This window comes from Andrographis paniculata, unplaced genomic scaffold (assembly GCF_009805555.1).
Source record: "Andrographis paniculata isolate CXL003 unplaced genomic scaffold, ASM980555v1 Contig62END, whole genome shotgun sequence".
Lineage (NCBI taxonomy): Eukaryota > Viridiplantae > Streptophyta > Magnoliopsida > Lamiales > Acanthaceae > Andrographis > Andrographis paniculata.
Window position 1 is genome coordinate 2,706,412 of NW_026137598.1, and position 144,179 is coordinate 2,850,590.

Genomic DNA, 144,179 nt, shown 5'->3' on the forward strand with positions numbered 1-144,179 from the left:
CTGTGATTTGCATTACTCTTTCTATATGGTGATCTACTCCTAGTATACATAACTTCACCCGAAAACTTATGAGATTTATTAATGACTAAGTCTAATTATTTACTTTTTAGACTATTCACAACAACATTCAATGTTATATTATCTATTCCATACTTAATTGCAGATTTCACATCAGAAATTCAAAATAATTGTTATAAATGACATTTAGTAAGACAATTGGACTATATATGTCTATAGTAGTATCACCGGTGAGTTTTATGTCTTGAATAAGCTATTGAAAAATATCCAAATTGTCATCAATGCTTTTATGCAAATCAAATTTAAAACTGAAAAATGTTTATTTGGGAGAGAAGTTTTAGTTTAAAGATTTTTCAATCTATCCCATTATTATTTTGCATTTTTAGTTTCACAAACTTTTCTAATGACGGAATCTGACAGATTAAGAATTATACACGAATATGCCATCTCATTTATTTTATCTTTTTTGTCATCAGCTACAAAAGCCCAAAAATTTCCATTTATAGCCCTAAACAACTTTCGAGTTATCAAAATCCCTTTTATTTTTTGTTTACATATTGTGAATTATATTCTACCATCAAATTGTATTAAATTTAAGAAAGAAGAATTTGCCATACTTTCTTGAAATTTTCAAAAATAAATTTTTTAAAAAAATAAAAAATAAAAACAGATGGCATAAGAAAGAAAACAAAAAAAAAAAAACTACTCTAGAGCACATAAATCACACGTAGGACTTTTAATCTACTGCACACATGGACAAAAGTAGGCACAAACCAACAATTTTCAAATATTTTCACACAAGAAAATATAAGATACAATCAGTGACTTTTTCAACACATAACAACACAAAATTGACTACAATCAGTGACCAGAACACAATTAGTGACCTTCGCAACAAAACTTAAAAATATAGCAATTAAGCCTTTTACCAACCTTACGATTTTCACGTACTTGTGAAAAGTAAAGTGAACAACCAATGTATTCACTTAAAATAAATTTTCACTAGCCCTGCAACACAATCAAAGTTAGAAAAAATAGAAATTATAGTGTTTTTTCTTATTCACCAGAAATAGCTTTCGATGTTACAATTTTTGAAAAAAATTCAAAATATAACAATTCTGAAAAAAATAAAAAAAACTTTTGTTTTTTTTTTGAAAAACACACGCCCGAAACCGATTTAATACACAAAGTCTTTAATTCTTTGAAAATTTTTTTGCAGACAATTAAAATTTTAATCAAAGAACATATACCAAAAAAAATTCTTAGTGGCAAAAACATAAAAAAAAAAAAAAAAAAATTTACAAAGCAACCCAAGACCTTTAATATAAACCTCATACAAAAACATTTGGGGAGAAGTTGTTACTACAACATCTTATATCATAAATAGATCAATATGTAGGGCCTTAAAAGGTAAATTTCTTTGAAACAATATGGTTAGGAAAATTTGCGGATTTATCAAATTTGAAGGTTTTTTGCTGTGTTACTTTTACATTTATAAAATCTGATAAACTTGATACCAATGTTATATCATTTTAGACGCAAAACTTGATAATAAATCGGAACAAAAGAGTCTTTCTAAATATCATTCGTATTGAATCGAACTAAAGAAAGCAAATATGAAAATAAACAGAAAGGTCTTAGGCTCAGCCTCTGGCACACTTGGTCGAATAAAAGCAATCGTAACAAAGGTTCCTTGACACTGGCAAAGCAAAAAAAAATAAAAACGTCCACAAGGAGCCCATAATTGAACTAGGGAATAAACCCTACCAATCCAACACAAATCACACGGATCCTCTGGAAACCTCTCACTAATCACTATATCACACTCACCGATACAATCTACGGCGAACACTTTCCGGAAAACCTCAATCGAACACACATTTTGTGGAGAGGAAAGAGAGCAACGTAAGAGAAGAAAAAAATCACAAACACGAACAGATTTTGGAATCTTAAATTTGTTTATTTCAACACCGGCACAGGAGGATATATCACACCTGTTACGTATGAAATTTAGAATTAGGTTAAAAAGCCCAAGGTAAAAAGAAAAATGGGCCTAGCAATAGAGTTGATCGAACTGGCCGAGGGGCACCATGGGAAACTCAGGTAAAAGAGGTTTATATCTAAGGAAAATGCAGGTCGGGAAGTCCGCAGGTCGGGAGGTCCTCAAGACGGAAAGTCCTCAAGACGGAAAGTCATCAGGACAGAAAGTCTTCAGGTCGGGAGATCCTCAGGTCGGGAAGTCCTCAGGTCGGGAAGTCCTCAGGTCGGGAGGTCCGCAGGTTGGGAAGTCCTCAGGTCGGGAGGTCCGCAGGTCGGGAGGTCCTCAAGACGGAAAGTCATCAAGACAGAAAGTCCGCAGGTCGGGAGGTCCTCAGGTTGGGAAGTCCGCAGGTCGGAAAGTCCTCAGGACAGAAAGTCATCAGGTCGGGAGGTCCTCAGGTCGGGAAGTCCGCATTTCGGAAAGTCCTCAGGACAGAAAGTCCTCAGGTCGGGAAAGGTCCGGAGGTCCTCAGGTCGGGAGGTCTGCGACTGGACCAACAAGTCGGATGGTCTCTTAGTCGGGAGGTCTGCGACTGGACCAACAAGTCGGATGGTCTCTTAGTCGGGACGTTTGCGACTAGACCAACAGGTCGGATGGTCTTTAAGTCGGGACGTTTGCGGCTGGACCAAACAAGTCGGATGGTTTGCAAGTCGGGAGATTGGCAGTCGGGCCAAAAGGGCGGAAGGTCTATGGTCGGCTCAAAGAGTGAAACAGAGTGATGATTTTGGTCTGCTGAGGGCACGTGTCAGCAGGAGAAGGGTTGACAGACGGTTGAAAATGAGACGTTGTAACCGTTCGGGCGACGGTTTCCAGTACAGTTTCTCAGGGAGTATTTAAGGATTTGGATTTTTCTGGAGAAAGCATCTTCAATCAACTTCAACAAAGCAAAGTCAGATTTGGGGATCACCACTTTAAATTTCCAGCATTTTAATTTCCAGTTAATTTTCTTATGTACCGTACAGTGTTTAGAGATTCCTAATCTCAGGCACTAATTAATCAAGTTTAAAGATATTTTCCATATCTTTGAATTTTACTTTTTGTTTGTTGAAAAAATACATCAACAAATTGGCGACCACAATGGGAGAAAGGCAAGATTGCTGATCCTACATTACCAGAGAATTTCATACGACTGAGGTCGGGCCGAATCATCAGAAGGATCAATATGGCTGGCACACAACCTCAATCCTCATCAGCACCGGCGGGGGAAAATGTTTCACCACTAGTCATGCCAAATCCAGGGGAGATCCCTCAACCACCTATCGATTGGTTGTCGTATGTTCAACAATTGAACAGTCAGCATACTTCAGCGATGTAGAACATGTTGCGCGAGCAACAAGACATCATGTTGCGCGAGCAACAAAATCTTATGCAGAACATGTTAGATCAAGCATTGTCAAGGGTTACTCTTCAACCCACCGAGACGCCGCCAGGGGTTTCACCATCAAGAATGCAAGCGAATTTTGCATGGCCATCATATGTGGATAGCACACTTCCAAGCGCCACAAATTTCAACCGAACAGATAGGGGAAAGACTCCTCTGACTTTCCCAAATAATATTCCTTTGGGACCAAGGGTTGAAAATGTGCAACCGAACATTACAAGAGAGGAAAGACAAGGGGGACATGTGCAGGATCCCATTCATATTCATGTACAAAATCCCATTGATGTCCTTAATCATCAACAGTTTCGTTTGGGTGATGAAATTGCTCAGGTATTGAGGGTTCAGTTTGGTCTAAATCCTCAGATGGCCAACCGACCTGCTTATCAGAGACCGTTCCCAGAAAGGATTATTAATGAATATCCTCTCCCAAGGAATTACAAGCCACCAGATTTTCATGCTTTTTCTGGAGAAGATGGGTCATCCACTATAGAGAATGTGGGGTGTTTTACAGCACAGTTAGGGGAAATTGGTAACAATCCTTTTTACAAGTTACAACTGTTTGGATTGTCTCTCACAAGGACAGCTTTTTCGTGGTTTGTAAATCTGCCACCTGGGCAAATACAAACTTGGGAAGGTTTAGAAATGGTGTTTCATGCCAGATTTTTCAACCCCCTGCCAACGGTTTCTCTGACTGATTTATTGGAGATGAAACAATATTAAGAGGAATCAGCTTCACAATTTATTGAGAGGGTGCGATTAATGAAGGGAAGATGTCCTACTATAATCAATGAGAAAGAGGTGACCAACTTAGTGGTCCGGAACATGCATGGTCGCTTAAGAGATGCACTTACTGCACATGATGTCGAGGATTTAGCAAGCCTCGCATCTAAGGCTGGACGCTTAGAATTTCTTTTCAGGGAAAGGGATCAGAATTTCAGGCGTAATAAGAGCCAACATATGGCTAGTATGGATACAGAGGCATACGACTTTGATTATGATCAAACAGAAGAGATGGCGGCCGAAATAATTTCAGGGAAACCTTATGTATGCTCTAAGTTAAAGCCAGCACCAGGAACAGAAGCTAAAGGGCAACCGACTTTTGACAGTTCAAAAGCCGATGAGATATTTGACATTCTGTTAACTGATGGTCAGATTTGAATTCCTAAAGGGCAGAGGTTGGCTACTAAGGAAGAGATTAAAGGGAGACCATATTGTAAGTGGCATAACTCCTTCTCACATAATACAAGTCAATGCACTTATTTTCGAAATGAGATCCAAAAGGCCATTAAGGCAGGACGGATTACTTTGGGAGTGGAACAGCAACCATTTCCAAAAGTAACCACAACAATGGTTAATATACAAACAACTCCCAGAAAAGAAAAAAGGAATTAATCAAACAGTGGCCGACCAAAGGAGAAACTCAAGGTCTGTGAAAAAACAGTGGCTGAAAAATGGGACAACCAAGATGGTTCTTATAATGTGGAATTAAAGGACCAGGTTGTAGTTCGGGACCACCCGACCAGGAAGACGGGTGCGGTCGGAAGCAAATGGACTCGAAATAAGAAACCTCTACCAATTGATGCGGATCCTTGCTTCCCAGGCATGAATTGTACTCAGATTCGGAATGCCAAACGCAGATATGCTGCAAGATACAGAGACAAGGTCGCCTCATCAAAGCAACCGAACGACAGCCGAGGCACTGCCAAGTATAATGAGCAAGGTCGATCCATCAGGGTCGTTTCGTTTGAGCGGCCGAATGAGGCTGAGGAAGATCGGTTCATTGGGGGAGCCTCTTCAGAGCAGCCGACCAGCATTCGGTACAATGAGGGAGGTCAGTCCATGCAAAAGATAAGTAAATGCTTGTCGGATGAAAGAGTTAAGGGTTTCAGATGTCAACATTGTGAGAAGGTTAAGTTTAATCCATCAATAGAGGAGTTCCGTTTGGAATCTTTGACTGTTCAACCCGAATTTGAAGTTGGTAACGAAGTTCCAGAGAAAGATTCAAGGTCTGTCAAATCTCGACTAGGGCCACGTATCCCCTGCCGAATGACATAAATTAATTGGGTTGAGGAAGAGCCTCTGTGGGCAAGTCTGGTGGATGAATCTATAGAAGAGCCATAATGGGCAAAGATTGCAGACCCTGACTCTCAATCAGAAGTCCCTTCAATAGTCTTCCCTCCCATTCCAGAAGGTGTGGCGTCTCATTTGAAGCCCCTGTACGTTAATGTTCACATTTGTGGGAAACCCACAAAGGTTTTCATAGATAATGGAGCCGTCTTCAATGTAATGCCATTAAAGACTCTCAAGAAACTAGGAAAGGGAATACATGATCTATCTCCTGTGGATTTTGAGATGACTAGCTTTACAGGGCAACCGACCAGACCAGAAGGCATGCTGGTCGCTTCCATTGAAGTCGGTCCAAAGAAAATTTCTTCTGTTTTCTTCGTGGTGGATGCACACACCACATATTCAATCCTCCATTGGCCAGAATTCAATGTTCTTTTAAAGAACAGTTGTACTATATGGCTCTTTAGTAAGCCAGACCTACTTTATATAATACTTTTCTTATGGAAATAGCAGAATCGCAAGATTGCAGTTTACTTATTAATAAATATTATTTAGATCAGCTTTTGAAAAAAGTAGAAAAAATAGAAAAATGTGATGTTCATTTCCAAGAAGATGGACAATTTGTTGGCCTGATTTGTTAGAAAAAACAGAGCCAACTTTCTCAGCACAAGATCCTTTGCTGGAGTTTAATTTAGGAACTGACCTGGTTCCAAAAGGAATCAGATTGGGTGGTTACTTGTCTAAAGAGCAACAGACATTGATGCTCGAAGTTATAAGAAACAATATTGATTGTTTAGCTTGGGACTATTCAGAAATGCCTGGTCTGGAGCGAAGTCTAATAGAACATCGATTGCCCATAAAGAAAGATTTCAAGCCTTGTAAGCAATCTCCAAGATGTATGAGTCCTGACTTGATGCCTTATATCAAAGAAGAGATTTAGAAACTCCTCAAAGTAGGTTTCATCCGACCTTGCCGTTATGCAGACTGGTTGGCCAATATTGTACTAGTGGTTAAGAAAAATGGTAAGATCAGGATATGCATCGATTTCAGAGATCTTAATATGGCTACCCCTAAAGATGAGTATGTGATGCCTATGGCCGACATGCTAATTGACTCGGCAGCAGGGCACAGAATTCTCAGTTTAATGGATGGTTATGCAGGATATAACCAAATCTTTTTGGCAGAGGAAGATATCCACAAGACAACATTTAGATGTCCAGGGGCATTAGGCATTTATGAGTGGACAATTATGCCTTTTGGTTTGAAGAATGCTGGGGCGACCTACCAGAGAGCCATGAACTCAATTTTTCATGATCTCATTGGTAAGTCTATGGAAGTCTACATTGATGATGTTATTGTCAAGTCTTCCAGTTTTGAGGAACATTTGAGGGATCTCAAGGATACTTTCAGTCGGATGAAGAAATACAAATTGAAAATGAACCCGACTAAATGTGCTTTCAGCATATAAGCTGGGAGTTTCTTGGGGTTCTTGGTTCATGAAAGGGGCATTGAAATTGATGCTAACAAGGCCAAGGCAATCCTTACTAGCCGACCACCTCAGACGGTTAAAGAAATTCAAATTCTGTTGGGAAAAAGAAATTATCTCAGGCGGTTCATTTCTAATGCTGCTGGCAAGGTCGGGCCAATCACTAAATTATTGAAGGCAGGAGGAAGTAGCTTTGATTGGGGACCAGACCAACAGACAGCCTTAGAGGCTATAAAGCAAGCATTGGCTCAACCACCTATGTTGATGCCTCCCAAGGAAGGTCGGCCCCTCAAACTTTATTTGGCAAATACTCATGAAGTTGTCAGTTGTTTATTGGCTCAAGATGGAGATGATGGAAAGGAAAGCGCAATTTTTTATTTGAGCAAGACTCTCACAGGACCAGAATTAAATTATACAATGCCAGAAAAGATGTGTTATTCATTGGTGTTTACATGCACCAAGCTTGAACATTACATGCTGCCAATAAGAGTTGAGGTTATTTCAAAGGTTGATCTCATCAAGTTGATTTTGCAAAGACCTACGATGCAGGGGAGACTTATGAAGTGGGCAATTAAGTTAGCCCCTTTTGATTTGTATCATTCTCATTTGAGAGCGGTCAAGGGCCAAGCAGTAGCAGACTTTTTTAGCAGACTTCACAAGTCGTGAAGAGCAACCGACCGGGTGTGTATCTTATGTAAGCACCCGAAATTGGTTAATGTTTTTTTATGGTTCTACCTCAGGAAACAGATCCGGTGCAGACGTCCTGTTGGAAGGACCAGACGGTCAAAGGGTCAATTTGCAGCTGCAATTGGAAGATATGACCCATAATTCAGCAGAATATGAAGCTTCGATCTTGGGATTGGAGGCTTTGATAGCCAGAAAAGTTCAGTCGGTTGTTCTAAAAGGAGACTCTCAATTGGTGATTAACCAGGTAAACAAAAAATATGTTTGCAATTATCCCCACCTACGGAGGTACGGGGATTTGGTAGGTCGGTTGCTATAAAAAATCTCCGAAGTGATAATAGAGTTCGTCCCTAGAGAGGAAAATCAATTTGTAGATGATTTAGCTCAGAAAGCTTGCAAGGGAATTCTAAAAGATATGTGCGCAGAGGTCGGTCCTGAGACTAAAAGAGGAACCGACCGGGAGATTGAAACAGCAACCGACTGGATGACGGAAACAAGAACCGACTGGAGGACTGAAGAAGGAACCGTCTGGCAGACTGGAATAGGAACCGACTGGAGGACTGAAGAATGAACCATCTGGCAGACTGGAACAGGAACCGACTGGAGGACTGAAGAAGGAACCATCTGGCAAATTGGAGCAGGAACCGACTGGAGGACAGAATTTGTCATGTATTTGCAAGATCCATGAGCAAATGTACCAATTGGAATTCGATTGAAAGCTTTGCGATTTCAATTGGTAGAAGTAGTGTTATATAAAAGGACATTCGAAGGATTGTTTTTGAAATGTTTAGGTCCTGAGCATGCTTTGGAGGTGATGACAGAAGTGCACAGTGGAATATATGGAGCTAATCGAGCAGGTCTGAACATGAGATGGGCTATTCATCGCTTAGGTTTCTTTTGGCCAAAGATCTACGAGGATTACATATAATTTGCCAAGGGCTATCAAGAATGTCAGAGACATTGGCAATTAATTCATTTGCCAGTAACAGAATTGCAAGCGATGGTGAAACCATGGCCTTTTAAATCTTGGGCTATGGATATCATTGGGAAAATACATCCTCCCTCATCCAAGAATCATTGTTTTATCTTGGTTGCAACAGACTATTTCACCAAATGGGTGGAAGTGGTTGCTTTAAAGAATGTGGATCAGAAGGAGGTAATTGATTTTGTGCTGAATCAAATCATATATAGATATGGTATACCTCATTCAATAACAACCGACCAAGGTCCGGTCTTTACTGGGGAGAAGTTTTTAAGCTTCTTGGTAGAGTTTGGCATTCATCTGAATCATTATTCACCTTATTATCCCCAAGCTAATGGGCAGGCAGAAGTAGCTAACAAGATTATCATTGGGATTATCAAGAAAACGATTGAGGGGAACCCAAGGAAATGGCATTTGTTGTTATCTCGAGCCTTATGGGCACATAGGAATAACAGAAGTTCTGCCACAGGGTTCTCACCATATCAACTCACTTTTGGACAAGATGTTATGTTACCAGCCAAAGTGCAGGTCTCATCTGGACGCATAAGCTTTACCAATGATAAATTTACTGAGGAATATCAACAAATGATGTTGCAGCAATTGGAAAGTCTGGATGTCAACCGACTTCATGCAATTGATCAGATTGTGAAACAGAATGAGATCAGGGCCAAGACTTATGGAAAGAAGATTTTCTACAAAACATTCAAAGAAGGAGACCTGGTCTGGAAGACTATTATTCCAACTTACAAGAAGGTTGATCAATTAGGAAAGTGGTCCCCAAATTGGGAGGGGCCATTCATAATTCAAAAGAAAATTGGAAATGGTGCCTTTATTATCATAAATCAAGAAGGTAAAAGAGTACACGACTGTATTAATGGTAGATATCTGAAGAGGTATTTCCCTGCCTTTTCAGATTACAAGAAAGCATGAAACAACAAGTTTTCAGAACCCATTTGCCAAGGCTTCAAACCTAGTAAGGGTTCATTCGTTGTCAGATGTTGATTCGTGCAGAGGATTATCTTCTTCTGAGTCAGAGGCTTTATTCTAACGGTTAGGGATTAGTTCTGGCTCTTCATCAATAAGGTCTTCTAAGCTGGGTCGGTACTTTTCCCATTGATCCTGCAGCTTCTCAAGATCATAGTCAGTTTGGGCTTTCATGTTTGTCAAAACTTGGCGTTCACGATCAACAAGAGTGCGTAATCTTGAAAAGACTACACGTTGGTTGGAGAAGGTGTGACCCCAGTCAAGGTCTAGAAGTATGGCTGTCACATGGTGTTCAATTAAATCCATGTGCTGATCAATGTCGGGAAGGCGACTTTGAATATCTCGAAGGGTCTCATATACTTCTAGCACATTTTCCATCAGACGAATGACACGGTGGATGGTCTTTCGGCCTCGTTGAGAAAACCTAAATTTGTAATCCAATTGTTGGAGGATGTATAGTAGGTCTTCGGCGTGACCTCCAACTGGATGATTACCCACGAAGAAAGGTTGAATGACGCCTTGCCAATTGTTTTCAGGAACATAGGGATAGTGAGATGGAATTTTAATGCTTGTGAACAAACGTGTTCAAAGTTGAGTAAATGGTTATCTGATGATTTACAAGAGCTACTAGTATCAATAGTGTGATGAATTGGTTGGTTCTCCGGAGGGTTGGAATCTTGGAAGGTGATCCTTAATAAAAGGAAAGAAATTTTATTTACCAAGTCAAAAAATTACAAAAGAGATCCTAATACAAGTTTTATTTGGGACCATTTGTCTTCTGTTCTGGAGCGTCGCCTGTTATTAGCAGCCGACTGATATTGCTTTATGAGTTGGGATCGGGCGTGAATCTTCAACTCTTAGTCCAGGTCGGCTGCATTGCTTTGGTACTGATCAATCAAGTGTTGTTCGTCGTTGATATGTCCTTCCAGGACAGACCTTTCCTGATGGAGCGCCCTCAGTTCTGCCTCTTTTTACTGGATTGACCCCTCTAGTTGTGCCTTGGCATTATTCAGGCCTCCTAGTCGGCCAATCGCCTGTTGAATGGATTCCTTGGTTTTGGTCAATGAGGCCTCTAGACTTAATCGTTCTAGGTCGGGCGAGGGTGTCTCAACTGTCAAAAGTTGGGCAAACAGAACTTCATTTCTGAGTTCGGACAGTTGCTCCATCAATTGGTGAAGAATAGGGGAAGCAGCCGACTCTGAAGACATTTGGAACAAGAGACCACCAACAGCTTGAAGAAGGTTGTCAAGCAAGTCTGACCCCAAGTCGGGGAAAGATTGGTCAACAGCCTGTGCAATTACAGTTCAGACGTCCGTCGGAATGAGGACCACCGACAAGAGGGCTACATCAGGACATCCCTGAAATAAAGGATGTTTATCTCAGGCTGAATGGAGAAATAAATGTTAAGAACTAATTGTGCAAGGTTGCACGTACCTCTGGACGGAAGGTGGTCGCTGAGAGTGCCAAAATAACCCTAAGCCTGGAGGGTTGGACGGCAGGTATTTTGATAGCCGATTCGTCGGCTGCTTCGAGTGGATGCTGAGGTACAGATCTAGGTCCTTGAATGGTAGAAATATAGTGTGTCAAAGGTCATGCTAGCTTGTATTTTGGTACTTTGGAAGAAGGGACCTTAAGTGTTTACCAGATTAACAGAGGTCTCTGAGTCAGAAGAGGGAATCTCTTGTAACTCCTGTAAGAGTCCCCTTGGCTGAGCAAGTACAGGCTCTGCGTCCTGTCTATCAGCCTATGGTAGAGGATCGGCTGCCCCTAGATCGGCAACCTCCAAGTCGGCTGCCCCTGGGTCGGCAACCACCAGGTCGGTTACTCTCAGGTCGGCTGCCCTTTGAGTTGACACGTTTGGAACGTTTGTATCAGGAGCAGCAGAAGTAGGTATGGGCATGGTGACCGGTGCCATAATAGGGAAAGAAGGGTCTGAAGCGACATACGGTAACCTGCCCATCTCTGAAGCAGTTGCCTCGTTGGAAGATGAGACCCTTGTCGTTATCTTTTCGGTGGATGAAGGTATTTTATTCGAAGCCCGGCGCTTGGTCGGAGGCTCTGGGTCTGGTAGTTGGTCGGTTGGTGGTTTTGTGGTTTTAGTTGGTCTGGAAGCAAGTTGGGCAGTCGCCCGAGCCGAAGCTACACCTGAGTATAAAAATGAGAATTAATACCATGGTAAGTAAAGGATCAAGTTAAATTAAAGGTATGAGATTATACCTGGACGGGGTCGGGACCTCATAGGGGGCCGACCTGAGGGGTGCTTTGTTGGGGACGGTTGACTGTCCCCAGAAGGTGGGATATTTTGAGTTTGAGAGGCTCTTCTCTTCCTCGGCGGAGTACCCGACTCGGTGCCGCGAGTGATCACGTTCCTTCGGGTGTTGGTCAGAGGGGTCGCCCCTAATATTATTGCAGGTGGGGGAAGAAGGATGTTTAGCAAGTGATCCTTGTCAGGGGCGATCAGGGCCCAAGTAACCGACCACCACTCACGAAAAGACTCAACTGAAGTTGGAGAAGTTTTGAAAGGGATGTAAGTGTTGGAAATGATGTAATTTGTGAGTTGGGATATGTAGGGGGCGATTGCATCAAGAATGGCTCTCCCATCCAGACTTTGAATTATTAGATGGGATTAGCAATAGGACCAGGCAGGCCCTATTGGCATCCAAATTGACGGGCCAGAAATTGAGGCTAGTAGTTGAATGTATAAAAGATTCTAGGACCCTTTTTACCGATTTTCTTACTGGTGAATAAAGACCTGGGTTTAAGAGCAACATCCCAGGAGAATGGGTAAGTTGGATGTGGAAGTGGATTTGGTTGGGACAAAGGCGAAGGAACAGGGAATGGCCAAAACAGACCGGAAGCATAACCAATATACTTTTTGTGTATGTAAAAATGGTTGTCATTTCGATTATCAGTAAGAATGGCTGTTATGATTGGATCAGAAGCTTAGAGGTTATTACGACCTAAGCAAACTCGGTTAAGGGCTACTCCTAGGGATTTCTTAAGTGTGGGAGCAACAGGAGGATGACCAAGTTGGAAGGCGTCGGGAAAATTGAGACGGAACCATAGTTCCAGGAACCAAAAAGGACCCGACGCGGCAGTGTCTAACTTCTTACCATCTTTATCAATAAGGCGGACACTGACCCTGGATAGCCCTTCAAAGAGATTGGCAAGGAAAAGGGTGCCCAACGAAAAGAACCGACCCGAGGCTATGTGTATAGCAAGATCAAGATGAGAAGACAGGACACATTTCGAAGGAGAGACTACAACATACTTACAGAGCCAAAAGAGCAGAAAAGATGTGTGCTCTCGGTCGGTTACAGGGGTCCCGTCGGCTCCTCGTTGGTCATTTAGAAATTTAGTCCAGCCCCATTCTCTCACATCTGTCAGAGACCAGCCCAAGTGGTCTGCGTTGGGCTCTTGTCCATCTAGGGCACCCATTACAGGGTCTTCCCCAACGATTGGCAGATGAGCGATCATGGCTACATCCATGAGGGTGGGGCCGATGGGGGCTGTTGGAAGAAGGAAGTTGCAAACCTCAGAGTGCCAAAACGCTGCTATGGCCAGGAGGACTTTCTCATGTAAATGGCATGGGAGAGTTGACAGACGTATGGCTTGATCGATTTGTTGAGTTTTCCATTGCTCCTGGTAATGTTCTGCTATTCTCTGGTACCAGGTGCGATAAGGATCCTTGGGATCCGTCAAGTGTGTTTTGATGTTGTCATGAAGACGAGTCGCATTGTAGTTGGGGCTGTTGATCGCCAGCAGATTCTTTGCCTCCAAGACTTCCCTCATACGGTTGGAGTCTTCAGCAGTTGTGCAATATGGACGAACAGTTGGTGTGTGCATTTTCGTCGACATAAGAGTGGTTTCAGGGATTGATCCATCGATGGGAAGTGCAGGGATGTATCGATTCGCCATGGTTAGAGTTGTTGAGATTGTGATTCACAAAGGCTCGTATTGAAGAAAAAGGAAGTTAATTAGGAGTGTTGCAGTAACTGCTGCAGTTGCTAAGGGAATTTTTCAGGAGGGTTGTGATTTATGAACTTCCAAATGACGATTGATAAATGGCGTTTGAAAGTCTCTTGGCGGCGGGCAAGTTGTTACGTATGAAATATAGAATTAGGTTAAAAAGCCTAAGGTAAAAAGAAAAATGGGCCTAGCAATCGAGTTGATCGAACTGGCCGAGGGGCACCATGGGAAACTCAGGTAAAAGAGGTTTATATCTAAGGAAAATGCAAGTCGGGAGGTCCTCAGGTCGGGAAGTCCGTAGGTCGGGAGGTCCTCAAGACGGAAAGTCCTCAAGACGGAAAGTCATCAGGACGGAAAGTCTTCAGGTCGGGAGATCCTCAGGTCGGGAAGTCCTTAGGTTGGGAGGTCCACAGGTCGGGAAGTCCTCAGGTCGGGAGGTCCGCAAGTCGGGAGGTCCTCAAGACGGAAAGTCATCAGGACGGAAAGTCCGCAGGTCGGGAGGTCCTCAGGTCGGGAAGTCCGCAGGTCGGAAAGTCCTCATGACGGAAAGTCCTCAGGTCGGGACAGGTCGGGAGGTCCTCAGGTCGGGAAGTCCGCAAGTCGGAAAGTCCTCAGGTTGGGAAAGGTCGGGAGGTCCTCAGGTCGGGAGGTCTGCGACTGGACCAACAAGTCGGATGGTCTCTTAGTCGGGAGGTCTGCGACTGGACCAACAAGTCGGATGGTCTCTTAGTCGGGACGTTTGCGGCTAGACCAACAGGTCGGATGGTCTTTAAGTCGGGACGTTTGTGGCTGGACCAAACAAGTCGGATGGTTTGCAGGTCGGGAGATTGGCAGTCGGGCCAAAAGGGCGGAAGGTCTGTGGTCGGCTCAAAGAGTGAAACAGAGTGATGATTTTGGTCTGCTGAGGGCACGTGTCAGCAGAAGAAGGGTTGGCAGACGGTTGAAAAGGAGACGTAACCGTTCGGGCGACGGTTTCCAGTACAGTTTCTCAGGGAGTATTTAAGGATTTGGATTTTTCTGGAGAAAACATCTTCAATCAACTTCAACAAAGCAAAGTCAGATTCGGGGATCACCACTTTAAATTTCCAGCATTTTAATTTTCAGTTAATTTTTTTATGTACCGTACAGTGTTTAGAGATTTCTAATCTCAGGCACTAATTAAAAAAGTTTAAAGATATTTTCCATATCTTTGAATATTACTTTTTGTTTGTTGAAAAAATACATCAACAACACCCAAGGTAATCGAACAATTCATAACACACCCCTAAATCAGACGATAAGATTTATTCTTTGTATAATATGGGCTTATCGGGTCGGGATTTCAACCGGGCCAATAACATCAAATTGAGCTTGAATACAAAGGTCCCTCATATACAAATCATGAGCCAAATCCAACAATCTTAAATATGGTATCACTAACCAAATACATCAAATGTTTCAAGACTAAAATAGTACTTTATTTTGTAAATAAATTATTAAATTATACTCACTCTATCCACTAAAATTAGCTCATTTGAGTCCGACATGGATATTAGGGAAAATAAATATACTATTTCATTGAAAAAGTGATAATATAAAAAAAAATATATAGCTTGAGGTACTTTTAGAAATTTAGTTAAAAATTAAAATAAATATAAAGAGATAATGTAATAAATGAAGTGAGTGATATTTATTGTAAATAAATGTTGAACGAAAGAGTAATAATTAAATATGGATTTGTTAATTTTGTCAAAATTAGTAATTGAGTAAATTTAACGGACAAAGTAATAAAAAAAATAATAATAAATTTGACGGGTGAAGAAAATAATAAATTTAAAAAAAAAAAAAAAAAAATAGGCTAGTCCAATTTGGCACTACTTCAAACTGAACGTTCAGACCTATAGACCAGATTGGGTTTGAAGAACACAATTTAAAATCAGACCAGGTTAGACCGGCACGAAACAATTGGCAGCTCGATCCTATCACCTCTAATTTTGTATTATATTTATAATTTTAGATACTTTTATTGAATGATATTTGATAGTATTATAAAAATATCATATGAAATAATTTTTTGTATTTATTTATTTTTCATTATTATTATTATATGTATATATTCGATCTTTTATATTGTATTTTTGTTTAATATTTTAAAAATAATAATCCTATAAAATCTTAAAAAAACACTCAAAATATGCCTTGAATTAGATATAATTTGTTGTTTTAAAACTTTTTTATTTTTCTACTATTTTTTCTTTTTACAACTTTAAATAGAAATAGTATTAGATTTTATAAAATATTAAATTAAATTTTTATTTAGACAATATATATTTGTATATAAACATTAAAGAAAAGAAAAAAAAAAGAAGAAAATCACAAACCTAACTAAAATATTACTGTCAGATGCGGTATCTGACAGTAAACTCTAATGATTTTTCTGTAACTCCAGGGATCGGAGGTCCTGGATAGATCCAAGCTGTCCATTATGCGTACCCAGAAAATGAATGGTGTGGATCATTCTAGAGTACTGTACAAATGGCTGTTGAAAACCTCATAAGCCTTGCAGTATAAATTCAGAAGTGCCATTCCATTCTGGCAAAGTCAGGAAAGACTTACAGTTTTTTCATCTACCAGCGTCGTTCGGATCCAAGCATGCCCCAAGGAACGCTTGAAGTTGTTCTCATCAGCGCCAAAGGCCTGGAAGACTCCGATTTCTTATGTATGTAATGTGTTCTTCCATGAAAATTATGCAAGTTTTATCTTAGAATTTTAGTTTTGTTTGTATGGATGAATGGGCGAATCGATTTCTGATGTGTTCGTAAGATTGTGGGAGAAAATTGCGTCTAAGTATAGAAATTGCCTATACGGCTATGCGCGGACGATCCTTTCTCTCATTTTGTTTGGTTCAATTTTTGGTGATTTGAGTGAATCAATATGGCTGTTCGTGCAAATGCGTTGATTTCCGGAACGATGTATTTTCAGATTGGACAACCGATCTAGATGAATTTCGATATTATCTATGGCGATTCTTTGTAGATTCTAGGACTATCGGTTGACTTGGCCAGTAATTGATGAGAACGGTGAGGGAAGTGACTCTCAACTTTCCGACGATTGTTTAATCTAAGCCTTATTGTTGATCAAAAACTTCAAAATCAGTACATCGATTCAGAATTTTCTAATTCCAGATGGTTGTTATCTGACTGGTTGAACAATTGGGGATAATCATGTCTCATTGATTGATACTTCGGAGTTCAGTGTCTAAGGGCCTTAATGTTTTCTCTGTTTGATTCATGATCCATAATCTCTGTGTTGAAGTCTTTTGTTCTGTGATGAGCAGCTGGCATGGATCCTTACGCCATTCTCACTTGTCGAACTCAGGAGAAGAAAAGCAGTGTTGCATCAGGTAAATTTTCAATTACTCATGTCATTGCAGTAACTTTGATTTATCATCTACCTACAATGATGGAAAAACCAAATTAAATACAAAAATATATAACAGAATTATTCGACTGCTTCACCATAAACACAAAGAAGATTGCAATCCCAATTCCCATTATTTTATATCCTAAAAATGATTGCATATTTCATTAGCATAAAAAGCTGCACCTCTACTACATGAACTTGTTTCATTAACTAACTGGTCATGTATGTAATCAACTTATGGCTGGTTTGTCTGTCTTCCTTATTGAAAATTTGTGATCAGGCGATGGGTCTAACCCCGAGTGGAATGAGACATTTCTCTTCTCAATCACTGAAGGTGTTGGGGAACTGCACATCAAATTAATGGATAAAGATACATTTACTGCTGATGATTTTGTTGGAGAAGTAAGGTGAGTAACTCTGCCTGTTTCTCTCTGTTCATTTCCATAAGTTTTTCCGAATTATATATAATGCAACATGATCATGATGGGCTTGAGGTATTCTTCTTTTTCAAATGTCTCCGCTCCGATCAATCTTAACTCTGAGGTTCAATTTTTCCTGAACTGCAGAATTTCTCTGGACTCAGTTTTCGACCAAGAAGACATCCCACCAACATCATATAGTGTTGTCAAGGATGAACATTACTGTGGAGAGATTAAAGTTGGTCTCAAATTCACTCACCAGGTGAAATCTCCTATGCCTCACATTACCTACATGTATACAACTTTGCTTTTCTTAATAATAAAAAAGTTGTATTATCACTAATCTTACATTGTTGAATTATCACTTACCTTATTTATACCACTCGTATAATTTTGAGTATTTGGCCCCCTGTCAATTGTTATTACTGGCTCGTTATCAAGTATGATATTGTCCACTTTGGACAAGTTCCTATTTGAATTTCCTTTTGGACTTCTCTAAAAGGTCTCATTTTTTTCTTCTTTTTTTTTTTTTTTTTTTTTTTCTCGTATATGGAACTTTAGTTTGTTTGTTTTTTTCCTACATAATCCATAGGGGATTGATTACGAACCCATATACAAAAATAGTTTGGATCGCATGCTTGATCATCATTTTGTTTTGGTTGGATTTTTATGCAGAGAAGCAGAGATGTATCATTGGAGGAATATGGAGGGTGGAAAGAGTCGTCTATGGATTAAGTGGGGTAAGAACTTCTTCTTCTTCTTCGTCTTCCTTGGGGTTGGATGTTCGTCCTTGCTGCTACTGTTTGTTTGATTTGATTTGATTCGATTCGATTCGATTTTGGTTGAAACTTGAACCAACTTCTTGTGTTAAAAACAAAATGGTTGCATGCATATATATATATATATATATATATATGACCTCTCCAATTTATTTCTATTTTGTCGGTAACGTGGGAGGGACCCATAAAACTATATATTATCCTTGCATGCAGCCAAAAGATGACCTTTTTTATTTTTGCTTGTTTCACATATTTTTTTTTTCTTTTTGTAAATTTAACCGTTTAAAAGTAGTTAACAAATATAAATTAATTTAATTAAATTTTAAATATTTTGCAAAATTTCTTTATTTATGTCTTTTTTTCAATAAATAAATATTTTTATCTTTTAAAACTTTATCATCTTTTTTAATTTATAATAAATATAATATATAAAAAATCATTTTATAATTTTACTTGTAAAAGAATTATATAACAACTAAAATCAATATTGGAAAAACATACAAAAATAAAATCATATCAAATTACTTATACATCATAAATTTTTTATATTTTAACCTATTTTTTGGGTCTTCTATATTTTTTTTCATTATTATTTTAATTTTATGTTGAATGATTATTTAACATCAACGTCGGGACTAACACATTATATTATAAATTGCAAACTTGTAACCTCACAATCACTCACTAACAAATAATGTTATAAACTGTAACAAAATCTGTAAAAGAAGTAAAACAAAAAATCCGGAATTCTATAAATGTAAGAATTTTAGAATGGTGATCCTACTGAATTTTTACATATAATTTATTTATTTTAAAATCATGAATCTAATTAAATAAACTATTATGTCACCTCTATACTCAATCAGACACGAAATAAGGATTTCAAATAAGGGGGCTAAAATTTAGAATTAACCGTTGTACAGATAAAAAGATATACAATTCATTTACTCTCAAATAACTGTTTTCTTCGAGTAACCATATTTTGAAAATGTTGCAAAATAGGTTATGTATCAATATTTTCAAATATTTCATTTTCAGTATAATATAGCAAAGATTTTCTCATCATGTTGAGCAAATCAGTCTTGATAATCTTCATCACATAAAAATATCTTTCAACGGTAGCCGTTGCAATGAGTAGAATTAACGGCAACTCGATAAGTTGATACACTAACTTCAAATTCATAGTAGCATATCATTTTTTTTCAACCATTCTAATGAAAAAAAATCTTCAATACTCTCAAGATTGGCAAAAATAAAAATAAACATACACAACTTTTTTTCACTATGGAGATGTACTGTTTCAATTCTGCTGCTAGCATAACTTTATCATCAAAATTATTTGGATATAATTTAGCAAGATAGAGTAGTTTATCAATGTCAAAGCTAGAGAATGAATCTCTAGGATCAAGGCATGCAATGCCTAAAAGAAATTTTGAACTTGTCTTTGCAAAACGATTATTCATTTCTTGTGTGATATGATCAATAACTTAATATAACGATAAAACAAACTCATGATATGTAAAGTAAATAAACTAGTTAATTTATCATATGAAATAAAAATAGACATGTACCTAAAGAAAAATATCCCGGCGAAAGTAATGAAAATAAATCTTTGGTTGGCCATCAACTTGCCTTTGAAATCTAACTCGACCACGCAAAGGATCTTTCATTTCAACACAAAAATATCTTTACTAAAACAAAAATCCGAGACAATTTTCAAGAATTTCTCCCAACTATCATCCTCCCGAAATTCCTTCAATTCATCCTTCAATGCTATAATCAATGATTTTGCATTACTAATATTCTGAGATTTTCGTTGCAAGACAGTTGACAACGCATTTGTTTTTGCCAATAATGTGAACATCAAATGAGCAATGAAGATAAATTCAAAACTTAATATTTTTTCAATCAAACCTGCAGTAGCACCTCGACTTCTTTGATCAATGGCAACCTCAACAATAACTTCAAGAACATCTGTAACTGTATCCCACATGTCTAAAATATGTTTGATTGTCCTATAACGGGAGCCCCAATGAGTGTCACTTGGCCGAACTAATCATGTTTCCTTCTTGTATCAATTTCACCACTTTCTATGCGTTGTACAAGAGCATCATGATGTTTTTGTCGAAGAACATCTCTTCGTTTACACGAAGCTCCAACAAGATTCACAATCATAATTAAATAATCAAAAAAATTATTCACTAATGCATGATTCCTTGAAGCTGACACAATTACTAACTAAAGTCGTTAAGCAAAACAATGAACATAATATGCTTGGTGATTTTCATTAAAAATAAGTGTCTTCAAACTATTAAACTCACCACACATATTGAAAGCTTCGTCATAACCTTGACCTTTAAGCTTTGAAAGTGCTAGACCATCTTTTGCAAATAAATCATCAATGAATTCTTTTAAAGACTTTGAAGAAGTATAATTAACATGCACAACACCAAGAAATCGCTCAATCACTTCTCCTTTGTTGTTCACAAATTTCAAAACTATGGACATTTGCTCTTTTACCGAGTTGTCTCGAGCTTCATCAATTAAAAGAGAAAAATACTTTTTTCCGATCTCATTAATGATAACTTTTTTCACCTATGTTGTTGAATCTTAGGAGAAGTCAAGTGAGTTTTTTCCAGGATTATTTGAGTTCATCACTTTTTTCACTTCTTCATTCCGATCACAATACCATTTCAAAAGCGCAAGAAAATCACCTCTCTGCATTGACGTCTCTGACTCATCGTGCTCACAAAAAGCCAAACCTTGCTGTAAAAGAATGCAAACTACATCTACGACCGTTGTTAATCGAACACGGTAATCAACTTCCACCTCCTTGTTTTTTGGTGCCAACGCATAATCAATAGTATGACGTTAATCTTGAAATGACTAACATTGAATTTTACCATAACGATGTGTACTTGTTAAAGGTCCTTCATGGTCTTTGAATTTCTCTATGACTCTTTTTCCAATTTCTAAAACTTGAAAGTAGTATCTCCACCATGCTTGTGACGACCTCTATTAAACAAGTAGCACACAAAACAAAATGCAACATTTTTTTGTATGCTATATTCAAACCATTCATATTGATCAAACCAGGTTGATTGAAACTTTCTCATAATTTTGCCAAATAAAGTCCTTGGAAAATTATGATCATGCGGTTGATAAGGCCCTTTAGCTAAATATCATCTTCTTAATTCATCTCTAATATCAATGAGATAGCTATCAATTGGTTTACATAACATTGGATCGCCAACAACATTGTTCTCTAAGAATTCTATTTCTACTTGGTTTCTTTCAACGCATTCTTTGTCATCGGAAATAATTTGACTATCAAATATATTACTTGATGTGGACAAAGATGTACTCAAAGTCAACGAAGTTGACCTCTTTGATTTAATAACAAATTTATCCACAAATGCACACCTAACAAAAAGTTACACAAATAAATCAATATAAATGATCTAATATTAAATTATCAACTTAAACTAATATTTACTAATAAAAAAAAAAATTATCCATGTAAACTGAAATATAACTACACACAAACAGAACACATAAAAAAATAATAATAAATAAAAAATAAATTACCAAGTTACCGATGGAGTTGAAAGTTGAAGAATAAGTAAAAATAACCCAAAAACACCTACTGAAGACGAACGAGTGAAGACAATATGTTTGTTTTGAAGATTCTTGGCGTTGTGAAAGAGAAAAAAGAAGAAAAAATGGCGATAGAGTTATATACTGTCCGACGGGAACTTAGAATATTTTTTGTTTTTGAAAATTATAATTCTAGGGCTAGAAGTGCACATTGTATTTGTTTGTTTTTTTGTTTTTTTTTTGTTTTTATAAAAATAAAATAAATTATTATATTATTTATATATTACTTTTTAAATGGCTTACGCAACAAAACTCAGGAACGGCCGCCGCTGTGCCGGTTATTTTGATTCGATTTCATTTTGTTTTGATTTAATTATATATATATAATAATTTTATATAATATTAATATAAAACTCCGTCCCAAAGATCATGCAATATTTCTTTTTTGGTATGTTCAAACACTCTACAATATTTTCAAAATAGGAAATAATTAATTATACTTAATCTCTACCCAGACTTTATCCCCTCATATCATCCAAATAAAAAAATAAAATATATATTTCTCTCTCAATCACATCACCTAATTTCTAAATTATCATAATTAATACTACCCACCTATAAACTCGTGTCAAAAGCAAATGTTGCATCTTGTTTGGGATGGAGAGAGTATTATATTTTTCTTAATTAAGAAGCAGCTATAATTCTGCCGCAGTATTACGTGGTTTTGATTGAATTTGGTTGGGTTTTGATTGATTTTTTATACTCCCTTTCGTCCCGCAACAAGATTGTCATTAGCTTTTGCGTGTTGATTTTTAAATATTAATTGTTATATCAATACGTAGTAGAAATAAAGAGAAAATGACAAAAATACATTTATTAGTATCTTATAATACAAATACAATGATATTTTTCAAGTAAATTATTCAAATATAAAGATATTTTTAATATTGAATACAATAACGCAAAAACTAAATGACAACCTTCTTGCAGGACAGAGGAAGTATATAAATATTATAATTTTATATAATATTAATAAAAAATATACTTTTTTTTATTTTTTTATTAAGGGGGCTAAAGCCTCACTGCCCTCTGTATAGTTCTGCCATTGTACTCAATTTTAGGTGTCAACTTAAGGTGTGTTTGTTTGGGGGTTTGAATTTTGAGTTGGGATTTGAATAGTAAAAACTTTGAATTTCAATAGTTGTATGATATGATATAAATTGGTGTTGATGTAATGTTTTGAATGTAAAATTGATTTTTAGTATAATATAAAAAAATGAAAAATAAATATTTGATTTGGGGTGTGTTTGTTTGGGGGTTTGGATTTTGAGTTGGGATTTGAATAGTAAAAATTTTGAATTTGAATAGTTGTACGATGTGATATAAATAGGGGTTGATGTGATGTTTTGAATGTAAAATTAATTTTTAGTATAATATAAAAAATGAAAAATAGGTGTTTGATTTGATGTTTTTGGGAGAAAAAAATTGGATGAATAGTAAGAATTTTGCAAAATCTTGCAAACGAACACACCCTTGATGTTTTTGGGGAAAAAATTTTAGATGAATAGTGTAATTAGGGGGAAAATCCCCCAAACAAACACACCCTAAATAATCTTATATATATATATGGATGTGGATCCCTACTGATGCCAATGCCATCAGCATAGTGCTGAAATAAGGGTAAAATTGACTTTTTATGTAAAATATTTTATCTAATTCAACTTTTTTTAAGGTAATTATTTATGATTCTTTTATGTTGTGGTTCACGCCTCTGTTGTCGTCTATGCCGCTGCCACTGCTAGTGCTGTCATCTACGATGTTGCTGTCGCTGCCATCGCCATTGTTCTGGCGGTGATCTCCATTCTCCGGGAGTGTGTGTAGGCTTGATTGATGGGTGGAAAGTCATTGGTGGTGAATGGTGGATCGTTGGTGTTGAGCAATGCGATGGTGAGTGGTAATTTGCGTTTTAAGTAGTATGGGATGATTGAGCGGAGGGCGGCGGCGATGGTGGAAGAAAGGTAGTGATAGTGATCGGAAGAGTATTGAAAAGTATGTGTCGACAACTGATGTCGTGCTGAATAATATAGTATAAAATTATCTTTTATGCACACATAAGTGCTGAAATCAATTAAACAAAATGTTGATTTATAATTCAATGAGTAGCAATTTGAATTTTCAACAATTCGTCTCAGCATTACATTGCCATGATGCCCAAGTCGATCGTGTCAAGTCTTAAATTCGCTAGCAGCCATTTGGTCTACTAGGTGATATATTTCAACGGCACTGACTTTTGAATAATATAAGCCGGAAGAAAATAATGGCAATTTTTCTTTTATAATTCTTTTGTCATTCACAATCTGAATTATCAGGAGATACTTATTTTCTGTCTCATTCAATGTTTCAATGTAATACCCATTTTTCCGAATATCACTGAAGCTCAGTAAATTCCTTTAGCTTTGCTCGAGAATATAGTATTTTCAATTGTCATTTTTGTCCCTTTAGGGAGAAATACAGTAGTTTTTCCTTAGCATTCAATCATTTTCGATGCACCAATGATAGTAACAATAGTGGTCTTTCCCATATTCAGTTGAGAGAAATAACATTTGTTTTTCAGAATGTTGTGAGTCGTAGCGCTGTCGGTAAAACAGATATTGTCATCGGCTCCAAAATATTTAGTATCCATATCTTTGCAAGAAGGTAAAAATAATAAAACACATGTATTAGTAACATAATCAAAATAGACTTATATTATAGGGGTTAATACAAAAAGGGGGCAAAAAACAGTAAAATAACAAAAGAGATACACCAATATTTTATCATTTAACATCATCGGCTATGTCAAGCAGATCATCAGCATCCAGGTACGTGATATTTTCATTTATCACATCGTCAAATGTGTCATCATGGGCAGTGTGGTTTGTTTCGGCAGCAACTCTTCCCTGTCTTTCTTTTGAGGTCCGATACAATTCAGCCAAGTGACTGGCTATGCGACAAACATGAGCCCAATGGCCTTTGATTCCACACCGGGTGCATTCCTCGTCATTGTTTTTGTGTCTCCTGGTGTTGAGCCTTTGTTGAGGTCTGCACGGCCTTCTGTCATTACCGAGCCGATTTGGCACATATCGGGGGCCTGTTTTGATAATTATTGTGACCGTGTATGCGTTTGTCCGGCCCCGGCCACGATTCTGATTTCGATCGTGATCAATTCGTTGATTTCTGACTTGCCCACGACCACGCACCAGATTTGCCAGTTGTATTGCATTTGCCTCTGAAAATTGATTTGCATCCGTCGGCCGAGACTCGTGATTTTTTAACAGCAATTCATTGTTTTGTTCGGCCAGCAAAAAACAAGTGATTAGCTCAGAATATTTCTAAAAGCCTCTTTCGCAATATTGTTGCTGCAACACCATGTTAGAGACATGAAAAGTGGAGAAAATTTTCTCCATCATATCAAATTCAGATATATTTTCGCCACAGTGGCGCAGTTGTGATGTTATTTTGAACATGGCAGAATTATATTATTTGATTGTTTTAAAGTTCTGAAGCCGTAGGCTTTGCCATTCGCTCCGTGCCATTGGCAACATAGTCAGCCTCATATGATCGTATCTTTCTTTCAATCTCTCCTACAATTCAAGTGGGGATTCCAATGTCACATATTGCATTTTCAGTGCCTCATCAATGTGATGGCACAAAAAGATCATGACCTTTGCACGATCTTGGCTCGGGGGATTTTTATCCAGTTGCAATGGTATTTTCCAAGCCCATTGAAGCTAGATGCATTTTAACATCGCGAGCCCATGCCATATAATTTTGGCCAGAAACGAGAAGATGGAGAAATTCCTATTTGACAAGGTTAGACATAATAAACAAATAGAATATAAAATATTACCTTGCGAAAATTAAAATGCACAATCGTGTTGAAAATGTATTGTAATATTATTGTATGATTAACAAATAGAAATATTAATTATTTCTACCACTAACCACTATTTTATATATATGCTATAAATATATATAATAATATATATGATACATATGAATATATTAGTGTATGTGTATGTATGCACGTGCCTGTGTGAATGCATTAAATATGTATAATAATTACAAATATATGTAATGTGTATTAATTAATATATATATATATATTTAATATATATGAATATAGTTAGAATTTATAAGCTAAATGCACGAGTAGATGAATAGAGTAAATTGCAGTATTTTCATTTCGATGAATTCCAATATTTATAGGTAAATGAGATCAACGAATGCGGCTAAATATATACTTTATCTACTTTGGGTACATGTATATACTTCGGGTGTGTTTGTTTGGGGGATTGGATTTAGAATATACTATTCATTCTGTTTTTTTTTCCCAAAAATATCGAATCAAACACTTATTTTTCATTTTTTATATTATACTAAAACTCAATTTTCTATTCAAAATATCAAATCAACACCTGTTTACGTAATATCATACAACTATTCAAATACAAAATTTTTACTATTCAAATCTCAACTCAAAATCCAAACCCCAACACACTTCGTGTACATTTCATAACAAAAATATACTCCCTCCGTCCCAAGCAAGGTGTAACATTTGTTTTTGGCATGAGTTTTTAGGTGGATAGTATTAAGTAGGATAATTTAGAAATTAGGTGATATGATGAAGAGAGAAATATATATTTTATTTTTTTTATTTGGATGATATGAGGAGATATAGTGTGGAAGTAAAGATTAAATATAATTAATTATTTCATATTTTAAAAATATTGTAAAATGTTTGATAACTGAGGAGAGTATATATTTGGTCACTTGGACCCACCGAACCCGAAGCTCACCCGAAGATTTTGAGTAAGCATTTTCAGATGTGACTGACGACGACGGCCCAGGCCCGGCCCTGGGCCCAGGGCCCATTTTTTCTAGAGATAGGAGCCCCCAATTATATGTATATATATACTCTTATATACTTAATATATAAATATATACTATTATTATTGTTAAATATTTTAAAGAATAAATAAAATTAATTTTTAAATAAAAAAAAATTTATTTCATATTATTTTTTAAATAAATTATGTTTATATTAATTTTTTAATTATTTATTTATATATTTTAGTGTGTTTATTTAATTGTATAATTTTATATATTTCTGTTGTGAATTATGTAAAATTATGAAAATATTATAGAGAATAATATTGTGTCTTTTTTATATTTTTGTTTTTATGGTTATATATTTAAATTTGTATATTCTATTATATTTTTTGGTGATATTTTTTAAAAATTGTGTATTATATAATGAGTTTATTTTTTTTACCAAAAAATTTTCAGTATATTTTAAAAAAAAACTAATATATTACTTGAGGGGTTTTGATTTTGAGTTTTGATTTTGAATAGTAATATTTGGAATTGAAATAGATGTTTGATGTGATATAAATATGTATTGATGTGATATTTTGAATGTAAAATTAGATTTTAGTATAATAAAATAAATGAAAATTGAGTGTTTGATTTGGGGGTGTTTGACAAATATCTTTTTTAAGAGCTTTTAGCTTATTGAACAACTTTTAGCTGTTTGACCAGTCAAAAAGCTAATTTAGGTATTTGGTAAATTAGCTTTTTAAAATAGCTTTTTGGACCCAAAAAGCTAATTTCTGAAAAGCTAACTTAGCCAGCGTTTTGAAATAGTTTTTTCTGTAAAAATTTTTTTATTCCTTATATGCACTTAAAAATTTATTATACATTTTGCACAAATAAATATATTTTGATTATTTATTAATTATATTAGAATATTTTATTATATTATAGTTTTACTTTTATAAATTTAAAATAATTAATTTTTATATAAAATATTATTTTAATTGTAAAATATATAAATTTATTAAAATCAACATAAAATTAAAAAATATAAATATTAATAATTTGTTTTTTTATTAAAATTACATTATATAAATTTTATACTAAAAATAAATTAAATTTATTGAAAATTATAAATATAATGAACTAATCAATAACTAACATAATAAATATATACACGAAAAATTTATTATTTTATATTTTACATCATTTTTAATACAAAAAAAACTATTTATATATTTTAATAAAAATATATTATTTTTTAAATCTAATTGTAATAAAAATAAATACTTTTATAACACTTTACAATTTTCAATAACTAATAACAAAAAATTTTAAACATTTTAAACTCAAAAGAACATAATTGAATATATTAGAAACAAAAATAAAATAGAAATGTCATCGATTGTCATTTTACTTATAAACAGCTAATATCAAAAAGTTGTTTTACCAAACATTTTAATACAAACAGCTAATCGAATCAGTTAGTCAAACCAGCTAATTGAATCAGCTAACAACTATCACCTAATTGTCATATTTTTTAAAGGAAAATAAAGTTGGAATACTAAAATCAAAAGTAAAATTTTACAAGTAAACAAAGTTAATTATTTTTTTATTATTTACAAAATTTGTTATACCTTATATAAAAAAAAGTTTCAAACCAAAATATAAAACAAAACACCTTAAATAATACCTTTGTTTGAAAACTTTTTTTAAAGATTTTAGCTATTTATAAAAAATATTCTTTAAAAAATATTAAATCATAGTATTTTTTTTTAAATTTTTTTATATTATATTAAAAAATATTATATTATATTTATATTTTTATCTTTAAATATATAAAAGTTAATTTTATTTTTAACATTTATATTAAAAATGTGTAAAATTATTTTTTTTATTATACTAATATAAAAATATATGTTTAGTGCCACTATTTTAATTTTGCCCGGGCCTCGATAAAGTCAGGAACGGGCCTGCGACGGCCGGAGGCCAATCGGTGGCGAGGCGGAGAACTGAGGTGAGGAGGAGAACCTCTGGAGAAGAAAGAAATGAGCAAGAAGCGAATCCTGATTGTTGGAGGCACTGGCTACTTAGGGCAGCACCTCCTCCAATTCTTCTCCGATGATTCTCGATGGACTTCGCCTGTGGATATTGCATTCACGCATCACTCCGCTCCTCCTTCCCAGGCGCTGCTCAATGCCATTCCCCGTGCTCGCCCTTTTCCAGTCGATTTACGCACCGGCAATGGCCTCGATGCGATATCCCACGCTTTCGGACAGGTTTTTATTTCTACATTGCAATACCATAATTTGTACAGTTTGCCGTCCATTCATTATTGTCATTGTATCGTCTTCACTTTTTGGGACTCGAGCGTGTTATGTTGTGCGGGGTTGGATTTCGTATCTGCTATCGAAATTACCGGTGCTATTGGGCGATATATATATATTTGTGTGGGATTTGGCGTGGTTTTTGCCTGATTTAGGTGTTTGTGGTGTACACAAGTGAGATATTGATCTGCATATGAAGAAAGGTGTATTGATGATACATCTCTGTGTTAGTGATTCAGAACACGAATGCTTTTTGGGAGAGCTTAATTGGATAAACCATGTTTGGATTTCAGTGTGATGTGGTAATCAATTGTGCTGCTCTCTCCGTTCCTCGTGCATGCGAGATGGATCCAGAAGCTGCCATGGCAATCAATGTCCCTAAAGCTCTTGTGAAATGGTTATCAAGCTTTGAAAGGAGTAATGCTCTTCTGATTCATTTGTCAACTGATCAAGGTTAGTTGCTTTCTCTCTTTTATTCTGCATATCAGATTTCCTTTCTGTACTCGTTGATAGCAGCACAGAAACCTTCTTTTCATTTTGATGCTAATTGTTTTTAGCACTGCAGGAGTTTTCTTTAGGGTTTCTAAAATTAAATGAACTCCCAAAATATTCCACATCTCAATTTTTTGTAGATCACAATTAACTTCCTTATTCAGTGTAGTTATTTCATCAAGTTTGCTTTTCTTTGAACTTCGGTAAGTTTATGCCTTTTCCAGCCTCTGTTGTATCTCATTTGTCTTTTATTCTCTCTGCACTGCTGAAAAGTTCAGGGGTATGCAAAATTTGGTGATTATCAATTTTCCAACTAAATTCAAACTCAACGATAATTTAATATTGATGAGTTCTGATTTACATGAGTTCAAATTCACAGGGAACACCAATTTGGTAATACTTGCTTAGAATCGAAATTGGGGATTCAGTTATGTTAGCTAATTTCATTTTTGAATTACAAATTATAATTGATTTGTGTAGTGTAGGTCTGTATATTCAACTTGGTGCTGAATACAGTAATTCAGTTCATCATTGAATCTAATGCAGTTTTAAAATCACAAAGCACAATAAAAGTTTTATACAATCAATTCAATAATTTGGTTTGCGTTCTAATTCGAAACTTGTTATTGTGACTTCATATTTGGTAGAATTTTTAAAAGTTAAATTACCAAAAATTATCAGAGTTGACTTGATTTTCACACCTACTGAAAATCAACAAGAATTAAAGAATCTGAAACAACAACAAGAAATGCTTCTTATTTGTCAACATCTATCTTGATTTGGATTTGGATGTTCTGTAGTTTATGAAGGAACCAAATCCTTCTATAAGGAAGAGGATGAGACGGTGCCTGTGAATGTCTATGGGAATTCGAAAGTTGAAGCAGAACATCATATATCTGCAAACTGCAAAAACTTTGCAATATTGAGAAGCAGTATAATCTATGGACCTCAGACTGTTGTGCCTGTTCCAAAATCACTTCCCATTCAGGTTGGTGCATTCTTTCATTTAGTTCTTGGCTATGAATTTTCTGGTTCTGATAAAAGACATGCATACATTACTTCCTTTGACATTTGAATGTACTGGTTGAGCAATGAGGAGCCTTTTAACTGTGAATAATCAGCTGAACATCAAAGTAAAGCCATGTCAAGTTATTCCTTGTAAGAAATAATAATAATATTAATAATAATAATAATAAAGTGAATTCACCGGACATTTTGTTTGCACCAACCAAATGGTATCAAACCATGTAATTGTGCAGACTTTACTTTTATTTATTTATTTATTTTCTGTGCATATACAGATATTTTATCTTGTGGTTTAACTTGTAACCAAAAGGTTTCAATGATACCACTACCCTCTATGAAATGCAAGCTTCCGAAATCTGTTTGTTATTGAAGTTTCATGAAAACAAGAACTATTGAGCAGTTGGTGGTTAAATTACTGATGTAATATTAAGAGAGTTTAACTTTCATTCGAGGCGATTGTGTTAAGAAGTTTTGATTGAGGCCTTACCCCTTATCAAATGTTAAGATTCCATGTTTGACTAAATCTGGATATTCATGATTGTAGTCCAGATTGTCAGTATATATTCTAGTATTAAATAGAATATATGTATCTTAAAGTAAAATATATTATAAGTATTGTACTCAATTCATTGTAATTTGGATATTCAAGATGCCTCTCTATTTTTTCTTCTCTTTGACATGGTATCAAATCGGGTTTGTGTCCTAACCCTAAGAAAACTATATTCCGTCTTCTTCAGTAAAAAATATTTGCATACTCTCATTTTTATTTCTTTTCTTCTCTTCTATTATATGGCGTCCTCGTCGGATATGAAAGTTCTTGTTCATATTACCATCAAGTTGAATGGCACCAATTGTGTGGTGTAGGCCCAATTTTTTAAAAATTTTCTTGGAGGACAAAATAAGTTGGCACTATCGAGTCCAATCTTCCTAACAGTAAAGATAAAGGATATTTTCAATAGTAAAAATTTTGATTTGAATAGTTGTATGATATGAGAGAGGACCAATGAGACAACTTATCATAGAAAATGAATTAGAGATAGGGTAGGTGCAGGAGGGAAGAGCAATTGGAAGGTCATCTAGTTTTGTAGGATCTTGCGACGAGGATGATGCTGGTACCAGGGAAGAGTCAGAGTGCAGAGCTGGATTTGTGCAGAGCTCAGGAAGGTGACTTTTGTTGCATCGAGAGTAGATATGGTGAATTGGTGCTCATGTGGCTGGTGGAGGATTGGGTGTAGGTGCTTGATGGTGTACATAAGGATGTCGGGAGACTCCCTTCTTCTCGAGGTCAGGGGATTGAGTGAAAAAGGTGTCCTCATGGAACATGACATCTACAAATATTATATATTTGCCAAGGCTCGGACAAAAAAGGTGTCCTCATGGAACGTGACATCTACAAACATTATATATTTCCCAAGGCTCGGACAAAAATGTTTTTATCCCTTTTGTCTTCGTTTAGATATAAATCATGTCAGTTTGCTAAATATCATCGTGTCAGTTTGAGCCCTAGGGAGATTGATCGTGTCCAGGCTCTTTTTGACCATGCTCATTCGGACGTTTGAGGTCCTTGCCCCATGTCTTCTAAACAAGGGTTTAAATATTTTGTTACATTTGTTGATGATCATTCTCAAATGACCTGGATTTTCTTCATGCAACATCGGTCAAAGTTGTTTTCACGTTTTCAAATTTTTTGGGTTGAGATCCGTGCCCAATTTGATCTCTAAGTCAAAATACTACAGAATGACAATGCTAAAGAATATTTGTATTCATTCAAGTCCTTCATGAAACAAAATTTATACACCAAATTTCTTGTGTTGATACTCCGGGCCAGAATGGTGTTGCCAAACGAAGAAATAGACACTTACTTGAAATAGCCAAAGCTCTTCTATTCACATGAGTGTCCCTAAACATTTTTGGGCCAATGTTGTCTCCGCCGCTTGTTTCCTCATTAATCGGATGTTATCGTCTGTTCTTAATGGTCAGTCACCCTCTTATATTCTCTTTCCTGACAAACTTGTTTATCCATTGCCTCCAAAAATATTTGGTTGTACATGTTTTGTTCAAGAAAATATTAAGATTACTTGTCATATGGTCAGTGGCTCCTGAATCAAGGATCCAAGAGCCGGAGGATGTAATGAGACATGTGCCGGAGTTACTTGGGTTGGCCATAGCCGGGATAGCAATAAATGAATGTGTTTGGTTCTCTTCAGACATGGATGACTTAGAGTTCTGAGCTTCCGAAGATGCTATATGGGCGAATTGATCCTTCTGTTGCAACTTCGTACAATATTTCTTAACATGCCCTGACTTCTTGCAATAGTGACATATGATGTTCAGGTTACTCTTATATGTTCCTTGGCGATTTTTGCATTTGGATGGTTTGTACTCTTTCTTGCTCACCAAGGCTACGTTGGAAGAGACTGGATGGAAGTCGGGTCGGAAGACCCTAGAGAATATATCCTGTAGAGAAGTGTTTTCAGAGCTCCCCAATATCTGAGGTTTTATTGGTTCATACTCGCTTCTCTAACATCGGCACAAAAAGGCATGAGTTCATATGTCCTTTTGAAGTCCATAAAATAATTCAAAAGGAATATGTCTGCCATTTGAGCCCGATAAAAAGTCTTGCACGCATCATATATTCGGGTAACATTCCTTTTACCCAAGTATAAGAACTCCAAAATTGAATAAGTCTTTTGACAGTATTGCAATGACTCACCAAACCGTAGACCTCGATATCAATCGAACTTTTGATCTGTTGGAATAACCTTGCATCATTCCGAAGCCATGGCCTTCTCTCCTTTTCACCGGTAGGTGGGTCCTCCTCCAAGTGATCATCATTCTCAATACTTAGCAAGTATAATTTCACAGTTTTGGTCCACTCAAAGTAATTTAATCCATTAAGTTTGTACTCGATAATTTTGGATGTAACTGGAACAACTTCAGAGACAAAAATAGGCTTGTTCTCACGCATGATTGATTAATGGCAAAACAATCTGGAACTCTACAACAACAATCTCGAACTTGACAACAACCTGGAATTGTTGCTAATTTGAAAATCACACTGGAATGTGATTGTCCAGTGAACAAATCTGGGTTCCCCACTAAATCTGGGAGCAATAGTTTGGAACTAAACTCACACCCGCTGGACCGAAACCCGTTCCTAGCTTCACCTGCCGGAGCACCGGACACCACCCTCCGTAGCACCGAATGCCGTCGTACACACTGGTGCGTGAATTTGGCCCGAAACAGCAGCTGAGCACATGACTCACACGCACTCCAAACCGCCGCCGTCGAGGTCGCTTGTCACCTCCGAACCTCCACTCGCCGGAGGTGAGATGAATATGGCCTGAATCTTCACGCCTAGAATCAGGTTATTCGCTGCCCTAGGATCTTCTATGAAGCTCTAATACCATTGGTATTTTCTATTATGTTCATGTGTGCATATTACACACATATATATACATATATACAACATAAATGTCTAGAGCCTTTATTCAATACTTTCTACAAGTTTCTAAGACTACCTACATTCTTTAGGATAATAATTATGCTATGCATTTTCATATTACTATCATAATAATGCTGCATATTCCAATGCAGTTAACACTCCCCTTCAAGTTGGTGCATAGATGTTAGTCATGCCCAACTTGCTAGTTGATCTTCTGTCCAAACGAATTATGTGGTAATTATGTTTTGTTGTATGTTTTCTCACACAAAGTGACAGTCGACTTCAATGTGTTTGGTGCGCTCATGGAAACTGGATTAGAGGCGATATACATGGCGGCCGGGTTATCACAATAGAGCTTAGTGGGAGTTGTAGCCTCCATTTTTATTTCCTTTAAGAGTTGGATAATTCACATTATTTCGCATGTACCTTGGGCCATAGCTTGATATTCAGATTCTGTTTTGGAACGAGAAACCACACCTTGTTTTTTGTTAAAGTTACACCTTATTAGTGGCACAATCGTTTGGTCATCCTTCCCTCCCTATACTAACGTCTGTGTTACTTTTTCCTATTTATATTTTAGAATTTCGTGCAAGTTAGGCACATTTCGTCATACTTTCTTTTCACCTAAAGTCAAGAATAGGTCTCTCTCTCCCTTTGACATTGTTCATTGCCACATATGGGGTTCCTCTCTACCGGCGTAGCGTGTATGTTCCTTCTCCTTCTATTAAAGCATATACATGTCACAAGGGTCTCTTTCCATCTGCTTCCGATACTTCATCCACTTCACTTATCACTATTCTATTAGTCCTATCGAAACTAATCACTTTAATCTTCCTGTTGCCTTCGGAAACGTACTTGAACATGTACTTATCATGTTTCATGTTGGTTCATTTGATAACATTACTCCTAGTTTCCGTTGTTTATTTGTGTCGCTTTCTTCTGTGCATATTTCTGGAACTTATCATTAGGCCTTGCCAATTCACTGCTATGGATGAAGACATGTCCCATGGTACTTGGCACTTGGCACTTGGTTTTCCCTCTTACAGAAATGGATGTTTGTTGTCTATCATTGGGCATTTATTCATAAGTATCAGCTTAATGATATCATTGATTATTATAAAGATCGATTGGTGGCTAAAGGTTACACTCAAACCTATGGTGTAAATTATTGTGAGACATTTTCCCCGGTTGCACGTTTGAATTTTGTCCAGATTTTGTTTTCTTTGGCTGCAAATAATGACTTGAAAATGTACCAGTTGAATGTAAAGAATGTCTTTCTCTACAAACCATATTCATAGACCAACCTCTTGGGTATGTTGCTTAAGGGAGCAAAAGCATATGGTTTGTATGCTTCAAAAGGCAATATATGTGCTAAAACAAAGTCCTCAAGTGTGGTTTGATAAGTTCAGCTAGGTGATGAGCACGTGCAAGTTCAATCCGTGCAAGTCAGATCATTCAGTATTTGTGAGACATCGGATGAGTGGCATTACTATTCTTGTTAAAATATTTTGCGAAAACTCTAAAGCTTACTTCTTGATAATCAAAATAAGGGCCTATATATAGGCAACCTAAAACAAACTCGATAGACTCAAATCTAAATAATGTAATCTAATGGATATAACCAAATCTAAATCTAAATCTAACAAATCTAAAACTAAATATCTAAAATATCTCAACAACATTATAACTCAGCTATTCTTTGACACTCCCCCTCAAGCTGAGGAATAGATGTCTTCCATTCCCAGCTTGGATACAAGATCATGGAAACTTGAACTGTTCAGCCCCTTTGTTAGAACATCGGCTAATTGTCTCTCTGATGGAACATAGGACATACATACTAACCCTTCCTCCAGTTTTTCTTTGATGAAATGTCTATCAATTTCAATACGCTTTGTCCTATCATGTTGTATAGGATTACGAGCTATATTAATAGCTGACTTATTGTCACAGTAAAGCTTCATACGACCCTCCCATTTGACTCTCAAATCATCCAAAATGATCCTCAGCCAAAGTAATTCGCATAATCCTTGAGCAATTGCCCTCAATTCTGATTCTGCTGTTGACCTTGCCACTACATTCTGCTTCTTGCTCCTTCATGTCACTAGGTTACCTCCAAGAAAAGTACAATACCCTGCAGTTGATCTTCTATCCACTAGGAGCCAGCATAGTCAGCATCGGTGTAGGCTTTCAAAGTGCGAGTGTCATTCCTTTTGAACAAGATTCCTTTCCCTGGATTGCCTTTCAAGTAGTGCAGTACCCTGTAAGCAGCTTGAAGATGAGGTTCTCTTGGGTCATGCATGAATTGGCTGATCAAACTTACAGAATATGCTATGTTTGGTCGAGTGTGAGCAAGGTATATAAGTCTGTCAACCAACCTCTGGTACATTCTTTTATCCACAGCTGTTTCTTCTTTAGCTTCTCCCAATTTATAGTTTGGATCTATTGGAGTAGAAATCGGCTTACACCCAATCTTCCCTGTTTCTGCCAATTAATCAAGCACGTACTTTTGTTGAGATATGAAGATCCCTTGTCTGGAATATGCCACCTCAATACCGAGGAAATACTTCAATTTCCCTAGTTCTTTTATTTCAAATTCTTTCATTAGTCTCAGCTTTAATTCATGCTTCTCTTTTTCATCATTTCCAGTCATTATGATGTCGTCCACATAGACTAAAAAAGCAGTCACTCCCCCTACAGCTGAATGCTTAATGAAAAGCGTGTGGTCACCTTGGCTTTGTTTGTACCCAAATTCCTTCGTGACTTTTGCAAATCTGCCAAACCATGCTCTAGGAGATTGTTTTAACCCATAAAGGGCTTTTTTCAGTTTGCACACCTTGTTACCAGTGTCCCCTTCAAATCCTGGTGGAATGTTCATGTAGATTTCCTCATTTAAGTCACCATGGAGGAATGCGTTCTTAACATCATATTGTAGCAGTTGCCAATTAAAGTGAGCAGCCAATGATAACAAAATTCTTACTGTGTTCATTTTTGCAACTGGAGCAAATGTTTCTTGATAATCCACCCCATAAGTTTGAGTGTATCCTTTGGCTACTAACCTTGCTTTATATCTTTCAAGGGATCCATCAGCCTTGTACTTCAATGTAAAAATCCATTTGCAATCAACAATGTTTTTTCCCTTTGGTTTATCAACGATCTCCCATGTTTTATTCTTCTCTAATACATTCATCTCTTCTCTCATAGCATCCCTCCATTCCCTTTTTGACAATGCCTCAGACACATTGTGAGGGATGGCAATGGTGTTCAAACTCATAATGAATCCTTTTTGGGCTGGCGATAGGCGCTTAAAAGAGACATAGTGATATAGAGGATAGAGTGGTCGTTTAGTGCATTCTCTGGTTTCTTTTCTAACAGCAATGGGAAGATCCAGAACAATAGTTGAATCAGTGGACTTTTCAACAGATTGTGTGTGTAAAGGTGGATCTGATCTTACCGTGATTTCTTTCTCAGAATTTAGATTGGATTCTTGGACTTGTGTCAGTTCAGGAACGGTCTTACTCCTTGAATACACCTGAGGAAACTTTGGAAAATTGTGAGTGATGCTGGTTGGAGAAGGAGATGATATGGGTTCAGTGACAGGATCGGGTGACTCAGATGTGACTGGTTCAGAGGACTCAGGTTCAACCGGAACATGAGGAGGGTTTTGTTCTGAGTGACTGCGGGGTGGCACATGCGGAAGGTCAAGGGTTTTAAGTGGTTCGAAAGACTCACAAGTACTATCTTCCATCATTGAAATCTCCCCCTGAAGAGAGGACTTGAAAAAAAGTCTATTTTCTGTGAAAGTGACATCCGCAGAGATGTAAAATTTTTTGATCAAGGGGTTGTAACATTTGTATCCCTTTTGAGTGGATGAGTAACCGAGGAAAACACATTTGATGGCTCTAGGGTCTAGCTTGTTACGGAAATTTCAGGAAATCAAGATGAGACAACAAAGACAAAAGAACACAAGAATTTGGTAACCCAGTTCGATCACGATGATCTACGTCTGGGGGCGCTGCCAAGCCAGGAATTTTACTATAAAGTACGCAGGCACATGTTAAAGTGAGAATACAAGGATATTTATAGCCTATGCCTATGATAATAATATCCAAATCATATCTTTAAATCTCGGATATTATCTCTGAATCATGTCTAAATCATATCCCTAAAATTTAGGATATAATCAGGCTTCATATCCTAACAATCTCCCACTTGAAGACTGATTTCATCTTCCACACATACCTCATCCAATCTCCACTCCCCACCATTCGGTGTTCTGATTCGAATCATTCCTTTACCTACAATTTTCAGTGTCTCATCATCTCCAAGATAGACAACACCAAAATTACCTGTGGTATAGGATTCTATGATTCTCGAATCACTGCATGAGTGGAATGACGCTCCTGAGTCCAAAATCCATGACTCCATTGGACTGTTGACGCTCAGAATCAGAGCATCGGATATCTTCTCCGTTGCGTTTGCTGAACCTTGATCCTTCTCCGGCGCCCTGCACTGTCGTTTCAAGTGCCCCTTGCAGTTCCAATATACCATCTGACTTGCATCTTCCTTGTCCTTATTCTTCGACTTCAATTTTGACCATTCTTGATGTTCACCCTTTCCTTTTGCCTCAAATCTAAATTCAGTCGAGACATTCTCCCAAAGGATTAGTCGAACCGCACTCATCGTCTTCCTGTCGATCTTCTTGTATTCGGCTTCATCCATGTTTTCGGATTTCTCCTTCAATACCGCATCTAGATCTTTACCATACATGTAATCTTCTATCTGCATATTTCAGAAATCGAAGTTCATACCATTGAATACCTTGACAACATGACGATCACCCATCTTGACTCCAACAAACAAACCCAAGGCTCACTTGATATGAGAGCACATCTCTGATATCTTCTCCGCTGCGTTTGCCGAAACCCTTATCCTTCCTTGCCTACTTTGCACCGCCTATCACAAAGGGACCCGTTGCCTGACCTATCAGTCGGGACCGACCCAACACCGCCAGGAGACTTTCGACACAAGTTACCTCCGCAGGTCACAAGGGATTCCACAGTCACAATCAATATCCGATGCCTCCCAGTCCACCTTACCAACGAACCAGGCTCTGATACCACCTTAAAATATTTTGCGAAAACTCTAAAGCTTACTTCTTGATAATCAAAATAAGGGGCCTATATATAGGCAACCTAAAACAAACTCGATAGACTCAAATCTAAATAATGTAATCTAATGGATATAACCAAATCTAAATCTAAATCTAACAAATCTAAAACTAAATATCTAAAATATCTCAACAACAATTCTGGTTGTAGATGGATGACATACTTATATTAGGAGATGCCTTAAGCAGTGTTGAGAGTGTGAAAACATTTGTCTTCAAAGCCATTTTGTCACAAAAGACATAGGATCTGTTTCTTTCGGTCTGGATTGGGTTTGGAGGTTTTGGTTTTTGATTGAAACAATATTTGATGTGATGTTTTGTGGAAGGAAAAAATATATATTTTTTTTAGAAAACATAAAATCCAAATAGTAAAAATCAGTGGAGAAATTGGAAAGGAACTAACCATAAGGCCTCCTAGATATGTTATGGGAATTGAAATAGCTCACGGAAAATATGGGATTTCATTATCCTAGCGCAGATATGCCATTGATTTGCTTATCGAAACCTGACTACTTGGTGCTACACCAGTTGACACCTCAATATAGAATGGCTCTAGCCTATAGGATGAATCAGTCAGTGATTCTAACAAATAAATTTAGTATAGAAAGCTTGTTGAAAAGCTAATCTACCTTATCATTACTTGGCCCTGACATTTCCTATGCTATTGGTGTATTAAGTTAATTTATGGAGACACCTCGTGAAGCTCATTAGGAAGCTGATCTTTGACTATTGAGATACATAAAAGAGGGTACTTGACAAAGGTTTGTTATTTAAGAGAAACAAACACTTGAAAGTAGAAGCTTATTATGATGCTGAGTAAATTGGATATAAGAATAACTGGAAATCTACTACTGGTTATTGCCCTTATTTGGGAGGAAACCTTGTGACAAAAAGAACTAGGAAACAACCAACAATAGCTCAATCTAGTACTGAGGCATAGTGCATAGCAATGACTCATACAGTCCGTATGTGATTAAGAAATCTTATAGGGAATCTAGGGTTTGACTACCACGAGCCTTTTAAAGTGTTGTGACAATTCGACAAGAATCCACATTGCAAGTAATCCAGTCTTATATGAACAAACAAAACATAAAAATGTGTGGTCACTTTGTTCGTGAGGCAGTCTTGAGTAGACGAGTTATCACTTTGTTTACTCCTATGAAAGTAGTTGATGTCCTCACGAAAGCACTAGATGCCAAGTGGTTCAAGAGTTTTGTAGCAAGTTGGGAATGCGTGATATTTACTCCAGCTTGAGGGAGTGTCATTTCAAGCATTAAATAGAATATATGTATCTTAAAATAAAATATAGTTCATTGTAGCTAGATTAGGTTTATTTGATTTATTGTACCTAGACTAGGTTTATTTTTTTCCTTGCTTATATGTGTCGATAGGAGTTATATGTATTGTACCCAATTCATTGTAAATTGGATATAGAAGATATGCCTCTTCCTTTTTCCTTTTTTTTTTTTTTTTTTTTTTTTCTCTTTGACACATAAAATAAAATATTGTCTAAATCATTCTGCATGTAGATGGATGTTGCCTTGCAAGTTAGATAATCTTTCCATTTGTTTTATATGGAACAAGAATTATTGAAGTTCCATCTTCATATTCTGTTGTATATATCTATGATGCAGTGGATGGATAGTGTCCTTGCAAAGGAAGAAGCATTGAATTTCTTTCATGATGAGTTTCGTTGCCCTATTTTTGTGAAGGATCTTGTTTCTATCATACAAGTCTTGACTACCAAATGGATCTCAGGTACAAGGCATCTGTGAGACTATAAAAGCATCTTTACTCTAAAATACATGATTGGTTTATTATTTGATCGTCTGCTTATATAGACTTTCTTTTAAAAATTAAATATTAAAAGCAAACATAATTTCCATCTCTTGTTCTCACCAAATCTACCGTAGAAAATCTACAGGAATTTTGTTTATTGCTTCCAGGATTTCCACATATTCATGGCTTAGGCTCCATTTACATGTGATATTTGGAAATTTTGAAAAGTAGTAAAAAGTTGAGTATTTGATGTAATGTTTTTTTAAAAATAGTACTATAGATGAATAGTGACAAAAGTTACTTTATGGGTGTATGTAAACAAATCCTTAGTGTTTGTAAAATTGTGTAGGCTTTTGTTAACTTAAGAAGTTATGAAAATGGAGTTCTAGAATATATTAGATTGTGAATATATATATATGTGTGTATATATGTGCATATGTTTAAAATTAAACTTAAATAAAATTATTCTTTAGTTACATGGTGAAGTATGGAAATTTCCATGCGTGTATAGAAAGTATGGAAATTATTCTGATAATTGCTTTGTTTGGATGCAGTTTTGGGCTGTTTCTGTTGTGTAGAATAATGTCGTACTCCTGTTTATTCATATAGCAATTACTAATGAATTCTTTTAATATATGTGACTCCATTTTGCTTTTAAGTGTTTACTTGTGGGTTTCGTAAACATTTTCTGCTACTAAAAAAACATCATATCTAATATCTATTTTTTATTTAAAATATTGTATTATAAATTTTATATTTAAAACATCACATCTATTTTTCATTCCAATATTTACTGTTTTCAAAACAGCTAAATCATGGACATAGTTTCAAAGACATCTAAACAAAGTTTGTGAACAAAATTTATAGTTAGCTTTAGGACACGAAATTGATTTTATAGAAGGGAGTCATTGTCTAATTATATTTTTGGTATTGCTTTTTGGTCTAGTAAGATTCATCCAAATATGTAGTGTGTGTATATATATTTGGAGTAAATTAGTTATATATCGATAGATATATATATATACTTGGCGAACGGAGGCAAATTCAACACCGTGCTGATTTTGAAATACTGTCTTCTTTAGTTCAATATACTTATTTATATATGTGTGAAATACCTGTTAATCTCAGACAGTGTTAATAGCTATCAATCTCTAAAATATTATAACAGGATGACTATATTTAAAAGCTTAAAAATATACCTATAAAAATGATTACTTATGCTAAATCACAACAAAAATACATTAGAGAAGTCTATAAATTAATATTGTTAAACTAATAAAATATCAAAATATGTGATCATAGTTAAAAAAATATGATAAATAATTTTTTTTCTTATTTCCTCACTCTAACTATTCTTGTAGAGATATTCATTATTTGATAAATATTTTAAGTCAAATGTCCACAAAGGATTCTATAATAAATTAAACTATTAGTGAATTGATTAGCACTAGAATATAATGTAAATACAGGCTCTCACAAATAAAAGTAGACAAGTTTCTACTCGCCGATTCTAAAATGAAGCTGTCGCTGCTATTGAGTAAATGCGGAGTTACAAAGCGACGGAAGCAGTGGACCGCTACTCCGCTATGCAATACTGTCAAAGCGGGCTATGACAAAATATATAGAAGTTTTTGTTTGTGCATGGTGACTGAAGTTGTTATACAATATGTTGAATGTTAAAAATATTGTTCAGTAATTCCTTTTACAAAATTATTTTTCATGTATTGTTTTTTATATAGTATTGAATATATTTTATTTATTATGTGTTGACCATAGTTATTCGATATTCTAGTTTCAAATAATATGAAATGTTGATTCAAGTGATAGTAAAAAGTTGGATGTTAATTAAAATAGTGCCAGAAACCTCCCCTTTTATGCTTTCTCTTGGCTCTTCTTAGGATAAAAAACAATAACCAAACACAAACCCGGTGAAATACTCCAGTTTTATTTAGTAAATGTTTGTGCTGGATTGTTATGGTATTTCTGAATTGCCCAACCATCACATATAATTTCTGCTTTTATTTAAAACAACACATATTGTGTTAAATAAAAGCATCTAGCTGTGTTGTATGAATATTAGAGCTGGCAATGGGTCGATTCGTGTTAGGTTGAATATTTTAAACGGGTACTCAACCCTAACCCAACTCGTTTATTATCGTATTGGGTTCGTGTTGACCCATTTATTATCGTGTCGGTTTCGGGTTGACTCTTGTCGACCCGTGTACATAATTAAATCGAATTTCTTGATTTAAATTAAATAATTTTTTGTTGTGTTGTTGTGTTATGTTAGTTTTTATTGGTTTGAGCGTAAATTATGTTGAATTATTTAAAATTGAACTTAGTTTAAATTAATTTATGAGAAAATTAATAAATTATGATTATTTTACATATATAATAAATATATTAATCAATATTAATATATTATAATCGAATTGTCGTGTCGGGTTCGTGTCAACCCGTATACATAATCGGATTGAAATATTTGACCCAAACCCAATTATTTTGTGTCGAGCCGTGTCGGGTCAGTTTTTGCCGACTCTAATGAATATACATTTTGTGTTAAAATTAATTGTAGTATATTTAGTATGTGACTATGTCGTGCTATTAGTTCATGTATTACACTTGTATTACATTAACACAATTTAGGTATTGTCTATTTTTATATCGTGTATTGTTTGTCCCTATATCTATATCGTGTGATGTATGATTATATGATACTTCTGTGCTACATTTATATTTTCTTAATATAAAACATATGTGGCCTCTCTCTATATTGTACTGTCAAATTATGTATTAATATAATTTATGCATTGTGTGTCTATTTATCATTTGCTGTTAACACTGTTGAATTCGATAATTTAACACAGTAGTCGCCGCCATATTTGTGTCGAGATCTTGCAATTGACACTGCTTTTGCAGAAGGTAAGGAGATGCAGTTGCTGCTAAATGCTGGTGGGCCAGACAGGGTTTCGCGGGTAGGAATGGCTGAAGCTGTCGCACACGCTCGAGGTTATAGTACCTCATCGATCAAACCAGTGTCTGCATCCTCGGTGCAATTCTGTCCCTATACACATTTCACACAAATTATATATATATATATATATACTTGTATCAGAATTTTTAGATTCGCCAAGAAGTAGAATTATTTCAACTCTGTGCACAACTCGATTCTCTCTTGTATATTTAGGTGGATCGGGGTGTGAAGTCACCTTCGGATATATCAATGGACATTACGAAGCTGGTTCGGATGACGGGCATTTCTCCAACTTGTTACCGTGACGGTGTCAGGCAGACTCTTGAGGTAAATGCTGCTGCTACTGCTTCTTAACTAAATAACCACCAGATAATACCATTTCGCACTACTCTATCCTTTCCCCAAGGGATGATAGGTCGTTATTAACACAAATTTAAAAAGATTAAAAACAGAAAAACAAAAAAAAAATCAGTATATTGAAATTCTTTTGTATGGAAAATTTGTATACCACACCGTAACTTCTGTGGTATGATTTATCGTATAATCATGTTGTTTATACTGAAATTAATTTTGTTTGTGAGAATTGCAGAGACCCAATGGTATATTTAGTTGGTGAATTTTTTTATTATTATTATTACTATTTTTTAGTGAGATTAGTAGTTTGGACAATGAAGTTTTGAGATAAAATAGTGCAATTTTACATTGAGGGAATGAATTAGTAAAAAAAGAACATAATATAATTGCTTAATATGAATATAGGTATGGTTATCCTATGGTGTCACAGTGAAAAAAAGTCTTACCAACACTGTTTCAAATTGTTTTTTATTTCACAGTCCTGCTGTATCAAATATTTAGGGTGTTGTTCTTTAGGGTGGTGTGGCGAAATTTGTGTTTTGGTTTGGTTTTTATTTGAATTTTGAGATGGATTTGAATTTATGTATTCTTTTGTGTTTAGGTTTGGGTTGGATTTGAAGAGTTTTAATGATTTGATGATAATGAATATATGATAATGAATATAATAATGTATACGTATATTAATTTGTGTAATTTGATTATAAATTTATATTATATCTATATGTATATTTCTAAATTTTTATTTATTTGTATTATAAAATAATTTATTCTTTATAAAATAATATATATTTTATATATTTTATTAAATTATAATTATTATAAAAAATTTAATTTATATTTATAATTTAAAGTAAAAAAAAAAAACCATGATGTTAGGTTGTCATTTTGCCCCAAAAACGGGACAGAGTTATTGAAAAAACACTGTAAATGTCCCTTTATTGAAAAAACACTGTAAATCAGCCCAAAATTAAGTTGGAGAAACACATCTTATATATATATATACTCTTATGTACTTTTATATTTAATAAAATAATTTGTATAATTATGTAAGGATTGTTATCATAAAAAATAATAAATATAAAATTATGAAATATACAAAAATAATTGATAAATATATTGCAATATATATATTTATCAATGTGATATATTAAGTTGAAATTGCTCAAAAATTTTACTATTTAATTAAGTTTTTAAAATATCAAATTAAATAATTATTTTTATTTTTTATAAGATATTAAAAAATAATTTTAAATCAAAATATTTCTTCCGTACAATATAAAAATGTATTTTTTTTTATTTTGGTTCATCTACGTAATGTCTATTTTTATAAAAAAATAATTATATATTTTGATGATATCTTAAATTTTATAATATATAATTTTTTTAATTTTAATTAAATTATTTAATTATTTTAATATTAGTTAAATTATTTATTTATTTTAATTTAAATTTATAATTATTAATATATATATTTTATATTGCATAGACAATCGTTCACATTCAAAATTCTAATATTTCTCCAAACTTAAATTCAATCTAATATTGGTAAATTATATACGCTATTTGTGTTTTAATTTAATAGCATGATACCCTGTATAGTTAAAAATATATATATATATATATCATCTTGACTCACTCTATGTTAAAAAAAAATAAATGTGCATTTTTTCACACTTAACGGATTAATACAGGTATAAATAAAATATTCTTTCAAATATCTTTCACCAAATCGTTCGTTCAACCCCTTTTCCGCCTCCGTTCTCTCAACCCAAATTTTCTTCTGTCATGCGCCTGAGATATTTGACGAGTGTGTCTTTTTCGTCGCTATGTTTCCATTTCTTGTTCGTCATTGGAGTCAATTTCGCGGGAAAAATCTCGCCATCAATTTTGCACTTCCTCCGGAGATTTTTATGCTCCTAGCTTTATAATACAATGTTTGATATGCGAATTTTTTTTTTAAAATGTGAATTTGTGGTTCAATTTTTGGTAGGACTTAATTTTCTTTAACGAAATTGGTGTATTTATGTTCGTATTTATTTAGGGCTCGATCTTTGTTGTGATTGTTTTGGTCTATGGTATTAACTAGGCAGCCCACTTAATTTCCGTGATGAGTTTTTAAATTACTTTGCTTTCTTTGTTATTTGGGTTAGGCAATGTTGATGCGATGATTGGGAAAGGCGAGCATGGGATGAAGATACGGCAACGGGTGACGGGGTAAAATAGAGCGTCAATCAAATTATGAAAAATCCTATTAGTGATGTAATGGAAAATGGATATGGCAGTGTTTGAGATGATGAGATTGCGGATAGAATGAATGTAGGGCCTAGTCAGACCATTGGGGCAGAACCTTCTAACTCTGATGACAGCGACTTTGAGGAGGGTGCCGAGGAGTTAGATGATCCCTTTTGGATGTACGATGAATTTGATAGCTCAAATGACGACGACATATGTATATAGTCTTATTATATTATCCTTTCTTGGTTCTTTAACTTTGCAAGTTGCTGAACTTTTTTATGTTAAAATTGTTAGGTGACTATGATATTGGATTTTATGTCGTCAATGGAAATTAAGTATTAATTGTGATGGGTGTGTTTGTTTTGTTAAATGGTTGGAAATGAAATTTTTTTTATGTAGAGTATAGAAAATTGTGTAGAGAATTTAAAAATAATGAATATGTGTAGTGTATTAATTTATTTAAAAAAACTTGTGGAAAAAAATTAGAAAGAACACACCTGGAGTCTTTTGATGAAAAATGGTGTAGATTGAATATTGCGAATAAATGAAAATAAAACAGAAATATGACAACTTTTTTTTCTTAGGAGATTAAATAGGCATTGAAATGTTATGATATGTGTGTAACTCTTGTTGTTTTTTATTGATTTATTGTGCAACTGTGAGAAAATTATAAAAATATATAGAAGCTTATAGAAGAGAAGTATTATAGCTGCTCCTAGTTGTAATCTTTTTTTTATTATTAATATTAGTATATTTCACCTTACAATTAATTGACTAGAAGTTGCTCCGTATAATGAGTATAGATTCAATTGTATGCAATTTATTTTATTTTATTTTTTTCAATAAATACTTAGGGAAAGAATTTTGAAGTACATAAGGGACAACTCCGCAGAGACAATTGAATCTTTAACATGAAAAATAAGACCCGACATGGATATTGAGGTCAGCAAGTACAAAGTGTATTGTGCCAAGAAACATGCAATGGATAGTAGTACACAAGGTTATATGACTATTGCGACACTATTGTGAAGCACAACCCATTGAGTTCTTGCATCTTGAAAGTTGATAGTAGTTTGACACCGCCGATAGTACAAAGGATGTACCATTGTTTGAAGCCGTTGAATAGAGGATTTCGTGAAGGTTGCAGGCCACTAATCAGGTTAGATGGGTGTTTCCTTAAAGGTATGTACAAGGGGCAGCTTCTGTCCGTTTTGGGGAAGAATAGAAACGACAATATTTATCCGATTGCAACAGCGTATGTAGAAATTGAGAAGTTTGATAGTTGAGATTGATTCTTGAATTTGCTACTAAGAGATTTGGGTGAACATGGAATGGGGACTAGGCCTTTATAAGTGATCAACATAAAGGATTAGTTGAAGCTATTGGGAAGCATGCCCCGAACGCTGAGCATCAATTCTGTTTAAGCTATATGTATAATAACTGTAAGAGTAAGTATAAGGGTAAGGAGTTGAAAATGTTATTTTGGAAAGCAGCTCAACTTACAATGCAAATGAGCATAAATTTATAATGAAAGAAATTTTCGAGGCTGATCCGAAGGTTAGTGAATCAAAGAGCGCGTTTGAATGGTTGGCCAATATTTCAAAACATTAGTAGGCTAGAGTGTACTTTCCCAAGAAGACCAAATACGACGTTCTTGTGAATAATATCAGTGAGTCTTAAAATCACTACATAATGTCTGTCCGAGATCCTCCCATCATAGAGATGTTTGAGTGAATTCGAAGAAAGTGCATGACTAGAATACAAGTGAAGAAAGAGAAGATGGTTAAGTACAATGGTCAGATATGTCCGAATATTGTGAAAAAAGATTGAACTACAATAGAAGATCAGTGAGGATTGTTATCTTTGTTGGGCTGGAGAAAACAAGTACGAGGTAATGTACTGGAAGAACAACCATGTTATACAACTTCAGGCTAAAAACTGCACTTGAGAGATGTTTCAACTCATAGGATATTTGTGTTTCCATGCAACGATAGCGATCAGCATGCACAGAAAAGACCCTGATCAGTATATTGACATGTATTTCAGCCGAGAGTTGTATTTGAAAGTGTATAGTCATTCGATTAATCCGGTTCCCAGAATACATAACTAGGATGAGTCGTTGTTAGAGTCAGTTGATCCTCCAATCATTAAGAAAGGAACCGGGCGGCCGAGAGATCGTAGAGGCTTGATGCGAATGATGTTAAAGATAAAAGTAAAACATCACGACAATAACCCACATACACCTGCACAATTTGCTTTCAACAAGCCAACAACAAACGGAGTTGCAAGAACCTGCACACCTAAATTAACATATCCAGTAGGTGTGTTCTATTATGGCTAAGAAAGTTGCACACATTCTTAATTCTCGTGTTGGTTTCTTTTATTTATTGAGTCCGAAGTTTTATGGTTTCTTTCATGCAAAAATAAACGGCATGTTTGGGTATTACTGAAGAACTTCAAAGCTCCCAGCAGGTCTGTTTTCTATCAATTTTAACTTCTCAATATATTCATGGTTTGTAAGCATTTTGCTGTTTCTAGACCTGCGTACTGCAAAAAATAGCAACATGGCCAGACTTCGGGCATAAATAATCCAAAAAGCGAAAAAAATATATCATCACTTGATCAGACCAACAATACATCTGTTCCACTAGCTACACAGGTATTTTGTTTTGCTTTGTTTTTTATTTTTTATATATAGCACATAACAAAAAAATTTATTCAATAAATATTGGTAATCAGATGATAGTGTTTTTTCTAGCATCCTCGTATTAAACCACCATGAAAGCAAAACAGACGCAATCAAATAGTGAAGGTATAACTTTTGAACAACGGAATAGCGACTTAACACAAATTGATGGGAATAATTTAACTTCAAGAGTGTCTTCCTTCTCCACTCAGCTATGTAACACAAGGCTCTGGTTCAAACCGAGAACCTCGACAGGTGTGTCAAACTAAAAGGCCAACATGGGTTCGGCTCAAAGTAGTTGAGTTGTAATCTCTTGATGTGCGATGGGTTGGAATTCAAGTGTGACGTATGTTTGTAAGTATTGTCTACTTTTCGGGGTCCGCAACTAGGTAGTATTTTGTCTACCTTTTTTTATTTTTCTGTGATGGTTATTTCATAGTTGTCTACTTTCTTAAGGTATGCTTCCACGCAGCCTATTATGGGGAATTGTGCCATTATTTTTGTCTATTTTCAACTTGGTCTATAATGCTTATGGATTGTACTGTTTCATAATTTCTTAAATTTTGTGTGAACCATTTCAAGGATTTAGATTTTGGTAGAGGGATGACATCACCAATACAAACTCACCTGAATGTATATAATATACATTGTTTGCTTCAATATGTTTTATGCAGCCACAACATTTAGCCTTGGTGTGTAAATTCTAGCTTGAACTTTGCCGCCAGCTTTTGCAAATACAATACATAACAAATACATTACATAATGAACTAAGCATGTGCAAAATCCATAACAAATTTAAGCTTGAACTTGGTTGCAAGCTTCTGCAATATACAGGTGCTATGTGCTATATAAGTAAGTTAAGACATGTAAAGTCATTCTTATAACATTTAGCTATAAAATTTGTGGAAGCCTAAAATTGCTAATAGAATATTTCCATTGTTCAAATTTCATTCTCACACAATTTGAAATATTATGAAAACATAGTCAAATTGTTCATAAAATCAACCAACTAAGATCATTCTCCAAACAAGTATATACAACATCTAATACAACATATAACATACAACTACATGTCTTCAATATATCACACGATTTCTAATACAAAATAAAATGTACGGTCATACATCTTAGAATAGTGTAATAACTTGATCATATCATCTGTATTTTCAACTTACTTAATCAATGTTACATCCGAATATTACAATAACAACAAGGATAGACACCCTTTTTTTTTTTTTTTTCAAAATGATGCACCTAAAGATTCATTTCTTCACATAATTTGATCAACTACGCAAGGTCTTTATACTCACGTACTTCTAAATTAGGCATATTCATCCCTGAAACAACTTTATCTTCATCGAACTCATATAATTTGTGCGAGCTTCCTGTATTCTTTAATGGTGGATTCAAATGTTCCAACCAACAAAATAAAAAATTATTTTGCCCAAGTTTACAATTGCAAAATAATTTACCTTCAGTATCTTTTATAGACCTAATAACTTTTATAGAAGCATATGTTCCACATCGACAAAAACGGATTCTTGTATCTCAAATCTAATTTTCTATTGTTGGTTCTATGTTTCGCCTTTGATGAACTACTAGACATAACTACTTTCATCAAAACTTGGACAGTTATAAAAATCATTTATCAAATCACAAATACAGACCAGATATTTACTGCAACATAATTACTTCAATGAACTTTTCTTAAAATAAAAATAAAAAATTTACATTCAGATTACATAGCTTTTATTTTTATATATTATTCTGATTGCAAATAAAAAATCATTCATAAAAAGAATGATTACATTGAGTTTATTTTTTCTAAAATTCACAAAAACTAAATTTTATAATCAAATACAAACCAATCAACATAAGAAAAAATTGCAACCTAGTGCAAAATTGTCTCATTTTAAAGTAATATGACATGAAAATCACACAAAATTCACCAATAATTACATTCTCACAAACGAATTTACAATTGTTTCTCTCAATCCAACGCATTCGCAAATATTTCACCTCCTAAACAAAAACTTAACTTCAACTAGTACGCGAAGTATAAATTTAGGAACAAAAACTTACCTCCTAATTTATATCGACCACCGTCGTCGATTTTGGAGCTGAATATTAGCATTGGTGAACTCACGATCCTAAGCCCTAAACGCAATCCCCAATCTCGATTTTTCGCTATAATGCGGGGAGGATATATTAGTCATTTTAAATAATATACCAAAATTTATAAATGCATACTCGTATATACAATGCATTCTTCTCAATTTTCATCGGTTTACAATATTTGGGATCCTACTCTTAATTCTACAAAAACACAAATATGTTTGATATTATTTCTAAAATAGAAAAAAAAAATTGCACTTTTAAAGTAAAATATATGTTGACAATAGATTTTACCCTTTTTATTTTTTTTTTCAAACACCCTAAAAATCAGGCCCGGCCTTGAGCCAGGGCGAAATGGACCTTATCCAGGGCTCAAGAGTAAAATGGGCCTAGAATATATATATATATATATATAGATATGTACACTATTTGTGTGTTTGTTTGGGAGTTTAGATTTTAAGTTGGGATTTGAATAGTAAAAATTTTGAATTTGAAAAGTTGTATGATGTGATATAAATAGGTGTTGATGTGATGTTTTGAATGTAAAATTGATTTTTAGTATAATATAAAAAATGAAAAATAGGTGTTTGATTTGATGTTTTTAGAAAAAAAAAATGGGATGAATAATGAAAATCTAATTCAATCCCCAAACAAAGAGCCTGTTTTCTTTTTTTTCTTTTTTTTTTTTTCTTTTTTTTATTTAGCATCAATGAAACTTAAAAATTAAAGAAAAAGAAAGATAAGAGTGTGTTGAAGTATTAAAGTATGCACTAAAAAAAGGAAAGGAAGTTGCAGGGTTTTTATTTTTTTGCTTTTACCATTTCTTTCATTTTATCTATTTTTTTCTTAGTTTTTCTTTCTATATTCATTAATTTTATTTTTATAGTTGTCTTGTGTATTTTATAATAATAGTTTGGAAAAAGAAAATTCAATTTTGGTTCTAATATAACTAAATATATCATCAATTTTGGTCATAATATATATATAACTCATTAATTTTAGTCCCAATATAAATAATTTCAATCAATTATAGTCATACTGTTTAAAACTAACAGAAATTGCGGACGTGGACGTAACAGAGTTGACGTGATAGCTGACCTGGGAACAACACAATAATGTACAATTCTACACGGTCGTGTTACAATTCAGTGTACAATTACAACATGTTGTAACACGACCATGTTTAATTCTACACAACTGTGTACTTTTTGTTTTGGTCTAAATTTTATTTATTTTATTTTTTTAATAAAGAAAAACATTTTGAATTTAGAATAGTTTGATATATTTAAAATGGAAAAAATCAATAGTAATTCTAATATAATTAAAATATATGAATTTTAGTTCAAATATAAAAATTTATCGGGTATGTTCTTTTGAAAATTTTGCCTAAAATTTTACTATTCATCAAAACTTTTTCTCTTACAAACATCCAATTACACAACTATTCTCTATTTTTTATATTATATTAAAAATTAATCTTAAATTTAAAACATCATGGATGTAACGGGGTTGACGCTATAGCTAACCTGTAAACAACACGATCATATACAATTATACATTTATATGTTGAAATTGTATTGAAATATAAAATTAACTTTCAATATAATATAAAAAAATAAAAAATAGTTGTATAATTGGATGTAGAGCCGGTAATGGGTCGATTCGTGTCGGGTTGAATATTTTAAACGGGTTAAATTACTCAACCCTAACCCGACCCGTTTATTATCGTGTCGGGTTCGTGTTAACCCGTTTATTATCGTGTCGGGTTCGGGTTGACTCCTGTTGACTAGTATATATAATTAAGTCTAATTTCTTGATTCAAATTAAATAATTTTTTATTTTGTTGTCGTGTTATGTTAGTGTTTATTAGTTTGAGCGTAAATTATGTTGAATTATTTAAAATTAAATTTAGTTTAAATTAATTTATGAAAAATTTATTAAATTATAATTATTTTATATATAAAAAAATATATTAATCAATATTAATATACAGGTTGTCGTGTCGGGTTCGAGTTGAGAGCCTCAACCCTAACCTGATCCGTTTATTATCGTGCCGAGTTCGTGTCAACCCGTATACATAATCGGGTTATAATCTTTGACCTAAACCCAATTATTTCGTATTGGGTCAGTTTTTGTCAGCTCTAATTGGATATTTGTAAGAGAAAAAGTTTTGATGAATAGTAAAATTTTAGGCAAAATCTTTCAAAAAAATATACCCGATAAATTTTTATATTTAAACTAAAATTGATACATTTTAATTATATCAGAGTTACTATTGATTTTTTTCATTTTAACTATATTAAGTATTCTCAATTCAATGTATATATATTTTAATAAAAAAATATAAAATTTTAGACCAAAACATCCATATACGCGACCGTATGAGTTTAGCCAATTAGGCAAAGGAGAGAATGTTTGGGTATGTGTGAATTTAAGTGATTTGAACATTATGGTCATTGCATTGGCCGTCTTTAAGTGATGGAATCTCATCCAGTAGTTTGGCAGAACAAATAATATTACGAAGAAATAAAATAACTTATAATTTTATATTGAATTATATATCGTATAGAGTTGTATAAGGCCGTGTTATTTTCAGGTCGGCTGTGATGTCAATTTTGTTACGTTCATTTTAGCAATTTTCGTTAGTTTTTGAACGATGAGATCAAAATAGATTAAAATTATTTATATTGAGACTAAAATTAACAAGTTTTTTATATTTGAGACAAAAATTGATATATTTTTGTTATATTATGACGAAAATTGATTTTTTTCTTAATAATTTTTAACATAAAATAAAAAATTATAAATTATATAATTGTATACAAATTCTCTAAGCGATGTTTATGATTTATTTTTGTTATCTTATACTATTATTTTACAATTTTATAATATTTTTTATTATTTTATTTATTTTTCTAATTTATCCGATATATTTCTTATTTAAAGTTTTTTTTTCCAATAACAAATACTATAATAATTTATAAAATATATATTTATATTTAAACACATTTATATATATATAATGTTTTTTATGATAATTATAACATGAATTACTTTATTTACTTATTTATATGAATAGATATTGTATATAATTATACTAGAGAAGAACCGTGATATGCACTGTCTGATTATAAGTTTTATCGAATTGTTAAAATTAATATTGTTATCAAATATATAACTTTTAATATAAAAATTATTTGAATAAATCAAAATATTTTAAACGATTTTAACTTTTAATGATCTCAATATTGGAGATTGATAGATTTTATCGATCAAATATATATAGATATGACAAAAATAATGTCTATATATAATATTAGTGATATCTACTTGTATTATAAAGTCAAATTTTATTAATATATAACTGTTATTTTAATTTATTTTTTAAAATTTTAATTTAATTACATGTTTTTATAAATATTTTTTAAAATTATAATTTAGTTGAAAATCTTATTAGTAAAAAAAAAATTAAAATATCCGAATAAAACTAAAGTCAAATTTCATTAACTTGTAATTGCTATTTCAGTTTATATTTTAAAAATTATAATTTAGTTATATGTTATTTGAATATTTATATAATATTAGTAATGTCTATTCAAATTTATACTTTTAGGAGAATATTATCTCTTTTTTTTTTCACAAAAATAACACATATTTTTCTAAAAAATTAATATATTATACACATTTATTATTTTCATTAGTTACATAATTTTTTATATCTCACATAAAAAAATATTTTTTTCAAACTATTTTACAAAACAAACACACTCTCAATTTTTATTCTTATTGTTTTTGTAATTTTTTTCTTTATATAATATTTATAATTTAATAATTTATATATTAATAAAATTAAATCTTGATTTGATATCATTTCTATAATTTTTTATGGTATATACATAAAATTTTAAATAGACATTATAGGTTAAGAGATGAATTAAAAGATAGTTATGAAATTATCACTATTTTTTAATCAATTATTTTGATAAAATTTTCATAATATCTCTACTTTTATTTTTTAACATACATAATTTTAATATTAGAATAATATAATTTTTTTAGTTCTCAACAAAACTTATATATAATCTATTTATATTAAACAATTTTATCCTTATATAATTTTATTATCTCTACTTTATTATCAAATTACTATTTTCTTTTACTTACTGTATTATTTCTTTTTTATTTCGATATACATACTCCATTTTAATATTAAAAAAATATTATTTCTTCTTCACAATATCCAAACAAATCTATACCATTTTACTGGTCAAAAAAATATAACATATAATTAATGATAGAGCTTACAAAGTTTATAATTTAAAAAGAATAAAACACATAAAATAATTAAAATAAAGAATTTGTTCTTTCAATCTTTTGTTTTTTTATTTTTTTTGATGCAATTCTCAATATATATATATTTTATTATTTTTTAAAAAAAATAAATACATAACAAAAAATTAAGGAATAACAAATATTTCATCCTTCCCAAAACAATAGGATATTTGGGATGATATGAAAATTAAGGAATAATAGTATTATAATAATAATGGAGTAAAAGTGTTTTTAAAATACCAAAATGTCTCTACTTTATGCAATTATTTTGAAAAATGGAGATAATATGTAAAAAAAAAATTGGGATATAGTTAAAAAAATAAAAACAAGACTATTGTTTAAAACGGACGAAAATAGTCAAATAAAACTATTATTTTGAAAAGGAGAGAACATATTATTTATAAAAAAAAACATAAAAAATAAAATAAAAAATGGGACCTACACCAAACAAATATTATATACAGTATTAACTTTAAAAATAACAAACGGAAGGGGATGAATTGGATCAATGAATGGCATTAATGTATATAGTAATAGGTACTTCAATCCATGGCCGGGGGATCCATATGCGAAATTTAAAAAAAAAGAAACAAGAAAAAAGAAAAAGGTAATATGACGAAATCAATTCTAGCGTAAATTTATATGACGGAAAAATATTATAAATAATTGGATAAACTGTTTTTTTAGTCCTGTAATTGGATCTCTTTATCATTTTAATTTTTTTGTAAGCTGAGCATGTCGCAAACTAATCCCAAAAGTGAAAAAATTTCGTTGTTCTAGTCCTCCGGCGTCGGAGACGCCCGCGTGGCTCGTCGGAGGTGACGTGTCCGCCAGGTCAGTGACTCCTGACGGACATGTGGATTTTTTTTTTTTTTTTAATAGGACCAAATAAAAAATAAAAAAATACAAATAAAAATAAAAATAAGTTTTTAAAAAAATTTAAAAAAATGAAAAAAAAAATAAAATCCAGGTGTCCGCCAGGTCAGTGACACTTGACGGACACGTCACCTCCGGCGAGCCACGCGGGCATCTCCGGTGCCGGAGGACTAAAACAACGAAATTTTTTCACTTATGAGACTAGTTTGCGACATGCTCCACTTACGGGACTAAAATGATAAGAGGGTCCAATTACGGAACTAAAAAAACAGTTTACTTTTAGAAAATTTTATAGAAGCATTGAATTGATTCTTTCGATATTTTTTTCTTTCAAAAAAATTTATAAAAGCTTTTGGATTGTTCTTCCAATATTTTTCTATACAATATACATATATTCATATTAAATTATTAACATAATATTTATTTTATTTACTTAAAAAAAATTAATAATTCAAAATAAAATATTATTATTGTTTATACTACTAACATCATTTTTCATATTTAATATAAAAAAATAAATATATCCAAAAATATTAACCAATAGTATTATTTTTTATTATTTTATTTATCTTTATAAATTTCATAAAATATTATCTAAAAAATATTTATAAAAAAAAACCATGAAAATACTCATATAAAAATAATTATTAATGATTAGGGATGTCAACGGGGCTGGTTTGGGACGAATTTTGCAGACTTCGGGATCCACCCCCTAGAAAATATAAACAATAGTCCCGATTATAAACAAACAGAATTGTAAAAAAAATAACTGCGAAGATAAATTTAATTTAAAATTAAGGTTCTATTTTATATTTAAAAATTTCAAATAAATAAATAATATAATTTATATTGTATAAAAATATAAATAAATTATAATAATTATTAAAATATCCGGGTTCAAGTATGAGTCCTTAGTGGGATGAGTTTACAGTAAAACTCGAAACCCGCTCCGAATCCAGTCTGGTCTAAAACTTAAATTCACAACCCATCCTGAATCAAATTATTTAGAACCGAAACCGCTCCATTATGGGCTAGCCTGCCCATTTGACATCCCTATTAATAATTCGTATTTAAAGTTATTTAAAAATTTATTTATTTATCGTATATACGGAGTATATTATAAATACTCACTCAGTCCTGGAACCGTATCTGACTGCTGCATATACCATAACACCCAAATAAACCCTAATAACACTCCCGTCTCTTTTCTTCTTCCCCTCATCGTTCTTGTTCTCTCTCTTCCTTCTTCCTTTTTCCCTTTCTCTTCTCCCTCACTTTCGCCTTCTCGGCTTTCGTCTTCGATTTCTTCATTCTATTCTAAGCTAACCCAAACCCAATTTCATTGGAGTCTACTCGATTCCGGCGATCAACTTCATCTTCTTCTTCTGATTCGTAAGAGGTTCGTAAGTTCAACCCCTTTCAGAAAATTTTGATTGTTTGCGACGGTCACTAATGCAATTTCTTTCACTGTATGTCTGTTAGGTGGGGTCTGTGTATGTGTATGCTTTTTTTATGCTATTCAATTACATTACAGAGACAATTGGTATGTTCATTCCATGTGTTTGAAGTGTCTGTTGCTATGTTCATTCAATTTACATCCTGACAATTGCTATGTCGTTTCAAGTATCTGTTTCTATGTTCGTTCGATTAGTGTTTGCTGTTATATTATTTCTATTTATTTGGCCAAGTTGCCTTCTCAATTTACACTTATTTATGCTTGATTTTGATGTTTTTATTTTTTTTTATTGTTCCAATTTCCACACCCAGGATATCTTGTAGCCGTTTTGAATGTTTCACCAAACTTTTTGTTTTGTTAATATTTTGTGTTTTCTGAGGTTGGACTAAATTGACGGGAAACAAGAAAATGAAGTGGATTTCAATGATGATATGTCTGAATAATTTTAGTTTAGAAAAATTTGTGTTTCTATTTGTTGGAGTTGGGATAGTAATCATACTATTAAAAAAATTATCCTTATTTTGATTAGATGTAATATGATTTTGGTTGTGCATGTTTATGAAACAACTTTGTGATAAGACAGCAATGGGACTGGAGGAGAACATGGTAGCGCAGCCACCTGAAGGTTTCATGATGTATGCAATGGTGGATGCATTGCTTGAGGTAACTGTTGATCACAGGAACTAAATTCATTTTTTTTTTTGTTTTTTGGGAATGATGATTTGTATGTTAGATTGGATGAAGTTATATGTACTAGGTGTTTCGATAATTTTGTGACTTTAGTAAGCATTAGATATATTTGCCTGAATTTTTTGCCATTAAATTCTTCAGTTGCTGGTTGTTAATTTACCTAAGCTTAACTGAAATGCTTAACATCAGTACGGAAATCGTTTGAAGAGTTTCTGTTTAGGTCTTCCATTTGAAGGATATTGTTTTGCTTGAAGAAAATTTGAATGATTGTTATAAGCTTCTAGTGTCACTTCAATTTGTTGTTCTGATTCGATGCCGGAAGTTAATCTTCAATGTTTAATTGATAGAGTTGTTGAATATAATTGAAGTTAACAAGATATACTTTTGAGGATTTGATAATACAGATTTTAGATTAAAGGGATAAAAAAGAGTATTCGGTGGGAGAATTATGAGAAGATAGAAAACATTTATTAGGATAAATAGCTATATATAAAGTAAGCTGTTTGCCAAACCAAGATATTGGAATCTTTTATTAATCTAAAACTGTCAAAGTTCATCTGAAATTGCACTTGTCAAATGAGCAACTTGTGCTGTTTGATGGGCAAAAGTTATATTGTGTTTTGAAACAGGCTGCCAGATATGACGATATTGATGATCTTCAGTGCATAGAATCAAGTGGGGTTTCTCTGGATTCCAAGGATTTGGAAGGCCGCACAGGTAATTGTTCTTATGCCCGACTTCATTTGAAATGCCAGTTGTGTTTTATATACTTACTTTGTTTTGTATATTGTTTTTACTGGGGATTTCATAGTTTGTTAATATTATTCACCAATTTGTTCTGGTTGGTGATTTCACCCTTTCTTTATCTCATTTTCTTTTAGTTTTGCTTTAATGTTGAAACTTTCAGCACTACACATGGCTTCAGCAAATGGGCATCTTGACATGGTCGACTATCTTATCAACCGTGGAGTGGTGAGGATGCCATTGCATAATCTTTTACTCTGTTTCTTTAATGTTTTGGTTGGTTGGAAGGTGATGTTGTTTGATTGATTTGGGTTTGTTTGGTTGTGGTTTGAAATTGCTTAGTTTTTATTTAAATAGTATTTTGATATGATATTTTTTTAGAAGAAATAGTGTATTTTTATTGGAAACTGCGTTAGTGTTAGATTTTGGTTTGAAATGTTAAAAAAACAAATTGATTGTTGAGTTATGATATAATATATATTGATGTGTTTTAAAAATTATATCTCTAACAAATATATATATAATATGAATATTATTTTGTACAGAATAAAATCATATATATTACCATAAATTAAAAAGAAAATTATGATTTTATAAATATGAAACAAACTAGGGGTTTTTAAATATATATTCGTAAGGAGATTTGGTTGGTGCCTCCTGGAAAACTCGTCTTTCTCGGTTTTTTTGTTCTTGATTCTGTTTCCTGCTGCAGTTGTTTTTCGGCTTGAGATTCGTTTATTCCATAATCTATATTCGTACATATTGCTGATGTGACTGATAACAGGATGTCAATGCTTGCAATGCCGAGAGGAACACTCCTCTTCACTGGGCTTGTCTGAATGGCCACAAGGAGGTACGGTACAATGACTACATTAACAATCAAATCAGTGATTTCCAACATTTTAAGTGGGATCAGCTCATAGATATAGTGAGTTTCGGCAGGTTATCAGACGTCTGATTCTTGGTGGAGCCAGTATCTCATCTCTCAACAGGTTAGTGTCCAACTTTACACAAACACACAGGCTTTCCTATCCTTTTGCTTTTCCCAATTGTTAGAAGACTTTTGTGATTGTCGTCGTGCATATTATTATTATTATTATTGATGGTAATCAGCCATGAAAGAACTCCAATGGATGAGGCCATCGCCCAGGGGAAGATGGAGGCAGTGGATGCCATTAATGAAGCTGCTGCTCATCTTGAACTTTCTGGTACACATATTTCATAGCTCTTTTTCTCTACTTTTTCTTTTTTTGTTTGTTTAAAGCAACTTCAAGATTCCCCACATAGATTGAATTTTGCTCGACACTTTCTTTTGACTTGTGGGGGGTTTGGAAATACTTTTTTTTATTTTATTTTTATTTTTATATGATCTGAATAAAAAAGTCTATTTTAGATTGAATAGTATTTGTTGGCTGAAAAAAATTGTCATAAATTGAATGCTGCCAAACACTGGTTCGTGAGGTTGGGGTTAATACTACAACTTTGAATGGAATAGGGTTTTGATGGGTATTTAATGGAAATTTATTTTTATTTTAATATTATACTACTACTATTTAACTGAAAATTAGCCGGGTGAATGTGTTTGTTTGGAAGATTTTGTAAGATTGTTCTTTTAAAATAAAATAAAATAGAAAATTCAAAAAACATCAAATCAAGTATTTATTTATTTTATTTTTAATATTAAACTGAAATAATTTAATATTTAAAATATTACATAACACTTATTTATATTGATATCGAATAATGATTTCAATTTAAAATTATAAATCAAAATAGGTGATAAGTTCAATTGAAACTTATTATAAAATAATTCAATTTTCGATTATAATTTTCCTCTGAAATTGCCATTCGCTCTCTCGTAGAGCAAATTGCCTTCGCCATGCGACTCGAATTTCAGCATCGATTATTTTTTTTTTATTTTTTTATTTTTTCATTTATTCCTTTTTTTTTTCTTCTTCTACCGAAAGATCAGTTTAAAACTATGATGACAATTATTTTCGGCCTTGATACGATGATTGAGCCCACAATGTCAATTGAACCCTCGAGGGTCGAAGAGAAAGAAAAATAAAATTGTCGTTTTGGCCTCTATTGCTTGAGGTCAGATCCAAGTGCCAGCGACAAAGTGACCACCAAAATGTGTTTGTTGTATGATTTTATTTTTTGACTTGGCAAGAAAAACTTACGAGAGAGCGTATAGAAATATTTCATTGGATTTAGCTCTTACATTAGTTGAAAAGATTAACTTTAAATATAAATATTTTATTGGTTTTGTAAAAAGTATATTTATTTTATCATTTTAATCTGTTTATAAAAGTGTGTAAATATCATATTTTTTGTCCTGCGACAAATGATTCATTTACTTAAGGATACTTTATTATTATTTTTTTATATGAATTGTGTTATTAATATTTTAAATTTAATTAGCATTATATATTAATAAATTATATACACTATGATATCATTTAGTAGAGAATAAAATTTTATAAATACAAATAAATAGAAAAATTAATTAATTAATTTATAATTAACTTAAAAATAATTTTATTAAAAATAAGATGTTTTAAATATAGATAAAAATATTTATTTATTGAGGATAGACAGAAATAAATGAGTTTTTATATTTATTAAATATGTTTAAGATGAATAAATTAGCTGACGTGAAAGAAAAAAAAATCAAATCTTATATTTATATTTAAAGAAATTGCACAATCTTGCAAGTCCATGTCAGCATTTTCCGTCGGTTTGTTGACGGTGGGAAAAAAAAAGATTTGATTATATTGGAACAAAAAAAATGATGAGTTTTGGTTATATTAGGACTAAAATTGATAAAAATTTTATATTGAGACCGAGAATGATGGGTTTTGATTATATTGAGACAAAAAATAATGAGTTTTGGTTATATTAGGACCAAAATTGATAAAATTTTTATATTGAGACCAAAATTGATGAATTTTGATTATATTGTGACAAAAATAATATTTTTTCCATATTCATTTTTATCAAATTTTAATATTAATTTTTCTTATAAATATATAAAAAATTTTAATTATTAATATATTATTATTATTATTATTATTATTATTGTAAGACGGGTTCGATTCGATTTGTGTCCGAATTCGGTTCAGTTTGAACCGTAACTATAGGTAGAGTTGCCCAAACGGTTCAAACCGTCGGTTACGGTTTGTCAAAATATCAAACTGAAACTGAACATTCCGAATGACGATTTCGATTACAGTTTGACGCTTTCGATTACGGTTTATAAACCGCTCGGTTTAAAAACTGTCGATTACGATTTATAAACCGCCGGTTTATATGTACTCATTTTTAATATTTTTCTTTTTTATGTTCTATTTTTCTAAAAATTTAAATTTTATTTAAAAATAATTAAGTTTCATTTTAATTTTATTTAGATATATTTATTATTTATTTATTATATAAAAATCATATATATAAATGATTAATTAAATTTTTACAATATAAAAATAATTAAAATAATAAATATAGTAAATAATTAAATTATAAAAATATTATAATAAATAATAAGATAATTTAAATTATATAATAAAAATTATCAAATATAGAATATAAATAAAAAAATATTAATAGCATTATTATTTTTCAATATTATTAATAAATTTATATGTATTAATATTATTATTATTATTATTATTATATTTTAAATTTTAATTATAAATATAATGATATTATTATAAAATACAATCAATTTAATCCTAATGTCTAATCAGGTGTTACATCCATACTCCACGGACGCTGCAGGCCCGCTGCCGCGCCTGAGAGCACGAACAATGGCTCGTTAATAGAAGCCCATTTCTGTCTGTCCAAGCTTTCTCTCTCCTCTGTAGATAAGATTGTAACACACTGACCTTCTTATCGAATTAAAATTTCGATTAAGAATCGATGGGGGTGTGCTGCAGGTGAGGGACAATCCCAGCGCCTCGCTCACTTCTTCTCTCTCTTACTCCCAAAAATCCAGCATTGGCTCCTTCCTTTTCTTCTCCAAATCCAGTTTCATCACGTCGCAGATGCTCTCCTTTCTTTTCTTCCACAAATCCAGGTGTTCTCCTTCCTCTTCTTCCCCGAATCCAATGTCATCGCCGCCGACGCTTTTCTTTTTTTCTTTTCTTCTCCAAATCCGATCGCCGACGCTCTCCTTCCTCTTCTTCCCCAAATCCAATTTCATCACCGCCGACGTCTTCCTTCCTCTTCTTCTCTAAGCATAGCGACTGCCGGCCTGCCTCCACCATCCTAGGGTCTGCGGGAGAAGGTTTGCTGATGAGGGAATTGGAATGAAGTTTGGTGATGAGGGAATTGACGAAGGGTTTTTTCAGAAAGCCACTGTAAGAGAATTTTACGCCCATAGTGGAAAACATCATTCGACTCGCTGGCTTCGGTTGACACATCGGCGGGAAGGGCTCAATTGAGGCAAGAGCCATTGTTAGTGCTCTGAGCCCCCACAAACAGGTTCTCCCACTTCCTTCCTTCTTCCTCAGTTCCTCTCATTTCTTTCCTTTTTTTTCTTCCAACCTCGGTCCTTCTCCTCCTTTCCTCCTCTTCTTTTTCTGTGCGCCTGCCTGCGGCCTGCCCCTGCCATAGTGAGATAGAAAAAAAAAAAAAAAAAACTAAACCACCGGTTCAAATCGTAAACCGGCGGTTTGAACCGGCGGCTTGCGGTTTGAGAAAATCCCAAACCAAAGTCTAACCGTCGAAACGACGGTTTCGGTTCGATTTGTGTCCGGTTTCGGTTCGAACCGTAACCGCCGGTTCATAAACCGTCGAAGCGGAGGTTCGAAACCGAATGGGCAAGTCTAACTATTGGTTTAAAACCGACAAACCGGCGGCGGTTCGAAAGAACAAGAAAATAAAAGAAAGTAGCATATCTTATTATTTGTCGTCATTATTTCTTAAAAAAAAGAAACGTACACCGCATACTCGAAATCTATATATATATATATAAAAAAGGAGATCCTCGTCGACTACAATTGTTTTCCTAGATCCGCCATTGATTTCCACCTCTTCCGCTTCCCCTCTCTAGATCTGAAAAGGTAAGGGCAACTCAATTTTCTCTTCAATTAATCTGCATTAGAGTTTATTACATTTGGATTGCAGTTGAAAAGCGACTCAGAGACTATGGCTGCAAGGAAACCCGGCGTAATTGCTCTCTTCGATGTTGATGGCACTCTTACTGCTCCTCGGAAGGTGCGATTTGTTATTTGTTTGTGTTTTTCTATTGACTGGATCTAAAATCTCTTTGGAGTTCATCTCTCGTTTTGCTTGAAATCATTGTTATTGTGCTTGCAATTGGATATTCTAAGCGAATTGAGTTGTTCATTTAGTTGGAGTTGTTTTGCTTTTTGATCGTTCAGTGGACGTGGTTTAGCTGTAGTTTTGTTATATTGATGGTGTCCTAGAAAGTGAAGAATGTGTGCCCTCGTCTATTTGGATTATGTTGCATTGATAGTTTTGAAGTTGTTCAGTTGTTCTGTATTATTTGATTTTTATTAATTTTTTTCCTTTAAGGTTTTATATAGTAATGAATGCGTTGCTACTGCAGGGAACTCTGTCTTCTTTCAACAAATTTGTATTACTTAATTATTTTTATTCTTCAGGTAGCTACTCCAAAGATGATTGAGTTTATGCAAAACCTCAGGAAGGTACTCTGGATTTTTTTTGTTTTTTAATGGAATGGGGGCATATGATTGCTCATGGTATTCTTCACATCAAATAGGAAGAAGAAAATAGTGCAGTTTTTGAGTGGTTGAATTTTGTTTCCCAGGTTGTTACTGTTGGTGTGGTTGGAGGTTCTGATCTTGTCAAGATATCTGAGCAGCTTGGAGAATCAGGTGACCTCCGGTTATTCCATGTTCACAAACTCAAGTAATGTAAATGTTGTTCCACTAGCTGTTTGTCATACTCTGAAGATTAAATATATGTTTTTTTGTATTGCAGTTATTAATGACTACGACTATGCGTTTTCTGAGAATGGCCTTGTGGCTTACAAGGGTGGAAAGTTAATTGGGACACAGGTGTTGTCTTGGACTTAGACCTACTATACATATCAACAACAACAATTTTCTTTATTCTTTGGGTATTAATATATCCCTTAATCTTCCTGATAAAAAAACAATAGTAGTAGGAACACCATTGATAAAAAATATCAAGATTCCCCAGTAGACTGTATAAACCAGTAGAGGCATTCAAATTTTTTATATTTTGCAACGATTTAAAGGGCATTATGTTTTGTCTTCTCTCAGAAGATAAAATTAGTGAAACTTATGTTATGAGTAATGACAACACTTCTTTTTGTTCAAATGATAAAGTTCTCACTTTGGTGGGTTCTCCTTCTGATTTGATTTTTCTTAATGCAGAGCTTGAAGTCGTTCCTTGGAGAGGAAAAGCTCAAGGTTGGGATTTGTGTACTACATTTTTGTGAAAACTACTTGTTTGAGCTATTCTTGTGTCATGACTCATGTTAGGTGTACTTTGTCTCCTCCATATAGGAATCTATAATGAATGCTTGAAATTGATTTCTAAAGAAAGCACATGAAAAAAACAGAAAGTAATCATTGTAGAGAAAAAGGAAATTCCTGTATTGAATGAGAATAGAGATTTTGTAGTTTGTTGAAGCATTGCCGTGGAAATTCTTATATTAGTATTCTAATTTTCTTGATGAGCCTGCTATTCAGACATTATAATTTTGGTTCGCTACTTTGTTTATAATATTGCAGGAAATCATTAACTTCAGTCTCCATTACATTGCTGATTTGGATATTCCCATTAAAAGGTGAGTAATATTAATGCTCAAGTAAAGAAAAATGTGGTAGCATCTATAATGGGCTTCTAAGATCAATTGGTTTCAATTCTTAGAGGAACATTTATTGAGTTTCGAAGTGGGATGCTTAATGTTTCTCCGATAGGAAGAAACTGCAGTCAGGAAGAGCGAGACGAGTTTGAAGAGTATGACAAGGTATATATATATATATATGTATTGATGGGTCGTGGCATTCACTACTTACTAAAGAGAAAAAAGATGAATGGAAGGGTTAGCTTTGCACCATTGCTTCATAATGAGTTCTTTGATTTAATCAGATTCACAATATTCGTCCTAAAATGGTTGCTGTGCTACGGGAGAAGTTTGCACATCTTAACCTAACCTTTTCCATTGGGGGACAAATCAGTTTTGATGTGAGCAATTGTCATATTATCCACCTTGCATGTTTTCTGTCATCGTTAGAAGTTATATCTCAGAAAATGTTTCCAACAGGTTTTCCCTCAAGGATGGGACAAGACGTATTGCTTGAGATACTTGGATGAATTTCCTGAAATTCACTTCTTCGGAGACAAGACCTACAAGGTTGCTTCTCTAGCCATTATTGCATTTGCTCTAGTTTGTTTGTGCATTTTAGAACATAAATTTAGAAATACAATATTTGTATCTTGTCATGCTAAGAATTTTCCTAAAATAAATTGTATATTAGCCCCATGTGAGATTGAAAGGTTCAGAAATCCTTTCTGGTCTCTTCTTCCAGAATGGTTTTTTTAAAGTACAAATTGCTTTCCATGGTGTATTTTAGTGGTTCTTTCTGGAGCCTTTTTTTTTAAAAAAAAATTGATTCATTTGATGGCTATTCATGAATATTTTGTTATGTTACGCTGCATAAAATATTTTTTTTTTTCACATTTGCTTTAATAGGGGGGAAATGACTATGAGATCTATGAATCAGAAAGAACTGTTGGTCACACAGGTAAAGCAGATATTCCTTCTCACGTTTTAGTGTGATGGCTTTATGATCATTGAATAGGATAAAAATAATTCACTTTAGTAATATTACCTGGTGATTATGGTGCTCCTAAAGTGGCAACCAGAATAGAGCTTTGGTTTTTTGAGAAGCGTAAATCTGAACCGGAAACATTTCCTAAAGCAAATACACTTTTTATGCTGCAAGAAATGTCTTTGTTTGTTTCATTTCCATGGTATGATGAAACTTTAGCCGTTCCACAGCTTAAATTTGGCGGCTATTATAGTTTAATCCTTAGCAAATTTTGTCCTATAATTTTTGGTGTCTATGATTGATGGAAATATGTTACGATAAACAATACATTTAGCAACCATATGTCTTTCAAGCCATACTTTTCAGTTAATATTAGTGAGCCGTGTATTAAATTTGCCTACATACATAAACCAGAGCTTCAAGTAGGAAAATGTGTTATTTTTCGGATTTTAATTTAAAGAAAACAGCATGAATCAAAGTTGAGTTTGTGGTGCCTTTATTTTGTAGCTATGGACATATTGAAGTTTTGAATTATTTTTTGACTTGTGGATCAGTTACTAGCCCAGAGGACACTGTAAAGCAGTGCACGGCTCTGTTTCTGAGCTAGGTAAGGTAAGATTGCCGTTGGCGAACCAGTGTTCATCTTGGACATGAAAAATAATTTGGTTTCGAGAGGGAGGGTACACTACACTACAGGTAACTTAAGAATTCAACAAGTTTATTTGTGATGCCTTTTATGAAATTATAATTGATGTATTGTACAATTTGATATTTATCATTGAAATTGTAAAATGGGCTGCTATCTCAATCTCTCTGTGTTTATTTGTGTGGGTAAATCAATTTATATAATCAATGTGTAATGTATACAAATAAGTTGTTCTCTTAGGTTAGCTAGTGAAAGTGAAAGTGAATTTTTTTTTTTTTTTTTTTTTTTTTTTTTTTTTTTTTTTAAATGAAAAACTGATGGTCTACAGGTCGCTTGTATTGGCTAGAGTGCTTTTGAGCTCTACTAAGTGCTTTTTTTGGAAAGCATATCAGAAGGTGCTTCTGAAAGCAATTTTATAATTTAACTTATTATTTTGTCTTTTATAGCAATAATATTAATAAATTATTTAATATTAAATTTAATAAAAATAAAAGAATTAATTTATATATATTATATTCATATTAAAATTTCATTATATTTATTTTAATTATTAGTTTATATATTATATTTAAATTAAAATTTAAAAGATATAATTGAGAGATTAAATTTTAAAAATATAAATTTAATTATATAGTAGGTAATTTTTAACATTTTTAAATATAATTTATAAAGTTTTAAAATAATTTGTAGAGTAATTTAAAGTTTACTTATTAATTATATTTTAATTTTTAATTAAATTAAAATAAAAGATATATTTATACATAAAATTTAATATATATGTTTTCAAATACGCTAGATAATGTAATTTTTTTTAAATATAATTCCTAAAATTTTAAAATAAATTATAAAAGTATAATAGAAAAATATATTTACATAATTATGTCAAACACTTCCAATTTTATTATATTCAAATATAATGATTTATCCAAATATAAATTGTTTATTTTTTAAGCCAATTTAAACGCTCTAAATTAACCTCAATGAAATTTATTTCATTAATAATATTTCATCTATAATACTAGTATAATAATTTTTTTAAATGCATATTTAAGTGTTTTGAATTTTATGCTTTAATAAAATATATGGATATTATTTTATATATATATTTTTATATAATGTAATATAAATATAAAATATATATACACTTATTTATGATTAATATAATTAATTTTATAGAAAAATAGTTTTGAATCTATGTAAATATATTTGTTTACTAAAAAGAAAATTCAGTGTATTTCACACAATGTAATATCTGAAAGTATAAAAATAAAAAATGAAAAACATAATGCTAATTTGACCGGTAAACATATCTAAATTCTTCATTTTGGATGTGTTTTCTTATAATCCAAATTTTAAAATTCTACTATTTGTACTTTGTATTTTTTCAAATAATATATATATATATTTTCTTTACAAAATATTTCATATTGTTTTAATATCAAATTCAAATTAATTTCAAAACTCATCGAAAGAAATATACCTTTCGTGTTTTTGAGTGAATTTTATTTTTATTTTTATTTTTATGTTAGGTACGATAGACTATGTTGATAATATAAAAAAAATAATATTTTATATTAAATTATTTTTTTTTAGTTGATAAAATGTATATATATATTGTCTACATTATATATTTTTTAATAATATTCATAAAAATTTAGGCCGTTGAAAAAGAAAAAGCAACAAACTTAATGATGTTTCAAGAATGGAAGAAGGAACAAGTACAAGTGACATAGAGGAATATGTGGTTTGACATTTACGACCCACAAATACAATTGTGATCTCTATGAAAAATAATCTCATGTACTCGTAACATTTTCACGATGACATTCGTAAAGTTGATTGCTAAGGGCATCTTCAATTCAGTGCCATTAATGGTGGCGTCGGTTGTCTCCAACAGATGTCAAATCTAGCACCATTTTTTAGCGTTGCCTTCTTATTTTAAATTTTTAAAATTTAAAATTTTAATTTTTAAATTTATTTTTTATTTTTCTAAATTTCAAAAAAATTATTTTAAATTATAAAAATAAAAAGTTGTTTAAAATAATAGGAAAAAATGAATATTTGAAAAATAATAGTGAAAAATTGAATTATAATTGGAGTAAAATTATTTAGAGGTAAAACCGCATAAATGGAGTTACTTGAAGTGTTAGAAGAACTTTTGGTACGGAATTTTAAAAATACTGTCCTAGATAATTAATTTGTATAATATTTATAATGCACTACTATTTTAATGATTTTTTATTTAGTAAAGTATTATAATAAAAATAAAAATAATTTATATTTTTTTATGTTGAATAATCTAAACACAATTAAACAACAAAATCATAACGTGACTATAACATTTTATATAAAAATTTTCCAAAAGTAAATACAAAAAATAAATATAAATTGAATTTTGTTATTGATAGGGATAGATGTGATAAATGAGTTTTTTAATTTGTTAACTTTCATAAAATATTAACAACCGTTTCTAATATAATAGTACTCTTTTCGTCCGTCAAATTTAATATTATTTTTTTTTCTTTTTTTATGACGTTAGTCCTACTTATTTGTACATATAGAAAATAAATGAAGCTAAATTTATTAAAAAGATAGAGTTACATTATTTTCTTTTACAAGAATGGGAGAAAATCTCATTTGTCTTCCTAACCTATTTTTATGTTTTACCTTTTGTGTCCAGTTTACTGTAAATACGAAAATTCAGATTATAAATTAAGATTAAAATAACTAAATAGTATAATTAAGATTAAAAACTTATAAATTAAAAAATTTTAAAATGTGATTAAATATATAATCATATTTATGTCAAATAAGGTGAGATGAACAAAAATAAAAATAATGGACAAATAAGAGAAAACGATTTTATAGAAAAGGGCCCAACCGGGTTCGAACCGGTGACCTATTGATCTGCAGTCAATTGCTCTACCACTGAGCTATGGACCCATAACTGCTTTTAAATTTTAAATAATTACAAAAATATATTATCTTGATTGATACCGAATTTTCTATTAAAAATAAATTAAAATGATTTTCTCACGTTAATTGTAATTAATATTTTTATAAGATTCACAAATAACTTAGTCCTCCGCTTTCCATCTCTCAAGATATATTCCCTACGCCCCATATCTATGTATTCGTTTGTTTTTTATACGGAGTTTTAAAAATATTAATATTATATTGAGATGTATTAGAAATAAAGTAGAAATGACTAAAGTAACCTTATTAGTATTGTGTGATATAAATGTAAATATGTAATGATATTTGTGTAATATATGGTAAATTGTAAGGATATTTGTAATGTTAGGTATATAGTACAATTACTTAAAAAAAAAAAGAAACTGATAATTTGTTATAAGACGGACCAAAATAAAAAAAAAAAAAAAATTTGTTAAGGAACATAGGGAGTATTACGTATTTTGGAATTAAAGAAAGACTAAGAGAGAGAAATTAATATTTCATCTGTTCAATTAATTTCATAATGGGAATGTTTAAAATTCATTAGAATGCCTATCGAAACTAGGGGTGCGGATTTGTATATTTATAATTAATATAAAGTAATTTTACAATAAAAGTGGAGTTTTAAATACAGATAAAAATATTTATTTTTTGAGAAGATGATATAAATAAAAGGGATATTAAGTGGGTCTTATTGTTAAATATGTTTTAATTTATAAGTTTTACTCAAAATAGAAATATGTCAATTATTATAGAATAGAAAAAATAAAAAAAAAATATATGCCAATTTTTATAGAATAGAAAACAAAAATGTCAATTAAGATGAAGCCGAAGGAGCATTATATTTTACATTTATATATAATAAATATAAATTAATTATATATGAAAGAAATATGATTGTATATAAATATATTTATTTATTTTAAAAATTATAAATTGATTTTAATAATTATATATATTTTTTTAAAAAAATTGAGATGAAAATATTAAAAGTATAATGTTGAAATAAAATAATAAAACAAACCCTCATCGATGCCATATTAAATATTTTTGTTTTTATATTAGACACGCAATTCGAGTTTAACTATATAGAAAGATACTCTATTCAATATGAATGTGCATGCTTTTAAGGATCGGAGAAGGATATTATTATAAGTATAAAATTACTCTAATAGATTATACTTCTTTAGTCATTTGAAAAATATATATTTATTTTTGCATGAAATTTAATAAATATTAAATTTTAATAATAATTAGTGATAATTTTTAATATGTAAAGATTATTTTAGTCATTTGATATAAGAATATTGATGTAAATAAGTATAAATGTGAAAAATATCTTTAATATATAGTAGGATCCATACATATTACAAAAGTAAATGATATTGTGTTTGGACAATAAAAAATAACAAAATATATACTTACCAAATAGACGGATGAAGCATAATAAAATTAATTAATAATCTTTCAATTCCAATAGAATATATATATATTTTTTTGTAATGAATTAAGAAATAATACTTCTTCTATACCGGACAAAAGTACCTATTTGAGTTTTTATAATAGATTAAAAAATTATAATATTTTATTTGTTAGTAAAATTGTGTAAGATAATTATGATATTTTTGTCATTTGTACTTTATATATACACATAATGATATATTTGCAATTTATATACAAATTAAGAATATTTTGATTTTAATGTGTGAATACTTTTACTATAATAAAAAAAAGAAAATATTTTTGAATGAAACAAACAAAAATAGTAAAAATTAATTTTAGTAATATATAAAATGATTTTATCATTTTTGTCCTTAAAAGTACAAAAAAGAAAAAAAAAACAGTATTTGTCTATTAATTACTTTTACTTAAATACATTTAAATGAAATGAAATAGTAAAAATAATATATTGAATTGGAACGAGAAAATATAATGTTCACTTTATTTGATAATTATTTTCTTTCATTCAAAATATTTTTTATAATCTTATTATGAATTATATAATTTATTTTATTTTTAATATATAATAATATACTGCCCCTTACTAATTATCTATTTATTTTTCGCATGTGAAATTTTAAATATTAATATTTTATTCATACATAGTAAAAATTTAAGAAAATAAAAAATAAAAATAATTGTATAATACATATGCAATAACATTTGTATAAAATATTATATAAATGTAAAAATATTTTTAATATTAAATACTATGACACAAATAATAAATTGATACGTTGTTAAGAGAGCGAGGGAGTATTAAAATTTAATTGTGATATTATTATATTGGGTGTTTCTTTAACAAAATTTTTCAAAATTTACTATTTGAACTCAATATATATATATTTTTTAAAAACATATTTTTTATTTCACAAAATATCTCATAAAATATTATTTTAATACAAATCCAAATCAAAATTTTCCAAAACTAAACCTAAAGGAAGCACCCAAATTCAAATCACCACTTTATAATAAAATATATTATTTTCTCTTACAAAATATTATATTACAATATTATTTAAATAAATATTCAAATAAATACTCAATTTCAAAATTTTCAAACCACAATCAATCAACAATATTCTATTTTATATATAAGATAGAGAATACATTGTCAAAAGACGATTGCAAACTCAATATAATAAACATAGCAAACGTTGTTCTATTGGAGTAAAACTTTTACCAAATATATAGCTTTATCTACGTTTGGATCGGTAGAGATCAAATGTCTACTATTTAGTCTTTAAGGGTGTGCTTTTTTTAGTATAATTTTGTTAAATTTTATTATTTAGATTCTGTATATATATATTTTTTTCTCTTACAAAATATTTCATTAAATATTATTTAAATACAAAATATAAACCAAATATTCCCAAATAGAATCCAAACAACATATTTCCACTCTCTTTCATGCAAAAACTTCAACATGCTATAGAAATGAAATGCTGTTAGCTAATATTGCAAATGAAACTTTGACCTTTGATATATATGTATATCTATATAGATGATTGATATATCAGTCATTCTTCCTGGCTGAAAAATAAAAAATCATATCATCTAACAATAATATAGCAACAATAACAAGAATAGTATCCAGTTATAACGATATATGTATGTATACATACGTATAAGTTCTGTCACCTGAATATTGTTAGTCTGTATACCTTTGCCATCATCCCTTTATATTCATGTTGTTAGCTTAATATTGTATATGTAAGTATTCTTCTCTTCACTATCTACCTGGATGGTTGAGTATCGCTTCCCCTGTAACAGTTGAGCCAGCCAAGTCAACACCAAAGTTGTTGATTGAGTCGAGGTCTCTATATCACGAAATTGAAAAATTATATTAAATTCGACATTTTTGGTTCAAGGCTTATTTATGCTACAAAAGTCAAGTCTAACACAAGCCCGAACCCAAAATATCCATATAGAAAACAATATTCTATTAAAAAATGACAAATTAAGTTCTTAAATTACTCGGAGAAAGTAATACATGCCCAACTTAATTATGAGTATACTATTTTTTTAATCTTGAACTCAACTCGGTAAAGTTAATTTTAAAAATTCTAAAAGAAATTTTTAAGATGTATTTATAATGAAATAAGGTCTATTTATACAAAAGGATAAAGCTAAATATCATATCTAGTACCATATCTAGATAACAATAATATAATCTAGTAGATATGATTATATGATAACTAAAAAATATCTAAATCATATCAACTAAAATATCTATTTAAAATATATCTCAACACCCCACCTTAAACTCAAGTTGGTAATGTGGAAACTAATTTGAGTTTTTCAGACAAAATATGAGGTGATTGATTATGGAGGATTTCATAACTAGACATAAACATTCAATCAATTCTTTGTTTGGTTGGGACGTTAAATCCCATGAAATTAAGATTTTGGTCAAATTAATGTTTCTAATGGCATTAATCCTCTGTCGCAATGACAGAAACTTTAATATTTAAAGTTTCGGCCAAATTAGAAATTTTTTTAATGGCCACAATCCCCTGTCGTGGTGGCGGAAACGATCCTTTGTCGCTGCGACGGCATCAAAGTAGGATTTCTGATGACGATAATCCTATGTCACGGTGGCACTAGGGATTCTTTGTCGCTGTGGCGACGCTAATTCCAGAGAATTTAAACCCTAATAGGCAGAAACTCTAGACATGTAATTAAATATCAAACCAAAAGCCTTAATCAAAATTAAAACTTTGACAGATGGACTGAAAATATCAAAGTATGTTTTCGCTGGAAAATTCTAATAATTGGACACTGAACCCACTTGCACATCCAGCAAAATTCGGCGGCAACAAAATTGTTGTCTGCATTGACCAGAGTTGACCAAATATTGACCAACGTTGGTAACTTATACACACTGTTTCTAATGATGGTATTTCATGACAAGTGTTTTCCAAATTAAAATTACGGGATGTACCTAGAGAAAAAAAAAAGAAAAAAAAGACTATGATACCATGTAAAAACTCTAAGAGAAATTTCTAAAATGTATTGATAATAAAATTAAGGTATATTAAATAGACCTTATACAAAAGGATAAAGCTAAATAATAATAGTCAAATCTAGTATCATATCTCGATAATAACAATCTAATCTACTAAATTCGATTATATGATAACTAACAAATCTAAATAATATCAACTAAAATATATTATTGTGTTTGTTTGGAGGTTAGGGTTTTGAGTTAGGATTTGAATAGTAAAAATTTTGAATTGGAATAGTTGTATGATGTGATATAAATAGGTGTTGATGTGATGTTTTAAGTGTAAAATTGATTTTTAGAATAATATAAAAAATAAAAAATAAGTGTTTGATTTGATATTTTTTGGGGAAATTTTTTGGATAAATAGTGGAACTTTTACAAAATCCCTCAAACAAACACACCAATTTCAACAGTAATTACTTAATCTAGTTCAAGCTTAATAAACCGAACAATATTGTTCTTTTGAATAACTCAATGGATTGACAGTACTAACATTGAAAACTAATGCATAATAATTTTCTCTCACATATATTATAATCTTCTATCAATATGCAATGCTGTGTATATACAACATGAAAGGAAATTGAAAATATAAATAAAAAAATTCACTAAGAACATAAACTTTCTTTAAGAGTATCCACACACAAAAGTACAAAGGCTATGTTTTACCGCCAAAGAATATAAACAAATTATAACAAGCTGTAGGCTAACTATTCATTAGGTGATGCATCGATGATGAGAGTCAAAATACTATAATACATCATCGGCAAAAACATCAATGACCTTATAGCACAAAGTGAGAAGGAAAAAGAAATAAACTCGTAACACAAAATAGATAAAGGTATCTACAAACTTGGTAAAGATGTGTTAATAATATTACCATGCATTCTCTGGACAAACCATTCAAATTCAAAGAGGTTTTTGCCGTTCCATGAGTAGCGGGCTGATCCTCATATAGATAAAACTAGAAAAGTGCCTCTCATCTAGAGCATTGATAGACTTTGCCTTGTCCACTAAATAGCCACACCCTTCTCTTCTATGGTATAGAAAAGAATTTTCACCAACAATTGGTATGTGAGCATCCCAAGCTACATTTCTAACCTACATTATAATGCTGTTAACTTGAGATTCTGACAAGTACTAATGAAATTGACGCTCTCAACTGTTGAAATAGATGAGGGAAAATATACTATCTTTCGTTCAACGATTATATATATTATCTCGTACAAAAGACACAAACTACACATATGTCTTACTTGCCAAGCCAAACCATTGGGATCTGTAAGAGATTCAAGAGAATTCCACATGATGATCTATCATGCTTTTTTTAGAATATGTAAAGCATAGAGTAGCATTGTAATTCTTTAGCATCGCCATAATAATAGTATAGTCATCATGATTAGATGAATTATAAAATTTGGCAGTTAATTCAGCTGCATGACTAGTTGTTTTGTACCACCAATGAACACTAGATAACTACTCCAAAATTTAAAGCAGCATAGAAGAGCTTGTGAAATAATTTATGTTTTTTTTTTTTTTTTTTTTTGCAATGGATGGATAGTAAAGAAGGAGGGGAAATGAAGCTCAATATTTGCACATAAAGTAGGAAAACATTCAATGAAAGTAACTAAGGTGAGCTACATGGCTTCTTCATGAAGTGACAAACTTGCACTCATCAATTTCTATAATCGAATTGAACAAGCTACCTTTGCAACAATGTGAGTCGCTTCAAAAGTTAACTTTGCTTGATAAAGGACCTGATCACCATGATCAACTAAGACCTGAGAATACCAACTAAGGAAAAAGCTTCCATAATAGCCATAATAATCACCCCATCACAAAAAAAAAACTAGTTTCATGTGGCCGTGAATTATAGAAACCCATATTTTCTGGACCACAAGCCCAAAAAGGGTGCCCTCTTCTTTCAGCTGCCTTGCGCAAAAGTCTCAATATATAAATGATCATAGCACTGTAAAAGACAAACCTAATAAAGTGTTTCTCACCGTAAATATTAACATTGAGAAACTGGTGTAAGACAAGATGATTCTTAAAAATTCGATCGGATACATAAAGTTACTTCAATCTTTTATCAAGGAATTGTTGCAATATTTTTTGCAAACACTTTTCCAAGTTTGAGATTTCTTGTAAATACTTGTTTAGAAAATTTATTTTTTAGGTCAAAGGGAAAACACCTTTAGTGGTGCTTTTACCAACTAATATTATATATAGACATTTATTTCTGAAAATATTATAATGCATTAAAGTCCAATTAACAAAAATAGGTTATAATTTATTTACTCCATAAAAAATATAATCAAGGTTAAAATATCATTTGCAGAAAAAAGTTACGGAAAGCCTGAGTACATGTTCATAGTCAATGCAATCCTATCGGTTCAATCAAAATATCTAACAATATGAATTAAACAACACAAGTCAATCCAGTCATAAATAAAGATAATTTATATTCCTAGGAAAGGAAAATACTTTACTGAAACTCAACAAGATATTTTAGTGTGAAAAAAAAAAATATTATCATTGAAGGTGAGAAACTTAGCAAACTGAATTTGGTTCACTTGCAAATCTCACGTCTAACAACTCTAAATGTATTTTTTTTCAAGCATTCAAGTTGTAGTATCTACGAACTCTTATGTGTTAAAATCCTATCTAATTTGAAAAGATTGATAGGGACTAGAGAAAATGAGTATTAAATACAAATAAATAAATAAATAAAGTGGATTAACTACTAGAAAATAAAAAATTATTTACACTATAGCATTCTGTATATTTGCTCCGGTCATAGTCAAACAAAAAGTAGAAAATGCTCCAGTAAAAGCACAAAGTTTTGGTCTTGAAAAATACACGTCAACAAACTCACATCGTTGAATCTGACACTCTAGCTAGTTTAACGATCCCGCGGCCATCTAATAACTTAAAATCCCAACGATTCAGACTTCCTAAGGTGAGATTTAATTGAGATAGAATTGGAAATGAAGCAAATGTGGAGATGAATCAATAGTCTACGAAGCTTAATTGTGGCGGCGACGGAGGAGGGGGAGATATTATAAGAGGTTTGGCACGGGGGAAGCGTGTGTAGTTTGGGTGGTGAGTTGGCATGATTGAGTTAAGACACTTTATCTCCGATGTGCAGTTCATACGGATTGCACAGTGCCACCCTTACTCAGAGCAACTATAATGACTCATTATACAAAAAGCTTCTAAATACATTCAAATGTATGTGAGTCCAAGCCTTCAATAAATTTTGATTGAAGATTAAATAATATTTGTCCAATAACTGTAATTACTATGACTTGAGAGAGAACGTGAGATAAAAAATAAGGAAAGAGAAAGAAAGAATGAAAGAGAAAGAAAGAGAATATGACAGAAGAAAATTGAGAGAATGAAAGAGAAAAAGAATGAAAACATGAGGAGAGAAAAATAAGAAGAGAAAAATAAAGAAAATAGGCTTGAGAAGCCCTTCGCCTGTACCAAGCAAGACTCAACTACTTTAATTTTTTTATTTTTCGAATTAAGAGTCATTGTGTGACATTTTCTTAGATTCATTGAAAAAAAAACATCCATTTATATGAAAAAACCATCCAACATAAAACTATTTCAATTGTTCTCACGGGGGATGTGTAAGGCACACACCTTATGGTATTTGTTTGCTCACTATATTTATGTGAGAATATGACGTGGTTTTTGGTTTGTATTTCAAATACAAAATTGTAAGTAAAGATTTGGATATTTTAATCGTAGATTTGTCATCCGGAGCTGGAGTTGGAGCTGTTAGGTCCTCCAGAGGAGGTCGCTATTCGGGGGATAGGCTTGTCTTTTGGAATTACTTGCTTCGGCCTCCATTGTTGACACATCCGGAGCTAGTATCGCAAATCATTTTTATCTAGTGTTTTTTACCCAAGTCCCTATGTGTGGCCTGTTTGGAGTTGCCCAGTCTATTGATGCAGTTCCTTCCATCTGGACCTAGCTGTCCAGCGTTGATACTGTCTCCTCCATTTTTGCATTTGAGTGAGAGACTGGGTCTTTTTTGGCCTCTGATTGTTGGTCCAAATCCTGTCATCGAAGGGTTGTTCAGAGCGGTATGTAGGATGTGGTGTAATAATCATTTGGTTCATGGAGCCCACGCGCCATACTTTGTCATCTTTCTTGAAGTTGAAATCTACCAATGTGTTTGCTAAGTGATGGCCTATCTCACACCGAGCTCTTTATTGGAAGTTTAATTGACCTCTCAAACCTTTCAAAAATTGTCCTTCTTGGGATGGAATTCTTGTTCTTATTGCCTAAACCAAAACTTGATCCTTGGATTCTTGTTGGGCGTGCTCTGACGGTATTAATCAACATAGGGAATGGTTGGATATCCACCCTCTTATCTTGTTTTCAAATCAAAGTGGCCTCATATACTTTTTCCCCGACATTCGAATTGTTGTTTCGTCCATACGAGGAATGAGCTCTGTTCCAATGTTCCTGGTTCCAGGTTGTCTGAGCGTCCTTGATGAGCTGCTCCACCTTGACAACTTTTGATATCAGCAATCAGAAGTCCTAGTACCCCTGGCGTTCCAAATTTTTCCGAAGTTGTTGGTTCATGTTATCAATTGTTATGTTGACAATCCGGCTCTCGGGTATGCGCACATGACATCGACTCTCTGTTATCCAAAAATGCTCTAAGAACTGTTCAACATGCTATTCTCTCATTTTCCACAAATTCGTAGTGTGAGACTGTCACATCCGGTAGAAGGTTGTGGTAACATTCGTGGAACGTCTTCCCTAGGTTTGCCCATGTGTGAAACAAGTTCGAAAGTAGTGAGACATACCGCATAAAAGCTGGACCAGTTAGTAAGAACAAAAACAACTGAAGTTTGTACTAGTCGTTCTTTTCGAACTCTCCCCCTTATTGAGCCGTGAATCGGCTACTATGCTCAATAGTCGAGTGAGAATCTTCATCAGAAAAAAACATGAATTCGGGAATCCTGAAATTTTGGAGAAGTGGATGGTTGATGGAAATCTGATCTGGAATGGCCTTTGGTAGTGAGGTATTGCCGGAAACCAAATAGGGTCGTCATACAAGTGCCGGACAACCTCCTAAATCGCCTGAAGGTTAATGAGAGGTTGTGGTTGCGAGGCTGTCCCAAATTGTCCCTCGGGTTGTTCAAGACTTGGTTGAGGGTACGGGGCAGGCTGTGGACAACCTTGGTGAACCCGTCCTCATGGTGGGAATCGCACCCGGTTCCCCTAATTGGGTCTCATTGCCACTAGTGCCCGGGATTTAAGGATATTCTCAACATACATCAGAGCTGCCTGGGTTGGAGATCCGTGGGCTTAATATTTCCCTGGAGTTGTGGAAAAACTTCCTTCGTGATTGTTCCCTTGCCCCGCAGCCAGAGGTAATGTTAGCAGAGCTGCACCTCAAGTCACTCTTAAAGCTGCCTCCAAAGTCATTCCCGGAATTGACGGTGCTAATCTCTATGTCATCCCTGGAGCTGTTGGGGCTGCCCCCAAGTCATTCTTGGAGCTATTGCCCCACAGGACACTCTTGAAGCTAGCGATGCAGACCTCAGACCATTCTTGGAGCTGGTTGAGTTGATCTCCATGTTATCCTCGGGGCTGGCAGGATGGTAGACAACCTTGGAGCTGCTGAAAGGCATGCCACCTATGTTTCGGGAGCTCCTTGCGCCACTGCTACTCTTGTGTATGGACTTCGGGAGTAGGCATGGGTGGAGGTGTTCCATTGAACAATGAATTGACATACCATTATGACGAAGGTAGAATAGCTCCGGAGCTTTTTGCAGGTCCAGAGCTTGGGGCAGCCAATGAGGGGTCTGCCCTAAAAATTCTCCCATCTTCATGACATCGGGCAGGAATATTCCAAGTCTAGTTCTCTTGCTTAATATAGTCACGTGACCGTATTGGAGTGGGATGGGCGATGAATCCGACGTTGCCTCTCTTGGCATCCTTACCAGATGGTCGAATCCAAGATGTTCAGGACTGATCTTCGTTGATTTCTCCTTATGAGCTTTTTCTTCCTTTACTCACGAGATGTCTTTGCGGATGGTGGGTTTCAAGACCTCCGTAAGGTATCGGAAAAGCTCCAATGCCGACTTATGGAGGGACGCTTGAATCTCCCTCAAGATCTAATCCGGGGGACACTTTTCGGTAACGTAATAAGCCTATCTCGTCCAGGCGTTGAAGATGACTGATCCTGCTCAACTTCTCTTGCAATATGTTGCAACAGTGTTTCTCCGACAATTTTCTTATTTTTTGACATAGCAAAACTTCTCGGCAATGGTAACTTGCGATTGCACAACTGCATGGATGTGCGAGACTGGTTGGAGTTCAACTGGGTGTGTCAATCTGTTGCTGCTAAAAATCGAGTTGACGACCTACTTGATTTGGGTATGTCGGTATTGATACAATAAGAAGTTTCTCAACCTCGCAAAAAACGTATTTGGGTTGATCTCGCGATTGATAATAATTCATAGCGAAAATATCACAATTAATTGCCACAAAATTGGATTAAATTGGATATAAATATTAAATTGGGCTAGAAATTATAGAATAATAATTTGAAAATTCTAAGCAAAATAGGAATAGAATTGAAAAATAAGAGTTTGAAAATAAACAATGTAGAAAGAAAAAATACTAGAAAAAATAAGGCAAAAAAGAAGAATGAAAACAATAATTATGTAAGAGCTATAAATGCAAAAATATATGGTGTATTTCGCAAGCCCGGTTTGGGTGAAATTAGTGTGTTTCGTCCAAACCGTACCGACTCCCCAATTACGAGCATTCGTTGCATAAAAATTCAAATATTACATTTATTTGATATTTATAATAGTTAAGTTTAATAAAATATATACAATATATATGTCATTTTGTAAAAATAAAATTTTAAAAATATACTATATATGTTGGATATAATATAAATTTATAATCAAATCGTACAATAATTAACTTTATCAATTAAATTGAATACACGTCTATATTATTAAATTCATTATCCAAATCCAAACCAAACCAAATCTAAATACAAAATGAACACATAAATTCAAATTTATCTTAAAATTCAAATAAAAATAAAAACCAAATTCAATTTTTCCTAAACCACCATAAAAAAATTATACCTACGGTAACAAGAATAGAACAATAAAAGGAGTCTCTTCCCAAATTTATATATATTTATAACTCCCATATGATTTCGAAATTCAGTGTAAATTTTTAAAAGTATAAGAGAGTGTCATGCAATTTTTAAAAAATAGAGAAATTTAAAAGTGTAATAGAATGTCATGCAATTTTTAAAGTACATTAGAATTACGTTGAATTTCGAAATTACATTAGAATTACGTTGAATTTCGAAATTATAGAAGAAGTACAAACAATTTTGCACATTATTTATTGATAACTTCTCCACTAGTTCCACTTTGTCTCATGTGGGAATAATCTTTGTACCATTAGCTCTAAGATTTTGACTTATCTGCAAATGGGATCGCTGCTTGTCCCTGCTGTTGGGTGTGCTGAGGTTGGTCCGGATTGTGTTTATGGGCTACGGTTGACCTTGTGTTAAAATTTGTTGTGGAATACAATCACATAGTTATAATAATAATAACAATTATTATTCTCATTTATTTTTTTTATTAATCTTTAAATATTAATTATTATATTAAAATATAGTACAAACTAAGAATAAATTACAACAATACTTCTATTAGTGATAAAAGAATATTTGTAAAAAAAATCAGCAGGTAAACGACGGACGGATGAAGTAATATATTTTGAATATAAAACCAAATGTTAATATAATATAATAAAAATGGATTTGGTAAAAAAATAAAATTTGAAGTATTGTGAGTGAAAATAAAATATTATTATTAAAAAACTATATAGTATTTTTTTGTTTTTTTGAACTAAAAAACAAACACTTGATTTTATATACAATCTCGAGTCCGGCCGGGTCGGTAATGGTTATGGTCGAGCTCGCTCGCTCGCTCTAACTTGTGATCACAAGACCACTAATTCAAACTCTACATAAGTCTTCTAAATCGAATCACACAGAGCTTACCTAATATGACTTGATTATTAGCATATTTCCTACACTATTTTCATCCCCAATCAAACACTTCCCATAAGATTATGATAATAATGACCACACCTTTTATCTGCAAGACGATCAAGACAATATATGTACGTATCTATCTGTCTGTCCTTCAAAAACCTAATATACAAATAAATACAATCAATCTTACCTCAATTTAGCACCATAGATAAAAGCAATTTGTATCTTCACAAACCATGGATAGCCCATGTCTCGACCACGGGTAACAGCATCTGTCTGCCGGTAAATATAGCTGCAACGAAAGCAACATTGAAAACACAAGGGATCATGCATAGTAACTCCAGGTATATAGTAAGAAAATTAATATGGTAAATCACATTCTAAGATCCCTTGGAACAAGCAAAAAGATATAAGTTCACATGATATATACCCACTCTCCCTGCCGGAGGATGACAGTGCTACTTTCACAGAAATGGAGAAAATGAAGTTTACTGTTCTGTTCAGCCATGTGAGTCAGCTGTCCTCATCTACTGCTCCAATGTATGTCAGTTCGGTTCTTCTTATTCTCACAGCTCCCTTAAGCCAGCTAGATGCCTTTGGATTCGAATGATGATCGCCACTGTTACCAGCAGGGCTGGTAGATTTTACAGATGGCTGGCTTGATCCAGTCCCATCTTCCAGAAGTGTCCATTGATCAATAGTCTCAGATGCATCGAGGTGGGCCTGCTGTGAACCTCCCCGTGGCTTGGTTTTTGAAGTTCGACTGGGTAATGATTGGTGGGTCCGCTGAAATGGAATTGGGTTGCTGGAGTTGAATGTGACCACAGGATTGCTCGGATGGAGACAGGAGACAGCAGTAGGTGGCACTCCAGGAGGCTGGCAAGAGATGGAACACTGTAAAGATGAAGAAAGAATCGGCATTGCAGTTTGGATACGCCATCTGACTGTTTCTGGGATTTCCATCCGATCCAAGTCATTCTGCACACACAAGAATTTGGAGAAGACGTGTCACGAGTAAAGCCTATTAGGCTAGGGTTAAAAAAAAATTAAAAAAAGAAGGTAAAACTCCATACAAAGGCTTTGCATAACATGCACCAAGATATCGAACAAATGTGTATTTGTTTTCTAATTTTTGATTTAAACGGTTCAATAATATTGTTAATTTTAAATATAAAGTAAAACCAACATTTTAATGTCATTTCTATTTTAGTTATCAAAATAATACAAGCACTTAACATGCCTCTAACTCCCTAATATTACTTAACCTAAAACTAGAAGAAGTCGACATATCTTATAAACTGTTAAAACCTTATGTACGAACAAGAAAAATTAAAAAGATTGATCAGACCATATTTGATACCTGCAGGTTTTCAGCAGCTTCACGTTCGAAAGCAGTGGAGTCCTTGCTGACTTCAGTGGTCTTTGCTTCAGACTTTGGTTTCAACCAGCTCGGCTGGTGAGAGCTCAGCAACATATAGAAAACTAACAATAGATGATCAAATATGGTTTCCTCGCACAGTTCAGCAGCAGTGGAAGTCTCCAATGGAGACTCTGCATTCCTCTTTGACAAAACCAATGCAGGATTGACAATATGACCAGCATCCTCATACACGACCCTGCTTCCAAGGAGGCGCAAAATCACTGTTGAAAGTGCATATCTCAACTTTCGACCCGAAGGCTCCCTGAGATGTATGAATTAAGTGGTATTAATATTAGACTAATTCTCAACAATCCCATCTTGAAGAAAGATTAAAGAAGATTGACAGCATCTCAGATTCGATAACATTTAGAGTACACTCTGTTCACATGTAGTCATTTGATCAGAATGAGACTATGACTTTATTAATACAATTCATTTGAAAATTGAAAGATATCCAGTAGATCAGTGTCACATTCAACGGAAGATGGAAAGACAAAATGGATCCATGTTAAAATAGAAAGTGTGGATCATAAAAACAAGGCAACAACCAAAACAGATTAAAATTGAGAGTTGTTAATTACAGTTACCTAGGTTTTGAGTTGTCAAACTCAGCTAAAATAAGTGAAGGATATAAAATTTAGCTCAACCTCAACTCCATAAACAAAGTTTTGCTCTGGGTAATGTTTGGAGTTGTTTATACACGTTATGACGTTAAGCTAGGTTCAAGCCAAAGATCGACCCAAATATTCCTATAGAACAGGCAATTCTACAAAAATTCACAAATTTGCTGTCGATAAGCTTTGTTGGGCTCAAATAACAAAAATTAATTTTCAAGCTCAAACTCAATTCACTTGCATAATCTACGAGCAGAGATCAACCTTAACGAGTTGAACCTTATCACAGTTCCAAGTAGCTCAAATCGATTTCACATCCTAACATACAACTTATTTACCTTAGTGATGGTAGATAGCATAAAACATATGGTGAAGATCGTGCATTCCTGGCCACCCGCACACAAACTTATAATAATAATAATAAATAATAAACAAAGGCTCAAACTAGGTGCATAAACTGATTTAGTACATGCAGCACAAAGAATCACAATGATAGATTAGCAGGAAATCAGAAATATAAGCAGAATCAAGGACCGGGATACTCATGTAAAGAAGGAAATAAATATTACCTGTCCGTACAAATAACAGGTAGCAATCTGATTAAGAACTGCAGTCGCAAAGTCAAGGAGGCGCGCAATGCAGCAGGTGAAGGTGGAATGGCATCAGCTGTTCCAACTGATTGTCTGGATATTCCAGGGCTACCACTTTTCACACTTTTCCTATTGCCACTTTTACTTGTTGGACTTCCAAAAGTCAGACCAGGAGCAACTGGTTGCTTGCTAACTCCTTGAATAACTACATTAATTTGTTGTTCAATATTGCTTATCTGCTTGAACATCTCATTCGCAAAATTATAGCGCAAGTCATTAGAACCTCGATCCAGGCACGGAAGGATTAGGGCAACAAGAGCTCGTTCAGTCAAACGCTGCTGGCTGACAATGAAGCCTTCGACATCTGAAACACCAGATCCTTTTCCAGAATGCTTGAACCCAATCCCTTCATCAACAACTTCTCCCTCTTCGAGGGCAGTGTTTGCAGATTTTAGTTTCTCTCTCTTGCTAGTCACTCTATTAATATCAGAATGACACCATCCCCATGGTTTTGAGTGCCGGGGCTTTGAGCATGGTTCTTTAAGTTCGGCAGCAATATTCACAATCTTCTGCCTGATTGATTTCTTGCCATAGAGAACTTCAGCACCTCTCAGCAACCATTTTGCTTGCGACAACAAAGAATCTTCAACTGATTTCCCCATGAGATGAACCACCTCAGAAAACAAAGGTGCTGCATCGGGCCTGACCAATAACCTGGTCAGAATAATTTGCACAAAGTTGCTCTCCGTCTCTGAAGTACTTCTTTCAGAGGAAGGTGAAAGAGATCTTACAGCCTCAATCAGGGAGATATCATTCTCTATCTTTTCGTTGACAGCCTGTTCATTTAGAAGCAGCCTCAGCTCAACCCATTGCAAATGAAATCGTGCTGGTTGCAGTGTATCCAAAACATGCACAACTTTTCCCATAAGCTTTTTAACGTTTTCTCCATATTGTTTTTTCAATTCGCCTTGCCCAGAGAACCTATTCTTGTCATCCACCTTAATTATAGATTGTGGAATTTTGCAATCCATGAGCGCATCCAACAAAAGTCTCGAACGAAGAGGAACCAGTGCAGCAGCTTTCACATTGATATCCAGGCTACTGGATTCTAACAATGATACAAACTCAGAATCCAACGAATCGGCAGAGATGAGATTATATAAGCTGCGTGTATCTCGCAGACAAATCTCACGAAAAGGCAGGTGCTTTATGGCATCATCCATGGCAATTCCCAATATTTGATACAAGTGCTGCAAATCATCACGTGCTCCAAGGAGTGCATCCAGAACGGGTCTCCATACTACAAAAGAAAATATGGAATAGGCAGGTGGAAACACCAAATCTAAAGGTAGTATCCGCTGCTTTCTGGATAATGCTAAAATTGAAGCTTCACCAAGAAGATCCACTATAAAACCATCTGAAACAGTTCGACAATTCCCTACAAGAACCCTGAACAAGCTAGCAGAAATTTCTATCAAATTATCCACCTTTAAAAACCCCATTGGTCGGGCATTTCCATTCACATTGGATTTCATATTTCTTGTAAACTGAATTAGATCAATCCCTTCATTTAATTTAAAGAGTATCACCATTCTCTCCAGGCTAGAAACTCCATGGAGTATTGCCCCAACAAGAAGTGCATAAATAGAAGCCGAAATTCTTGTGGCTGTCCCTTGGCCTACTTTACCAGAATGGTTCAAAGCTTCGTTGGATAAGTTTGAATTAAAGTCATGGGAATCAGGCGACATATGATATTGACTTCGAGGAGCCTTCCCAAGGATAAAACTGAGAGCAGAAGAAGATTCTGTTGCAAGGGAAATCTCAAAGACACGGCTATGGCGTTCGCCAAGGGCTTCCTTCAGTATGCATAGGCAAGTGATATGAATGCGTAGCATGTGCCGAGCAAAAAGTAATGAGCCAGATGGAGGAGCATTTGAGTGGCTAGTGCTGACAGATAGATCAGGAATTCTAGCAACAACCTGACCAACACTGTTAACAATTGCACCTATAGCATGAGCCACTAATGATGGATCGCCTTCCTGAGCAGCACCGCCTGTATGTTTCATGCAATCCATCAATCCCATCACTATTTTTTGAGCTGTTTGACAGCCATCATCCCACCTCTCCACGCTACGAATTTTATTTGTCCCAGGACTCAAATGCTTTCGGTCTTTACTATGGAAGTGTTGGACTACTTCATCCATACATCTCCGTACTACTTCCTTCATGCTTGACCCAACTCTAGATACTCGTAAACCAGTAACCATTCGACGAAAATGATCATCAGGATCTTCTCCATCTGGGACACCAAGTGTAAAGCCCCCATCTAAAGATCTTCCAACTTCAAGTTCAGAACTAAGTCTCTTATCACACGAAGAGTTAAAAGACTTCTCCCATTCAAGAACACTAGCAATGCTGCCATACTTTCTCAGGAGATAACATGAATAAATTAAGGATGGTGACCCAGAAATCCGGCCATTAGATGCCAAGACTGCTGCAGTGTGGCGCATTGTGGCAGTCAAGGTTTCAGGAATAAGATCAGCAGCAACAATAATATTTTCATACCTGAAACAGAATCAAAGTAATAAATATAAACACATTGAACTAAAGTATTACTATTACAAAATAAAAATGATCTTTTGCCAGGTGTTCATCAAGAAGTTCAAACAATGGTACTATCTTGAGATGATATACAGCTGTGATCAAGGAAGAAAACATGAAACAAAAAATATATTTATTTGTAAAAGATAGCTGCAGGATGGCGCTTTGAAGCTACCAGTTATATAGTACAGAATAATTATCTGAGAGCACACACCACAAAAATGATGACAATGTGATCGTACAATTGATCTCACATAGTGCCTTAAAGGCTTAGATGATAATAATGGAAGTTAAAATATAAGTAGAATTTCTGATTTCAACTTACCTGTTTCTATTTTAATCGTTTTGAATTTCTTTATTCATCAGAGGAAGATTTCTTCTTAGTAGTCACCAATTTCTATCATAACTATCTTCCATATCTGCATGTTCCCATATACTTATTTCAAATTTTGGGAACTTCCTCAAGTCTATATTCTAATTTCACATACACCAAGTAATCATAAATACTAAAAGCCATGGAAGTGCTAAAACCTAGGTACAGTAATAGCTAACATGGAATTCAAATTTGTTTTATATTAGCATCTAGAATAAATGAAAACTAGATGTCATGGAACGGCAAAAACTTTAGTTGTTTTACACACATATATGTGCTACTTCATTCTTGTCATTACTCAAAACAACAAAGGCAATCCTAATTGGTGAATGACTTAATAACATGTATAAAGTGATTGAGTAATTGATAACAAATACAGGCAGTAAGTAAATTGCTAAATTGGCAATCTGGAAAGCAATTAGGAGAATAACAAGAGATGGAAATAAGACCAAACCTGCGGATACATGATAAAAGAAAGGCCTCGGTTACGTCACAGGTATGCTTCTCACCAGGCCTAGGAAACACCAGAGAGTTCCTGCTGGGGATACTTGAAACAGGATGCCTTGGAAGTTTGGGAAAAAGCCAAAGAAGAAACCTTGTTGCTGAAACTAATTCACCACAAAGATCCATTATATACAATATAGATGATAGTTCATCGTCACTAATCCTCCATCTCACAGAGATTTGATCATCAATAGGGATTGGTGGCCGACCATATAGCCCAGCCTTGGTTGTGAACTTCTCAGCCTCTTCAATAAGCTGTTTCACAACAGACATCAACCATGAGGCCACATTTTCCTTCTTGATAGATGGCACCTTTTTCAAAAGTTCTTCAATTGAAAGAATATCTGTAGATGGTGATTTTCGAGTCCCATCCACATGCTTTGAGATCTCATCAACACTACTCCTGTGGTGAGGGCATCCCATCCTATTGTCACATACATGGCTCGCTGATGCTCCCTGACTTCCTTCAATTCGAGCATCAGATAATTTTGCAAGAGTCTGAGTTTTACGGACGGATTTTTGCTTACCCCTAGATGATAACTGCTTGGTAGGCTTGGAAGGTGGTTCAGCTTTGAAAGATTCTGTATTGTTCATTCCCTTTCTAAACCACCAGATTTCTTCCTCTTCTGGAAATGAATGGAGAAATGATGAGCCCATTTCTTCACTCAATCTCATTTTCTTTGCCCTTCGGCACTCTTCACAGCCATGCACTTCTTCACTATCTATCCCATTAATAGATGTGACAGGCTTTCTATTGCTCCTCTGTGATTCATCAATTTCAACATTAATTAGTGAAATTGGGAGTTGCAATAGTGCAGAAATTGAAACCTTCAAATCCTCTAGTTTTGCATCAGTTTCAATTTTTGTTGCTGAACATATATCTTGACAGTGCCACTGTTGTGAAGAAGATTGACAAACAGCTCCACTTCTATAAGATTGACGCTTTTTTTTCTTAGTTGAACCATCTGCAATAGGATCTGATTTTTTGTTCTCTGGAATCCCATAAAGTACCAGTCTCCGCTCATTTGAGTAAACAATCATTGCGTCTACAAGATCTGATGGCTCAGCAGCACTATAGATTTCTTCCAGAGCATCACGAATATTAGAAGCAGGCAACTCCCTTAAGAGCTTCTGATGCCTTTTCTGCCTTTCTGGGTCAAACATAGGCCCATTCCCGCCCATGTCTCCACTTACAATAAGCTGTCTGACATATGCCAGAGGATTAAAAACACCCGACCGAATTAATTGTCTAATTAGAAACTGCAAGCGCTTGAAACCTTCTTTATTGTGTACTTCATGCTGATCAACCCAACAGAGAATAATATCATGCATAGGACCAGGGCTCACAAATATATCTGAAATACTTTTACTCTTTTGTCTTCTTGAGATTTCTGGCATGTTACTCATCTTCTTCTTTAAAAGCCGGAGTGTAATGAATATCGGTGACAGATCTCTCCTACCAGTGAACTTCAGACCATGAGGAGGTCCATTACGGAAATTCCTATATTCACAAGTTGCCCATTCACATAAAAAAAAGATGGAGCAAAGTAATGATGATGTCACCGAGCTGATATGCTTGAGTGACATCTGTAAAGAAGGGCTTACTTCTGCAATCCAACGTTCAGCACTTGGTCCATTCCAAAGATTTTCAAAGAGTAACTTGTAGGCAACTTCAATATCTCCATCATTGAGAGACTGGTCCAACACCTGCAAAGCTTTAGCTACATTATAACTTGGATGGTTAGGTCTGGCTGCTCTTGAAAGAGTTTCGGCTCGTTTTTGAATGGATGATACAACACTGGTAAAGGATAAGGACTTTTTTTGAAACCCATGAAATTTATTGCTGGAAGACTTGATGTGACCATCCTTCACCATACTAGCATCCCCAGGCATTTTCTGAATGAAGCTTCCATCATTTACCAGACGGCTTACCACATACTTCGGCAATGGAAAACAATCAAAACCAACAAAAGCATCTGGTGCAGCAAGTACTAAATATCGAAGCATCTCAACAACAGCAGAAGAATCATATGCATGTCTAGATTTATCAATAAGATCAGATCCACCTGGAGAAGGCTCTCGAATTAAGCGAATGGCTATTCCAGCAAGAGTATGCATATAGGTTTGAGATAAAACAACTGCTTCTATAATACCATACAAGACTGGTAGCAGCAACTGCACAATGCCAAGTACTTCTTTTCCCTGAAGTGACCCAATTGCATAAGTAAGGATCCATACAAAAACTATTCATCACAAACTACATTCACACAGAAATTCTAATATGCAGCTAAGATGGCTGCTGTCTGTACCTGGAGTTGATTAAGAACCCAATCAATAATCAACGAAGGAACAAGAATTCCTTCTGCATGGTGCCAGTGAATAATCCTCACCATGTACCACCATTTTTTGTCAAGGGAAGGCTCCTCACTATCCATTACAGCTGAAAATGAATTACCTTTTTGTTGAGCAGAACTGCCATAAACAATCGGTGAGGACCGATCTTGAATGTGCAAAGTAGATCGAGAGATGTTCCCTGTCATAAATTCATCCAGCAGATACTGCAAGTACTCAATAATATCCTTTGTCCACAGTTCTGACCGTAACAGATAACTTCTTTCATGAAAAGCAGAAGAAGAATTCAAAGATACAGGTCGAACCTGCAAGACAATACAAGTAACTTATGGCATGTGGAAAGCCAAAAGGGATAAGTTCCTTACAATACCAATTTCTCTTGATAAAAATGCACCTGATTAAGATAAGTTACTTTGATATACCATGTCGCTCTCAATAATGGAACATTATTTTTAATTAGAACTTCAAACAGACACTTCTTCCTATAGCCATGAGGAATATGATTGGCCAATGATTGCAATCGTTTATGAGGTTGAGACAAACCCTGCAAAAAAGCTCAGACATTATAACAATCTCATTGCAAGCATCATCGTGAAAACAATTATAGAGTCACATCAAGAACTCTGAGCTCTGACAGCAGCAATAGGGAAGATAAATGATACTAGCTTCACAATCATTCATTTATCAAGACAACAGCAAGAAGCTAATAAACTTAATCATCAGACCACCAGAATAGATGATATTTCAAGAACAAGGTCATAATGCACACAACACTGTAAAAGCATCACCCAAACAGAACACTAAAGAACATGAACTACTGGTTTCGGAATGCACACAACAGCATACAAGCATCAATTAAACAGAATACTAAAGAACAGGGACTGCTGATTTTGGACCCTTCTGTGTATTCTTATGATTGAGTCTTGATTTTTGAATCAGAAACGGCACAACTAATAACAACAAAGACAGATGCCGACCACGACAACTAAAACGACGTGAAAAATCCAGACCCGGAACCATTTTGCTTGCGGAAAAATGGTCTGTTATAATTACAACTTCCTTGCCGCTGCAAAGCTTCATAATGGTAGCTATTTGTAAACCATCATAATGCAATCATGACTAGAAGAGGAAAAAAAAAACAGGCAAACAAATAAAGGCATCATATAAACCAGCACCTTTAAACATTTTATCTTCCTCTTTTACTCGGGAATGATTTGTTTTTCTTTCTTTATAAAGTAAAATAGAGCCCTAAAAGCTGCTATCTGTAGAATCAAGCAAGGGACTGGGCAAGTTTAGAGAAAGTGAAAAAAACTACATTTTTAATATTTAAAGCAAATGCCCTGAGAGAGATATATAATTGCAAATGTTATTTTCAAAGCGACATTGCCTCTAAGCATGCTCTCAAATCAAATTATGAAATTAGATATTACCCTGTTCATTCTAAATCATGAAATGTTCAATTCTCTAACTATTTCTAACATTTTCTAGTGCCAAAATATACATCTAAACGAAATAGTGAATACATATATATACTATAATATAACAAAATTAAGCTAAATATGCTGCAAAAATTCAGAAAGAGTCTCACTGTATTTACTTGTAATTGACTAACTAAGAACTTAATTTAGAATAGAGATGTAATTTTAATACGCATATATTTTCAAAATCAGTTGATTGACGTTTGCTGAGAGCATTAATATAAAATAATATTGTCAACCACACCCAACCCCCCCTTCCAGATCTATCCATCAATTTACATTTCCCTTGGACAGCATGGTTAAGCTCTTCCACTTGTTCAAAAAAAAAAAAAAAAAAAAAACAAACAAACAAAAAAATGTAGGGTGATAAACAAATGTGAAAATTGTTGATCAAAAGCCATAAACCCGACCATTTAAATAGTCAATAAGGCCTCTTTTCACAGTGCATTGTTAAAGATAATCACATTGCTTATACATTTCTGTTTGATCTGAGAATTGATTTGTGAACAGCTTAATTAATTCCTACTTTAAATTGTAAGAATCATTACATTTTCCATTACCTTCCACGAGGGCTCTGGACATCTTCAGAAATTTATAGCACCCAAGTGAGACAAAGAAATAAGTGCAATCATCAAACCAAAATATATCCCATTATTCAGTCTCTAGACCATGGGAAACCTCAATTTGCAAGAATCCCTAAGGTATGTCACAACAATTTTCAGTAGCCTATTTTCATGTACCATTGGGAATAGTATCGAGTTCTTTCTCACACTGTCACACAGATTACATGAACAGGAAATATTTGATGACTTCAAATTAAAATTGATGTAAAAGCATACATATAACATTAACATAAGATACAACTGCAGAAAGACAAACCTCAATCCATTTCTTCCGGATGTCTTCTCCACATGGTCTAAGCTCTGGAAATATTCCAGACTTGGTCAAAAGTGTACCCAATAGTGGGATCCCATAAACTTGGCCGGCCTAAAAATGTGAGGTTTTATGAATATACAAAAGATGCATTAGAAATTAACAAATTTTATTTTATTCAATATTTTTTCTTCCTCTAAATGAAAAGTTAATATGGAAACTAAAATGTATAGAATGCTTCATCCCTTTCGAGGATGAGCCAGTGAAGACTAAAACCTTTCTTTTTTGAGCACGAGACTCATTTATTGCTCTATGATATTTTCTGATCGACTGAAAAAAGAAAAAAGTGATAGATTAGGCATTTAATATCACCATATTTAAGTAACAAAAGCCAAGAATGTGATAAAAGGAAGATAAAGCAACAAACAGCTAGATATCCTAATAAATTTTATTTGGGTGCACACCTCTTTGCACTTTACAATGACAGGCTTTGCAAAAGCCTCAACCTGCGAGAACAAAAGTTCTCTAGCTTCCTGTTCAGTGTAAGTAACAATGTCATAAAGTAATATAAGAAATCTTAACTCAAAAATATGAAATTCGAAATGGAAATGCTACCTCAAGTCCCTCAACAGTTTCTCTATAACCCACTTGCACATACTCCTTCGTAAGTGTCTCTTCAGGACAATTTGACGTCTGGGGGTGGAAATCCGGTGGTCCAAGCCTGTTATAGTAAAACAATTAATTAAGTTACCAAATTTTAAAACAAAATTGAATAGTGAAATTCTAAGATGAAGAAGGATTAAGACAAACAATTCAGTACCACAGCTCAGAGAAAAGAGGGGTGACCTCAAGAGAAGTGGGAATATTGTCCCAAATTATGATTCTAAATTCTGAAGGGCTTATTATGAAATTTACCGGGGATTTAGTGGTTCCCTGTCACACCTCAATCTGTATGGTGTTACTTGTACTGATCTCCTGAGAGCAGAAAATTAAATAAGCTGATTGAATACAAAATCTGATTTCTCAGTACATGGGAAGACCAATGATGAGAACTATAAAAGTAGCTGTCTTATGGGGGATAGAAAAATATATGAGTGTAAGACTCGTGGAAGTTTTAGAATGTATAAGGCAACTTAAACATGTACCAACTCAGCTTACCCCAATTACAGGATACATAAATAAATAAATCTACAAAGAAACAGATATACTAGCCATGATATATTCAGCTTACCTCTTCCTAAATAGGTCCACCTTATTCAGTATTTCCCTTTCAAGCTTCACTTTGTATCTATATACCAATTCTTAATGTTTGCATATAAATGGTTATATCTAGCCTTTCTGAAGTTTTTGAAAGAGGATCAAAACCTTAATATTACATCCAATTGCCTAATTCCTACAGATGTGCCGAAATAATGCAGGAAAAATACTCCAAATCGCAAAATGCAATAAGCTTAACATGTGCAATTCTGAATAGGAACTTTCATGTGTACAATATCCACTAAAAGTAAATCATGTCTTAGTTTAAGAATCCAAATCTAGCCAGTACCAGGCAAATGTTTCATGTCATTTTCATAATCCAAACAGGGAAACAACTGATCCTAACAATCAGTAACTACCTCGGATTCACTGAAAAATTAGGTGAAACTACAGGCAACTCAGAACGGGATGTATCCCTTGCTTGTATCCCACCAATTCCACTGCTATTGACTGCAGTAGAGCAGTTGCTCGTGTGATACCTTTGCATCTCTTCCAACAATCATCCGCATGCTGCCACCAGCATCAGGCAGCACAAAACATATGATACACCTGGTAGTTTCTTCACACAATTACCGAAATCCATTAACAAGTAGCAACAGTACAGCCAGACATAACATCAAGGAGATAAGAAAAGCAGTTGGAATTTCCCAACACAAACACGTGTCAATTAATCATCTACAAACGACAAAGTATATCAACTTTAGTTATTCCCGGGAGCCCGTGCATCAAAACTACTAGCATCAACATGCCAAATTAACATAGATAGAATTAAGGCTCAATTCGGCAGAACAACACCACCTGATCCCACTATTTCAAGGGCCATCTGCATAACAGAATCTAAGGCTATCACAACCCAACCCAACCAGTACTCAAGCTAGACATGTTATCCGACTATTAATGCAGCACCATGAATCGACCATTAATTGCCATTAGCAGCTCACTTAGCTCCATATTGCTACTGTATTAAATCTGTAGAAATTTATCTATCCCCACAGGATTCAGATTTTATTAGAATATAATTAAAAAAATTCACAAAATCTGAGTTCAAAATTTAACAAGACATGCAGAATCCACTAACGATTACTTCCAATCAGCGCAGGGAGTCGGCGCACACGTCCTGACGGCCACATGTAACTAATTAAATGGATTGCATCAACCACAACCAATACATCATCTAAAATGTCCCATCCCAAAGTCAAACCCACGAACATCATTCATAAACCATCCAAAATTGGAAATGTAAAGTTAGCTACTAACCAGTAGTAACTTAAAAACGCAATCCCCACCCCCACACCCCTACCCCCCAACAAAAAAACGAAAACGAAAAACAGAGGCCACTCACCTTGATCTTTTTCCGCTCAGTCGACAATCACTCCAACTTAGTGTCGACACGGGGCCAACGAACAAACAACTCGCAAATATAATTAAAAAGAAAAAATACCTGCTAACGCAAATCCTCAATGAGTTGCGAAGGCGAAGCTCCAGGACTGAGAAGAACAACCGAGCAGGAGTTCAAAAGCAGCAAAAAAAAAAAGGTTTCACACACGCGATGATATAGAAGAGATGAAAGCGAAAGATTGAGAGAGATTGGAGCGTGAGAGAGAAGGCAGGCAAAGGCAATCGAGATTAGGGATTTTGACAGAGAAACAAATTCGAGTCAGAAAGAAGTACCAAATAAGGGAAAAAAAACCGCCGACGTGTCCGATGAATATGACTGTGCATCTAAAAATATTATCAATGGATAGAGGAGTGTGTCGAGGTGCGTACACTATTGCCTTTTATAGAGAGTCATTGTTGAGATTTGGGAACGCCTTGCTTTGACTGCTGAAACCTAAACATTAGTACTTCTCTTTTGAGAAAAAATAAACAGCCGATTGGAATACAGTCCCTACCTTTTTTTTTTATTTATATATATATATATATTTAAATTCAATTTTTAGATAGTTTTTGATCAACTCTGCACTTCATTTTATTAAAATTTGGATAAACTTTTTTTTTAGTCTCGTAACTGGATCCTTTATCATTTTAGTCCCGTAAGTGGAGCCGGTCGTAAACTAGTCCCATAAGTGAAAAATTTTTGCTGTTTTAGTCTTTCGGCGCCGGAGACGCCCGCGTGGCTCACCGGAGGTGACATGTCCGCCGGATGTCCCGCCAGGTCAGCGACACCTGGCGGACACGTCACCTCCGGCGAGCCACACTGGCATCTCCGGCGCCGGAGGACTAAAACAACGAAAAATTTTCACTTATGGGACTAGTTTGCGACAGGCTCCATTTACGGGACTAAAATGATAAAAGGGTCAGTTACGGGACTAAAAAAACAGTTTACCCTTAAAATTATTATCATTAATTTTTCATTATTTTTTTATTTTCAATTTTGTCCTTATTTTAACCTAAAATTTATTTTATCAATTTTAATTTTTTCTCTATATTTGTTAGTTTTTTCTTTTCGCTAAGGAATGATATCTTGTCCTCTGGTTTCATTTGCGCGAAGATAAAAGATTGTCTACATCACTCGGTTTCGTTTGTGGGGAAGAATATGTGATAGATGGTGAATTTGTGTGATGAGTATCGAATCCAAATTCCAAATTTTAGGTTTATTACGCATAAGAAAGAAATGGGTAAGGCGAATGTTCGATTTCTCAGCGTGCGATGTTCTTTTGGTGCGATAATTTTGTGTTTGCGATTTATTTCGGTAAGTATTTTACTATTGCTTCGGTGATAGTTGTCTTTTTGAGATTATGATTGCAGTAGTTGCTAATTGAGTTTCATTATAATCTTTTGTTATGATGGTATACATAGGAAAAAAGTTTTGTGGGGACTGTTGCGATTTCTTGCTAGTATCCGTGGACATTTTCACGGATACCTATTCTCATTGTAGTATACTTATATTTACTAAATTTATACCTATGTTTCTGATATCGCATGATGAATTTGTTTGAAAATACCCTGATTTTGTTGGTATATACTATGATTAATCATCTATGAACATTGGTATATATTTTATGTGTTTTTATTAGGTAACGTTAAAATCATGTAGCTATGGAACATTATTTTCCAAAAATGATAATTAATGGGAATGATTTTGCTGGAGTTTAAGGTATGTTTTTCACGTTGCTGATCGATATGTGGAAAGAATACATTTTTTTGGATAGACACTCGAAACTTCTAAAGTGAATTCATGCCATATTTTCCGGAGCCCACCACGTATACTATCTCTGGTACCTAATGCACAACTTTCATACTCTAGGTATATATAAAATATATGTGGCATTTATTGTTATATGTACAATAGAATAATCGAATTTCATATAGGTAATATGGATATATCCATGCACAACAAGAAATGTTGGACATCCATTTTTAACAAAACCAGTTATGCCCTTCTACAAAAGAATTTTGAGCGGCATATAATGTATAGTGTGGAGGCCATGTCACTTGCCCGAAACTTTATTGCACAATTGCAGCGGTAGTGACTGACGAATTATCTATTCCAAGAAACTCGTTGGGGGATAATAAATAATAATATAGCTGCGTCGTTGAATAGTTTGGTGCACTCAGCAAAGTCGTTACCTTTTTATCGGGATGCTTGATTCCATCCGGCAACATGTGATGTCTATGATGAATCCATTAACTTGGCGCTGACCCACGATATGGATATAGCGCGTAACAACCTCTAGACAAAGATAATTTCTCACACATCATCTGTCCAACCAGGCTGGCCAAAGAGAATGCGGTTTGAATCACAACAGGTGAAACAAACTAAAAAATTATGATCATTGTGGTCGTCTAAGACACAACTAAAGAAATTGCAAGAATATTTTATCGTAGGTATTTCTTTCGTTTTTCCTATGGCTGGAATTTTTTTTTTTTGTTTATGGAAAATTGTATATTGAACGTAAATTTATGTATAAGACCATTATTGAGTGATTTGTAAATTCGATTATATCTCCTATATATTACTTGGCGTACACAACTATTATGTCGAGGTACACATCTGTCCAAACTAATTCTTTCAAAGTATAAAATAAGAGTACATGAATTCATAACGAAAGTAAATTGCATGTTATTGTAATTATTAAAAAATGATTGGGAGTAATAATTTTTAACAACAATAGATTACACAAGAATTTTCTTATTAAATTCTACGTAATATTTGAGGTCCTTTGTCCCTTAAGTACTCATTACGGTATAACATGGTCCATAGTGTTACGCATGAGACATATTGAACCCTCTCATCCTATGAAAAACGTATTTAGTCATTGATGTGTACATTAAATGTGTCAATCAGTGCTTTCAAAATATTTGGTGAGTACATATCTTCTCAAAATATATCAAATATGTATAAAATTACTTATAAGGAATATCTTTCAATACGAGTATATTTATTCAATTCAGAAGTATGTAACTTAGTGAAATAAAGAAACAAATCTCATAATTAGGGGGTGTGTCGCTTCCATTTAGGGGTCTCTCAACACCCAACTATGATTGTGGCTAGCTTAAACGGCTATAGATTGAATATATCGTTGCAATTTCATCGAATATTGGTGTCTATCAACCAATACTACTGAAGCGATCATTAGGATAATTTGTCCATGTATTCAACGGTGGATGAAAATTTAACATACGATAGATTTGACATAACATATGATGTTTTAGTCTTCACACTCTTTATTGGCTTTGTCCATGTTAGCATTTTGTAGACTAGAAAAAATATCATAACAAACAAATATATTAGAAGGTATGGAGAGTAAATATTATACATGAGACATATTAGAACTATTCACACTATAAGTATTTGTCATTGAAGTGTACATTGAACATGTCCATCAGTGCTTTCAGTTATTTATAAAGTCTATTCTTTAATAAGAGTACATACAATTGTGTCAGAAGTATGTAACTTAGATAAATAAAGAACATATGTTTTCATCGGGAGTATGTTGTTCAAATTTAGGAGTTTCTCTACACCCAACCATGAAATTTTGCGCACCAAAGTATATTTTTTAATTCTTTGTGTATCTACCTTTAATTCAAATGATCATACTTATAGAAAACCACACACATCATATTTTTAATTAGAAACTATATAGGTATGTAACTTTTTTATAGAGGAACGCCAATTAAAAACTATGACACACATTATATACCAATTGTTGTAAGTAAAAGCATTTGGAGTCATTAATGTACAATAGTAAAGCAAATAGAATTTTTATAAATCGAAAAAATAGATACATGAATGACCAACAATATGATAGAAATTTCAACAAACACCTTCAGTACTTTAAAAGTCATTCCACATTAGAAAATCGGTTGTAGTCATAACCGATGCCAAGGTAGCTTTTTTTTCCGGATAATTTAGAAAATACCCAAATGGTGAGAGTTGCATACTTTTCAGTTGTTTATTGTTTATCCCAACTTTAAGTTTAGCGATCTTTGTATAGAAGAAATGTATAAAAAATCTTGAGGTAAGATATTTGTATTATTTTTCTAGTATGCCATTATTTCAAAACAAAGATATGTCTTCATGAGTATACCCAACACAAATGCAAGTTTATAGCATAACTACAAAGGTAAGTAATATTTTATTTAAGGCATATAAATTAATAATCTAGTCACACCAAAGACAATGGGAGACACTCACAAATAATATAAAGAACACATAAAATTTTCACTAATCGACAAAATAGATACATTTATAACCAACACCATGCCAGAGATATCATCCAACACCTTAATACTTAAAAAATCACCCGACAGAGGCACAGGAAAAAGAGATATGAGCATATCACGAATTAGAAAAAAAATACAAAATTGAAATATTGATTTTAGCAAAAACAAAAAACTTTAACTTACTTCTTGAAACTCTGTTTTGGAGAGGAAATATTTTCGACATTTTCGAGCAGACAACGTAATTTTGTTTTATCTTCTCTTTTCATCTTTGATGCGAACAAATTCTAGTGCAACGATGTCGATGGTATTTAAGGTTACGTTCAATGACAATTGACTAAAAGTAGAAGGGGAATGGTTTTTGAAGAAACAAAGTGATTGAGATCATGAGATAGTTGGTATTTTTCAGTTCTATTTTATTTTTTAAATTATTTTTTCAACCGATGGAAGTACATAAATAAAAAACTCAAGTACATTACTCCAAAATTATATTTGTACAACAAGATAATTTTAGAGTATGTAAATAAAGAATGCAGGTTTATATAAAATCAACCGAAGTATATAAAAAATTTGTTACACTAAGTCATTATGTCAGGGGCAAATTAGGTTGTAGGAAGTGTAGTGTAAGCATATGCAAAAGTAGGGAGTGCAATGTCCTTTATTAATCTGGAAGGACTGAACTTAAGTATTTATTAACTGACAGGGACTTAAATCAAAGTCACCCAAAAATAAATAGTTGTTTTTTTTTATATAATTTTAATTTTTTCTTTTAATAAACAAAAGAATTGGTTGACAATCCGTGCAATGTAATTATATAAATTATAGGAATATAGGCAATTGATTAGCATATGTTTTTGGAGAGTTTTGAAGTTTTGAAAATTTGAAAAAAAAAGAAGTAACAAGTTACTATTTGATTTGATGTTTTATTAAATAAGAAATATATTTAATGTGATGTTTTTAGTATTCATCTTTCATTTCATCTTCTGCCATCAATCCGTGTAGTATATGTTTTATGTACTTTTAAAATATGCTTCCTCCATCCACTTTGAAAATGTACTTTTTTTTTTTCGCAGATTGATCTTTGAATATTAATTATGATATCAAAACATAGTACAAATCAAAGAAAAAAGACAAAAATACTTCTATTAGTTAAGTACAATAACGCAAAAGGTAAATGTAAACTTATTAAGTAAACGGATGGAGTATTAAATTACTCTCCACATTATTGTATATCTTATACTATGTCTCGCTCTATGTATACGTGTTGTCCAATTGATACGCCTCTATTTACATTCTACAGACCTTTGTTTGTGTATGTCAAAATAAAAAAATAAAATAAAATAAAAACAACTGTTACAATCACATTTTATTGTGGAGTGGGGTAGGAAACTACCACACATTTCTCACGCCCCAGAGAAAATCCTATACCCCTTATTCGTGTTCGTAGTCGTTGTCATTACTCTCTACCACCGACGAAATGAATGAAACATAGCTAAAAATAATATTCAACCCATCCCGTAACCCAGGCGAAGCGCACAAAAGTAAGTGTATTGTCGATCCTTTCTTAATTTTTTTAATTTTTGATAGTAGTATTTCATATCCTAGTTTATTCCTTTGAATGCGATGTAAGCCTTGGTCTCCATATTGTATGCCTCCGTTCGTTATCAAGAAGCCATTGTTCACTTGTATTTATGTTTGTTCATAGTTTTGTGTTTGTTTCTACTTTGGGTAATATATGGCTATGTTGTTTTATTTTTACATGGTTTTAGGGTAAATAAGTTCTTTTCATATGTGATTCTTGTAGTTGTACATTTTATTTGGTTGTATTTTATACGTTGATCATGTTTGTGGGTCATCATTTGTGGCACAAATTAAAGCATTTGAGATACAGTTATGGTATTGTGCTATATAATATATTTTAAGGGATGATATATGTACTCTGATTGTATTGTTAAGTACTTCTTAGATAATTGGGTAAATTTTTAAATTCAGTTTGGATGCCCTCTATTTAGGGCTGTCAATTGCGTATGTTCCGGACCAGATCCGGTATATATTTCACAGATCTGGAACTTAATAAAACCCGGATCCGGTTCCAGAACTGGATTTGTATTATATGGTACCGGATCCGGTACTACATATTATATATTATTATTTATTATATAATTATATATTCTATTACATAATTAAATATTTATATCATATTTTATAAATCTAAAATTTCTTTTGTAATTCATTTCATCAAAAAAAAAACACGACATGCCGCTGTAAGACCTGTAATTTTTTTTCTATGTTATCTTAAATTTTGTCTAAGGGTATTGGACCCAACACTGGATCCGAACTGGACCGGATCCGGTTCACAATTTTCAAGTTCCGACGATCCGGAACCGGATCCGAGAACAAAATTAAAAGGGCGGATCTGGATCTAGAACTCTAGGATCCAGACTGGATCCGACCCGTTTACAACCCTACCTCTATTGTTGATTAATATTTAGTACTTTATAGAGCCGATAAATAATATAAATCTTTGATAAACTGGTTTGCATTCCATACTTTCATAATGAGGTCGAAAAACTAAAAAAAAGAAGATGTTGGACCGACATGTTAAAGCAATAAAGCTGACATATTTTGGCCATTTTCTTGACTATCCAAAGATGAGGCTTCCTTGGGCAATGAGGAGGAGAAGGGGGATAGTGCTGAAGAGGGCAACAATGGGGAAGTGAGTAGCGATGATCAACACTCTGTGGTACTATGGTCTGCATGTTTTTTGAGTTACAACCACGCAAACCTGATGGTCCATTCTTACAGGGGTTTAGGTAACAACTACGATGACGTAAAAACTTATTGCGGTAAAATTGTTGTCCGAATTCAAAAAGGCTCTCTATTTTTGTAATTTGTTCATGTGCAACCTTTGTATATGGAATTGATGATCGGTGTTATTTTATTTAGAATTGTTTCGGTTGTTGGGATTGGAGTTTTTAATGATTTTTTGAATGGTAAGAATTATGCATGGAGTTTTTATAAATTCAAGTTAGTATGATCAAATGCCCATATTATACTTTCAATAAAAATTTATATACTTGCATAGTGTACATGAAATACCCCAATAAGAGTACATACACTTATACATGTTATTAATGTACTCGTGACACTAAGTCTGTGTTGGTTTTTGGTTATTCCATAACCTAATTTTCAATAATGCACATTGCACAGAATGAAAATTTAATATTCACTATTGTCCAATTTTTTCTTCATACCTGAAGACAAGTCAAATGATACAATGGATACAGAAGATAAATATAAATAGTCTTACAATGTCTACTGCAATGCGATTGAATGTATTGCATAACTTGTTGAATATATATGTACAGTAGATGAACTTTTCATCAGGGTATAATATAGGATAATAAAGGATAATAGAGGACGTGCTCCCACCGAGTTCTTTTATGCCCCCTCTTTTAGAGGATTGACTACCGCTGTAAGAAATCAACTACATTCATAGATATCTGGTACTTTATATCTAATACTTTAGATATAAATATATATACATCTATTGTCCATGTTTATACTCGGGACATACCTTCACATACATAGATACACTATACTTACATCGTGGTTCGCTAGTTATGTACTTGTAATATGATATCAAATGCTCTATCTACACGTACTTATGCATGAGAAAACCCTATTTGAGAAATAGTTTATTGTGGGTACCATATACCCATTTGTTAATGGTAACAGGGGATGAATTCAATATGATAGTATTTTCGCCCATTTTTGGAGAGTATTAAATTGCAAAAAGTACACATTTACAAGAATCCTATGGGGAAACACCATTATACATAATAATAAATATCCAATATATACTTGTGGATGGTAAACGATATCAAATCATAGGACACCATTTCAACTTTCAACATTGTATAACTTAAGGTGACATCGAATGTAATCTCAACGATGTCCTTTACGAATTTCTATTTAAAGGATTGTTTATAACTGTAGGAACTCAACTAAATAAAAAAAAATCAGTTTCTTTTCGGATAATACCTTTGAAATGTATATATATACTCCAAAACCCAATGTTAATACCCGGGGTACTTTATTCATGTAACTATATGCATTATCGTTATGTCTTATTTTGTTTTTCACATACTCATATACACATTTTAAATACTTTGGATACACATGCTTATGTCTGTGTAACCTCAACTCGGGAAACCAAATATTTTAGGAACTATATAATTCCTTGTGATATTTTTATCAGGGTGAATTTCACAGGATAGTATTCTTACCCATTCTTAAAAACTATCCAAAGGCGAAATGTACACATTTACAAGAATGTAGCGGGAACACCTTCACACATATTCATCACATGTCCATTCTCACTTGTGGACGGTAAACCAAGTGATAAATAAGTTAGTTAAATATTAGCCGTTATTAATCTATCAAGTGTTGCTACGAAATTTGATATGTTAATGCAACATGAATTCCTCCACATAAAGCAACACAAGACGAATGCATTTCTTACTTGAAAGGGCGAGTTGTAATCTACTACTGGAACTTCCAATGGTTTCCACGTATTAGATTAACCACTCATCTTGAGAATTATTGAGACCATAAAACATAGAATATGACTGGTCGGACACTAGCAAACTCAAGTAAAATTTGTTCAATAGCATTTTCTAAAACAATCAAGTACTCCACCTTTACATGCCCTTACGGAACCTTTGTATATCGAATAATGCCATTTGGGTTATGCAACGCGTCTGCGACTTTTCAAAGGTGTATGTATCGCATCTTCAGCGATTTATTAGATTAATGTGTGGAAGTATTCATGGAATTCTTTTTTGTATATGTCAAAAAATTCTCTACATGTTTCGCGAATTTGGAGCAGATGTTAATTCTCGGTGTCAAATCTAATCTGGTCTTGAAGTGGGAGACATGCCATTATATGGTTACAGAGGAAATTGTTTTAGGTAATAAAGTCTTCATCACAAGAATAGAAGTAGATAAATCTAAGGTGAATGTAATTGCAAATATGCCAGCTCTGAATTGTGAAAAAACGGCGTGAAGTTTTCTGGGACACGCTGGATTCTACCAAAGATTTATTAAGGATTTCAGTAAGATCTCGCAGCCCATCAATGCATTGTTATGTAAGGATGTTTCCTTCATATGGACGGAAAAGTGTGAGGAGGCGTTTCAATGCCTCAAAGAAAAATTGATCTCCGCTCCTATTGTCCAAGCATCTGATTAGAGTCAACCTTTTGAGCTTTTCTGTGATGCCAGTGATAGTGCAATGGGAGTTGTGCTGGGCCAGAAGCTGGAACAGAAGCATCATGTTATTCACTATGTGACTAAAACATTGCATGATGCTCAACGTAATTACACTACCATAGAAATAGAACTCTTGGAAATCGTCTTTGCGTTTGAAAAATGCAGAGCTTATTTGGTTGGATCTAAGACAACTATGTATACAGACCACACAACACTCAGATATTTGATGGACAAAAAGGATTCTAAGCTGCGTTTAATCCGATGGGTGCTACTACTGCAATAATTTGACATAGAAATCAAAGATAGAAAAGGGAGTGACAATCAAGTGGCCGATCATCTTAGTAGGATACCGTTAAAGGCATCACAATTAGGTATCCATGAATACTTTCCTGATGAAACATTGTATTCTTTGCAAGGTACCACACCCTGGTTTGTGGATTATGCCAATTTTCATGCCAATGGTATTATACCTTCACACTGTGGATTTCTAAAAAAGGAAGCTTTTTTTTAACCTAATCAATCATTACTTTTGGGAAGAGACATATCTATTTCACTTTGGTAATGGTGGAATTATTAGGTGTTGTATATCTGATACTAAGATACCACACATTCTTCATGAATGCCATGACGCATTTGTAGGTGGCCATTTCACGACGTAAAGAACTACTGCTAAAGTACTCAAGTTAGGATTCTACTAGCCAACAATACATCTAAATACCCAGACATTTTCAGGCAATGTGATGCGTGCAAGTGACTAGGTACAATCACAAACCACAATGAAATGCCACAGAAAGGGATTCTTGAAGTAGAGTTCTTCGATGTTTGGGGGATTGATTTTATGGGACCATTCCCAAAGTCCCATAGGAACATATATATTCCAGTCACAGTGGATTATGTTAGTAAATAGGTTAAGGCAGTTGTCCTCCCCACAAACGATGCGATCCAGGTAACAAAGTTCATTCAAAAACATATTTTCTCATGTTTTGGGGAACTTTCATAAATGATGAAGGCACACACTTTGTCAACAAGCCATTCGTTGCACTTATCGTGAAGTACAACATCAGCCATATTCTCGCAACCCCTTACCATCGCAATCCAGTGGCCAAGTCAAAGTTAGTAATAAAAAATTGAAGCATATATTGCAGACAAGTGTCAGCAAAAATAAAAAAGACTGGGCTCTAAAATTGGATGATGTGTTGTGCGCATATCACACAACATTCAAGAGTCCGATTAGAATATCACCATATAGGATGGTTAATGGAAAATCTTGCCATTTACCTTTGGAAATTGAGCACCGTGCATACTGGGCAATTCAATTCTCAAACTTTGATATTCTGCCAGCACAAATGAAATGAAAGAATTTTTGATGGATTTGGATGAGTTTCGATTCCTCGCATATGATAACGCAAAGATCTATAAGGAACGTGCTCAGTTCTATCATGATAAAATGATTCGCCACAAACATTTTGAAGAAAGGGAAAAAATATTCCTATACAATTCACATCTACGTCTATTCTTTGGAAATCTCAAGTCACGTTGGACCGGACCTTACATTGTCAAGGAAGTCCTAGCTAATGGTGCAGTGCGAATCCACAATCTAAATTCCACAGACAATCATGATGGTTTCCTTGTGAATGGAATACATCTGAAGAAATTTATGGAAGAATTCAAGATGGTTCGCAATTGTAAGGAATTAACACCTATTCCCGAAAATTCATCAGCTTAAGTTGCACGAGGACACACAATTATTCAGTGTGAGGAGGGGAGTTCAACACTAATTAAAGAGTATCCTTCCCAATATCCTTAAAAAAATTTAATTTTTTAAAATCCCGTCGCATTTGTTTTCATCTGTGTGTGTGTTTAATTTCAATCGCATGCGTAAAATAGCTTTATCGTAGTTCTAGGTTAGTGTTACAATTTTCATTAGATAGAATCTAAAAGCTTACCCTATGTGAATCGCGACAACATCCTCACGCCGCGATCATCATAACCTCAACTCTTAGAAATTTAATTTTTAACCCCTCAACTCTTTGAAATTCAAGAAAGCCACCGAGCACCTTAAAACCCTAAAAACCCTTCATTTTCCTCCACCCCTAACACAAATTCTTCATATTCTCTCTCCATAAAAGTTCAATTGTACAACATCTCTCTAAAATTCCAAAAAATTGTAAATCGAGTGTTTTCTTCATGCCCAAACCAAACTAATATTTTGTTTATACAAAATAAGGTACGGGCACTCGATTCCATGGATCGTATTTACATCAAACTACCTATGACTTTAGAATTATGGGCTTGGACCTAACCTCTCTTTTGCGTCCCTATGACTTTAGTACTGCCCCTTTAGGATCAATTGATAACATAAAAAAAATTTTCGCGATTATTTTGTAGGGGTGTTCACACCATAGTTCACAGTGATTGAACAACAAATCCACCAAAAACTAGGTTACTCACGCGATTTACCAACCCTGGCATGTTCGAATGTGCGTGAGGACATTCAGGACTTACGGAAGGTGGTTGTGATTTATTAGGAGGAAAAAGAAAGAAACTACAGAAAGAATTTGAGGAACTTGATAAAGATTTTGAAAAAAGGCTACGAAATTAACAGAGATCCCGTAGGGCGCATGAAACACTACCACACGTCTGGCATTGTCTTATTGGAGCCTCTACCGCCAGCTGCATTCTACAAAAGGAGGAACTTTCTGCGTGCAACTCATAATTGGGCGGCACTAGAAGGACAATGTATAAGCACACCGCGAAAGGCTGAGTACATTTTCGGAGGATTTCCATCCGGTGGCTGATCGGTTGGTATGATATAAAGAGAAGCAATTTGACTGCGTGGGGTCAGAGTTTAGATTGCCAGGCGAATGCGCCATAGAGCTTGAGGAGCAGCGAGAAAGTATCTACGACGAGAGTCAAACAGCAACAATGAATGGTGAGCTTACCAAGAAAGACGCAGAGAAGGCAGCCAAGGTAGCTATGGAGGTGAACTCTTTTAATCCAATGCATTTTGTGAGCGTCGTAGTGTTTTCACAACACAAACTCCTCCGATATAGAAGTCATCATCGAGAGGGGATTCGACTCAATGTTCTTTAGCGATGAGCTCATCAGCTGGGCAACAAAGAAGGGACTGCTGCAACTGGTAGCCAACCCCACCAAATATACCAATGTGGCAACTGTCCAAGAATTCTACGCCAACCTCTATGCCGAAAATGGATTTATAGTATTTATGTTCGAGGGAAGAGGATTGATGCGAGCCCGAAGGCCATTACAAAGCATTTATCACTGAGGGAGGAGTTTCCTTGCAAGAAGTCCTTGGAATCCTGCGAGTCTCTGGCTTCCGCCACCGTTAAAATATTAATACGTTTGTTCTCTATTTTTTCCAGGAACCCTACCGTTGGACCTAATAGAAAGCTCTATTGGAAAATTGTGAAAGAGGAATACAAGCCATTTTTGAAGTGGGTAGCCACTCGAATTTACTGTATTTCTACTTCACTGAGACTGGCGCAAAGAATTTGTTCTCCATGGTGAAAATCCTATGCAATCAACCAGTCAATCTTGGCGAACTTCTATGCCACGACATCTTCATGCACTTGGAATCTTTCATGCTGGAATTAGGTCATGGCCACGTCATTATGGAATTATGTCGTGCCGTGGGAGTTCAGATCCCAGTTTAAAAAGAATTGGTTGATCTGCCAGCCCTGTCACCACTGGAATTTCATTGTAGGTGGTTGATATCAGTAAACTTTCCCCCGATGTCAAAAAGAAAAATGCCAGCTTCAGGACAAGTTACACAACCCAGAAAGAAAAGAACTAAAATAGTTGAATCACCACTCGCTCTGCCCTCTCCTTCATGAAAAACTGAGTAGCGAGGAGAGGGGAGGAAGTTCAGAGACAAAATCAGATGAAGAATTTGAGGTGGTTGATCAGGCTTCATCTGCGCAGCCAAAGAATAAGGAAAAAGGAAAGCTCATAGAAGCCGCCGCCCACATCGCCGAACTAGCATTAGCAGTCACCCAACAAGAAAAATGAATAGCGATTCAAGAACCCTCGCAGCCCCCCGGTCAACCATCTTCAGAAGTTGTTCGACCGAAGCAGCAACATTCATCTCAAGGGGGGGATGACACCCTCGATTAGTTGGGGATATGGGACAAAGACTTGCAGCGCCACCAGAGCATTAGGAACCGTCATCTCACCACCTGCTCAAACCCTTAGCCACACCATGCATGAAACAACACCAATACCGCCATCAGATCAGGATGAGTCCGCATATGATTTTGAGTAAGAGGCAAAACGATTTGAGGATGAGGCAAGAAAACTACAGGAGGAGCAGGAAGCCGCACGTCTCGCGGAAATCAGAGGAAAGAAAAAGTTAGAGGCTAAACAAAAATTAATCATTCAGAAGAAAAATTAAGCAGAGGAAAAAAGAAAGAAAAAAGAAGAAGAGAGGCGCGAGGTCGAAAGAAGGAGAAAATTTGAAATTGAAATTAAGCACTAATTAATCGAAGCCTAGATCACTGTCCAATTTGAAATCATGGAAGAAGTCGCCTTTTGGAAAGGAGAGAAAGATCAATTGGCTAGTGCGTATGAATAGGTAGTGCAAGATATTTGCACTGAGGAAGCTATGCAACATCAATGTGAAGAAGATGAAGTAGCTACCATTTATCTCTCCATGCCCATCACCATATCACCAATTGATGAAACAAAGAAAACGCAAACAACTTTTCTCTCATCTTCGCAGCCAACTCAAGGAACTAATGTGGATGAAGACATCACTGGCTCGCAGCCTGAGGTCGCAGCGCCTAAAATAACGCATATAGATATACCTTTATAGGGACAGTTGGTGGGACTTAGGAGCAAGGTTAGTGATCTTCGGAATGATGTGAAAGCCAGGCTGGGGAGGATGGAAACAGACCTCTCCATATTGGTTCGATATTTCCGGACTTGGCCTGGGTATCCATAATGATGGTGATCTCTGAACTGAATTTGTATGACACATGAATGTTTTGTATGATTGAATTGATCTTTTTGACTGCATGTCTAATTTCTTTATCTTAACTATGTGTCCATGTCTGTAATCGCATTTGATCCTTATGACGTTATTTCAAGAGCAGGTTAAAAATAAGTTTGATCTGAGTAATTTGAAGTTGATTTTATTGAATAATTAGAATAATTTGCAACATAAGTAATGACTTGAGCGATTGAATAGATGAGTGTCCATCGTTTTATCTGATCCACACTTAGTTGAATCGCGAGATGTTTTTACATATGCAGAGTTATTTTGAGAAAACATAGTATTCTTTTTTCTTAAAAAATGAGATCGAGAGACATGAACGTGACAGGGGATTTGTCTTAGGTGGCTAAAAATAGAAGAAAGCATTCAGATTGTGAATAATGCGCAACGCTGCACTCTAATCAATCGCAAAATATAATGATAGATAAAAAAAAAAGACATCAAAGCTTAAATGAAAATATCATTCAAATTTTTTTTTCAAATATTGCTGCGACCGCTAAGCTAAAAATGTCTGTAAAAATTCCTTTTGGCAAAGTAAGTTTTAGGACTCGAGAGTGCTTCATACATAGTTTAATCAGTCTAGCGAGGTATATGTTTTAATGATCATGTTGATTTAGTAAGATTCTTCTTAAGCACCATCGCGGCACTCTCTTAGGAGATCACTTACGGACATGAATACTTTGTTGATTATACTTTTGATCGACTTTGTTCAGGGATGAACAAATGTTAGTGTGAGGAGGTTTGAAAACACTAATTTTGTACATGTTTTCTTAGCAATTTCTATAAGCATTTCTTGCAATTTTTGGCTGAAGTTGTTATAATTAGTGCTAAATTTCCTGGTAAATATAAGTTGAGTCTTTCATGTGAGAATTACTGTGCCTTGGTGATTTTGGAATATTTCTGTTGAAATTTAGGCAAAAATTTTATATTTGTAAGAAGATGCATGTTAATCAATACAGAGCTGCGTGCTAAATCAAAAGCCACATCGCGAGCGGAATAAAGAAATAAAGACGAGGCCAGCTGTATGAAAGAAAATGATTGAACTCATTAGGATTTTAATCTCAATCCCATTTAAAATCCATCTCGGTCGTTGATTACAAGTTAGCATTTCTAGGATTGAACAATGGGGAATCAATTCTCCAGTTGTCAATGGCATATGTCACCTTATAGAATCTGAGCTAACACCTATAAATAGGACTCCAGTCCGAGCTTATTTATCAAGATTTTACAATCTGAAAAATGAGTTGTGTGAAATAGAGCTCAATATGTAAGGAGCTCCGAATATTAGACGCGGGTGGTTAGCAGCACTCGTGACAAGAGTCGCGTGCTCGCCACCTATCACATTTAACTCTGCATTTAGATAAATTTACAAGCTTTTTAGTATAACACATACTCAATTTGTAGTTAATTCGAATGTTAGTTCCTAGCTACTTGCGCTGTTTAAATGCTATTGATACATAGAAATAAAATATCAGATTTCTTCATCGCACTTTTACCCTTGGTTGACATGAACTTGAAATATCAGCTCGTGAAGCATGTTAAGATATTGAGAGTTAAGACGCAGATAAGTCACTTATTTGAATCTAGTTAAATAAATCCGAGAGAAAATCGCACAGCTAGGTAGACCCAACATAATCGCGAAAGTAGTGCCTTGCACGCAATTTGACTTAGAAAATATCATTAAAAGGTAGGTAACAAGCTAGTCAATTGGTTCATCAGTCACGAGTATCGAAGAGAATGGCTCGCAGGTCAATAAAATATGTGTCTAGAAATAGATCATTAGCATAACAATCAGTAACTAGCGTAGCTTTCAAGAGTACCTATAGATCAAATAATCTCTAATTTGCGAAATGCATAAGAAAGCATATATTTCTTGTATTTACTTTCATGAAACATTCTTACGCACAAAGTCTATACATATATCATATTTCCTCACATCCACCTGACGGGCATCTTACTTCTTGCCGCATGTAATACTAATCATGGAAAGCACAAACCATTTTATTTGCTACTTTGCATGCGTTAATCCAAGCATTTAAATTTAATAATCTAAATCATGCTCAACTCAATTTGGTTCATATACTCACACTCAATTTTATTCAAGTTTTCCCTTGCACAAGGGCCCTGATTCAACCCGTCACTCACCGATTATCATGAGAAAAATTTTATTATTTGATGAAAAATTTTGGGCTACAACACAATGCACACAAGAATCATATTTCAAAACCAGAAACCTAAAATTGAAGCACCAGTAACATAGCATCACTTAGGAAAATTATCTAGGCTCAACACTCAAATATATATAGAGGTTAATAAATCACTCACATTGCATTGTAAAAATGATTAAATAAGAGGCTCGTATAATGATCACATCTCTTAATTATTCAAAGTCTAATGCAAAAAATCAAACGGTCTTTAAATAAGGTTGTAATAGTTGAAATGGTCCATAGGGAAGTCAACTAGTGTTTCCAAGCTGAGATCGGTGATATTGCCTACGAAATATCTAGGAAATTGGCGGATATGGTACATCTGGTAGTGAGAAATGAAACGTTTTAGATTTGTGAAGAGGAACATAGGCCAATACCGCCGGACTGTATGGTTAAGCAGGATACAACCGTACTGAATGCTAATTTGTGCTACTCGAATGTCCTAATCCAGAGGATATTCTAGGCTGGTAGCAATCTCGTGCTAGCTGGAAATTATATGGCCAGATCATGATGGAAAAATAATACAAGTCTTCCTAGGGGTTAGGCCTCTGGGCTAGGGCAAGTGCTGGTCAAGTCTCGATCTTGACTAGAATGCTAAGAGGGTACGCAAGAACAAGGTTAGGCCCCCAAGTGGCAGGGGGCATAGAGAACAATATAGGCCTTATTTCAGGAGCAGACGAACCCTTGTTTTTGGGACTATCACACCAGGACAATTTGGTGGGTAACCTGCATGGAATACTACACCACCACAATGGGCTCATCAAGGCCCATACGTGGCAAACCCTATAGGAATAGGGGGAGCCCCAACATAGGGACAAAGAGGGTAGGCATTATGGATGCAACTACCAACCTTTCATCAGCAGAAAGCAGGATTGTAGTTGCTGACCCTGAATCAACAATAGCCCAGGCCTCTGATATACATAAGCTTCTAGTGGAGAGTATCCCGAGAGTGTTCACGAAAATGAAGTTCGAGAAGAGGCCAGTCTATCAGATACCTTATCCAACTTGGGTCTTTAAGATAATTCCACTCCTTTTGAGAAACAAAATTTTGGACTTCACTCTATTTTTTGGGAAGGATGGAAAAGCTACGAGTGAGGACATTGAGAAATTCAAAGCCTAATGTGGGAACCTGAGGACTAATGACTGGAATCGGTTGCAACTATTTTCATTTTCCTTAATGGAGGCAACATTTTCTTAGTATACCTTATTAGCTCTGAGAACGGTCCAATCGCGAGCAACCTAAAAAAGAATGATTCATGTTAGGTTTTATGTGCCTCCTACAAAGAGAATGGTATCACATCTCGTGGTAATGATGCATGGATACGTTGAGACAATATTTCAGTTCCTTTTGAGGTTCAGACAGGCCAAGACTAGGTGCATATTCCATATTCCTGAGAAATAGGCCATGGGAATGGTTGTTGAAAACATGAGATTGGATTTAAGGAACGATTGAGAGTTCAAGATTTTCAAGACTTTACATAGCTCAGTGCCATGGACGCAAAGGCCAAATGTTTAGTGAAGGAAATAAGGGGTGCAACGTTTATTAAATGGAAAAAAAAAGAAGGGAAATCCAACATAACCTTTCTCTTGGAGGACCTAAATTTAGATGAAGAGGACTCTACAGTGGCAGAGATCCTAGCTGCAAAACCAGTAAAAAAGAAAACTTATTGTGTTTGGCCTTGAAGCCGACTAAAGGAAAAAAACACTGGCAAGGTAACATAGATATTTGACATTTCAAAAGCTAAACAAATCTTTGACCATCTCTTGCAGGATAAGAAAATAAAGCTCCAAGAAGGACATAGGATCCCTATAAACAAGGAGTTAAAAGGGAAGACCTACTGTAAGTGGCATGAGAGTTATACACACTCTACAATCAATTGTACTATATTTCAGGAACACCATACAAAAGACTTTGTAGGAAGAAATATTGAAACTAACCAATGGGACATGAAAGTGGACACGGATCCTTTCCATGCCCCCGCCATTAGTACTATGTCATTTAGAGGGCCGGTAAGGGACAAGTTTGGTAAACATCGATTGAGAACTTTAGTCCATAAATGTTTAGGACCGAAGGCACCTCCCAAGAATTTTTTTCAAAAAGACGACATTTAATGATGACCTAACGTGCATGAAGGATAAATGACCATTAGAAAAGGACCTAATATTAGTGTCACAATACTAGGTCCTAGAATAACCGGTGGAGAAGTGAAGAAGGATTGAAGGGGGCTCAGGCCCGAGGCTACTATGGCGGAAGTGAAAAATGCAATTAGGAAATAGGTCTATACTATAACCACGGCCGACCAGATCATTATTACTTCTAAACAAACACGAAAACCTCATGTCGTAGAGTAAGAGGAAAAAAGGACTGTAAACAAATCGAGTCATTCCAAGGCTGCAAGAAGGGGACTTAACAAGACAAAAAAATGTGAGTTCAAAGGATGTAAATGTTTGGAGTCCTCATCAAAAGTAAAAGGAAAGCAAAGCTCGGAACCTCTTCCAACGGTCACACAACGATGGGTCCTAAAAAAGAAAGGCAAACCCGTGAATAAATGGGAGTCCTCGAAATAGCAACAGACAAGGAACTTGTTCATAGTAGGACTATTGCTATCAAATTTCAGGGCCCTAAAAGGGCCTTAGGAACTAGAGGGAGTTAACATGGATGAAAAGTCGGTTGTAGAATGATATGACCTTATCACTACAACAAGGTTCGAAAGGATCGAGAATGGCCAAAATAAGAATGGTAAACTCTTGTACATCAAAGCTTTGATGAATGTATGTCCTCTTTCTAAGATCTTGGTGGATGGTGAGGCATTTGAAAATGTGATGACATTCAGGACTTTGTGGATGCCAAAATTAATCTAGTTCATACGATATTATAATTAATATTTTGCGTGAGATTATGACAAGATGTTGGGCTTGGAAAGAGACCTTGTGGACTATAAGTTACCGATTAAGATAGGGTATAAGCCTTATAAATAGCCACCTAGAAGGTTCGGTCCAAATGTCTATCCTAAGATCAAAAAGAAGGTCCAACGTTTATTGAAGGCAGGGTTCATCAGGACCTGTAGGTACCTAGAATAGGTTACCAACATAGTTTCAATGGTTAAAAAAATTGGAAATTGAAGATATGCATGCATTATTGATACCTGAACTTGCCAACTTCGAATGACAAGTACATGTATCTAATAGTGGACATATTGATTAGTGAAACCGCCATGAATGGAAGGATTTTGTTCATGGATGAATATTTAGGTTATAATTAAATCTTCATAGTGGAAGAGGTTATACATAAAACCGCCTTCAGATGTTCGGGTGCCATAGGAATATACGAGTGGGTGGTCATACCCTTTGGGTTGAAAAAGATTTGAGCCACTAACCAAAGGGTGATGAACACAATATTCCATGATTTAATTGGATATGCACCAAAGTTTATATTGATGATATGGTAGTTAAATCTCAAGATTTTAATAGCCACCTAAAGGAATAAGACAGGCCTTTTAGCGGATGAAGTGGTATAATACGAAAATAAAATAGATAAATGTGCGTTTGGGCTGCCCACATAAAACTTCCTAAGGTTCCTAGTTCACATTAATGGGATCGAGGTAGATCAGAACAAGGATAAGGTAGTAAGGGATGCGGGCCCACTATGGAATTTAAAGGAATTATAAGGATTCTTATGCCAAGTCCATTTCCTATGCCATTTTCTTTTTAATTTTAAGGGGAAAATAAAGGCCTTTTATACCCTACTAAGATTGAAAAAGACCAAAACATTTATCCAAGAGCCCATCCATCAATAGATCTTTACAGTTGTTAAGGAAGCTTTGGTAAATACACCGGTCTTAGTACCTCCTTGAGTCGGGAAGCCTTTAAAGCTTTATGTGTCAGCCACCAAGGATACTCTAGGTTGGTTGCTGGTGCAAGAGAACCTAAACGGAAAGGAAAAGACTATTTTCTATCCAATTAAAGTCTTGAATAATGTAGAAATGAGATACATGCCTATAGAAAAATTGTGCCTTGTATTGTTTTGTGCTTGTATCAAGTTGAATTATTATTTGGCTCTCGTGGAGAGTCATGTCATTTTTTAGGTTGACCTCTTGAAATATTTGCTCGGCCGGCCATCCATTAGAGGAGGATAGACAAGGTGGGCCGTTATGTTGGTTGCCTTTGAATATTATTATATGCCTATAAGGTTGTGAAAGTATAGGTCGTAGCGGAGTTTCTAGCTGATCATCTAGCGTCACCTTTGAAATTAGCCCAAAGGCCTCAGTTATAATTGTGCGTTCACAATTGTGGGTGCTCAAATTTGATAGATCTAGCATAACTGATGGATCGGGGATCGAAGTTGTTGTCAAGAGTCTGCAATGGGAGAAGTAGATGTTCGTCAGACAGTTTTCAGCAGGACTAACTAACAACCAAGCATAATATGAGGCCTTGATCGCAGGCTTAAAGTCCTCAAACAAGAAAAAGCTAGGGTGACCCGAGTTGAAGGAGACTCGGAGCTGGTATTGAAATAAGTTACTAGAGAGTTCCAATGTAGCCATAAAAAATTGAGGATCCTGAAGCGAAAGGTAATACAGTTGTTAAAGAATTTTGAGGAAAAAATGCTGAATTTTAACCCTCGGGAGAAGAATGTTGAGGCCAACAGATTAGCCCAAATGGCTTTAAGATATAAGCAAAGACTTGTTGGGGACTCGAACAAAAAATAATTGAGTGGTGCATGATATAATAAAAGAATTAGCACACCAACATAAAAAAGTATTTAGAACAATCATCTGGACAGAGAATTTTACAAAAAGACCCTAAATTGAGTTATGTTTAGGTGTTTGGGGACTCAGGAGGCTATGACGGTCATGGTGGAAGTCCATGAAGGAATATGTATAGCTCATAGATCCGGCCTTAGTATAAAATAGAAAATTTCAAGGTATGGATACTTTTGGCCATCTATGACCGAGGATCGTATCGAATATGCTCAAAGATGTGACGTTTGCCAAAGACACAGTCCTTTGATCTAGGTCCCTACAAAGGAACTACATACGATACTAAAGCCTTATCCATTTAGGGGATGGACAATGGATATTATAGAAAAAAATTCATCCACAATCCTCTAAATAAAAGTAATTTTCGTTGGTGGCCATAGACTATTTCATTATGTAAGTGGTACCGTTATCTAATGTGATGTCCGACTGGTGATTAATTTTGTTTAAGGGGTATATTCTTTATAAATATGTAATCCCTGATAATACAACAACAGACCAAGAAACTATGTTCATAAGAGATAATGTTTCCATGTTTGCCGCTCAGTACGGGATCACAATCCACTTCTTTTTGTATTATGCACAAAAGAATAGACAAACAGAGACAACAAACAAAGTATTGATAGGTATCATAAGGAAATCTTGAGGACAACCCAATGAAATGGTACGAAGTACTAAAAGAGGCCCTATGGGCTTGTCGAAAATATAAAGTTAAGGCCATAGGGCGCATGCTCTAGTTGATATACAGACAAGAGGTCATGCTTCTCTTATAGATAACTGTGCTTTCTCTAAGGACCCTAAAAAAAAAATACTTTATAGACTGGATGAGGTTCACGAGGAGAGGATAACGACTCTAGAAAACATCTGCCTCAATAAGATCAAAGTGGCAAAGACTTATAAAAAGAAGGTAAAGAGGTGAAAATTTTGGGTAGGCTACCTGGTCTGGAGAGCTATTTTGCATGTACGAATCAAAGACAACACAAAGTATCTCAAACAATATATGCAACCCCTTGAGCTATGAAAGATAAAAGATTAGTCAAATAGTAGGCCATAGGCCGGCCACCTAGCCAAAATACCAGTCCATCAATAACAGGGTTTCAAGACGATAAATAAAGTGCAAAAAGAGTCCTTCAAGCCAATGGCATTGTTTTAGGGTCATCAGAAGCTGGATCCATCACTTGAGGGGATTTTTATGAGTAGGTGGTAGTGGAGCATCAGAGGCATGACAGTTAGGGGATGAAGCGTGCTCATCCAGGGGCTGAGTGCCAATTGAAATGCTTTCTAGATAGGTCATATCCGAAGATAGGTCTCAAAGGACAGTCTATATAGAAGTCTTGATCATTATATTTGTGGGGACTGAGGAGGACTCTGGTTTTGGTGAGGCTGGTTTTAAGACAAATTGAAGAGATAAAGGCTTGACGGTAGCGTAAAGGCCCTTCTCTGAACCTAAAGCAAATGTTTTCCTCAAGGCCTCATACAAAGTAGATATGAAGGAGTGTTCAAGAGACAAAGTGAGATATTTATATAAGGCTTACAAGCAACCTAGGCAGAGGCTAGTTTACACCCACTTGAGGTCCTAAAGCTTGGCCTCACCATCATTCACATTGAATTCATGCAAGAGCTTATTATTCACTGTAGTAGAGATGAACCACCGATACAAGTCCTTTTTTCAACAAGCGTCTATTTTAGTGAGGCAGCGGCTAGTTTACACCCACTTGAGGTCCTAAAGCTTGGCTTCACCATCATTCACATTGAATTCATGCAAGAGCTTATTATTCACTGTAGCAGAGATGAACCACCGATACAAGTCCTTTTTTCAACAAGCGTCTATTTTAGTGAGGCAGAGGCTAGTTTACACCCACTTGAGGTCCTAAAGCTTGGCCTCACCATCATTCACATTGAATTCATGCAAGAGCTTATTATTCACTGTAGCAGAGATGAACCACCGATACAAGTCCTTTTTTCAACAAGCGTCTATTTTAGTGCTATGATCTTCAGAACAAGTTAAGCTAAATACGCTGAATCTAAACTAAGTGAGTATACACCAGCTCCTCAGTCCAAGAGGCCTCCAACTTGTTTGAAGCCTCTGTAGCTTCTTTATATGTGGTGGAGAATTCAACTTGCAATGATTGTTTCTGCCTCTAGAGGGAAGCAAATTAATCAAGATGTTTCCACCCATAATCCAAGGTACCTTGAGCTACCCATCGAATATGGTTAAATTTTTTAACCCTTGCAGAAAGACCAATTCATTGCTCTTGGATGGCCTTTAGAAGAGAAGCATAAAAGCTTAAACTAAATTCAAGAGAGCTAGATGAACAAATATGAGGGTCCCCAGACTTCCAAAGGATGCATCCAGGTAGGAAATGGTGAAATGCTCATCTAAATCTCCCGGTAATCAGCTATAGACTACAGGAGCCACCAAGGCATCTCGGCTAATGATGAAATATTCTCGAATCTCTTCAGGATCAAAATCTGGACAGGGTGGAGGAGAGGTGGGATATAGAAAATGCAGATCATCATTTAAAGGCTCTGAGCTAGAGCTGATTCTGGAACTTTCATAGATGTATGCAAATAATACAACATATAGATTAAGACAAGATTTGACACAAAAGAAACAATGGAGAGAGAGGAAAAGACCTACCTTGACGGAAGAAGCTTTGAGAAAATGGAACTTGGACTTAGTCACAGTGACCATAGCTTACGAATGGGCATCCCTTTTATATGCTTTCTTTGCAAGTTGCAAGATATGCGTCCCATATGTGTCAAGCTAAAGAAGAAAACATTGAAGGCTCAAAGGCTATAAGAACAAGGACCCATACCTATGACTTCGGTGAGACATCATCCCCCAGTGTTTCTCAGAGATCTTTGGAGGAGTAGACCTTTGTAAATCATATCACCTGAACCTCTGTATAGGACACCTGGCCATCGACAAACCTGGAGGAGAATTAAAGACTACCAAAATAAATAAAAGGAAAAGTTGCAAAAATACCATTTATGTAGCTCCATTTATCATTTTCGAACATTTTTTTATTTTCGCAATTTAGGACATTATGTGTACTCCGGCGCCGAAAAAACGCATGTGACTGTCATGTATGCCTTCGTGGCATGGCCGACGTATATGTAGACATTGCTGTTATTGTGTTATCATCTGCGTGGCCGTCGGATAGGTGACGTGGAATTATTTGTTTTTTTTCACTTTTGCAATTTAGTACATTATGTGTACTTTAGGTTTTTTTTTTCCTCTAGTGCCGGAAAAACAATTTGTTCTAGGGTCGTCGGACAAGTGACATGGAATTACATTTTTAAAAAATAAATACATATTTTTTTAATTTTTAATTATATTTGCAATTTGGTCCAATTGGATCAAATTGAAATAAAATAAAACTTTAGAACAAATTGTTTTTTGGTGCCGGAGGGTAAAAATAATATTCGGAGTACACATAATATCCTATATTGCAAAAGTAAAAAAAATAATTCCACATCACATGTCCGATGACCACGCGGACAACAACACAGCAATGTGACGTCCACATATATACCGGCCATGCCATGAAGGCACACGTGACAGTCACGTACGTTTTTCCGGCGCCGGAGGGCAAAAATAATGCCCGGAGTACATATAATGTTCTAAATTGCAAAAGTGCAAAGAAATGATAAAAAATATTGATAAGTGGACCTACATACATGATGTTGTTTGAAATTTTCCCTTTTTCCCTAAATAAAATTTATAGGCATTAGCTCAAAAGAAAACGAAAAAGGTTGATCAAGAAAATGGACCTTCAATGGTTTCTGAGGCAGCATTCTAGACCCCATCCACAGCAATCACTTGTCTAGCTGCGACAAGAATTTGTGTCAATGAGCCACTTAAACCAGATTTCTACGGGCTGAGGGAAGAGGACCAGACAAATTGAGGACCACCACTCTAAAAAGGCTAAATCAATTTAGGGTCTACATTCAAAATAACGGAAGGGGCAAAGCTTGATATGCCGTAGTGAAGCCTCTACAAGCTACAATATTCTCAATGGATAAATCTCAAGGACCAATAGGAATTGGAGACTTCCAATAGAGGTCAAAAGTGGGCACTATTTTCCAAAGGCCAATCGGTAGGCATAAATCTAACGGGGATAATCTTGACACTACGGGCAAGGATTGAGAATTGTGCCTTAGCCTACAACCATTATTTCAGTAGTGAGGACTTGATTCTAGTGCTGAATGAATCAAGGAATGATTGGGCATATCCCAAATTAGAATGATACCCCGTGAACCACTTAGGCCCAAACAATATGCTCAAACTAAAAAATAAGCGGGAATCATCATAACCATGTGGGTTCTTAAAAAAATCAACAATTTCGAAGGTGTTTTGGTGTGCACTCTTGCTTAGCGAAGAACACAACAATTTTTTCATCGAGAGGTATTTGAAAGGGCAAAAGGACATTAAGTAGGCCTGGAAATATATACAGTATCCAAAACTGGATGAACTAGAAAGAGCTTCTATGAGTGGTGATGGATTCTTTTGTGGCTATGCGAGCAAGAAAATCATTCAATACAAAGGGCTGAGAAAAAATGGGGCAAGGACAAGGACATCACATGCTATGATGAAATCCACAAGAGGTTCAAATTCCTTCCCTAGCTTCCTAAGAGTAGAGCCTATGGAGAACCTACATAACCACAACAACAAAAGGCTCTATGTTCCTCAAGAAACCCCACATCATCAGACCCTAAGGCCTTATACTTATGGTACATTGTTGTACTCGATCTTGTTTGCTTATAATCTATGCCAAAATCTATAGGCTTGATAGGGGGAAGAGTGAAAGGATAATCCTCACTTGTGACCGAGAGACCCAAGATAATGGCAAACATTAAGGAGAGTGGGGTAATACATGCCGCTCGGAAAGCAAAAATCTATGATCGATAGACACCAAAACTCCAAGAGAATTAGAGTAAATTAGGTTTTCAATGCATAACATGACTGCAAACGGTGATCATGTCCTCGATACTCCATGGTTCCCACTGGGAATCTACCATATCCCCAAATAAGACAAAAAAATTGAAAAAAATGTGTCATTGGGGAATCTGGTTGAAATCTTTATCAAAGCCAAGGTAAAGGTAGTGCATGAAACACGAAAAGAGCTTCTGCCACCTCCAACCAGAACTTCTCGATGCCTTTCTTGGTCATTCTCGGATTCAGCTGCTGGGCATAAGACACATTTTTCTCCGTTGACAGCTAGACAAATAAGGGACTCACGCAAAATTGGAGTAGAGGAACATGAAGCTATAAGAGTCAATTGCCCAGACTTTTTGAGAAAAGAATTTGTTGGATGTGATCCCAGGGCCCTTGCAAAGGGGACCCACTGAATAAAATGATCCAATCATGACCCATAACAAGGAGAGGCTCGAAGGACGAGACAAGCATTTCTGGTGGACTTCAGAAGCGATCAGGACCTCCAAGTCATAGAAGCCTCTCGATAGCCAGACCTATTACCGCCAAAGTCCTCTTATCACAGAGTGAGTTATAATATTGTCAAATAAAGTCAACATGAGGGATAGATGAAGTAGACAACTAGAGGCCACGATCAAGACCATGTATAGACGTGAGGAAGAATTAGAATAATTACCTCCTAAAAATTCAGAAAATGAGATATATTAGCGATTTTATGGGATATAAATAGCTAAAAACACATACAAAACATACATATTAGAGATCCTATCCAGAAATCTGATTATCTTTCTCATTTATCGTAGTTTATCTTAAGTTTTAGTAGTTATTATCCATTTTATTTAGATTGCAAGTTGATTTATAGATGCATCTTGTTAATTTCAACGACTTTATGCATTCTTTTATGAATTCCATTAGATTTTATCCAAATTTTCTTATGCCCGGTTGTTAAGGCTCAGAATCATTCTAAGGCTCGACTGTTCAAGATTGTTCGATATGATAAACCTGATCTGACATTAGACAAGCTCTTTAGAGTACTGTTGGGACTCCAGTTGCATCACTTGAGTTTAGGATGCAAAACATTAAAAAAGGACTTGGGACCTCACAAAATCGAAATTCGGTTCCAATAGGTACTAAAACTGATCTATTCAAATCCTAATAACGCAATGGATGAAATCTTAAGAAATCTATGAATAAGAATTTCTATATGTATGTACGTTGATGTGATTCTAAAGGTGCTTTGGCTTTTTCTTGGGGTTTCATACTGGCCTCAATCCTCCAGTCATAGAAATTATTTTCTCTTTGATATTCTACTAAGTCCGAGAGTCTATAATGCTTAACACTTTCTTCTTTCTTATCGGCTTACGTGGCCTCAAGTTCCAAGTCTTCACTTTCTCATCGGTTTCATGGGCCCGTTTTGGGTCATCCTACAGTGCACCTCTCAATCATGAGCATATCTCTTCTGGTTTGTATTTTCTTGAGAGAGAGGAGGATAAAGTGGACCGTCTGGCCCTTAGTTTCAGCGTGTAACGACAACACTGGAGCCTCTAGCAGTGATGTTTTCCTCCATTTGTGTCGGAAAACACCATCTCTGAACCACATGAGCTATAACGAGATTATACTATTATATAATATATATAATCATATAAGGAAGACTGCAATAAATAGACTACAATGAATGAAGAAAATGGTGAAGATATTATTTATACTCATTATTATTCCCTTACCTATTTTCATCTTTTTCTTCTTCTTATTATAATATATGCGTTTTGTATATTATTATTGATAGAAGTATATTTTTTTTGATATGTATATAATGTAAATGCTTATGTTAGGTTCTAATTGGAACCTAATCAACACCATATTGATTAATTCAGTCGGTACATAAAAATATTTGATGTAGCATATAAAAATTAAACACGCAACACATGTTGTATAGAGTATTAACATGTGTTGTCAATATAATTTTGTATGTGTTATGTTTGTAGACCTTGTGTACTAAGATTAGTTATATGCATTGTGTAGATTGTTATCATGTGTTGTCAGTTTATGTGTTGAGTTTATATTATATAAAAAATATACCTTGTGTTATTAATTTCTACATAATTTGTTGTTGGTATATATTATTTTTGTTATCGGCATTGTGTGTTGATTAAATATAATCAACATAGTAACAACCACCATTATATAAATATATGTTTTAAATAAGAAAAGTATGAACAAAAGGAAACAATTATTGCATATTAAATAATATCTAATTTACCTCTCGATTGATAAAGATAAAAATATATTTTGGTTTGTATATTTCACTTATATTTGTTTCTTTCAACGTGTAATACTTGTGCCTATGTTGAATATTTGGAGACTTGCATATTTAGTTATTATATATAAGGATTGTTATTTATATTTATGTCAGATAGATGTATATTATTTCTATCATTGTGCACATGCTGATATGCAGTCTTTCCACTCAATAATGCAATAATACAGTTGTTATAGTTTCCTACTTTTTTGTATAAACAATACTTATATTGTTTATTCTAATACACATTTTCGTGTTCGCCAAATTTTAAAATATATAAAAATTATGCTACCTTAAATATAGGGTCTAAAGTCAAGTGGCAACAAAATTAGTATGTTATATGGTAATAAACTATGATAGTAACTTTTTTAAAAAAAAATAAGGGGAAAAATAAAAAAGTAGCCCCATTGAGATCAAAACAATCAATTTTCGTCTCATTATATATATAAACCATCATTTTTTTAGCATAATATAAGTAATTTTAATCACTTTTGATAACAACAAATGTTAACGCTGACGTAACAAGGTCTAATGTGACATCTGGTCTGAACTGACCATGGTGATTTTTATCAAAACATGGTTGTATATGAGTGCTCAACAACTCGTGACCAAACAAAAATGCTTGTATTCCAAAAGAAACACACGCCTGCTTACAATAAAATGGTTGTATTTGTAATTGTATCTAAACACAACCGTATTACTTTGAATCACGGTCATGTTTATTAAAACATAGCTCATTCCAAGCCGTATAAAATACAATCGTGTTGTATTGTAATATGGCCATGTTTATAGCACAAACAAGGTGTAGTAAACGGCCATTTTAGAATACAGCCATGATTTTTATTACACAGGTGAACACGGCAAAAAATTTGAATAAATGATAAACTATGACCATATAATAGACAAATACGGTCATTCTCCAAAATGACCATTTACTACACCTTCTTTATGTTATAAACACGGTCATGTTACAATACAACATCGTTGTATTTCAATACGAGCATGAATAAGTCATGTTCCAATAAATATTGTATTGTTTCAAAGTAACATGGCCGCATATAGACATGATTATAAATAAAACAATTTTATCATACAAGACTTATATATTTTTGGAACACCGGCATGTGTATTTGGTCTGATCGTTGTTGACTACTCATACATAGTCATGTTTGGATAAATACGACCATGTTCAGTACATATCATGTGTTATATTAGACTTCGTTATCTCTACATCAGAATTTTTCATTAGTTTTACAAAAGTGGGAAGTAATTCGAATTATTACAGTAGGACCAAAAATAATTAATTTTTATGATAAGACCAAACTTTATTATTTTTGTTTCAATAGGACTATTATTTATGTTTTACCCAGAAATGAATAAATAAGCAGGTAAGACCGGTGGGAGAGGGCATTTAAAGCAATAGTATTAAAAATTAATTACTATTAATTGTTTCTTGTTGAGTAAAAAATAAAATAAAAATCTACTATAAATAATTGCTCAGAAAAAGCCCTAATAATCATCATAATTTACTTCTAATTCAATTTCTTTCATTTCTCATATCACTTCTTTTTTTTTTTGAATAATTGTGAAAAAAAATTCATCTATAGAATGGCAGGCAGACAATTTCATGGGCGCCAAAGAATTCCTATGCAACGTATTGAGAACAGACAAAATCTATATGTTTCGTTTTCTAAACGTCGGCATGGCTTGTATAAAAAGGCTAGCGAGCTCAATATCGTTTGTGGTATTGATATTGGCATCATAATTTTCTCCCCTACAAACAATTTATACTCCTTTTCCCATCCCACCATGGAGTCTGTGTTGGAAAGATATAGAAATCCCAACCAGCCTATTTTCGGAGCTGCCTTACTCATCGAGGATCATTGTCGAGAGCGTGTTGAGCAACTTAATCAACAGCTCAACGAGGTCTTGGAAATGAAAGACCAATTAACAGAAAAAATGAACCACCTCGATGCGATCAATGGGAGTCGCCCTAAAGGCTTTTGGGAACAAGTGCCTATCGAGAGCCTCGGCGGGAATGAGGTCAGGGAGTGGATTGCTTGGTTTGAGAATCTCCTCACCCAAATTAACAACCGATGTCGGGAAATTCAAAATGATCTCAACGCGTCTGCATTGCTCACTACACAACAACAATCAATGCGGCAACAAACCCATCAAAGTATTCCTGACATTGTTGTCGCTAGCCATACAATCCTTCCCCCTAGATACAATCTACCCACAGATGTATCACCGCAACCTCAAAGGCCTTCTTTTTTGACACAGCCCCGGGTGCAGGTCCAACCCGATGATAGAAGAGGTTATAATCCTGACCCTTTTTCCTATCTTTCAGGGGCATACGACCATTTACGAGGGCGAGATGAAAACGCCGAAAATGATCGTGGGGGTGGTCCTTCAAGATTTATATAATCCCTACCGGATTATTATGTGTCGATCCCATAATAGTGTCATAGGAGTGGTTGTCGATCGAAAAGATATTATGTTTCATGGGTAATGAAATCAAAGGCTTTGTTCACATAGTTTTTTTATTGTTTAATTCTCATAATTTTTAATAAAAATATATTATTTTATTATATAAAATATCACCTTAAAAGTATATAAACAGGGCCAAAAAATTTAGTTATATGAGTTCACTGCAATATTTATTACTCCTTTCGTTTTCGTTTGAACTCAAAATACTATTTTTATCATTTTTTTTATTCTACAATTATTCTTTTTCGACTTCAGTAAAAATAATCATATATTAATATTAAAATATCCTTAATTCCTACTTCAATTATAAAGATACCGGTACACATCAAATTACTTTATACATAGAGTCAAAGGCAAAAAAATATCAAAACTTATTACATATTTCCACTCATCAATAAAATACAATTATTTTTTAATTTACTATAAAATTCCAAAAGAATACATTTGAGTGAAAGAAAAAAAAATTATTATTATTATTATTATTATTATTATTATTATTATAGTTTTTCCATGTTTATTAAAATAATATTTCGCCCTCTCTTACATACATATATATAATTAAGTATTTTATTTTTATTTTTTTTAAAAAAATGAGATCAAACCGATTAGAATTCTCAAAGATGATAATGCATGACACTTCAAAACTTTAATTAAATATTACTATTATATACGAAGTTATATATAAAGAAAAGAAAATCCCAAACACAAAGAAGCAATCCTCAAAATCTGTTAAAAGTAGCTAGATGACAAATAAAAACTCATACTACAAGATTGTCGTGATATTATTATAGGGATTAGCCAATACAAATACTAATTATTTTTATCGCTACGGTGCATATTGTGTGTTGGTATATATAATATAATATAATACTAGATATTTATTGTGTTATAGATACAAGTGACTAATGCAAGAGAGAGAGAGGGCATACACTGATATAAAGAGAGTAAATGGAAGTGAGCATCATATTATTCACTCAACTCATATTTATAGTTGCAAGATACAACAGGTAAAATTTTGATTGAATGTAAAAGCATCGACGATTCACCAACGTTGAGTACATGTGTGCTGTTCGTGTACATTTCGTAACACCCCCCCTTGGATGCTTTTGTACAACGAATTTGTTTCGTTAAAACCTTATTAAGAAAAAACCATGTAGGACAAAAATCCTAGTGAAGGAAAAAAAGTACAAAATTCTTGTATTTATTTACTCCCTCTGATCTGAGCATTACTTGAGATCCTTGAACCGACGCCATTCCAATTATCTTTACCAATTTTTCAAATGTTGCAGTCGGTAATCCCTTGGTTAATATATTCGCTAAATTATTATCTGATCAAATTTTCTGCATATTAATTTCACCATTTTGTTGAAGATCATGAGTGAAAAAGATTTTGGTGAAATATGTTTCGTTCTATCTCCTTTAATGTAATCCCCTTTTAATTAGGCTATGCAAGCCGTATTATCTTCATACAATGTAGTTGGGAGAATTTTATCGTCAGGTATTAACCCAAAATTTTTCAGAATATGTTGAGTCATTGACCTCAACCAAACACATTCTCGACTAGCTTCATGTATTGCCAATATTTCAGCATGATTTGAAGAAGTGACAGTTAACGTTTGCTTCATCGATCTCCAGGAGATCACTGTTTCGCCACAAGTGAATATATAGCCAGTTTGAGACTTGGTTTTATGAGGATCAGATAAATACCCTGCATCGACAAAACCAATTAATTCATGTCGAGAATCTTTCGAGTAAAATAACCCGAGATCAATTGTTCCTTGGAGATACCGAAAAATGTGTTTAATCTCATTCCAATGTCGTCGAGTAGGCGATGAATTGAATCTTGCCAATAAATTTGGTTTTTCTTTCGTGGATTTTTATCCATGAAACCCAACGGTCTACCACGTTTTACGTTGGCAATATGCTCATTAGCACTCACCACTTTCCCTTATGGGATATTTATTATAGCTGGTGCATTTGGTGCTACAATATATGATTTCGTAACTCTGGAAGCATCATTAAAAATATAAGGCAATTGATTTGCAATATTTTGCAAATGCACAATTCTTTGAACTTCAAGTTCACTATGTTTCGTATGAGGATCAAATTAAAGTGGTATTTTCCATGAAATTTCTTTTTTAAATTGATTATTGTCTCCTCCTAATGTCGGGAAATGTGATTCATCAAAGTGACAGTTTGCAAACCTTGCGGTAAATAAATCACCCATTGTAGGTTCAAGATATTTTGCAATCGAGGGTGATTCATACCCGACATATAAACCCAACCTTCTTTGAGGTCCCATTTTCCTGTATTGAGGTGACGCAATTGGTACATAAACAACACACCCAAAAATTTGCAGGTGAGATATATTTGGTATTTTTCCAGATACCAATTGAGTAGGAGAATAACAGTGATAACTTTTCAGCCTTATTTTCACGAAGGTTGCTGCATGTAGTATGGAATGTCCCCAACATGATACGAGAAGTTTAGACCTCATTAACAATGGTCTAACAATTAATTACAATATTTTGATAAAGGGATTCAGTGAGGCCATTTCGCGTATGTACATGGGGAACAAGATGTTCCATAGTAATCCCAATTGACATACAGTAATCATTAAATGTATATGATGAATACTCTCCAGCATTATTTAGACGTATTTTCTTTATCGGGTGATCTGGAAATTGTGCTTGCAATTTAATTATTTGTGCAATTAGTCTAGCAAAAGCTAGATTACGAGTAGATAATAAACATACGTGTGACCATCACGTTGACGCATCAATTAGTACCATAAAATATTTGAAGGGTCCACACGGTGGATCTATTGGTCCACAAATATCACCCTGAAATCTTTCTAGAAAAGTTGGGGATTCAAATCCAACCTTTGTTGGAGATGGCCTGATTATTAACTTCCCTTGGGAACAGACAGCACAAGCAAATTCATTCAGACTCAAAATATTTTTCTTTTTCAATAGGTGGCCATTTTAATTTTCAACAATTCGCCTCAACATTACATTGCCAGGATGCCCAAGTTGATCGTGCCAAGTTTTAAATTCACTAGTAGTCATTTGGTCTATTAGGTAATATGTTTCAATGGCACTAACATTTGAATAATACAAGCCGAAAGAAAATGATGACAATTTTTTTTCCCAATTCTTTTGCCATTCATAATCTGAGTTATCAGGAGATATTCATTTTATGCCTCATTCAATGTTTCAATGTGATACCCATTTTTTCGAATATCACTGAAGTTCAGTAAATTCCTTCGAGCTTTGCTCGAGAACAGGGTATTTTCAATTGCCATTTTTGTCCCTTTAGGAAGAAATATTGTAGCATTTCTGAGCTTTCAATTACTTTCAATGCACCACTGATAGTAACAATAGTGGTCTTTCCCAAATTTAGATGGGAGAAATAACTTTTGTTTTTCAGAATGTTGTGAGTTGTAGCACTGTCAATAAGGCATATATTGTCATCGGATCCAAAATATTTGACATCCATATCATTGCAACAAGATAGAAATAATAAAAGACATGTATTAGTAACATAATCAAAATAGACTTATATTATAGGGGGTAATACAAAAAGGAGCGCAGAAAGCATTAAAATAACAAAAAAGAGATATAACAACATTTCATCATTTAACATCATCAGCTATGTCAAGCAGATCATCGGCATCCAGGATCGTGATATTTTCATTCATCATATCATCAAATGTGTCATCTTGGGCAGCGTGATTTGTTTCACGGGCAATTCTTCCCTGTCGTTCTTTTGAGGCTCGATACAGTTCAACTAAGTGACTAGCTCTGCGACAAACATAGGCCCAATGGCCTTTGATTCCACACCGGGTGTATTCCTTGTCATTATTTCTGTTTTTCCCGGTGTTGAACCTTGTTGAGGTCTATACGGCCTTCTGTAATTATAATGCCGATTTGGCACATATCGGGTCCTGTTTTGATAATTATTATGACCGTATGCGTTTGTCCGGCCCCGTCCGCGATTATGATTTCGATCGCGATCAATTTGTTGATTTTTGACCTGCCCATGACCACGCACCGGATTTTCCGGCTGTATAAATTTTCTCCATCATATCAGATTTAGATATATTTTCACCACAGTGACGCATCTGTGATGTTATTTTAAACATGACAGAATTATATTCTTGGACTATTTTAAAGTCCTGAAACCATAGGATTTGCCATTCACTTCGTGCCCTTGGCAACAAAGTCAGCCTCAAGTAATCGTATCTTTCTTTTAATCTTTCACACAATTCAAGTGGGGATTCCAACATCATATATTGCATTTCCAGTGCCTCATCGATGTGATGGAACAAAAAGATCATGGCCTTTGCACGATCTTGGCTCGAGAAATTTTTATCCCGGGCAATGGTATTTTCCAAGCACATTGATGCCTAATGCATTTTAACATCGCTAGCCCAAGCCATATAGTTTTGGCCAAAAACGAGAAGACAGACAAATTCCTATTTGACAAGGTTAGACATAATAAATAGAGAAAATATAAAATATTACCTTGCAAAAATTAAAATATATAATCGTGCTGATAACGTGTTGTGATATTATTATAGGATTAACGAATAGAAATATTAAGGGTAAACTATTTTTTTAGTTTCGTAACTGGATCCCCTATCATTTTAGTCCCGTAAGTGGAGTCTGTCGCAAACTAGTCCCAAAGTGAAAAAAATTTAATGTTTTAGTCCTCCGGTGCCGGAGACGCCCGCCAGGTCAGTGACACCTAGCGGACACGTGGATTTTATTTTTTATTTTTATTTTTTTAATTTTTTTTTAAAATTTATTTTTTTTTATTTTATTTTTTTTTTATTTTTTTATTTGGTCCAATAAAAAAATTAAAAAAAATTAAAAAAATTAAAAAAAATAAAAAAATAAAATTCACGTGTCGGTCAGGTGTCGCTGACCTAGCGGGACACCTGGCAGACACGTGGCTTCCAGCGAACCACGCGGGCGTCTCCGGCGCCGGACGACTAAAACAACGAAAATTTTCCACTTATGGGACTAGTTTGCGACAGGCTCCACTTACGGGACTAAAATGATAAGGGGGTCCAGTTACGGGACTAAAAAAATAGTTTACCCAAATATTAATTATTTCTACCGTTAACCACTATTTTATATATTGTATATATTATGTATAAAAGTAAGTATATATATATAAATGTGCATGTGTACAGGAGTGTGTATATTGTGTGTGTGCATTGGTATATATATATATAATATAATACTAGATATTTATTGTGTTATAGATATGAGTGATTAATGCAAGAGAGAGGACATGCAGTGATAGAGAGAGAGAAGATGAAAATGGGCATCATATCATTCACTCAACTCATATTTAAAAGATAAATTATACAGGTGTACACTTGTATTTGTACATCTCGTAACTAGTAAAAGTATCCACGATGCAGTAAAAGTATCCACGATTCACCAACGTTGAGTACAGGTGTACTGTACGTGTACATCTCGTAACAAAGATAAATTATATTGGGCAAACACGTATACTATATTGGATACATTTCACTACACACCAAGCACGTATTGAAATTAGCATATTGTTACATTTAAAATAGCACATTAGTAGTTTAGCATATATTTACATTATAAATAGCAAATGATTACACTGTAACGAGCATATTTCACTACACAACAAGCACATTGCAAAATTAACATATTATTACATTTAAAATAACACATTATTAATTTAACTATGTTTACATTATATATAACAAATGGTTATACTATTATTACATTTAAAATAACACATTATTAATTTAACTATGTTTACATTATATATAACAAATGGTTATACTATAACAAAAATATTTCACCACACAACAAACACACTGCATAATTAACATATTATTACATTTAAAATAACACATTATTAGTTTCACATATATTTATATTATAGCTAACAAACGATTACATTATACCGAGCATATATCACCACACAACAAGCACTCGACAAATTAGCATATTATTATATTTAAATTAGCATATGTTTACATTGTAGATAGCAAACAATTCCTCTATAACAAACACATTTCACCACATAATAAACACATTGCAAAATTAGCATATTATTATATTTAAAATTACACATTATTAAATTAGCACATATTTACATTATAGATAATAAACGATTGCACTATAACGAGCATATTTGCTACGCAACAAATAAATTGCTAAATTAGCATATTGTTATTACTTAAAATAGTGCAATGAAATATTATACAAAATATATTGTTATTTATATTAAATTAATTAGTTAAATTTCAAGAGTCAATGAGAGAAGAGATTGCATTATCATTTCCTTATTACGAAATAAAATATAAAATTATAATTATATTCTTTAACAATGATTTCAATCATTGAATTAATTATTAATTCTACAAATTAGAGCTAATCAGTATAGTGCTAATTAGCCCTAATCAGCAGGCTTACTGAAGCTTTAATTTTATACATAACCTATAAATTACTTGAAACACCACATGCATAATAAATGTAACGTGGTCTAAATAAACACAATATTCATCCCCAATTATATAGAGACGTACAATATACAATCAAAAGATTATTAATTGATTGTGTTTTATTTAGTACAATAACCTAAATTATCATCTACATCACTATACTTTTTAATTAGAATAATTTTTTTATATAATGTAAATATTTGTTTTAAATAAGAAAATAGGTACAAGAAGAGATAAATTCATATTGAAATAATAAATAGTATTTACTGAAATTACTAAAGATTAAAAGATGCTTTTGATTTGTTTTTTTATTTTATACTTATTTCATAGTGTAATACTTGTCTACATCAAATATTTGGACATGTGAAGATTTATATAGTTATTATACATATGTTTTGTTAGTTGTGTATATGTTAGATAAATGCATATCATTTTCTTAATTGTGCATGTGTACGTTGGCATGAAATACTGCTACTCAATAAAACTATCATATTTTTCTATTTCTATGTATAAACGATACTCTTTTTATTTATATTAGTATTCATGCTCATATTTATATCTAGATTATTTTATATATATTTATATTAGTATTCACACTCATATTTATATCTAGATTATTTTATATTTATTCAATATTTGTATCATTCTTTCTGATGATACTCACCCCGTCACAGGTTTTATTATATTTACATTAATATTTACAACCATATGTGTAACATCTTCAGTTGGTTTATACTGGAAATGCTATTGTCACTGTGCATAATGAGATCGTCACCTCTTATTTCGGATAACATCTCAAGTAGTCCTCCTAGTTTTCTTGAAATTTTATTACACAAGCTCTTAACCTAACTTTCATAATACGGATAGTTCTTTCTTATTGGCCATCAGTCATTAGATAGAATGTAGTATTTATATGAAATTGAGTACCAAAAGCTTTTGTAATTTTTGCTAAAATTGAGATTGAAAATGTGTATCACAATCTCATATGATTACCTCAGGAATGTCGTGTCGTTTAACCACATTATGAATATATAATTTGGCCAATTTTTGCATAATCAGGTCATATGTACTAGGATGAGTACTGTCGATTGGTAAATCTATCAACAATCACCCAAATTACATATGGTCCTTACTCCACTCTTGGAAGTCTTTTCAGAAGATCCATTGCAATAAAATCTCATTTTCAGAGTGGAACTTCCAAAGATTGTAGCAACCCTATTGGTCTATGGTGTTCTGACGTAAATCTTGATATATTTTAATCCCCCTGGATGCACTGAATAGGGTGTATTATGAGCTTCACTCATAATTTGCTCTTTCAAATCACTTCGGTGATTTGGAATACACTACCTCTCATAGAATCGAAGACTCCTATCTAGAGCAATATTAAAATTTTGAGTATGACCGTACTGAACTTTTATAGTTAACTCGACCATCTTATTATCTTTCATTTGAGCCGTTCTAATATGATCATAAATTTCAAGAGCAACTTGCATCATTTGCAAATATTCTCAAGTCATACCTTGTCAAAGTACATTAATTTTCATCCATGCGAAATCTTAGCACAGTTCATCGGAAACCGATATGAAACCCAATTTATCCCTTGATTTTCAACTTAAGGTATCAACTACGATGCTTGTTTTGCCTTCACGATATGAAATTTCAAGGTCATAATCCTTCACCAATTCCAACAATTTTTTTATTTTAATTTTTTTTTAGTGAAGATATATTTCAAACTCTGACGGACATTAAACATTCCAATGGTAAAGCCAAGATTGGTGCTGAAATTTAACCGATGTTTCAATTCTACAAAGGATGACTCACACTCACGATCCCAATTAATTCTTGCATCATTTTCAACAAATTAAATAATGACTTTGCAACCTTTGAAAAATCATGAATGAATTTTCAATAATACCCTACAAAACCTAAAAACTTTTTAACTCTGATTAATTGATAGGTCTTGGCTAATCCGAAATCGGTGCCACTTTAGAATGATCCAATGAGATACCCTTTCCAGAAACAATATGCCCCAAGAGAGTAACTATTCTCAAACAAAACTCGCATTTGGATAACTTAACATATAACTTTCTCGTACACAATGTATTTAATATTACATGCAAATATTTTGCATATGTCTTTTTATTTGAGAAATATAACAAGATATTAGCCATAAATACCGCCATAAATTGATCGAGATATGGTTGAAAAACTCTATTGATCAACCCCATAAAGGCAGTTGGAGCATTACTTAATCCAAAGGACATAAATGTAAACCCATAATGCCCACATCTAGTATGAAATTTTGTCTTAGGAATATCATACTTTGCAATTCTTAGCTCATGATATCCAAATCTCAAGTCAATCTTAGAGAATATACTTGTGCCTCTTAATTGATCAAATAGATCATCAATCCTCGAAAGAGTATATTTGTTCTTCATCTTGATTTCATTTAGTTCATGGTAGTCAATACGTAACCTCAAACTTCCATATTTTTTTCACAAATAGATTTAGAGCTCCCCATGGAGACGTACTAGGACGAATTTAACTTTTATCTAGTAATTCTCGTAATTGCAACTTAAGCTTAGCGAGTTCTAACGGTGCAATCCAGTACGAAGCCCTTAATATTGGCTCAGCACCTGACACAATATTAACAGTAAAATCCACTTCACGAGCTGGTGGCATATCTGGAATTTCATTGGAAAATACATCGGGAAAATCTCAAACCTTAGGAATATTTTGCAATTGCTACTCCATTTGTGTCAAATCTCTTACCTCACACAAATACACTAGATACCCTTTATGAACAAATGATTGAAATGATAGAGATGAAATCACATGCTCACCCCTTGTTCCAACCAATGAAATTGATCTATTTTGACAATCAAATTGAGCTTGATATGAAACTAACCAATCCATCCCCAATATCACATCCAACTCGGATAGCTTGATACTCAACATATTAGTGGCAAAATCTACTCTCCCGATACTAAACAATATTTGTATATAAAGTTCTTGGCACTCTAGTACTTTTTCTTAAATAAGTAAAATTTCTACAACCATTTCTACTGATGAATTCAGACTCAATCTTCTAACTAAATGGTTAGATATAAACAAGAAGGGCGCACCCGAATCAAACAACACAAGAGCAAGAAAACTGCAAATAAGAAATCTACTTGTTAAAACCTCATGTGGATGATAATCAACCTTTGTTTGGATAAAAACATTTATTCTACCATACTGGTAAGATCCTCTACCTAGATGCCTAGATTACGAACGTGAATGACTTTGATAACCTCACAAGGGTGGTCCTAATCCTCTCCCACCTGACTGTAGAGACGGTTGTTGTCATGGCCTAAATCACAGTTCTAGAAACTCCCTTGCAGTCACTACGCTTGGGCATAACTTGGAGATATGACCACTATCACAACACTTACAATATGTCAATGAAATTTTATCACAATGGGTACCTGAATGAACTGCTCTACAAAGCTGACAAACAACCATTGGTTATTGAGACTTGTCTTGATTTGGTTCATTAATCGAAATCCCCTTAGACGATGGCCCAGGTCTGAACATTTGCCACCATTTTTTTTATCTTTTAGCTCGTCATCTACCTTAGTTTTTCCCTCATCTTGAAACTGATGTTGATAACTCATTTCCTTTTCACTGTCTTTTTTCCAGATTTATGCTTCTAATAAAATCGAGCAGCCGCTCGTAAGCCTCATACAATTAACTGATATCCAACACAGCTAAAGCTTCTTGAATTATTCACTGCAATTCATCTACAAAATGGTCAATCATATCTCTCTCACAGGAATAGTAGTCAGGAACATACATCTCCAGTTCATTGAACTTTACAAAATAATCCTCAACTAACATCCAGCCCTACTTCAAGTCCAATAGTTCTTGCGTCTTTGCTTTTAGAACATGTGATGGTATAAAACTAGCCTTTAGTTCTGCTTCGAAATCATCCCAAGTCATATCCATTTAGTCTACACCCGCAAATTCCTCACCTAACCACCATCGATTTGCTTGGCCTTCCAAGAAATAGGCCCCAGTATTAGCTCGTTGATATGGTGGAACTAAAGTTGGAAAACAAACAAACAGTTCGTGAACTTAGTTCGGTTACGCTTGTTTGACCTCGTTCAGAGCTCATTTGTTAAGTTAAACGAGCCGAACTCAAACAAAAATTTCAGCTCGAATCTCTTAACGAACGAGCATGAGCCGAGCTCGAGTTCTTAACAAGCCAACCCCAAACATGACAAACTCAGCGCGGTTTGGCTCGTTTACAGCTCTGGGTGGAACCTAAGCAACCCAAAATATCTTTTCTATCTTCTCAACTCAAAACTTAAGAACTCTAGGCTCTACTAAATCCGAATATGTTGGTGGATTATGCCATGTCACAACATAAATAAAACTCATCTGTTGAGACATCATTGCAGCCATAAACTTTCGGAAGAAATCCTGACTAGGTTCCTCCATCGGTACATGCGCACAGGATATTATGACTCATCATACGAAGGATTTATCTTTAGGCTTCAAATAGCCCTAGGTAAACTACCAACTTGAAAATTTGGCATACTGCCCTAGACTTCGTTGATTCAACATCAACTCAGCAACCCAACTAAAATAATTATAACAATCAAAACATAAAAACATATAACATGAATGCACGCACAAAACCCAAACCTCACCAAACCAATTCAATAGTTGTATTATCATTATTATTTTCAAAGCCCCTTTTAATTCAAAGAGCCAAAATCTTAAAAAGTTATGCTATGATACCAACTTGTAACATCCTCAATTGACTCATACTATAAATGCTACTGCCATAGTGCATTATGAGGTCGTCACCTCCTACTTCGGACTCTACAATACAGTGTTAATGCTAAAATTAACTATAAAAACATCTTATTATTTCAAACAAGCTGGTTTATGAATATTATGAAAAAACGCTCCTAAATATTAGATTTTTCCATTTAGAAATTTATATATAATACATAAGATGCAAGTTCACTCACTCAACCCATCCTTCTATATCCCGAGACGTCCCATATCCCGTAGGTTCCATTCATTTTTTTTAAAAGAAGTTTAGAATTAAATTCAATTTGAGAACTAACATAAAATATATTATGCCATAATTTAAAATAAAGTCTAATCTCCGGAATTCACAAAGTAAATGTCACGCTATGTCAATAGAGAAATAATGCAACAATATTGTTGAACTCGACAAACCATGCATACATATATATATATGTCTAAGTGAACAGTTAGAAAGACCTTGGCCTCATAAAGATAGGCTTCCTAACCTAGGCCCCAAAATAATACGCTTACTAAACTTTCATCAATAAATAGTCGAAAAATTCTTAGCTCAAACAAAGAACATGATTAACCCATAAGAATATAACGGTCATCCGGTCACTTTCATATACCAACCATACGACCCCCATAATCAATACATGGATAGCCGACTTTGTCGCCCTTAAGCACAAGATGCCCCATATTCTGGGATAGCGAAGACAAGACCCTCCTATCTAGCCCTACCTCATGTAATGTAGTAGAATCTGTGCAACATAGAATCACCCAAGAGAAACCCGAAAACTCTACTCCTCCTTGCGCGTCCTAACAAGAGCATGTTTGGAGTTTGATATTTGATCCTAAAGTACCAGTAGACCTCACCAGTGATTAATCCAATGGGTGAAACAACACCTAACACGAATGATTAGACTAAATAATCTATACTACAATGGGTCTAATCCCTGAATAACTGTGAGACTAAGTAGTTCAATTGTCCGACTACTATCGTTGAAGTATTACGGTACATTTGGGTCAAATATCCTAACCTCAAATGATGCCCTCGTCTAGCACTACCGCACACGGTGACTAAAGAATATATCCAATAAACCGTGCAATATGTGTGTAGCATGTGAAATGAGTGAGTTTACCGAAAATAGCTAGTGAAACAACTCACCTATCTTCTTTTTTAAGAAAATTTACCAACACGATCAAATACGTATATCAAATATCATAAAATATGAAGTCTCACAAATGCATACGTACACACATGTATAGATATATACATGCATTTATAAAATTATCAACATAATATCACAATAACCTCATAATCAGAATCGCATACACATGCATACTAAATTTCTTAAAATTAGATTTGATTCTCTACTGTTTACCTCTTTGTCGACACTCCTTGAATCTTGCAATTTCATCCAAATCGCCCTCAACGTACACCTGTCTCATTATTTACTTAAATCAGATAAGCTATATACTTACTCATAGGAGCTATCTGCTTATTCAAAAGTTAATTTCTCTAACTAGCTTGCTATGTTTCAAACCTTTTCATTTTGTATAATACTAAATTCTAGCTATAAAATCCTCATACATCATAAAAACTTATATTACCCGATTAATAGATAAAAATTCTTAAAATAATGAACAGACAGGCAGGTGTAACAAATTTCCGTTTTTAATTCCGCTTGGATCGATACGAAATTCTTAGGATATAGCGTTAGGACTATAAATAAGCTATTAGCTAAAGATATTTAATCGATTAAATAGCTAAATAACCAATTATGAATTTTTTAAGGATTTCTAATTTAATCCACTTATATCCAAATTCATATAAAAAATTATAATTCAACTATACCCACAGTAAAAATACCGTATCAAAGTCAAAATTAAAATTGGACGGTCAATTTTTTTTCTTTGTTTCTTCCTCATCCTCCATGTTTCTTTCCTTCTCGTGGACGTTGTTACTGCTTTCGTAAATGCATTTTTTTTCTTATATATATAATTATATTATTATTATCCTTATCACCATTGATCATTATCTATATTATTATTATATTATTAAATTATATATATTATATTTTATATCTATCTTCATTGATATTTATCTTTTTACAATCTATTTAAATATAATCGATATACAAAATAAGAATAAAATTCATTCAATAATATTAATTTCTTATTCTCATCAATATTATCAAAATATTTATTTGATATAATAATATTATTTTATACACTTTAAAATTAAAGAATTACAATATGTATAATGTAAAGCCAATTTCTAAACCAAATTAAGCAAGAATATGATGTAATATGTAACATAAGAATTTTGAATGCGTACGTTTATGTGTTTCTAAGGTGATCTGGCCTCTTCTTGGGCCATTGCGTCGGCCTCTTGTCATCAAAACAATGTTGTCTTCCACCTTTTGTTTTGTGAAATGGACCCTGATATTGATATCATTTCCTCATCATTCTTATGAAGATTGTTTTTGAATTTCCTCTTGGACATTGCTGGCCCAATCTTGTTCTTTTTGTCAAGAGAAGTCAATTCATAATTCAGTTAGTCTTCGTCGACCTTTGTTGGATCTCCGGGTTCTTTAATGGTGTTCTTCCCAATAAGTTTCTGGACCCTCAGATTCCAAGTCTTCAAGTCCTCACCGGTGACTTTTGGGACTGCCGCAAGCTGAGCAGCTTTCTTTGGGTTGTCGGCTTCCTTTCTAGTGGTATTTTTTGCAGTTTGTTCGATAAACCCTTATTTAAGTTTATTTTATATTTTCAAAATATTTGTATTACTTGCATTTTTGTGCAAAAACTATGATAATATCTAATTTATGACATACCTTATTTCCATATTTCTCTTTATATGATCCAATTATCCTTAAATTAGTTATACTAGTTTTATATCTAAACGAACTTCAGGAAAAAATTGCTCAAATATAGTGAGTGGATGAAGGCATATAGATCAGCAAACTCTCTAAGGCTATTTGTTTTTCGCTTTAGTCCCAAAGGCAATGAACTTCACCAATCCAAGCAAACCATGTGTACTCGAAGCCAAGTCATACCTCAGTGATGGCGAATTTCATGACACAGTTTCCATTCTGTTCAGGCCCACGATGAAGGTATACGCTACCCTGAGTGATGTCTTTCCCTCAAAACACAACATGTTGCACGACCTTTGTTGTCAGGAGGAATAATAGAAAGGTGTGCGCAAAGTTGGGAGTTCCGGTAGTTTCAATTGTTTCAACCACTAAAGGTGTGTTTATTTGTAGGGTTTTAGTTTTGAATAGTAAAATTTTGAATTGAAATAGTTGTTTGATGTGATAAAAATATGATTTATGTAATATTTTGAATATAAAATTAATTTTATTATGTAATATAATAAATGAAAAAGTATTTTATTTGATATGTTTTAGGGGTAAAAAATTTTAAAATATTAAAATCAAAGGCAAGATCTCGGCTGCGGATCCTGTGCTAATCCGGCCAAGTCAGCATGGTGTTGATTTGACTGGATCAGCATATGTTATATACATAACCAACATATATTTATACATAGTACAATATATGTTGAGTTATAATATAACATATATTGAACTATAATATAACATATATTATATTATAAATATGTTGAGTTAGTATAACTATATGTTGATTACCTATATAAGCTATGTTGATTCGGTCAAATCAACACCATGCTGACTTGACCGGATCAGCAGCCGATTCATGCCTTTTTTTTCCAAATGAAGCCTTATTATTTAAAATAAATAAAGCACTTAAATCCTAAAACAAACAAAACAGCCTTACGATGTCCTAACACGGATCAATGTATTATTACAACAAATGCCAATAAAAAACTCAAATCACTAATTAATAATTATTACCAAATAACCAAACGTTAATTAAAGACTGCAGATCTTGTGATGATCCGGCCAAGTCAGCATGGTGCTGATTTGACCAGATCGGCATATGCTATAAAGGTGAATAACATATATTTATACATATCTCAACATATATTGAGTTATAATATAATATATATTGTATTATAGATATATTAAGATATACATAAATATATATTGATCACCCCTATGCCATACCCCAAGATCTCACAAGTAAACACACCCTAAATTGCCTAACTGGCCAACTACTCGAACTGCTTCTCAACTATAAATCAACCACCTAACTGCCACCCTTGGACTCTATAAAACCAGTCAGATTCTATTCTTTTAGATATGCTAGGTACTCAACTATAAATCAACCACCTAACTACCACTCTTGGACTCTATTATACCGGCCAGATTCTATTCTTTTAGATATGCTAGGTACAGTAATTTACATTCATTTTAGCATCTCTTCAGAGCTCAAACTATAAGGATCCATGAATTAATAAAACAAAGTATTTTTACTATGACAACCATAATTATATAATATAATTTTCAAATTTTTGGTCATTTGATTTTATTGAGCATAGGTACTATATTCTTATTAGAACCGTTGATGACAGAATTATACGTGATGTAATTTGGCTTGTAAAAATGGCTAAATTAGTACAATATGATGGATTGTGACAACTATATTACTGGTTCAACTCTTACATATTTTTAGTTAAGTCTATTTTACAGGAGTTCTCAAAGAGAGTTTTCTCAACTAATGTGAATTGAACACTATAGCATTCAAATAAGATATATATTAATGGTTTTCTTGGTTGACATGATTATTCTACATTATTGTCGACGCATAGTGATGTAAATAATAACTTAGTTTATTGTATTATATAAAACACAATCAATGATATTTTATTGTATATTCTTATGTTTAGATATAATCGTGAGAGCTGAACAGAAAAATATGTCAACAAAGCCTTT

The 144,179-nt window shown here is 33.9% G+C and overlaps 5 protein-coding genes and 1 non-coding gene across 18 annotated transcripts; 4 read left to right on the top strand and 2 right to left on the bottom strand.

Moving 5' to 3' along the window:
* The first annotated feature begins 16,176 nt into the window (after nt 1-16,176).
* LOC127261074 (elicitor-responsive protein 3) lies at nt 16,177-18,346 on the top strand. The gene is made up of 5 exons (XM_051289238.1): nt 16,177-16,310; nt 16,929-16,994; nt 17,295-17,421; nt 17,581-17,695; nt 18,109-18,346. The coding sequence occupies exons 1-5, from the start codon at nt 16,244-16,246 to the stop codon at nt 18,166-18,168; spliced, it is 435 nt and encodes a 144-aa protein (XP_051145195.1). The 5' UTR covers nt 16,177-16,243; the 3' UTR covers nt 18,169-18,346.
* Nucleotides 18,347-28,601: 10,255 nt separating this feature from the next.
* On the top strand, nt 28,602-46,755 carry LOC127260513 (uncharacterized). Of its 5 annotated transcripts, XM_051288248.1 has the most exons (7): nt 28,602-28,942; nt 29,284-29,443; nt 30,283-30,470; nt 40,755-40,878; nt 43,819-43,949; nt 44,087-44,200; nt 46,378-46,755. In XM_051288248.1, exons 1-7 carry the CDS (start codon nt 28,712-28,714, stop codon nt 46,393-46,395), a joined length of 966 nt encoding a protein of 321 aa, XP_051144205.1. In that variant the 5' UTR covers nt 28,602-28,711; the 3' UTR covers nt 46,396-46,755. The 5 variants fall into 5 exon arrangements, with proteins under 5 accessions (XP_051144205.1, XP_051144204.1, XP_051144203.1 ...); XM_051288247.1 differs by lacking the exon at nt 46,378-46,755 and having other exon boundaries at nt 43,822-43,949; nt 44,087-44,476; XM_051288246.1 differs by lacking the exon at nt 46,378-46,755 and having other exon boundaries at nt 44,087-44,475.
* Nucleotides 46,756-57,628: 10,873 nt separating this feature from the next.
* On the top strand, nt 57,629-63,244 carry LOC127260410 (ankyrin repeat-containing protein P16F5.05c). The gene is made up of 9 exons (XM_051288142.1): nt 57,629-57,870; nt 57,954-58,014; nt 58,511-58,590; nt 59,247-59,334; nt 59,525-59,589; nt 60,146-60,214; nt 60,304-60,353; nt 60,475-60,569; nt 63,108-63,244. The coding sequence occupies exons 2-9, from the start codon at nt 57,984-57,986 to the stop codon at nt 63,242-63,244; spliced, it is 615 nt and encodes a 204-aa protein (XP_051144099.1). The 5' UTR covers nt 57,629-57,870; nt 57,954-57,983.
* Nucleotides 63,245-63,264: 20 nt separating this feature from the next.
* On the top strand, nt 63,265-67,959 carry LOC127260877 (phosphomannomutase). Of its 3 annotated transcripts, none has more exons than XM_051288880.1 (12): nt 63,265-64,424; nt 64,466-64,578; nt 64,989-65,033; nt 65,156-65,222; nt 65,329-65,405; nt 65,748-65,783; nt 66,108-66,163; nt 66,247-66,346; nt 66,469-66,564; nt 66,644-66,733; nt 67,073-67,124; nt 67,706-67,959. In XM_051288880.1, exons 2-12 carry the CDS (start codon nt 64,510-64,512, stop codon nt 67,756-67,758), a joined length of 741 nt encoding a protein of 246 aa, XP_051144837.1. In that variant the 5' UTR covers nt 63,265-64,424; nt 64,466-64,509; the 3' UTR covers nt 67,759-67,959. The 3 variants fall into 3 exon arrangements, with proteins under 3 accessions (XP_051144837.1, XP_051144835.1, XP_051144836.1); XM_051288878.1 differs by having other exon boundaries at nt 64,489-64,578; XM_051288879.1 differs by having other exon boundaries at nt 63,265-63,843; nt 64,489-64,578.
* Nucleotides 67,960-70,668: 2,709 nt separating this feature from the next.
* Nucleotides 70,669-70,740, bottom strand: TRNAC-GCA (transfer RNA cysteine (anticodon GCA)). Its single transcript has one exon. It is a non-coding gene; the product is annotated as a tRNA-Cys (tRNA).
* A 12,404-nt stretch (nt 70,741-83,144) lies between these two features.
* On the bottom strand, nt 83,145-97,165 carry LOC127260541 (mediator of RNA polymerase II transcription subunit 12-like). 7 transcript variants are annotated; one of them, XR_007840744.1, is made up of 15 exons: nt 97,055-97,165; nt 96,825-96,870; nt 95,743-95,932; nt 95,042-95,101; nt 94,742-94,847; nt 94,591-94,659; nt 94,403-94,456; nt 94,133-94,240; nt 92,170-92,319; nt 91,733-92,080; nt 89,374-91,625; nt 85,925-88,510; nt 84,682-85,003; nt 83,752-84,299; nt 83,145-83,613 (listed from the first exon to the last, which is right to left on the bottom strand). XR_007840744.1 is itself a non-coding variant. In XM_051288301.1 (13 exons), the coding sequence occupies exons 2-13, from the start codon at nt 95,868-95,870 to the stop codon at nt 83,835-83,837; spliced, it is 6,648 nt and encodes a 2,215-aa protein (XP_051144258.1). In that variant the 5' UTR covers nt 95,871-95,942; nt 96,825-97,009; the 3' UTR covers nt 83,669-83,834. The 7 variants fall into 7 exon arrangements, 1 of the variants encoding a protein (XP_051144258.1); XR_007840743.1 differs by having other exon boundaries at nt 95,743-95,942; XR_007840742.1 differs by having other exon boundaries at nt 95,743-95,942; nt 96,726-96,870.
* Between the last annotated feature and the right edge of the window lie 47,014 nt (nt 97,166-144,179).

Bases quoted from the DNA above. Each gene is read 5' to 3' on its own strand.
- LOC127261074 (XM_051289238.1), top strand. From the start codon at position 16,244: ATGCCCCAAGGAACGCTTGAAGTTGTTCTCATCAGCGCCAAAGGCCTG. The intron at 16,311-16,928 runs GTATGTAATGTG...TGTGATGAGCAG, and splicing joins GGAAGACTCCGATTTCTTAT to CTGGCATGGATCCTTACGCC. The intron at 17,696-18,108 runs GTGAAATCTCCT...ATTTTTATGCAG, and splicing joins GTCTCAAATTCACTCACCAG to AGAAGCAGAGATGTATCATT.
- LOC127260513 (XM_051288246.1), top strand. From the start codon at position 28,712: ATGAGCAAGAAGCGAATCCTGATTGTTGGAGGCACTGGCTACTTAGGG. The intron at 30,471-40,754 runs GTTGGTGCATTC...TCTATGATGCAG, and splicing joins CAAAATCACTTCCCATTCAG to TGGATGGATAGTGTCCTTGC. The intron at 40,879-43,818 runs GTACAAGGCATC...CTGCTTTTGCAG, and splicing joins GACTACCAAATGGATCTCAG to AAGGTAAGGAGATGCAGTTG.
- LOC127260410 (XM_051288142.1), top strand. From the start codon at position 57,984: ATGCTATTCAATTACATTACAGAGACAATTG. The intron at 60,215-60,303 runs GTACGGTACAAT...GAGTTTCGGCAG, and splicing joins GTCTGAATGGCCACAAGGAG to GTTATCAGACGTCTGATTCT. The intron at 60,354-60,474 runs GTTAGTGTCCAA...GATGGTAATCAG, and splicing joins AGTATCTCATCTCTCAACAG to CCATGAAAGAACTCCAATGG.
- LOC127260877 (XM_051288880.1), top strand. From the start codon at position 64,510: ATGGCTGCAAGGAAACCCGGCGTAATTGCTCTCTTCGATGTTGATGGC. The intron at 65,223-65,328 runs GTGACCTCCGGT...TTTGTATTGCAG, and splicing joins TGAGCAGCTTGGAGAATCAG to TTATTAATGACTACGACTAT. The intron at 66,347-66,468 runs GTATATATATAT...TGATTTAATCAG, and splicing joins AGTTTGAAGAGTATGACAAG to ATTCACAATATTCGTCCTAA.
- LOC127260541 (XM_051288301.1), bottom strand. From the start codon at position 95,870: ATGCAAAGGTATCACACGAGCAACTGCTCTACTGCAGTCAATAGCAGT. The intron at 95,102-95,742 runs GTAGTTACTGAT...TTCTGCTCTCAG, and splicing joins AATTTTTCAGTGAATCCGAG to GAGATCAGTACAAGTAACAC. The intron at 88,511-89,373 runs GTTTGGTCTTAT...ATTCTGTTTCAG, and splicing joins CTTTTATCATGTATCCGCAG to GTATGAAAATATTATTGTTG.